This window comes from Phacochoerus africanus, chromosome 1, assembly GCF_016906955.1.
Source record: "Phacochoerus africanus isolate WHEZ1 chromosome 1, ROS_Pafr_v1, whole genome shotgun sequence".
NCBI lineage: Eukaryota > Metazoa > Chordata > Mammalia > Artiodactyla > Suidae > Phacochoerus > Phacochoerus africanus.
This window is the reverse complement of record NC_062544.1, coordinates 145,164,668-145,285,929: the sequence shown is the minus strand read 5'-3', so window position 1 is coordinate 145,285,929 and position 121,262 is coordinate 145,164,668. Positions and strand designations below refer to the sequence as shown.

Below are 121,262 nucleotides of genomic sequence, written 5' to 3'. Positions count from 1 at the left end.
GCTGTTTGATAACTTTTGCCTGTTTCCCCTTGCTTTGTTATCTGTTTGTATGACCTTTGCTGCAGCCAGGATGTGACTTAATTTGCTATTTCTGCCTGAGTTGGCTGTTGCTGTGTAGCCCCAGACCAAGCTGAAGTCACTCGAGGGTAGAGAGCAGAAGGGCAGGGCAGCCCTAACCTCCAAATTGGCCACCAGACACTATGGCTCTGATCCTGGTTCAGTAGAAGAGCACCAAACTCAAGTGGCTGTCTCTTTCTTTATTGCCCTGCCAAAGGACAACCTCAGCCCTGTTTTCTACCAGGCACTGACAGACACTGGGCCTCTGCCAGGAGGCCAGGAGCATGCTGGGCTTAGTTAGGGTTTCCTAGAGACCTGGCATCTCTGCCCTGAGACTAGGGGATGGGAGGAGAGGGAGGCTGCCAGCAGAGGAAGGTGAGAGAATCCATGTGCAAATCAAGTAGTTTTGATTGATGAGGATGCCCAAGACCCAAGGCAATGGTGGTGGTTATAAGCACATGTGGGTGTGCTCCCACACAGATGTGTAAATAAGTGTGCATGGTGCGTGTGATGTGCATGCATGTATTTTTGTGTGTATGAGCATGTGCATATGTGTATTATGTGTGTATGCATATGTGTATGTGTGTATTATGTGTGTATGCATATGTGTATGTGTGTGCATGGTGTGGATGTGTGCATGGTGTGTGTTTGCCAGGTGTAGAGGAGGATCCTTGCTTAGAAGGCAGGAGGGACTTCCTCCCCTACCTGGGTTTCCTCTCTCCAGGTCCCCGTCATTCTCTATAGCACCCAACAACCTGGCCTTCAACACCTGTCAGCTTATTGTATTGAGGCCAACTTCAATTTCTAGTTCATGTGCAGCCCTTGATTGGGAGAGTGATGAGAGAACTGTTTTTTCAGTCAGGACTGTGGAGTTATGTTTCTCAGCAGCAAAGACCCTTCTTCAGTCAGCCACTGGGCCCCAGAGCTGGAATTCCAGTCTTCTTTTGCTTTTTTTTTTTCTTACGAGTCAGGGATTGTGGAAAGAGCATATACACTCTGGTTCAAATTCTACCCCTACCCATCACCATCTGTGTGACACTGGGCGGTTCTTTTAACCTCGCTGAGCCTCAGTCTCCTCATCTCCGAGATGGGATACAGCTTGCTTGGCAGGGCGGGTTGAGGAGATATCAGGTGGGCAGAGCTCAGCGTTTGTAGTTAGGTGCTTAGTACCTGGAAAGGCTCTCTCTTCCATGAATGAAACTCCTTTAGGCGCTTATCACAGTGCCTCTCCAGGTGACGAGTGACCCAGGCCTCCTGCATCAAAATGTCCACGAGTGACCTCTATTTCACCATCTCCCCTTTTCCTCACCCTTCATCTCATCTGGCACGTGCCCAGCTTCCCTGGGTCATTTTCCTGTCGCCCTCAGGTCTGGCTAGATCCCGCTGCCCAGTGGGGCGCATGCATGTGTGCTGGTCCCAGATTGGACTTGTCTCCGCCTCAGCTGGACCACCCACCCCAGGGCTGTTGGGTTTTGCTCATGACCGTGTTATATGCGTGTAGTGTGTGTCAGTGCTGACCGCAAGGCTTGACCCAAGGGCTGGAGGAACCCACACGTTGATTTGACTCAGAGAATACCGGATTTTAATTCCAGTCTGGCCTCTACCAGCTCTGTGGTCCTGAGCAAGTCCATTCACCTCTGGGGCAGTTTCCTTTTTGTACTTGAGGGAGCTGGATTGGATCTCATTTTTCCTTTTAAGTTTTTACCTTTCTCCCTCAAATAAAATCTTCTGTGGGATCCAGATCCATAAACCTGGTTCACAGATCAAGCAGAGCTGCTGTGGTTGAGGTATGGATGGGGACCCTGAGGCGACCCCCAGCCCCATAATCTGCCCTTTCCTGACCTCCAACCTCCAGCTTTGGGAACCCAGGGAACAAGGCCAGGAAAGCCTTTCCTTAACGTTCTGGGAGTTGGGCTGCATCTCTTAACAGACCACAGGGGCCACTTCTGGGAATTCCTGTGTCTGTCTGCCTTCCTTTCCTTTCCTTTCCTTTCCTTTCCTTTCCTTTCCTTTCCTTTCCTTTCCTTTCCTTTCCTTTCCTTTCCTTTCCTTTCCTTCTTTCCTTCTTTCCTTCTTTCCTTCTTTCCTTCTTTCCTTCTTTCCTTCTTTCCTTCTTTCCTTCTTTCCTTCTTTCCTTCTTTCTTTCTTTCCTTCTTTCTTTCTTTCTCTCTCTCTCTCTCTCTCTCTCTCTCTCTCTCTCTCTCTCTCTCTCTTTTTTTCCTTTTTCTTCTTAAGAATCAAACTTTTTGACCTGTGCTTATTTTCTAATTTTGTAATCCTTGGCATCAGACAGGCATAGAAAAAAGTACCATAGAATGTTCTATCTAGCAGTACTCTAAGCAGTTGATGGTTTTCCTATACTTGGGGACAGAAGAGCCCTGTGGCATCCAGATTTGGAGTTCCCTCCCTCTAGCCTCATCCCCACGCTGTAGGAGTGGTTGCTGCTTGTCTTTATGTGGTCAGGTCTGGGGGCATTTCTTTGCCACTTCCTCATCAGCTGATGGAATTGGGATTTCTAGCTAAAAGATAGATGTGACCTGGATGTGGGAAGCTAGTCTTTTAGGCCAAAATAAGTCCCTGTCATTTTAGTGACCATTTGTTTTTGTCCCATGATTGGAAAACCAGGCAGGACTTGAAGGGGGCTGGGACACAGTGTGGGACGCCCTATAGGGCCCAGAGCCACATTGTGTGGCCTCGTGGTCACGGCCCAGAGTTTCCACCCTGGCTCACCTGCAGCTCACCCATGCTTGCCCAGAAATCTCCCTCTATAAGCTGGTAGCGCAAACCAGTAGGGTTGTGGGGGGAGACTAAATGAGTAGTGTGGGTGATGTGCCTGGCACATGAGTTCTCAGAAGATTTGAGCTGTTACTGGCGTGAAGGCATCCAGGGAAGAGCAAATGTTGGAAGAGATTGGAAGCTTAGCATTGAGGGTGGAGCAGAAGGAGAGTGCCTTAAATTGAATGTCTCACCCAAATTCACATGATGAAACTAACTCCGAATGCGATGGTATTGGGAGGTGGGGCCTTTGGGAGGTATGCATGTAGAGAGTAGAGGGTAGTGGGTTTGGTGCTTTTGTAAAAGAGACCCCAGGGAGTTCCCTTGTCACATGAGGTTATAGCCAGAAGATGCCTGTCTGTGTATAAAGAAGTAGGCCTTCCCTACACACCCATCTGCTGGTGCCTTGATCTTGAACTTGGCGTCTTTAGAACTGTGAGATATTTCTTTTGTTTCTAAGCCCCCCAGTCCATGATTTCTTGTTCTAGAAGCTCAAACAGACTTAAGAGGTTGTCTAAGCACAGAGTCTGAGGCTATGTGATACCAGGAAGTTTCTTCCAAAAGCCAGTCCAAGTATCTGGACCTGATTGCACCAATGTCACCTGGAACATTTGTCAAAAATGCAGATTCCCAGTCCCACGTCTAGATATTCGGGGTATTGGTGGCTGAGATTCTGTAGTTTAAGCCAATACCCCAGGGTGATCCTCATGCACAGTGACAAGAGGCAACTGACACTTTGAGTCGAAATACCTGGGCTTTGGAATCAGAACTTTTGAACCTGAAATTTTATTTCTCACCTTACTGTGAGCTTACCATCTCTAACTTGTTTCTTTAACAGTGAAGTGGGGAGAGTCTCTGCCCAGCCCCTTGCAGGGCTGTTTTAAGGCTCATATAAGACACTGAATGGGAAAGTCCTTTGCAAACTAAAACACCGCATACATATTTTTCTTTTTAGGAGTTGGACAGTCAGCCTCTTAAATTTCCAAGGCTTCCTGCTGCCTTTGACTCCATCCACCAGGGGGAAGCAGGTGCACACACATGAAACCTCAGGGCTGTCTGCATAAGGGAGCGCCTTTTCTGGTAAAATAAAAACCCTGTGAGGGTCTATTGTTCTCATCAGTCTTTGGGCTTATTGGGCCACCTCAGGGAAATCAGGGTGGCTCCAGAAAGTTTCTTTAGAGATGCATTTAGTATGTTTTCTATTATTTGTTGGCTCCAGTTAAAGCTGCTTTATCCTTTTGAAAAGACACCAGAGACATCAACAGTGACATTTAGGAAGCCAGGCTTGAGATGGAAGGCTGGACGGTAGGACCCTAGGTCAGTGCATTAGCTCTTAAGTTCACTTCACTCACTGACTCACTCATTTACTCACTCACTCGTTCATTCATTCAGCAGGTAGGAACTGAGCCCCTTCTCTGTGCTGGCCGCCAGCTAGCCCATGCCTTGGGAAAGCAAAGGTGAATCCAGTCCTGATCTCGCCTTGAGGACCCCTGGACTTCAAAATGATGGCGAACATTCCTGGGGTACCACCTGTGTGTTAGGTGCTGTTCTCGGCTCCTTATACACATCAGCTGATGTGAATCCTGCAAGGGAGTTATTAACAGGACCTCCACTTGGCTGAGGAGGGTCTGAGGCCCAGCAAATTTCAACCCACCTCGAGAAAGTCCACAGGCAGGGATTTGACATGGGCATTCTGGCTCCAGAGCCTATGCTCCCATCTGGTGTGGTGAGGGAGACGGGAGTGATAGTGACTTAGCAATAAGCATAAGGGGAGGCTCATGCCTTTGTCACCTGAGTTGCTGGGCCTGCTGGTTAGGCCCTGGGGCTCAGTCACTCCTGGCTCATCTTCCACTATCCTCCCACCCCCCACTGGGTGCCTGGCAATCCTTCAGTCTTTTTTTTTTTTTTTAAGCTTTTTAGGGCCGCACCCAAGTATATGGAAGTGCCCAGGCTAGGAGTCAAATTGAACCTAGAGCTGCTCAATGTCAGATCTGAGCCACATCTGCAACCTACTCCACAGCTCACTGCAATGCCAAATCCTTATCCCACTGAGCAAGGCGGGGGATTAAACCCAAATCCTCATAGATACTAGTCAGATTTGTTTCCGCTGTGCTACAACAGAAACTCCTCTCCAACACTTTATTGATTATTTAAGGTATTCCTAAATGGTACTCTGTTGGTTAGCAACTCCAGTCCCCCATTTATAGTCTTAACTCAAACTTTATTATTATTAATATTTTTATTGAAGTATAGTTGAGTAAAATGTGTTTTCTTCAGGTGTACTGCAAAGTGATTCAGTTATACACATATACATATCTCTATTCTTTTTCACGTTCTTTTCCATTATAGAGTATTACAAGATAGAGAATTTAGTTCCCTGAGTTATATAGTAGGTCTCTGTTGTTTACCTATTTTATATATAGTGATATGTATCTGCTAATCCCAGACCCCTAATTTATCTGTCCCTCTCCTCTTCTTTTCTCCTTTGGTAACCGTAGGTTTGCTTTTGAAGTCTGTGAATCTACTCCTGTTTTATAAATATTCTCATTTTATAAATATGTTCATTTGCATTATTTTTTTTAGATTCCATATATAAGTGATATCATGGTATTTGTCTTTCTCTGTCTGACTTATTTCACTTAGTGTGAAAATCTCTAGTTCCATCCATGTTGCTGAAAATGGCATTATTTTGTTCTTTTTCATGGCTGAGTAGTATTCCGTTGTGCATATGTACCACATCTTCTTAATCCATTCATCTGTCAGTGGACATTTAGGTTGCTTCCATGTCTTGGCTATTGTGAATAGTGCTGCAGTGAACATTGGGGTGCATGTATCTTTTCAAATTAGAGTTTTCGTCTTTTCCTGATAGATGCCCAGGAGTGGAACTGCTGGATCACATGGTAACTCTGCTTTTAGTTTTTTAGGGAACCTCCATGTTGTCCTCCTTAGTGACCGTACCAATTTACATTCCTATCAAAAGTGTAGGGGGGTTCCCTTTTCTCCACAAGGAGGGACTTTTTTAATCCCCATCTTATAGATGAGCAGATTGAGGTGCAGGGTTTAATTTCTTGTTCAAATCTCAGAGCAGGAAAGTTGGAGCCAGGCTTTCAGTCCTGGGTACAAATGCAGTGTGCTGGCATAGACGGAGTGCCTCTGTGAGTGTGTAAGAAGGGAAGAGCCCCCCAGACTCCAGGGATGAGTGTGCAGACCAGCTGATGTAACAACAGGCTCCCGTCCAGGGCCCACCCCAGGCTAGGTGGGCACCACAGCCTAATGGCAGCTGGGACAGCAACTGAGTAGAAGTGAGTGGTTCTTCTTGGGTAGAGGTTTGGGGCCCAGCTTTTTCTGGGTGGGTTCATTCTAGGAAACCTCTTCAGCTACACAGAAATGTCTTTATTGTGGAATAGAAGTAGGGTCCTGGCCATGGCTTCCTGTTTGTATTATTGTCCTGGACAGGGTGACACAGATCCTTCTCTGTGACCCTTCTGCCCCTCATTCCTGGGACTAGAACTCTCTAGGGATTAGACAGTGTATGATAGCTGCAGCACACACGCTCCCCATGTTCATGTGATACCTTGTAGAAGCAGCCCCGCGTTTGAAATAAATCCCAGCTGAGCCCTTCGTGGCCCTGTGACCTTGGCTCATCAATCCCAGTCTGCCCACTTGCAGGATGGGGCGTTGTTGGTACCTCTTCTTCCTAGAACTGTTGGGACCAGAAGCAGGAACTGCCTGGAAAACCCTTAGGCCAGGGCCTGGCGTGGGGCAGGCCCTCAGTGATGAGTACTGCTATCAATCCTGTGTCGGTGATGGTTATTATTACTGCTACGTCTGTCTTGGAGAATCATTGTGGATCTTAGATAAGATGATGCTTGGCACAGAGCAAGTGCTCATTAAAGGGTAGTTAATTTTTAATTTTTATTATTATTTTTCTGTTACTCTGTTTTACCAAGTTCTTTTGCCCTCATTTGGTCTCCTCTCTAGATCTGCAGGAAAGCTGGGATTCTTTTTCCCACTTGAAAAATGTTGAAACAGATGCATAGGAACCCAGAATGTCTTGTTCCAGTTTCCTAAAGAATAAGGGTCAAAGTCGGGATTGAAATTCAAAATATTCAGGCTCAAAATCCTACTTCCTTCTTAACCACTGTGCACTCCTGCTTTGGGATAAAGCATTGAAGTCTCTTTTAAGCTACCCTCCTGTTAGCTAGGAAAGGGCCTTTTAAGCCATACCAGCTACTAACAGCCTATTTGCAAAATACTTTTTCGCCACCATCTCAATCTGGTGCATCTTTTAGTTTTTGAGGCCCGTTTGTTTTAAGACCCATTTCATAGATGAGAAAACTGAGGTTTACAAGGTTGAGCCCTCTGCCTGAAGTCATGTGGCAGGTTGGACCGGAGCCAGGTCTTTTGGTTTCTAGTTATCCCGAGTGGAATTGAAGGGCACTCCTTGAAGACCAGAGGAGGCTCGGAGTATCCAAGGGGCTCCTGTCTCCATAGATGTTTCTTCCCTGCCTTTGCCTTCCTGGCAGCTCTGATTGTCTATGAGGTTCTGGTGTCTGATTCTGACTCTTGTAACTGATGACTCCTGGTGAGCTGATCATGACCTAGAGCCCAGTCCCTCCTCACTTCTCACAGCACAGACCCTTTTGGACATCCTCAGTCTCCTCTCCTGGTTTCTGACCCCACCCATCTCTGGGTCCAGCTTCTATGCCTGAGACCCAGAGCACTAGCTCGCTACCATTTGCCCACTGTGTGGCTGAGCTGGGACTCACCCATCACATCCTGATGCCTCTAGACCAAGGCAGGACACACAGGTGAAAGAGGTGCAGAGGACAGATGTTGCTGATGTCACCAACAAATAGTGATGGTGGTTTAGCAGAAAGCAAATGTACAGGGACCTGTGGGCCCTGCCACTTGGTGGGAGAATGGGAAGCCCACCTCACCTGGCAAAGCAGTTCATTGGCAAGTGGAACTGGAAAGCTCGGGGGTGTCCTGGACGGAGGCCTGAGTGTAGCTGGAAGTTCAGACAATACCACTAGCACCTGTTTCTCTCCATTTTTGTCCTGTTAGTAGCAAGCTGAACATTTTAGTTTCAGGCTTATGCTGACTTTCTCAGTAACTACTGCAGCTGAGAGCACATGGCTTTCCTAGTTGCTCCAGAAAAGTTTCTAGATCAAAGACTGGGCCGAATTGACCGGCCTAAAGCCAATGCCTGTGTCTCGGCTGATGAAATGAGCTGAATGGTGGGTGGGATTCAGAGGATGGGACCAGCCCCACGAAAACCTGGATCCAGAAATGGGAAAGGCTGGTTCCTTTGGGAAAATCTGAGTGCTGTTTCCCAGAGTGGGGAAATCTACACAGCCAAACAACTGGCAACCAGGGTAGGATTTGTGCACACCCTGAATGCAAGGCATCCCCAGCCATGCTCTCTCATCCTGAGAGAGTAAGCTTGCGCCTGTTTAGTGTCATACATGAACTTGATAGAAACTGCGTGGGGCATGTCCTCTGAGGCTGAAGAGGCTGGTTTGGAGACTCTGTCTATACTGACCTGAGTTCGCTGAGTAACAAGGAGGAAAGCCAGGCTCTCAACTCGCCTGCCTTCCTGTGGCCAACTGTGTTCACTGATGATCACCCTGCCTCCCAGGGCGGGGATTGCTTAGGAAGACAAAGGGCCAGTTGCTTCTAAGGGCATTTGTCTTCAGATGGGGCAGAAAGCAGCCCTTTCACTTAGAGAGAATGAGGACAAGCTGGGCTGCAGGGCCAGTGTGGCGTGGTCCTGGGCAACAAAGGGCAGGGTTGGGCAGGTGACTCTGGGATTTGACTATTGGTGGACGCCAGGCATTCTAGACTCTTGCAGGAGAACAGACCAGATCTCAACAGGCAGATGTAAAAATCATCCCCATTTGAAACCTCTGCTTATTTTTCTCATTCCTCCAGCTTGGCTCAGAGAGGGTTTTCTTAAAGACAGATTGCCTCAGCAGCTGCCTTGTGTGGCTGCCTAAGAGCCTCCTTAGCGTTGCCCTGAGGTGCCTTGCTGGAGATGCAGCAGATGATCCATGAAGGGACAAGATTTGTATTGACAGACATATGTTTATTCAGATAAATTAGGGAAAATTATTTTTTCTGCAGCACTCCCGAAACAAGGCTTTGTAACTAGAAATGAGTTTGAGCTGTGCAATGTGAGTGACAAAAATATGACTTGAGAAGAGAAGATGATGTGCTAGGTTGCCTCTGGGGGAGGGTGCAGTGTGGGCGGGAACACATACGTAATGACATCTCCGGCCCCAGGGCAGGATGCTTTCTAAATTGCTGTGCGGTTGTACCAATTAACATTTGCACCAATAGTGTAGGAGAGTTCCCTTTCCAATACACGCTCTCCAGCATTTGTTACTTGTTGACTTGTTAATGATGGCTGTTATGACCACTGTGAGGTGGTACCTCATAGTAGTTTTGATTTGATGAACTGGGAGTTTGGAGTTAGTAGATGTAAACTTTTTGCTTTTGAAATGGATAAGCAATGAGATCCTGCTGTGTAGCTCAGTGAACTGTATCTAGTCACTTGTGATGGAACATGATGGAAGATAATGTGGAAAAAAGAACGTGTGTGTATATGTATATGACTGGGTCACTTGACTGTACAGCGGAAAATGACAGAACAATGTAAATCAACTATAATAAAAAAATAAAAACCTAAAAAAAATTGCAGTGTGGAACAAAGGAGGGAGATGTTTTCGCTGGGCATTGAAGTGGGGAGGGAGTGCCTGGTTTTTAAAAGCTGACCACCAGGCAGAGGCAGAGGAGGAGGGAGGGAGAAGAATATAACTTTGTATTTCTACTGTTTTCTCATAGTGTTATGGGTAAACATTATGGATAAACGTGGTTTTTTAATGTTGTATATATTTTTTTAATTTTATGGCCGCACCCGTGGCATATGGAAGTTCTCAGGCCAGGGTTGACTCCAAACCACATCTGTGACCTACAACACAGCTTCAGCAATGCTGGATCCTTTAATCCACTGTGCTAGGCCAGGAATTGAACCTGCACCTTCACAGTGGCCTGAGCCACTGCAGTCAGATGCTTACCCTACTGTGCCAAGCAGGAACTCCATAAACTCTCTCTCTCTTTTTTTTTTCTTTTGGCTGTTAAGGGCTGCATCCACAGCACATGGAAATTCCCAGGGTAGGAGTTGCATTGGAGATGCAGCTGCCAACCTATACCACAGTCACAGCAATGCAGGATCCAAGCTGTGTCTGCAACCTACACCGCAAGCTTATGCCAATGCTGGATCCTTAACCCAATGATTGAGGCTAGGGATCAAAACCACATCCTGGAGTTCCCGTTGTGGCGCAGTGGTTAACGAATCCGACTAGGAACCTTGAGGTTGCAGGTTCGGTCCCTGCCCTTGCTCAGTGGGTTAACGATCCGGCGTTGCCGTGAGCTGTGGTGTAAGTTGCAGACGCGGCTCGGATCCCGCGTTGCTGTGGCTCTGGCGTAGGCCGGTGGCTACAGCTCTGATTCAACCCCTAGCCTGGGAACCTCCATATGCCGCGGGAGCGGCCCAAGAAATAGCAACAACAACAACAATAACAACAACAACAAAAGACAAAAGACAAAAAAAACCCAAAAAAAAACCCCCCAAAAAACCACATCCTTATGAATACTAGTCGGATTCATTACTACTGAGCCATGATGGGAAATCTATAAACTTTCTTAATATTATTAATTTCTTATGATAGGAGGCAATTAATTTTCTTCTTTTCCTTTTATAATTTTAATTTTTCTGTTAATATAAATATATATACATATATAGTGATATCCACATATACACATAATACAGTTCAAAATACATTGAATATATGACATATATTGAATATATTATATTGAATCTATAACATTTAGTCCAATACACATTATATGTGTGTGTCCTTTGATGCCATAATTCCACTTTTAAATTCTGAATGAAGGAAAGAATCTGAGGTAAACATGAAAATGAAAGCACAAAGTTTTCATATAATATATAACATTATATGTAGTTGTTTAAGATTCTGTCATATACTGATGCATTGCCTTGCAGAGAAGCTGTACCAGCCCCATTTCTTCTGCTGGTGACCCAGGAGAATACAAGTTTCAATGCAGCTTTGCCTGCTTGAAGTTTAGAAGGGCCTCTCTTCAGGCGCTGGCCCCACCCCCAGGTCCTAACCCTGTCCAGGTTCCACCTCCATGGGTCTGGAAGGTGAGCCCAGTGCCTGTTGTGAGCATGTGTGGTGGGAGAGAGCTGCTGCTACTTTGGTTCCAAGAGTAATGTGTATCCATTTTCTGCTTTCCAGATGTTTCTCCTCTCTGGGGCCAATTCCATGGCTCCCTGGAAAGTGATATGATGACCTTGGGCTTGAGCCCAAAGAACACAGGAGATTTTTGGCAGGTTGAGTGTAGGCCGGTGCCAATCCACTTAGAGCAAAAAACACTGTATGTTGGGCGCACGTGGAGGAAGGTGTCTGCATCTGCCTCCCATGGACTCAGAGGGCCACCCAGACGTTCCCTGGGAGGAGCAGCAGCAGGATGTGCTGGAGAAAGGATTCATGGATGGGAGTTGAGGGAGAGTAGACACCCTCTGTGTGTGGTGTCAGGACCCCTGGGCTGCAGAGACCATTGGTGCAAATGTGAGAACCAGGTGTTTAGCCTTTCTGAGTCTCAGCTTCCCCATCTGTGTGGGTTAGGGCCGGACAGATTTCTAGGGCCTTTTCCATTGAGCGCACGTGCACTCATGCATGCCTATATGCACACACACACACACATGCATGCAAAATATATATTGTATAATCTACTTGCAAGATGGCAGCTAGCTCCCAGCTCATTCATTTTTAATTTTCAACTTCCTCCTGCTGCCATGGTGCTGTAAATGCCTTAGTGCAGTGTTGGTTGCAGGTATGGAAACCCAGGGCCACCTTTCCCTTAAAGCCTTCCTCCTGTGACTGCCACCATTGCCCCATCATTTTCTGTGGTTGGATAGAATTCATTTCAATATTAACTCAAAAGATATGATTAAGAAAGTTGACTTACAGAGCTCGTGCTTGCACTTACCCAGTGTTGGTGCACATACACCCCCTCACTTTCCCCTCCAAGTGCAGGCAGCTAGGAGTTGCTGGATGTGACCATCTTACAGATGTGGAAACTGAGGCTGAGAGAGGGGACACATCTAGCCCAAGAAGCCCCACCCAGTGGGAGATGCAGCCAGGACTAAAGTATAAATCTCAAGGTTCCGGGCTGATGCTTTCCTTATTTTACCTGTGGTTTTATGAAGGTTCTATGGAATCCTTCCCACTCAGAACCAGATGGAAGTGGTAGGGAGGGGGTTGTGAGTGCCTAGGAAGCTAATCCAGTAGGGACTTTTGAAGCAATTCTAGATTGGCTTAAAAACTGCAGATGTTCACCAAGCAGTGCTGCCTACCCTCCCCATTCATTCACTTATTCTCTCATTCATTTATCCATTCAAGAAACTTGTGATGGGTGCTTATTATATCAGGGCCCATGCTTAGCTTAAGTGAGCTACCTTGTGTTCTTCCAGTACTTTCCCTGCCCTTGCATTTTTCCTTTCTTAAATTACCCAGAATCCTTTGTATCCTCTCTATCAAGGAGCCCTGGTAAGTAAGATAAGCTCATTACCATCTACTGGTGAAGCCACTCAGGATTTCAGGCAGGGGAGTCTCTGGGGCAGATTTAAGCATTATATAGGTCAAGCTGGTGGCCAAACAATGGATGGTTTGGTCCCCGTGGGGGATGCAGTGGGGGAGACAGGAGGCAGGAAATTTGGGTGGTATTGACCACTGGGAAAGAAATGCTAAAGACCTAACCTAAGGCAGGAAAGCATGGTCTCTGACAACAGACCTGGGTTCAAATCCTGACTCCACCCTCAGTTGGTGTGTAAGTGTGGGCAAGTCACTTAGCCTTTCCGAGTCTGTTTCTTTATCTGTAAGGTAGGCTGGATATGATGTTCCCAGTTGTAGAGTGTCAGGAGGAGTCACTGAGATAAATGCCTGCTTCTTAGGAAGTGTTCAGTAGATGCTCTTATCCATTGATGACGGTGATGCAGATGATAGTGAAGATGATGATGGCGATAACAGGCATGGGGATGATAAGGGGGTTCTGAAGGAAAAGTCAGGAATGACTCCCGGCGTTCTAGACCGGGTGACTGAAGGAAAAAACAAAACAAAACAAAACAGAATATATTGAGATGATTTTTTTTGGCCGCGTTTGCGGCATGCAGAAGTTCCCAGGCCGGGGACTGAACCTGAGCCACAGCAGTGACAGCACTGAATCCTTAACCACTAGGCCACTAGGGAACTCCTGTTTAGGTGGTTTTATGCTTTTGTAGAATTTGGAAAGTTGGCTAGGGGACGTCTTAGCCTGAGTCAGCTGAGATGGCCCTCCCTGTCTCTGTAATGTCCGCACACTATCCCTTGTGCTGGGTGGTGCTGCAGCAGCTGCTGTGTGGCCTGTGTAAACTTCTTTAGCTCCATGTGAAATCTGTTTCTTCACACTTCGCAGAACACCTGAATTATATTTACTTAACGTTTCTTTATGTTGTCTTAGGGTTGTACACAGGAAGCTAGCCTCATTTCCATACACAGAAAGTGGCTGCAGAATTAAACATGATGAAAATCAGTGTTCAGTCTTAGCTAGATTTTGTTGCCTGCAAGGACCTCAAAGCTGAGGTTTGTTCTCTCGCTTGTTAAAACGGAGTATTAGCTATTGTTAGTAAGGTGTTAAAGACCTACTGGCAGAAAAGTGAGATTTTCTCCTTGCTGTAATCTCCAAATATCCAGCTTGATTTGGAAAGGATTGATGATGTGACACTGTGTGAGCAGGTGTGGTTTCATGCTGGGTGTGTGAACCACCAGGAGCCAATCCTGAACTGCCAGTGGAACTCACCCTACACCCAGGACAGTCCTGTCCCCAAGTCAGGCTGTCCTGGTGCTGCACCACGTGGCTGCATTATTCAAGACTCATGTAAATTGACATTGACAGGTGGCCACAGGTAAAAATTAGCTCAGGGTTAATCAACGTGGCCTGTCAGCCTGGCTTCCTCACACAGGCAGAAGGGAGGCATCATCATACAAGCCTTCTATTTAGAGAAGGCATCTGAGCAACTGGGTTTGGATTGGCCAGGCTCTCTGGAGTGGTTGCTGGCATCTGCAAAGCAGACTCACTGGTGACATCACTGGAACCAAAGCAAAATGGCCCAGCCCAGAGACCACCATGAAGCAATTAAAGGGACCAGAACCCCCTACATCTTGTGGGAGCTTCTTCAAAGATACTCCCTTCCCATGAAAGAGGCTGAAACCAGCTCAGTGGTCTCCAGTAAAAGGGAAGTGAGGATGAACAACTCTTTGGCCATGTCTTTAATGAGTGTACATTTCTTAATTCCTGCCCTGCTCAGTAGCAGTTTGCACACATGCCTTCCAGAAAGACTAATAAACACTAACATAATCATGGACACCAACATTGACCCTTGCAGAATATTTGCATCCTTGACAAATTCTCTTTCTGGGCTGTAACATTAGCAATGATGCTCAAAATATTGGCAACATCTCCTTTTTAAATCTTTAATGAGAGAAAATTTCAAACAACATATACAAGGGTACAGAGGATGGTAAGTATAATGAACCAGCCCCTGGTCTCAGCAGTTGCTAACTCAGAACCAGTCTCATTTCATTTCCCACCTCCTCCCCCACTTTTATTAATCCCACTAGGTTACTTGGAAAGAAATCCTAAAGTTGTGTTAACTTCAGTCACACATAGTCTCTGAATGTTTTAGATAGAACCCTATGCAGTTGCTGCTGGACAAACCTATTTCTGTAAAGTTGGTTTGCTTGAGTGAGGATGCGAACGTGGCCCACCCATCTTCATGGTGCTGCTGCTTCCCTCCACCTTCACCTGTTTCCATCCTTCTTCTCATGTCCCCTAGGTTGATCATCGTCCCATGACAGGAATTTGGGAAGGAGGTAAATTTGTCTTTGGAACCCCAGGCTCTTCTGGGGGTTGTTTGCTTTAAGGGGTTCAAACCCACCTCCTTCAGGCTCTCAGAAATTGTACCTTTTTACCTATCTAGGAATTTTGATTTCCACCTAATTCTGATTGCCTGAAAAGAGAGGACTTGGAGATGAGAGAGCCAGTGGACTGGATGGTAGAAGGGCCTCCTTAATGCTTCTGGGCTAGTGGGGCTAACATTTCTGTGTAAGAGTTGACGGAGGATTCTCTACTGCTCTGTGACCCTGGCCCAATTCTATAACCCCTCTGGACTCTAGTTTCCTCAAATGCGGTAAGACAGAATATTTTTTCCCGTTAGTCTTTTCCTTTCCCCACTATTAGAATTGAGTCACTATTGTAGAACGCCTGGCACATACTGCATGCTCGCTCATTCGCTTGGGCAAGCAGATCAGAGGCCCAGGGCTCACCAGCTCTGCCCACCCCAGAATGTCTCTCTTTTCACTCCTAGTTGGGGGATATGTCTCACCCCTGACTTGGCTTGGCTGATGAAGGAGAAAGCAACTGCAGCCAATATTAGGGGCAGGGACATTGGAGGCCACTTCCCCAGTGTCCTTGACTGCACGTCCCCTTCCTGGGTGGCAGCCTGCATCCCAGGGCTCAGCTCTATTTTGGTCACTGTTTGGCATGTGTCACCTTATAGAGGCCTGGGCCCTCAGGGACAAAATGCCAAAATCTGCTGCAAGAATGGTAATTTGAGGAGCCATGGGCCCGGCCACTGGGCTTCAGTGTTCTTGGGACAAGCTGAGTGATGACATCATGGGCTCAATTACTTTCTGGACTGTGTAGGGCCCTTGTCTCTGTGCTCCAGCCGGTGAGAGGCCCCAGGGAGCCTAATTTAGGAAAAGGAATCAGTGGGATGGCAGCTGTTGAAAGTGCTTGGCTCCTGCCTTTAGCCAGAGAATTTAAGGAAAAGGTCCCTGGAGGCACCCAGCTCCAGAGATAGGTCTTCCCTCCTGAGGTCTCCCAGGAAACGCTCAACTTGGAGATGAAAAGACCCACAGAGGTCATCTTGGCTGGCCAGTACCCTTCCTGACACCCCTAAGAGATGGTCACTATGCCAGTACTTGATTACTTCCCATGATGGGTAGCTCATTGCCTCTGGAGACAATGTTAACTGCTAGAAGATACCAACCTGGCTTCTGTACCGTCCAGTCTTGATGCCACTTCTATTGCCCTCATTTCACCCTGTGAAGCCACACAGAACCCACTAAAATCCCTCTTCTTTGTGACAACCATTCAAATATTGGAAAGCTGCTCTCATGTCCCCCTAAGCAGCTTCTCCAAGCTAGACATAGTTCTTTCAGCTGTTGCTCATATGGCATGGCTTCTGTCCGCCCCACTGTCCCCTCATTTTGCCCTGAATGGATACCAGTTCTTCACTGTCCTTCTGAAGAGAAGGCAGGGGAAGCACTGATCTGAGCAGAGAGGGGCCTGCAGTCCCTTTATTCCGACCCTCACAACTACTGTCACAGCCCTGCTTGGCAGACACCCCTACTCTGGACACATAACACATCCCCTGTGTCTTTCTCACATGTGCTGCTGTCAAGCCATGCCACCCCATGGGGATTTGCGCAGCTGCATTCCGGGGGCCCAAGTACAGGGCTCCCAACCAACTGTCTCATTAAACTTGCCCCTTGTTGGGTTCATGCTATTGCTCCAGGCTGTCTGGATGCCTTGGATCCTAAATCTCTCATTTGACATTGGCAGCTCCCTATCAGTTCTGTGCTCACCGCGTCACTGAGAAACCTGACTAGTGGGACTGGGCATGGGTGTCACTTTCTGTACCGCTGAAGCCATCATTCAGTGTTGTAGTGTTAAAGCAGTGAGAGGGGCAGTGGTATCCTGTGCATGGTTACCCAAGCTGCTCCTGCAGATCCATGGCACCTGTTTGGAGGACCAGGTCTCCAGGTGCCTTGAGGGAGGTGAGGCCCAGTCAGCATCTGTCTGCGTGGGGCCTGGGGGTTGATCAGCAGGAGCTGAAGGCTCTGGTTCCTGGCTGAGGTCACCAGGAAGGGCTGAGTCTGGGGTGACAGACACAGTGAGAGGGATGCTCCTACCTACCTTTTCCAGGGGTTGGACTCAGTGGTTTTATAACTAGAGAGAATTTAGGTCTCAGTTTTTATGGTTTATTTTTCTTCTTCCTTCCCTCCTTTTCTACTTTCCCTGACTTCCTTTCCTTTTCCTCTTTTCCTTCATTCCCCACCACCCCCACCTCCACTAGTACAGTCTGTGCCTGTATTCACCATGGCCCCCATGCCTCTGGCCTCTAGATTGCAGGCCATTGGGTGAGACGCATGTCAGTCACCAGCATCCACACATGGTGAGAGGCAGGCCCAAAGTGCACACAGGATGCTATGGGAACATGGGGTTTCTGGGTAATCCCAATGCTCAAGGTTCTGCCTCATGGTCTTTGTAAACTATTGAACTCTCCCTGGAATGATCACACTTTGGTGTCTAAATGACACCTTTCCAGATTAACTTCCACACCCAAAGAAGAGTAAAATTCATCTGTTAGACTCTGGGTTGGTTTTTTGCATTGGAAAATATGTCCCTGTAATAAGTGACCTTAAAGTCAGCCCAGGTCATTTTGAGATTCATGATGCTGTCAGGGAACAGAGCCTGATAAGCCACACAGGTTAGTGTGAAAAACTAGAAACAGGACCCTCCGTGGGCTGGGAGCCTGGGAGAGCCAGGAGTTCTTAGAACCTTCTGGAAAGAGTATAGATTCTCACAACAGTCTTGGTTTTGTATGGTGGCTCTTCCTCTCACTGTCTGTGTGCCCTTGAGCCTCTTAACTTCTCTGAGACTCATTTTTCCACATCTGTAAAATGGGGGGAGTACTTTGCAGTGTTAATTGTGAGGATTGATTGAGTTAGCACAGTACCTGGTATATATCAAATGCATTTATAACCTCATTGTTATGCCTATGATAGCACCATGAGCTCTTCTGAAAAATCTATGACTCCTTTAAAAAGGAAAAAAAAATGTTGGAGAACGTGAATGATACAGATTCCATAGGGTGCTTGAATTACCATTTCAAAATGATTTCTGATTTGTGTTTCTCATGCAGGTAGCTCTCTGTAAACTGGCCTTTTGTTGCTGTTAGGTTTTGTTAGAAAGCCTTTGCAAGGCTTCTTTGGGAAAGCTGGCCCCCACAAAGCAGGGGTTGATGATGATAATGGTGATGACAGGTGGGCTGGGGCCTGCCCTGACCTGTGCTGTGAACGTGGGGTGAAATCAGAGTGCCCTGGGGGTGCTTGGCTGGAAGGGCTTTTGCACGGTGGGGACAGGGGGACAGAGAGTGCCACATAGGTGAGACTCGAGGCTTTGCCACTGACTTGCCCTGGGCTCTAGGCTAGAGTTTGGGGTGAAAAGGATTGAAATGGGAAAGATTCTTCCTGTTCCTCTGACCTTCACCTCCCCTCCCCTATTTTAAAGGCCAATATCTAAGTTCCATGTTCTCCATCCTGGCCACTGTCCCCACTTGCCTCCTCCCAGAACTCAGCCTGGCCTGGCTGCCAGCTCACTGCAGGTCAAGCAGACCCTTATCTGAGGGTCATTTCTCTTCTAGATTCATCTCCCTCCTTCCCTTTCCCTGGGGTCCCTGCCATGTGCCATTTCATTTGCCTTTCCCAACCCAAATTCCATGACTGGGTCAGCCATCCCATTCCACACCAGGTCAAGTCAGCAGATTTCTTCCTATTTATAGGATGAGAAGGCAGTTCAGACCTGGCGCCTGGGCCGCTGGCCTGGCAGCCACAATAAACTTTGTTTTCCTTTCTCTTGTTTCTCTAAATTTTTTTTGTCTTTTTCCCTAAAGTTTTAAAGGTAATTTTTCTCATAAGTAATATGTAAATATATTCTCACCAGAAAATATTTTAAAAATAGGGAAATATATAGAGAAAACATAGAATGAAGTATTTACCTTACACTTCATTCTGTTCTGACTGTTGGCAGTTTGATTATAGTTCTTTCTTGTCTTTCCTGTATGCATTTATATCCATTTCTATATAAGAACAAGTGCAAATATATGTGTGTGCATGTAGTGAAGAGTTTTTGTTTATCCCCAAAGGAGGTCTGGTCTTTGCCCTGGGCTCCTGGGAGTCATCTCTGTTTACCTGGAGGCCTGGGTCAGCCAGATAGTCACTGTGTGATTTAGGGTGGGGATTGTCATGCCAGGAAGACCAACAAGGTGATTTAGGGTTAGGACTTTGTGTCACACAGTACCAGTTGATCTGAAGATTAGACCAGTCATGGGGCAATCAATCAATTGTGCCAGTGTAATGGCATCGCAATGAACATTCTGAACTCTGAGGCTTGGGTGCACTTTAGGGTGATGCTTTGTCATATATAAGTGTCAGGAGAATAATGTGTCCATGACCCCATGGGAAGAGGGCAGTGGAAGCTCCACGTTTGGCACTTCTGAACTATGCCCCGTGAACGTCTTCTCTTGGCTCATTTTATTGTATATCTTTTCCCAGTAATAAACCATAACTGTGAGTCTAAGAGCTTTCATGAGTTCTGTGGGTTCTTCTAGCAAAATTATTGAACCTGGAGGGTTTCAGGAACCCCCCTGAATTTGCAGTTGGTGTCAGAAGTGAAGATGGTCTTGGAACAGTGCCCTCTAACTTTGTAGTTAGTTTCAAGTCATTATAGCCTGTAAAGTTACATGGATGTATGCATATTTAAAATTACATAAATGGGGAGGTCCTGCTGTGCCTCAGCAGGTTAAGAACACAATGAGTATCCATGAGTATGCAGGTTCAATCCCTGGCCTTGCTCACTGGGTTAAAGGATCTGGCATTGCAAGCTGAGGCATAGGTCACAGATGTGGCTCAGATCTGGCATTGCTGTGGCTGTGGTGTAGGCCTGTGCCTACAGCTCCATTTCAACCCCTAGCCTGGTAACCTCCATATGCCTTGGGTGTGGCCCTAAAAAGACAGTAAATAAATAAATACATACATAAATAAAAATAAAATAAAATTATGTAATTGGGAATTTATTCATGGTTCTGGGGCTTGAATTATTTCATCTTTCATATGCTTGGAGACCTTCTTTAAGACTTCTGGGCCTTTCTTTCTTCACAGGTAAAATGGGGTTAATGGTGGCACCTGAAACCAGAGGGTTACTTTGAGGAGTAAATAAATGAGTATCTGTGAAGCTCTTAGGAGGTGCCTACCACGGAGTTACAGCTCCATAAGTGATGGCGATGATTTCCATATCACATCAGTGAAATCTAGCCCACTGCTTTTAACAGGGTGAGGAAAGGATATCACTTCGGTTATTTACTTCTGGGCTTCCCACAAAGAGAGAGTAGGGTGAGGGCTGGGGTGCAATTTGGGTAAGGATTCTTGGTGCATGACAAGGTCAGGTGGATTAGCAAGCTGGTCTAGGACAAGTGTTGATTGAGCACTATTTATCTATTGAGCAAACTTGCCCCACACTGAGTGCAGACAATCCTGATGACTATGAGGTTATATGAACAAGTGTATGGGGAAAAGAAAAAGAGGAGAATGAACATCCATGGGAATGTCTACTAAGTGTCAGACACTTAATCTGTGATTTCATTTTATTCTCCTATCACCCCAGGAGGAAAACATGATGATCCCCATATCCAGCAGAGAGTCTTAGATTAAGAAATATGCCCATGGTGACATAACCAGCATATGGCAGGGGTAGAAATAAAGCCCAGGTAGGTTTCATTTCAAAGCCTGTTCATTTTGAGCTGCATCTCACTGCTGGACAAGTCATGGACTTGGTCCAAAGAGCTCATCCTTTCTTTGGAGGAGGGGTGGGGAAACAGACAGTTAGAAGCTGTCAAAACTTGGAGAGGCATGTCTACATTTATAAAGTTGCTTTGTCACTCATCATGTCATTGGACTTTTTAGAACAACTCTGACATAGGCAAGCATTATTATTCCCATTTAGAGATAAGGCTGAGGCCCCAAGGGCCACGCATCTTATAGCTCAGACATATAATGTGGGTCTGAACTTGCAGTGGAGTCTGTGCATTGTGATGCATGGGTAGAATAATACTGTGAGTGATGGTCTCTGTGACTGGGGGAGTGATGCTTCTGTGGGCAGGGGCTCTCGTTGGGCCCCAGGACCCCTCTACCCATCCCTGGCAGGCAGTCTGCATCTTATTTGACTCCCAGCTCCTATCTCTTCCAGTCTAGCTACTCAAGTCCTCAGGACATCGAAAGCAGATTCCTTTGGGCTGTGGGTGATGGAGCATTTCAAATTGAACCTAAATTAAAAATAAAAGGCTTAATTACTTTTTTTTTGCAGCTTTATCTGCAAACAATATATGGCTGCCTCTGGAGGCTTTCTTTTGTTTCTCCAGGCATGACTCATTGTCAGATATATGCATCTTCCAAGATACAGTAGAAAACTAGTCAGAATTTCTCTCTGTTGAGCAGAGTAGGAAAAAGCCAAATTGAATGCATGGATGGCCACAGGGCAGCCCATGAGGAACTTTGAATGCTTTTTTATATGACCTGATTGTGGACTTCAAAAGGGTGGCTAAGCTCTAAATTGCAAAAAGAGGGTCATGAACAAAATTAGTATTTCTTTTTTTTTAATTCAAGTATAGTTGATTTACAGTGTTGTGTCAATTTCTGCTGAACAGCATAGTGACCCAGTCATACATATAATATACATTCTTTTTCTCATATTATCTTTCATCATGTTCTATCCCAAAGATTGATATAGTTTCCTGTGTAATATAGCAGGACCTCCTTGCTTATCCATTCTAAATGTAATACTTTGCATCTACCAACCCCAAACTCCTAATCCATCCCACCCCCTCCCCCTCCTGCTTGGCAACCACAAGTCTGCTCTCCATGTCTGTGAGTCTGCTTCTGTTTTGTAGATAGGATCATTTACGCCATATTTTAGATTCCACGTATAAGTGATATTATATGGTATTTGTCTTTCTCTTTCTGACTTACTTCATTTAGTATGAGAATCTCTAGTTGCATCCATGCTGCTGAAAATGGCATTATTTCATTCTTTTTTATGGCCGAGCAGTATTCCATTGTGTATATGTCACATATTCTTTGTAAACTTCAGTTTATGAGGCACCCCATGGGCTCCACCCTCCCCATGGAAAAGACCTTATGGGTAGGCGGGAGACAGGCACCATGGCTTTTGCAAAGATACCAACCTTCCCTCCACTGGCACAGCTGCTGTCGGCATATAGATGATAAATATGTCCCACTTACCCCTGATCTCAAGATCTGTTTTCCCTCTTTGGAATCACACATACACCTTGCTCATCCTTGCAAGCTCTTGTTTTGAGGCCCAAAGGATTGCTGAGATTTGGGGAATTATTCAGTAGACTTCCACTCTGAGCAAAACAAATAATTTGCTCATCCATCCATCATCTTTAAATTGGGTACCTACTGTGTAACATCCATAGGGTTAGGAACTAGGGGCACAACCAGGAGCAGAGCAGATGTGCTTTCCCTGCAGGATCCTTGAATGCTCTTTCCTGGTGATGAAGTGTCTCATGGCCACCATCTCAGCTGGTATCCATGACGCATGTGTGGCGGGGCCAGGGATCTTCCAGATGAGGGAAACAGAGCCTGGGGAAGGCAGAGTGACAATCACAAACTTCTGTGGGAACCAGATCTTCAGAGTGTCAGCTTTTCCTTTTTTCTTTCCTTTTCTTTTTTTTTTTTGGTCTTTTTAGGGCCACACCTGGGGCATATGGAAGTTCCCAGGCTAGTGGTCAAATCCGAGCTGTAGCTGCCAGCCTATGGCACAGCCACAGCCACAGCAACGTGGGATCCGAGCCATGACTGAGACCTTTACCATACCTCATGGCAATGCTGGATCCCTAACCCACTGAGCAAGGCCATGGATCGAACCTGTGTCCTCATGGATACTGCTGAGCCACAATGGGAACTCCCTCAAGGGAGTTCTTTTCTTTTTCTAAACCCTGAACTTCTAAACCAATAAACTGTGCATTTGGGGGAAGTTAATGTTTCGTAACGTCAATTTCCCCTCCCATAAGGTAAGGATGAGAGAATATATTCTGCAGAGATGAGTGAGATAATGTAGATGAATATTAATAGACATATGTCTATCTGTAGATATAAAATAGATAATAATATGCTTAAAGCCCCTGACATATGGATGAGAACACAAGAATAACCACCTTTACAATAATAATACTAGCTAATGTTTATTGAGTGTTTACTATGTTCCAGACAAGTTCCATTATTATCTCCATTTTATAGTTGAGAAAACTGAAGTGCAAGGAAGTGAGGTAACTTGCCTAGAGTTATGCAGTTTATAAGGTCATAAAGCAAGTATCTCAGATTTATAATACAAGCATATATGTATATGATGATATATATATATATATATATATATATATATATATATATATATATATATATATTATCTCCATCCCCTCTTATTTTACCAGTGGAAAGAAAAGGCAGTTATTTTGGAACCACCAGATAAAAGGATAAACATTTTCCCCAGATAATTTACAATTTACAATATTCATAGACTTTCCAGGGCTATGTGTAGATTCCTAAGGGAATTCCTATAGAGTTCCTAAAGGCCTCAGGTTCCTCATTTGTTCACTGGGGATTGTTAGTTATCTCAAGTTTGTTTTAAATATTAAGAGAAAAGAGTCTGAAATGCCTTGCGTCTACCACACAGATCATCTGTCTTCATAGATTAAACTCAAAAGACCACGACATTTTGTGTTCTAAGTGGGTAACAATGCCATTTGACACATGGAGAAGTCATTCTTCTGAGTCTCCAGTCCCAAAGGTGGTATCTTACTGGGGCGAAAGGACACCCAGCTGACCCCCTGGGAAAGTTCAAGTAAACTATTTGAATTAAATGCCTGGGTTATTGATGACCCGCTGTTCAAACAGAAGACCTGACTTTTCATTTTTAGAGGACTTATTCAGAAACTATTTTCTCTTTCCCATTTTGCCTTTAATAACCTGTCTCCTGTCTTAAAATAATGGGTTTGTGTCACTGTATTGAGTTACATAATTCCAAGGGAAAAATAATAGAAAATTAAAATTTCTCCTCAGGAAACAAACAAAAATAGAAATACCCTCTACTACTACTACATCAATATTCAGATATGAAAGAGAAGGAACTTCAGGTGATAATTTCTTCTTATAGATTTTTTAAAAAATAGAAGTATTCTTTTTTATTGTGGTACAAAATATGTACAACAAAATTTACTATTTTAACAGTTTTTAAGTGTACAGCTCACTGACATTAAGTACTTCCACAGTGTTGTACACATGTTATAACTATCCATTTCCAGAAATTTGTCATCATCCCAAACAAAACCATTCCATACTAATTCCCCATTGCACCTCTCCCCTGGCCCCTGTTAACCTCTGTTCTACTTTCTTTTTCTATGAAGTTGATGATTTGTGATACCTCATGTGAAGGACCCCACACAATATTTGTCCTTTTGTGTCTGGCTTGTTTACTTAAAAATGTTTTCAAGATTCATCCATGTTGTTGTATGCTAGGCTAGAGATGAATTTTATGTCCTTCCTCCCAAACTGCTAAAATTTCACATGCTGAAGTCTTAACCTTCAGTACCTCAGAACATAGCCATATTAGGAGAGTGGGTCTTTATAGGGGGTAATTCAGTTGAAATGAGGTCATATGCTTGGGCACTAATCCAGTATGACTGGTGTCCTTATCAGAAGAGGAAATTTGGTCCCAGATGTGTACAGAGAGAAGACCATGGAAAGACAGGAGAAGATGACCAGCCTCGCAGCCCTCAGAAGAAAACCAACCCTACTGACACCTTAATCTTGGACTTTTGCCTCCAGAACTGAGGAAAATAAATTTCTGATGTTGAAGCCATCCAGTCTGTGGTACTCTTTTAGGACAGCTCAAGCAAACAGCATGTACCAGAAATTCCTTCCTTTTTATGGCTGAAAAAATATTCCATTGTGTATTGACCACATTTTGTTTAGCCTTCTCTCTCTTGATGGACACTGTTATTTCTGTCTATTGGCTGTTGTGAATAATGCTGCTTTGAATATTGGTGCACAAGTATTTCCTTGGGTTTCTGCTTTTGATTCTCTTGGGTATATGCCCAGAATTGCTGGATCCGTATGGTAATTTTATGCTTAACTTTTGGAGGAACTGCCAAACTTTTCTGTAGTGGCTGTACCATTTTACATTCCTACCAGCAAAGTGCAAGTGTTCCAATTTCTCTACATCCTTGCCAACACATGTTATTTTCATTCTTTTTTTTTTTTTTTTTATTAGGATGGTGCTTTAAAAATTTTTTTTTAATCCCATCAGAGGTGTTAAATCAATGAGGATTTTGACTTCTGGGGTGACAGAGTAGGCTTTTAGTAGTCTGATTCCCCTTCAGAGAACAATTGTAAACCTTGGATAAAATACCAAACCAGGACCTGAAGGCTCTGGAAAGTACACAAGTGAGCAGATTTTGGAGAGGGTCAAAACTTGCAAAAAAGGACTCAACACTGAGTAATATGGCTTTAGCTTGAAGGCAATGTGCAGACATGGTGAAATGAGCAGTAGCTAAACTCCAATAGACATCCTACCATATCTTTGGTGGGAACCAGAGTTTGGTTCTGTGAGGCTACTGTGGCCACTGGCGAGTGACAGGGGAGTCTTAGGCAGTAGAAAGCTGGAGGAGTGAAGTCCCAAATTCTCCATATTCTCCAAAACGTCTCTGGTTGAAGAGTGAAAATGCACATGAGATATAAGCAGCTAAGGCTAAACAAAATCAATTGTATTTTAATATATTGGCAGCAAACAATTAGAAAATAAAATTTTTAGAAATTACAATGTAACCAACAATTCAGGAATAAATTTAACCAAACACATCCAAGACTTTTACATTGGAAGACATCTGCAATAACAGAATGAAAGAAGACCTCAATATGAGTGGTATACCATATTCATGGATTATGATACCCAATGTTGTTGAGATGACAATTTTTCCAAATTGATCAACTTGGTCCCAATCAAAATCTCATCAGGCATTTTTGTAGGAATTGATGAGCTGATGCTAAAGTTTATGTGGAAATGCAAATGAAAGGGAATCAAAACAATTTTGGAAAAGAACAAAGTTGAGAGACTTACTCTACCTGTTCTCAAGACTTATATGGGTAAACATATAGATCAGTGGAAGAGAGGAGAGCCCAAAATAGACACACACACAACTGATTTGCAACAAATGTGCCCAAGCATTTGGACCGAAAAAGAGTGTCCTTTGCATTCCACTGGCCAAAGCAGAATGAAGTCTAGAGGCCCCGAGGCAGTCCAGACTCAGGGAATAGGGAAATGAGCTCTATCCCTTGGGGGGAGGGCAGCAAAGTTGCATTACAAGGAGCATGGAGACAGGAAGATGTGAAGGACTGGAATCCTTCATGATGAAGGATGGATGAAGATCTATATTTAAGATTCTTTGGGTTAAGGATTTGGCGTTGGTGTGAGCTGTGGTGTAGGTCGCAGACATGGCTCAGATCTGTCACTCTGGTGTAGGCCGGCAGCTACAGCTCTGATTAGATCCCTAGCCTGGGAGCCTCCATATGCTGTGGGAAGCTGCCCTAGAAAAGGCAAAAAGACAAAATAAAAAAAAAGATTCTTTGGGATAACTCATTAGATAACTCTGTCCAAGATTCAGCTCAAAGACCACCTCCTCTGAGAAGCCTTCCCAGGTGGCTCCATGTCAAGGTACCCCACAGTCAGCATTTATCACACTGCCTCATTCAACTCTTTCATAGCTCATCTACAATCTTTTTCATTTGTTTCTCTTGTTCATTGTCTAGTCTTCCTCACTAGGATGTGATTATAGTTTAACCTGGCTTGAAGAAAATAAAAAGAATTGAGGCTGGAAAGGTACCTAGAGTCTGGACCATGGAGAGTTGCAATGCCCCAGTAAGAAATTTAGACATGAATTTGTAGAGAAACAATTAGAAGTTTAGAGCAAGGGTGTGACCTGATAAAGTTGATATTTTTGAGAAGATTCTTGTGACAAAGACACTGGCGTAAAATTTCTTGCAAGGTGTCTGAAGGGAGAGTTGGAGGGGGTGAAAACAAGGGCATCTGAGGCTGTGACAATGTGAGTGAGAGTGGACAGCCTGGACAAAGGGTCAGTAGGAAGGCAGATCTCTGAACTCTGATAAGGCCAGACCTTCTGATTGGTCAACAGAATGTGGGTGTTTAGGCGTTCTCTGTGGAATCACAATTTTTCATTGTTGGCAACTAATAAAAATGCTTAAACTATGTTGGGAGGGTGGGGGTGGGCTGTGGCCTTAGTCCCACTGGACAGCCTCTCTGCCAAGCATAATATAGTCATGATTTCACAGGCATAATTGCAGCTTAACTTGAATGCCTGGAATCCAGGTTATTGCTCTGAGTGGCTTGTGTGTGCAGCCAGAGATACATCACCCAGGAGACAAGGTCAGGAGGTGGGAGGGCAAGGGAGGGAGAAGGCCTGTGGGTTTCAAGGGGGCTGGGGGGCCCAGCTCTTGGGACTGACTTACGGGAACCTTGGATTCTAACAGGCGATAAATGGTTGAGGTCCAGCTCTGACACTTCTTGTTTTAGTTTCTTCCTCTGCAAAATGGGGATAATAAGCCCTCTGTCTCAGAGCTGGTTGGTGGAGAAAACAAGGCCACGTGATTATATATATGGTGATAACCTTGTGCCATGTCAGGGAATGTCTTGCCTATGTTCTCTTCTAGGAGTTTTACGATGTCTTGTTTTATGTTTAAGTCTTTAAGCCATTTTGAGTTTATTTTTTGTGTGATGTAAGGGTGTGTTCTGATTTCATCATGTTGCCTTTTTTTTTTTTTTTGTCTTTGTGCCTTTTCTAGGGCCGCTCCTGCAGCATATGGAGGTTCCCAGGCTAGGGGTTTAATTGGAGCTGTAGCCGCCGGCCTATGCCAGAGCCACAGCAAGGCAGGATCCGAGCCGCGTCTGCAATCTACACCACAGCTCACGGCAACACCGGATCTTTAACCCACTTAACAAGGCCAAGGACTGAACCTGAAACTTCATGGTTCCTAGTCGGATTCATTAACCACTGCGCTACGACGGGAACTCCCATGTTTGCTTTTAAACTGAGAGCAGAGGACCAAATTGCACTGCATGCAGAGTCTATGGGAAGAACTTCAACAAAATAAGAAAAATTAGTATTTGTTCAGGATCAATCTCTCCTTTGCTTAAACCTCAATCAAATTCTCTGACCTTTAGGGAGTTCCAATTGTGGCCCAGTGGGTTACGAACCTGACTTGTATCCATGAGGATGCGGGTTTGATTCCTGACCTCACTCAGTGGGTTGAGGATCCAGCATTGGTGTGGCTGTGGTGTAGACCAGCAGCTGCAGCTCCTATTCAGCCACTAGCCCGGGAACTTTCATATGAGGCAGGTATAGCCCTAAAAAAAAAATTCTGAACTTTAGTCAAAAAATGAAAAGAAAAACAACAAAAATTGTGACCAAAACATCCTTAATAATCACTACTTGCCTTACAGGTTATTAGCACTGCTTTTACAGAGGAGTTAGACGACCTTAGGACCAGGAACCAGGAAAGGTGTCCAGTCCCAGTCCTGCTACATCCTAGTTGTGTCGTCCTGAGTAATTCACAGTTCTCCTGGGGCCTCTGTTTCCTCTTGTATAAAATCCCTACCACACACGTGATCATCAGTCTTGGTTTGTTGATTTCTTGCCAAGTGGACCTTGGCCTTGTCCATGTACTCTTTCTGAGCCAGAGTTTCATCGTTTGCCAAAAAGGAGATGAGTAACACCTACTGCAGTGTAGACAGAACCCAAGTCCCCCCCTTGTTAGGGTCCTGGACATGTTGTTTCTAGGCTGTATTATAACACAGCAATGTCTGCTTACCTAAACTGCCCTGACATTTCCCCCAGGATAATCTTCCCTGGCTCCATGCTGGAAAAGCTGGCAGTCGTCATTGACACAGTCAAGGAAGTAAACACAGTTGTTTTGAGCTTATTTTTCCAAGAGCCACAGGGTTTGTCAGTTTGCCATGAGCTGGTCTTCACCAGTTAAATGAGGCCAGGATCTATGACCCTGTTTTTAATCTTTTTAAAATTTATTTTTATTTTTATTTTTTTTAGGGCCACATGTATGGCATATGGAAGTTCCCAGGCTAGGGGTCGAATTGGAGCTGCAGCTACCACAGCCACAGCAATGCCAGATCCGAGTTGTATGTGTAACTACACCGTAGCTCATGGCAAGCGCCAGATCCCTAGCCCACTGAGCAAAGCCAGGGATCATACCTACATTCTCATGGATGCTATTTGGGTTTGTTACCACTGAGCCACAACAACTCCTATGGTCATATTTTTAGGATTTGTCTCCCGATTGAGGCCAAAGTCAGAGTAGCTCCAGGTCCTTTTCAAGGCTGACCTCCCTTCCTAATGTCAGCATCTTGGTTGGGAAGGTGCATCTTCTACCTCTGAGACCTTTAAACTGGCCTGGTGACCAGGGGCTCCAGGACCAAAACTCTGCTCCATTGGCCCTGGTTAAGAAAAATGAATGTGTGGAAATTTCCCTTAATTTCCCTCCCACCCATCACCACGTGGGTGGTTTGAGCAGAGTTTGGATGGTAATTTCTACTTGCAGGGTGTGATGAAAGGCTGTGTGTGATAGGACTTGAAGGGAAATCTTGAAATGGGAACTTTTACAATCTGGGCCCATACTTCCAGCCTCAACTCAGGCTCTTGTACGTTTTGGTGACCCCTCAGCTGATGACACACCTTACCTGTCCTCTGATTTGAACCACAAGGTCCAATAAATGGTCTGTTTAGCCTTTTCTTCCCTCCCGACATCCTTCCTTAAGAAACTTCCAGAAGGACAGGGGTCTGGCTTCTGCTCCTGCCTCTCAAGAACAAGCCTTGGGTACCATCTGGTCTAGAGCCTCTCCTCTGGTTCTGCGAGCCTGGGGTCTGTGCAGAGGCCTCAGCTGTTGCCGCCAGTCTGAGGCATAAGTGGATGGGATGGGTCACTAGCTGACTTCCTCCTGCTAATTCTTACAGCACTGCTTCCGTTTGTTTCATGAATGTGGAAGCTGTATAAGATTCCATTGACATGAACCATTTGAAAAATGCTTGCCTGTGCCTGAGTAGGCTCATAAGGTGCTGCTAAAAGAATGTTCATCTCAAATCGGATTAGGAGAAAGCCAGTATTTCTTCTGAGAATAACAGATAGGCAGACTGTGCATGAATAGGGCTCTTCATGGTTTACACAAATCTTTCCTTTCCACTCTGGGCTTTGGTCCTCAGCAGTGCTGAGAGCTGGGCAGGATGGATGCTCTCCAGGTGATACTGAGGTGGAGGGAATTCTCCTGACTTTCCCAGGAGCAGCAAAGTCCAGGTCTGGGCTCAGGCTTCCTGCTTTACGGGCCAGTGCCTCTGTTGTCCCCTCTCTAGAAACTCCAAGAAGAACTGGGGAGCCCTGGTGCCTGAAAGAGGACCATGGCTATGGAAAATTCTAGATGAGTGGTGCGAGTGGTAATACAACACCCCCAAATGAGTTGAAAGCCAGCAGATGTGGGAAAAGTGTATAAATGGGGCACAGAAGGAAATTCACAAAGGAAATTTCTCTTCATCAAGAGAGCTCCCTGTCTTGTAATTGGAAGAAGATTCACTAACTCTTATTACTGGAGAAATCTTGGACTTAAACCTGCCTCACAAACTCTCCTAAACCACCCTAGTTAGCTGTCCTTTTCCCACTTACCTTCCTGTAACTTGCCTGCCCCTCTCAGGAGCTCAACTATCTTTTCCTTTGTTTAGCCTAAGATGGTCAATAAGCCTCATTTATTTGGCTGCCTCCTGGAGGCACAGTTTTCTTTTTGAACTCCTGTGCATAGGCGTACAATTAGATTTCTTCCTCTTGCTAATCTTTCCCTCATCAGTTTGGTTGGTTGGCCCAAGCCAATGAACCTAAAATAGGTAGAGGGGGAAAGGATGCTTTCCTCCCCTGCACTGGTCTCCCAGCAGGGCCCAGGTTCCAGGGCAGCAGAGAGATAAGGGCTGTGAGCAGGGCCTGAGAGAGCTGTCCTAGTCATCAGGAACCTCAGAAATTTCCTCTCTCTAGCACCCAGGATTGACTCCTCCGATGGGTAGTTTGGTGCTGGGGTGTGCTGTGAGCTGTGCTTCCCCTGCTTAAACCTTTTCCCCACACTGCAGCTAGAGTGTTCGAGAAAGGGGAGAAAAACCAGGTGTCTGGACTCAAGTTACCTGGTGGGGCCATGACAAGCCCTCTTCGTCCAGTAGGAAGCCTAGTGCTGCATGTGTGTCTAATGTAGTCGGTAGAATATCATTCAGCCACTGCCTGGGTGCCCTCAGGTGACTTAGCCTTTTGAAAAAAAAACCATTTAATCCTAAAGAAATATAGCTCTCATTCTGCATTTTAAGTGGAATATAGAAGGTTCACATCAGCTCTGCTTCTTGGAAGGTTTCCTGGCTTGGAGAATGCCATGTGGCATCATACAGCCTTTGTCTGGAACTGGGCCTGCCTTTGGGAGAGAGGAACTTTGTCTAGAATGAATAGTGCTCTGACCCCAGTGTGAAACTGGTCCCTGAGTTGCTCTCTGTAGGGAAGCTGATGGCCAGTTTCTAGGGCCTGTGTGCATCCTCACCATGATTCTCTGGCCGGACCATAGCAGGCAGTCACTACGGGGGCAAAAGCTGAGAGATCTCAGCCTAACGGGCTCATGGACATCCTAACAACAGTGGAACCGAGACAGGTCCACGGACCCATCAGAGGGCACTTGGACTGTGAACATGGCAGAAGAAATGAGTCAGAAGAAAAGCCCATGCTTCCCCTTCCTAAACCTTTTCCTGACTTCACAAGAGTTCAGAGAACGAGTCTCTGGAGCAGCGAAAACTCTGGTCCTATCCTTCCAAATGAGGTCTTTTCCCATGGGTCGTATATGGTAGGTGGGGCTGGGGAGATATGTAAGTTCTGAGAGGAAACTGACAATTCTCGTCCCTGGGTCCAAACGAATTCCATCCGATTTCCAAAGCAAGCCATGCGATTTCTCCTGGATGGTAAGCACTGGTTGCCCTGAACTCCAGCTTCTCACAGCCCATTGCACCATCACAGGAGCCAGAGAACATCGTGTCTTAGACCAGCACCCTAGGAGGGGGATTTCTTTTTCTTTTTCTTTCTTTCTCTCTCTTTTTGCTTTTTAGGGACTCACCCACGGCACCTGGAAGTTCCCAGGCTAGGGCTGGAATTGGAGCTGTAGCTGCTGGTTTGTACCATAGCTCACAGCAATGCCAGATCCTTAACCCGCTGAGTGAGACCAGGGATCGAACTTGCATCCTCATGGATACTAGTCAGGCTTGTTTTTGCTGAGCCAAAGTGGGAACTCCTAAAGGATTTCTCTACCAGAATTGTTTCCAGTTGATCTGAAGTCATCTCATGCATGGATTTTAAGTCACTGCTCATGCCACCCACTCAAGGGACAGCTTTGTAGGGGGCTGGAGGTCGAAACTTCTACCCCAGTAAACATGCCTTGTCATTCTGAGATGACTTTAGGAATGTAATGTTTTCATTCAATGTGTACTTTGGAACTGAGGAAACGAGATCATTAACCTCCATCCTCCATCTCCAGACTCACCAAGGATAGCACTTTGCAGACTAGGAAAGATGTGTGCTGCATTTTTAAAACCCTGCTTTAGAAGTGACAGTTGGTATAAATAGATCCTGTCCCCCTGTCTTAACAGCTAAGGCAGGGGTTATGAACCCTGGCTCACTGGCCACATTGGACCCACCTCCCGTCATCTTATTGGCACCGGTATGCTCATTTGTTCACGTGTCGTCTGTTGCTCACCCACCCTCCCTCCACAGCAGACTTGAGAAGTTGCAACAGATGCCATTGCGGCCTGCAAAGCCTGAGACCTCTACTGTCTGGCCCTTTATAGGAAAGTTCCCTGACTCCTGGTCTTAGGTTAAGGGGGATGCAAACTGACTGTTCACACAACCGTCATAGCTACAGGTAGGTTTTATTTTATTTTATTTTATTTTATTTTATTTTATTTTATTTTATTTTATTTTAATTTTATTTTTTGCTTTTTAGGGCCACAACCATGGCATATGGAGGTTCCCAGGCTAGGGGTTGAATTGGAGCTGTAGCTGCCAGCCTATACCACAGCCACAGCAATGCAGGATCTGAGCCAAGTCTGTGACCTACACCTGCAGTTCACAGCAACATCACATCCTTAAACTTCTGAGTGAGGACAGGGATTGAACCCACAACCTCATGGTTTCTAGTCGGATGGTTTCTGTTTGCACCAAGATGGGAACTCCTACAGGTAGGTTTTAAAAGCAAAAAGGCAGTCATACAAGTAGCTTGGCCTCAGCTCTTGACTCCTGACTTCAGCGTGTACCTCATTGCCTGGTCCTTCTGGGCATTGGAATCCCATGCCTGGTAGCAGATCCAGGAATGCTGTGGGCATGGAAGTTGGGATAACGGATCTTGACTCTACCTTGAGCTTGCTATATGACCCTGGTAAAGCTCCTTTACTCTCTGGCCTCATTTTCCCCCACTTCTCAGGTCAGGGATTGGGTTACCTGGCCTCTGCTCAGCCTTTTCAATGCTAACAGTGCTCTAGCCTGGTGACCTCAAGGGTGGTCCTCAGCCTAGCAGCATTTCCCTCAGGACTTGTTAGAAACGCAGAGTCTCAGGGTGCAGCCCAGACCTACTGAACCAGAACCCCAGGTCCTTCTTAAACACTATGTTCGAGAAGCTCTTAGTGAGAAGCCCTTATTTAGAAAGGCACCTTCCTGGTGTGATGACAGCTGTGAATGCTGGGCTCCACTTTCTAAATTTGAGGCCTTTGGAGATTTTTTGTTTGTTTATTTACGTATAGTTTATTTATAATGTGTTCATTTCTGCTGTACTGCATAGAGATTCAGTTATATGTATATATAAACTTTAAAAAAATATTCTTTTCCATTTTGGTTTATCTTAGGACACTGAATATAGTTCTCTGTGCTGTACAGTAAGACCTTGTTGATTCCCTCTGTGTGTAATAGCTTACCTGTGCTAACCCCAACCTCCTACCCCATTCCTTCCCCAACCCCCTCCCACTTGGCAACTATGAGTCTGTTCTCTGTCTGTTTCTCTTTTGTAGATAGGTTCATTTGTGTCAGATTTTAGATTACACATATAACTGATAACATGTAGTTTTTGTCTTGCCCTTTCTGACTTAACTTCACTTAGTATGATAATCTCTAGGTCCATTCATGTTGCTGAAATGGCATTACTTTGTTCTTTTTTATGGCTGATTAGTATTTCATTGTGTATATGTACCATATCTTCTTTATCCATTCATCTGTCAATGAGCATTTAAGTTGTTTCCATGCCTTGGCTACTATGAATTGTGCTGAGATGAATGTAGGCATGCATGTATCTTTTCGAATTATAGTTTTACCTGGATGTATGCCCAGGAGTGTGGTTGCTACATTATATGGGAACACTATCCTTAATTTTCCGAGGAACCTCCTTTTTTTTTTTTTTTTTTTTTTTTTTTTTGCTGTGCTTGTGGCTTTTGGAAGTTTCTGGGCCAGGGATCAAATCCATGCCATAGCAGTGACCCAAGATGCTGCAGTGACAAGGCCAGATCCTTAAGCTACTGTGCCACAAGGGAACTCCCATGCTGTTTTCCATTGTGGTCATACCAACTTACATTCCCACCAATGGCGTATGAGGGTTTGTTTCCTTTTCTCCACACTCTCTCCAGCATTTATTATTTGTAGACTTATTAGTGATGGTCATTCTGATAAAAGTGCAGTGATATGGTACCTCATTGTAGTTTTGATTTGCATTTCTCTAATAATTAGTGATGTTGAGCATTTTTTCATGTGCCTGTTAGCCATCCATATGTCTTCTTTGGCAAGATGTCTATTTAGGTCTTCAGCCCATTTTTTGATTAGATTGGTTTTTGTTGTTGTTGAGTTGTATGAGCTGTTTGTATATTTTGGAAATTAAGGCCTTATTGGTTCATCATTGGCAAATATTTTCTCCCATTCTGTTCAATTTCTGAGTTTTTTCACTGCTAGGTGGAGTTAAGTGAGACATAAAGTGGTTGTATCAGAAAAATGTTTTCCCTGTCTTCCCCAGGTATTGTCTTTAACACTTTAGGGGACCCATCATGAGCCTGAGGGTCAACAGAGCCACTTGCCATTCATGCACGACACAAATACAGGATAGGCAACACCTGGCTTTGGGATGGCAGGTACACTTTACCAGCAAAGAAAGAGTACCTACATTCACAACTTGTGTGTGTGTTTGTGTGTGAGTGTGTGTGTAGCATGGTGCTGGAATGTCTCTCTCATTGGGGAGGTTGATCACATTTGGGTATTTTCCAGAAAGTCACACAGATTAGAAAGAAGAAAAGAACATTTACTTATGGACTTAAAAAACCCCACAAAATTAAACAAACTAAAAAATAAAAACCACTGACTCTTTCCACAGTAGAACAGATTGCACTTAAGCCATCTTCTTCTAGGGTCTATTGTTGGGTAATTCAAGCAACAATGATGATGAAAACTGTTACTTATTGAGCACTTACTATGTGCCAGAGCTATTCTAGATCTTTAAAAACACACATACACTCATTTAATCCTCAGAACAACCCTATTAGGGAAATTATTTACCATCCCTATTTTATAGTAGATAAACTTGGGAGCAAAGTGAAATGACATCTATGTGACACAATGGAGCTGGGTTTAGAACCGGGGCATCTAGCCCCAAAGCCCATGCTGTTGATGGCTGTATGTAATGCTGCCAGACTTGTTGATCTATTTAGTGAGTGAGTGAGAAAGACCAGGCCTCCTAGTGGCCTATTTGTGAGGAGGCTGGGAATGTCTTGGGAAGGAACTCAAGCTTGGATTCTGCTGGGATGCAGGCATGTCTGAGTAGATAGTTGTCTGTTCTTTGTTGCTCTCCTCTGATAGACCCTGACTCCATTAGTGCAGGAATCACATCTCTTTTGTCCACTGTTGTATTTCCAAGGCCTAGCACAGTGCTTGGGTCATGGTAGGTGCCAGCTGAATGCTTGGTAAATGAATGAATCAGAGAGCAAACTAAGGGGTGAGGGAGTTGCCTATTGTCCAGAAGATCATCCTCAGAGTCTGACATTAGTATGCTCTGGTCAAGGGTCATATAAGTCACACAGCTGGTTGAGACTCTGAACATCTGGAGAAATCAGCAAGGGCTTCCTGGAGGAGGGAACATTCCTGCTGAGCCTTGAAGCAGAGATGGCAGAAGAGTGGCTTTTGGGGTGGGAACAAGTGCTGAAAGCTCAGTGTCTGCAAGCTCTGGCCCAAGATGTCAGAGACACCTCCCTTGCAGAGGGGACCACACAGGCTATCAACTGAACAGACACCTTTCTCCTTGGCTTTGGACTTTGTCTGGAGCACGTTCTTCTGTCCATCTTTGGCACCAGACCATCCCCTTGCGCTGGCCAAGATGCCCGTCTGGCTCCTGCTCACTCTCCCCTTATCAGCTGAAGATGAACCCCACAGAGTGCTCCTGTCAACTGAAGCACAAACCATTCCCTTGTACGGCAAAGGCTTGCAATGCTTTGCAATAATATTTCATAATTTATATATTTGATTAAAAACTGGAACCAGTGCCAACAGCCTGCATAATCTAGCATATTGGGATCATTAGCTGCTTGTGTCACTCTTCTATTTTAAAATCTTCCATATTTGAACTCATGGAAGTACATCCTTCACATTTATTAAACTTTTCCCATAAAAACAGCTTAGTAAGTCTCAATCATCTTTCATAGCCTCAAAAAAAGAAAAAAAAAAAAAAGGCCCCAATAAAACCCCTCAGACATTTCCTTTGGGGAATACCATTTTATTTAGACCTTTAAAAACATTGGTCTTTTCTTGCCAGTCATTAAAAAATATCAAGACAAATGAGAGTTTTAGTAGCATGGTAATTACTTCAAGATGAGCTTTGTGACTTGGCTTCTAGCCTTGCTCTTTGCTTCCCCACCCCGCCACCCCGGACCTGGAGCCTGCATTCTCCAGTCCTGGAATGGTCTTGTCCTTAGATTCCTTGGTTTGGTCCTCCTCCAGCTTCTCAGTTTACTCCTTCCTCTGCGCTTTGCTCCTGTCGTTTTATCCATTTTCCCCTTCTTTGCCCAGGAGGCTTTCCTTTGCCACCTCCATTTCTAACATGACCTCTTTTTTTTTTTTTTATATAGGGGCTTATTTCAAGTGATTTGGTTGTGGCTGTCTTTTCAAATCCCCTCCCTTCCCCTCACCAGTTGGCTGGTTGTTACATCAAGGTACTGTCAATCAGGGTACCCTGGCTGTCTGGGAAGAGTCACTGGTAGAGGTATAGGCACATGACCCATGCTGGGCCAATTGAAGTCATTGCAGAAAGAGACACTCCCTTTTCATTTGGTTCACTGGCTCCATGGGGGAAAATGACCACAGGTGCTTCTGGAGACCACTGGGTGAGCCAGCCTGAGGATGAGGCCAACATGGAGGAAAACAGAGGTGAGAGATGGAGAAAGAAAATAGATTCTTAGTGGCATACTTTGAACTGCTGGATCCAGTTGTTCCTAAAGCTGGCCCTTCTCCTGAACTTTCTGACTAGAAAGTAGACTGTTGAATGTAGAATCCCTCCCATTTTTTTTTGTTTAAACTGGATAATATTTCTTTTGCCCATAAGTCTAAAACCTTTCTGTTGTTTAAGAACCAGCACTGGGAGTTCCCATTGTGGCTCAGCAGTAATGAACCTGACAAGCATTCATGAGGATGCGGTTTCAATCCCTGGCCTCTCTCAGTGGTTTAAGGATCCAGCATTGCCGTGAGCTGTGGTGTATGTCATAGATGTGGCTCAGATCCCATGTTGATGTGGCTGTGGTGTAGGCTGGCAGCTGCAGCTCCCATTTGACCCCTATCTTAGGAACTTCCTTATGCCGTGGGTGTGGCCCTAAAGAGACAAAAACAAAAACAAACAAACAATAAAACCCCAAAACCAATACTGTCGCAAGGTCAGACCAAAGAAGCACTATATGCTGATGCCTGCAGATTCTACTGAAGAACCAGGGGAAACAGATCATTTTGCTTCAAACTAATAGAATCTGACTGCACACAAATAGTGGTTGAGAAAAAGGAGCAAACACACTACTTCCTTCAATAGCATCATCTCTAGCCTCAGCTTGTCAAAGGCAGGGTTGTGGGAATGGTTGACTCAGCTTCCAAGGAACTTTCTCACATTTGAAGCCAAAACTTTGGAGCCAAATTCTGATAAGCCAGTGGGTCAAGCACACACATCACTATCGCTTCTGTCCCCTTGGACAGACTTGATTAAATACCCAAATGAACCAGGGAGTGTAACGGCTTCAGAAATGTATGATCTACCCAAGCTAAAATGTGGAACATCTTGAGTATTAGTCACATTGTTACTGGCTGCAGTTAACAAGCCCTCTCTAATGAGAAACTATATGGTGAGAAAATGTATGGCGCAACCAGGAAATGCACAAAGAAGAAGGAAATTGTCTTATGTAACAAGAAGCCCAGAGTTAAGTTCACTGGCTTGATGATGTAACCAAGGGCCTAGGCTCTGTTTAGGTCTCAGGCTATGATGCTCAGGCTATTGGCTTGGTTCACTTGTTTCCTCATGGTTCTAAGATGGTGCCAGGAGTTCCAACCTGACAGCACCAGCCCTTAAGAGGGCAGGACTCCTTGAGAAATGGCTGAATCCAAAACTAGGGCAGGAAAAGTGTAAGATGAGCTGAGAGCTCTGTATGTTACCAGGATATAAAATTATATTCAAAGAATGATGGGGACCTGTCCAAGGGCAGCTTGAAAAAGCTTTCACTGGCCCACTTTGGGACAGTTTGTGCATCAAAATAAATAATGACAATAATAGATTATCAACAATTTAATAAAATAGAAATCTAAATCCAAGACTCCATACTGATATAAAAAATGACCAAGGTGTTCCTGCTGTGGCTCAGCAGGTTAAGAACCCTGCTAGTATACAGGAAAATGCAAATTTGATCCCTGACCTCACTCTGGGTTAAGGATCTCATGTTGCTGGGAGCTGTGGTGTAAGCTGGCAGCTGTAGCTCCCCCTAGCCTGGGAACTTCCATATGCCACAGGTATGGCCCTAAAAAGAAAAAAAATATAGTAAATACCTAAATAGGGAGGAAATAGAATTTCTCCTTATAGTAGAATGCTAACTAATAAACATTGAAGGAATGATTAAATTAGAAAAATCAACATTTGGCAACTGTCACAGTAATGATTTCATTCGAGGGACCTCAATGGATAATGACAACCAGTGGGTGGAATTTTGCTGAAAAACAGGATATTAACATAGTCTTAAGGCACCTTCCCACAATATACTCATGAAATACAAAGGCACAGGAGTAGCTTTATAATGGAAAAAAGTCTAGCATAATCAAGTGTTTAAAATTAATATAAACACTAATGGGACAAATAAAAAAATTTTATATTATCTGACGATGCAATGAAAACAGCATCACTTCCTTCGCCTTCCTACCCAAAAAACATAACCTGAATCTGAATGTGAGAGGATTTCAAACCCTGATTGATAGACATTCTACTCTAAAGTGGCCTTTAGGAGTTCCTATTGTGGCTCAGCAGGTTAAGAACCAGACTAGTATCCATGAGGATGCAGGTTTGATCCTTGACCTCACTCAGTGGGTTAAGGATCCAGCACTGCTGTGGCTGAATTCGACCCCTAGCCTGGGAACTTCCATGTGCTGCAGGTGCGGCCCTCAAAAGAAAAAAAGTGGCTTTTAATCTTTTTTTAAAAATGAGTAGCCTTTAATCTTTTAAAATATTTTTTAATGTTTTAACCATGATAACTTATTATTTTTATTTTTTTAAGTGCTGTGTAAATATTTTTTATTACTCAAATGAATTTATCACATCTGTAGTTGTATAATGATCATAACAATCCAATTTCACAGGATTTCCATCCCATAACCCAAGCGCATCCCCCCACCCCCCAAACTGTCTCCTCCAGAGACCATTAAGTTTTTCAACGTCTGTGAGTCAGCATCTGTTCTGCAAAGAAGTTCAGTCTGTCCTTTTTTCAAATTCCACATGTCAGTGAAAGCATTTGATGTTGGTGTCTCATTGTATGGCTGACTTCACTTAGTATGATAATTTCTATGTCCATCTGTGTTGCTAAAAATGCTGGTATTTCATTCCTTTTAACATCTGAGTAATATTCCATTGTGTATATGTACCACATCTTCTTTATCCACTCCTCTGTCGATGGACATTTAGGTTGTTTCCATGTCTTGGCTATTGCAAAGTGTGCTGCAGTGAACATCGGAGTACATGTGTCTTTGCGAGTCGTGGTTTTCTCTGGATAGATGCCCAGGAGTGGGATTTCTGGATCAAATGGTAGTTCTATGTTTAGTTTTCTGAGGAATCTCCATACTGTTTTCAGATTCCTCAGAAAACTAATCTTTTAAAATATCGACATCATAAATATCAAGGAAAGAACTAGGAATGCTTCCAAATTGAAGGAAACTAGCAGCAAATATAAATCATAATCCCACACTGGACCTTTTTGTCATAAAAGACAATATTGGGATGATTGCTGAGAAGTGGGTGGATCTGAGCATGAGATGGTAGGATGTTCAGCCCTAATTTTGATGGTTGTTTCACAGGTAGGAGAATGTGCTTGTTTGTAGGAATTACACACTAAAATGTTCAGGAGTGATGGTGCTCTGTGTCAGCAACATCCTCAAATGGTTCAAGGAAACATGCTTTTTGTTCTTTTCATGTAACTTTCCCCCCAGGTTTGAAATGATAGCAAAAGAGAAAGAAGGTAGGGCTACTTCCTGCAGAGCAGCTCTTTTCATGGAGGAAGAAAACATTTCTAAGGCACTCCCCAGTGGTGAAGCCCTGTTGGCCAGGCTTGAGTCACATGCCCTTCCTCTAGCTGCAGAAGTGAGTTCGTGTTATGGCAGGTGGGTTCTCCCCATGAAGAAGGGGGTGGAACGGAGAACAGTGACAAAGTCTGCCTCAGTCTGAAGTTTTCCTATTTGTCAGGCTCTTTTAGAACCCAGTGCCATAAGCCACAGTGAATCATCCAAGGGCCCTGGGCTGTTTGTTCTTTGATTTAGTTGCTAGGTGGTGTTCTGAGGATAATGAGACTGTTCTCTCAAGAAGTGCTAAAGGGAGGCTTCCTTGAGCTGCTATTTATAGCACAATAGAATGAGTGCAATGGTCACTGTAAGCCTGGGGTATTTTGAGAGCACAGATGAAGGGCAAGGGCACCTATGACACCATCGTAGGGAGGGTGAGGCTGGAGGAATCTTCCAGAAAATGGGAGTGATGAGGATGCAGCTGTGCTTCCTGCTGACATGGGGGATAAAGCATACACCATTAACGCTGTGACATTTTAGAGCATCTGTCCTTCCAATTCTGGTACAGAATTCTGGTCAGCTATGGCAGCCCATGGAAGAGGCACTAATAGAGAACAATGTGGGGAACTCTAGGCAAAGGGATGGCCAGAGCAGTGGGAAGAGGTGAGGGAAGACTGGGGGACTTACATGGTGTGCACTGGCTTCTGGAAGGGGAGCAGTAAGCAAGGTGGGTTGGGACTGGGGGAATTGAGAAACTTGCTTGCAAAGTTAAAAAGCTTCAACTTCCTCCTGGGTATGAACAGGGATCCCCTTGAGTGTTTGGAAGAGGAAAGTTCATGGTGAGGCTGTGTTTCTGAGGAGTCCATCTGAGCAGTGTGTGGGGAGGGTGAATTTATGGCAGGGAGGCTTACTAGGAGACCCTTGTTTGTCTGGGCAGAAGATGGTCAAGTGAAATAGAATCTTAGGAATGGATGGAAGACTTGATGGGAGAGAAGGGACTGCACTGAGTGACCATCAGATGGGAAGGGGGGTGTCACAGAGGATTCGAGTGTCCAAGTACAAAGTAGACACCGGGAAGGCAGGAAAACACTCTAGGTGGCATCTAGTAGGGTCCTTTGTGGGACATTACTCCTGTCCACAATGATGTACACAAAGACACTAGGACAAAATCAGTCAGGCATCATGCTTGGATTTCAAGAGAAGGAGAATCATGCATCCAATAATCTCTCTGACTTGCCACCACCAACCCCTGCTTTAAAGCCTCTGAAGGCTCCCCATTGCTCTTTGGAGAGAAACTTGTCTTTTCTGTTGCCTACAAAGCTAGCGATCCTCTGTGCCTCAGCATCCATCTTCCCTCTCTGGCCCTGTCATACTTGTCTTCTTTCATTCCCACTCATGGGCCATGGTCTTCACTGTATCTCCAATAGCAGTAAGTAGGTATTGAATAAACTGATGTTGGTTCAGCCACCAGGCCTTTGCACATGCCATCCATGCACCCATCTTTAACCATCTTCCTTTCCCTCATTATCTACCACCCTTAAGATCTCAATTCAAATGTCTCTTTCCCAGGAACACCTTTCCTGATATCCTTGGCAAAGTCCACACTCTTCCATTTGCTTTATGGAGACACGTTTTCCCACCCCCAACTTTTTCAGAATCAACAATACATTAATTTTACATCCACTTGTGGGAATATTTGCCTGAGGCCCATCTTCTGTGCAGAGAAGTCTGGAGGTGTTCTTTCTTTGAGCACTGTAGCCCCTGTACTCAGGGACTGGAATTCTAGTGGTCAGCGAATATTTGTGGAATGAGTGAATGAAGAGGAGGGAATGAATGAGTGACTATTCCATTGCTGCTTCCAGCAGGGACTGAGAATCAGGTTATGTTTGAGAAGCACCTTCTAGGATAGATTGGATTTCAGTAGAAGGAGTTGGTCTTCAGGTAACCAGCTCAGAACAGAGGAGGAAGGGGAGTGGTCTTGATCAAAAGGAGATTCTGAATATTTAAGAGAAAAAGGGAAATAGAAATCTAGAGAAATATAGGGTTTTAAGACCAGAAAGACAGTTAAGCCAAGTGTTGGGAGGATTCACATTTCAGGGTGAGGACTTGGTGCTGAACTTGAGAGGCAGCAGGGAGCCAGGAATTATAGGTCCTAAAGCCTCTCTTTGAGAAGGAGGACATGGCAGAGAAAGGGGGTGGCTGGAGAGAGGAGCTGGAAGCAGAAAACTAACTGGGAAGGACATTGCAATTGCTTTCATCAAGTGTGCAAAGTACCTGAATGGATGTGTCATAGATGAGAGGATGCGACTGAAATTTGGATGGTGGAATGAAAGAAACTGGTCAGTGGATGGGAAGTTTAAGAGAGAGGGGCCATGGGCCACTGGATTGGGATGCACTTATATCCTAAGTAGAAAAAAAGAATGTATTTTCTCAAATTGTGGGGAGGAAAAAAATTTGGGGGCTGGACCATGCTCAAAGATGCCATGAAAAGGGAGACAGTTTCCCCCAAAGAGCTAATCTTTTCAACTTGTTCAGTGTTCATCTGGCAACATTTCAAAAATAGAGAGCTTTCTCATGAAGTCCATATTCCTTTGGGTCGGCCTGCACTCGTCACCATGTCCATGTGGCACCTGTTGGCTGAGGTAGGTGGCCCTGCTTGGTGGCTCCGAACACACTATCTGGTCTTACGCCCACAGGGGCTCACTCACCACCTGCCTGGGCTCTGAGAGCAGCTGTGTTCAGGTGTCCCGTGGACCATGACATTCATGTTTCCATTGGTGTTTTGGGGGGACCCAGAACTGGGGGCTGGGGGTTCTTCCCCAAGGCCCTACATTCCCAAAAGGGGTCTGATATATATATTCCCGGAATTTCCAGTGCCTTCTGCAGCATTCCCATGAGCAGTCAGCATCTTGGGGCAGAATAGATGCTGTGAAATCACCACCAGGTATAAATAAGGAGATTAGGGCCTATGGGAACTTTATAAAACTTTTATTGATATGTTTATCATGCCAAGTTTTTTAAATTTCAAATTCAAACTCCATTTGAAAAAGAGGCAACAAAGGACTCTTGGGATCCCAGGCTGCTCCTGGAGGAGCCCCGGTGATCTCGAGAAAGCATGCCCATTCTACAGCTACATGGTTGGATCACTCAGAGTTGCATTCTGGGAGACTCCTCCAAAAAACCCTGGGCAAGATATCAGCTGTGTATTTCGTTGACCACTGGAAAACAACAACAACAACAACAAAAACAAAAGAACTTCATCCTAAGACTTCTCAGAACATTTCTGTCTTTGAAACTATTGGCGCTCAGGTTCCGCCACCACCCAACCTACAATATATGAGTATATATATTCCCTCGGAAAAAAGATGACTCTTTTTGTTGCTTGCTGGCTGTCTCGCCAAACCCTCAGGATGGCCTTAGCACACTTGGCTCTCCTTCTTGGTGGGATCCTGTGGATGCTGGCTTGGGCAGACGGCCCTTCAGGTGCGTTTGGACTTGCTGCACGTCGGGCACAGAAGCTGACCCTTGGTGATGATGTATGCCCGGCCGCCCAGCTGCTGCTCGCAGCCCTCGCAGACAAAGTGCTTTCGGTGCCAGGCCAGGTCCTCCACTCGCTGGTAGTCCTCTGAGAATATTATCTGGAGAGGGGAAGTGGAAGAAACATACAATCAGGTTCCGTTCATGGTAGACGGTGCAATGGTGGACAAACTCTCAGTGGTGCCCCCCCCACCCCCATTCTTGTTTCAACCTTTAAATGCCTCAGTGGAGAAATCTGACATAAGTCTCAGGCAGTCAGTGCAATAATTGGAAAAGGTCATGGTTGCATCTTTGCTTCTTGGGTGGAAAACAACCCCTCTGCAATTGGCAGGTTTTATGTATCTGGCATCTGTGATAATCTTTGGGCCAAACCCAAAGCCCCATTGAGCTCTGAGGTGGGATTCCATACTCCAGTGAAGACAGCCTAATCACAGCTAAGTGGCCAGTGGTCAGTCTTCAAGACCAAGAACACCCAGAGCCACTTGGGCTTGGAATAAAGCATTGCTTTGGAATATCTCTCGCATCCGGGAGGAACCAAAGGGGTGAACAGCACACTGGTTAAATGTGCCTTCTGATTCTGGAACTAGATATGAGTCTTCACTTAAAGACTTAGCACATATTTGGCAAGTTACTTAGCTGCCTTCTGCCTCAGTTTCCACATCTGCAGAATGGGGATATAATGCCACCCGTCCCATAGGGGTTTATGAGAGCTGCAAGTGGGGCTACAGATGGCGTCCTCAAAGCCGATCCTGTGTGACCATCACCGACCTCTCTGAGCTGCACTTTTCTCAAACATAAAATGGGGGATAATGCTTCTCTGTCCCTAAAGGGCTATTGTGGGATGGAGATGGCACTTCACGTACAAAGTCTATAGCATGTTAGCATGAGGTGTTGCTACTGAGAGCGTACAGTTGTCTTCACAAAAATGAGGTGGTGGTCCAGGCCTGCTGGCAGCCCTTTGCCTTCTTAATGTTCTTGAGGTAGGAGGATTACAGGCCATAACCACACTCAGAGACAATGTGGGGGAGGTGGAGGGACAGACACTGGCTCCAAGTGAAGAAGACATTTCTCACCCTCGCGCGTGCTAAAGATGAAGGTAGTGAGCTTCCTGTCACCAAAGGCATGCAGACCATAGTTGTTATTATCATAACTATTATGGTCACTGTTAATACACCTTAGTGTTCCTTTAGTTCAAGCCCATTTTGGAGAGCTGAGCCCCTTTCATAGCTTCTCTATTAGATTGTGTTACATGAATGCTGGATTATCATGTCATCTTGTATTACATCATCCTAAAACTCACAGCAGCACCCATTTCTTAGTTACTTGGTCAGGCCCTGGGCCAAGCATTTTCTTGCATGATCTTGCTTGTCCTCACAGCAACTCCACAGGGTGGGCACTGTTACTCTCCCATTTTATAAGTGATAAGACTGAGACACAGGAATTAGGGACCCACACAACTCACTGAGGCAGAGCCAGGTTTGAGCATGGGCCATCTGCCTCCTGTTGCATACCCCAAATGTTCTTCTGAGCACTTTGTACCAGGGATGAGACCCGACAGGCACTCTGTGTCTGGCCCATCCCAACAGGCCCCAGGGTGGGAGCTAACTTCTGCCCCATTTTGCAGATGGGAAAACAGAGGCTAAGAGCATGAAGGGAGATCTGAGCCTCAGCTTTCCTATCTGGATGCCATCATTGGTGAAGCCGCACTTCCCCAGGCCCTCTGGGTCCTGCCGATCCACCCCACCCAACTGGCCCTCACCTCGTCACAGCCGGAGCACCGGGGCCGCAGGCTCTCGCAGTAGTGACGGCCACACCAGGGTGCCCCATCCTTCCAGAAGTAGATGAGGTCCACCAGTGGCTCGGAGCACTTGGCGCACACGAAGCATGCAGGATGCCACTGCTTGCTGTAACCTGCTCTGTCCGAGTAGACCACGGGGCTGTCGGCGGGGGCCACCCCCTTGCAGAGCTCACAGACCTGGAAGGGTCAGGAAGGACCCCAAGACACAGGGTAGTCAGGAGAGTGTCGTGACACAGGTTTGAGTTTTGGCTCCAGTCTCTTTACTTTCTGGGTGACTTTGAGCAAGTGACTATACCTCTCTCTTCCTCAGTTTTCTCATCTGCAAAGTGGAATAAGAATCCTGCCTACCTAGCAGGGGTTCATGAGGACTGAATAAAGGACTTCTTGAGCACAGAGATTCCCAACCTCTTTGTTCTCAGGCCCCTTTAGACTCTCAAAAATTACTGAGAACCCCAAAGAGGTTTTGTTCACATGGGTAATAGCTATTGATATTTACCATAAGAGAAATTAAAACAGAAAAAATTACAAAAGTATTAACTCATTAAAATAGTAAGTCAACAACATATGATCATAAGTATTTCTAATTAAAAATCACTATATTTTCCAAAATAGAAAAATTTAACAGAGAGTGGCATGTTTACATTTTTGCAAATCTCTAATGACTGGCTCGATGGAGAATTTCTGGATTCTTAGAACTGCTTAGAACCTTTTCACCTTTTGCATTATGTTGTTTTCTTTGAATGTCATGAAGAAAATCTGACCTTGCACTGACATGACGTTAGAAAAGGAAGGGAGGGGTTTTTAAATAGCCTTCTCAGGTAACTGTGGAATAGCCTTCTTTGCTAGTACATCAAAATTCAATGAGATCCTGCTGTGTAGCACTGGAAACTATGTCTAGTCACTTATGATGGAGCATGATAAGGTGAAAAAAAGAATGTATACATGTATGTGTAACTGGTCACCATGCTGTACAGTAGGAAAAAAATATGTATTGGGGAAATAAATAAATAAAAAAGAAGAGGATGAAGGGCAAAAAAATAAAATAAAATTCAACAAGTGGTAGTGTCTCAAAAGTTAGTTTATGTGGAATCTTAAACCATATTGACCAACCTTTTTTCCTTACATGAAAACCCACTGGTCCACCTGGCACTTTGAATGGTACTTTTACCTATGTAGGATTAATTTTTAATAAACTTAAAAATTTAGAACAGTTTTAGATTTACCAAACATGTATGCAGATAGTACAGAGAATTCTCATATCCCCACACCCACTTTGCTTTGTTCTTAGCATCTTACATTAATATGGTGTATTTGTCATGATCCACTAACCAATATTGATAGTTATTATTAACTGAAGTCCAAACTCTACCCAGATGTTCTGAGACTTCACCTATCGTCCTTCTTCTGGTCCAGGATCCCATCTAGGATCCCACATTACCTTTAGCATTAGCTGACTAATACAACTTGTATTATAAAAACCTGTCTTAAGTACACTGTTCTATTTTGACTTTCACAAAAATTGTGGACATTTATTTTTTTCTCTTGTTATATAAAGTACCCATGTGATATCACTGATTTTGGCTCTTGGCTCATAGCACCTGAGATATGGATAACCTGGTCCTCTACAGAAAATGTTTGCTAACTTCTGGTTTGAGATGAATACTCTGTCTTACTAAGGACCAATTATATGTCAGCCCCAATAGAGATATTTGTTTGGCTATTTAAAGATGGGTGGGCATCTATCCAGAGCTGCTTAGACACTTAGAATTCTATATATACTTTAATTGCATACTTACTATGCTCTTATATATGAAGAGGAAATAAAAATTAAAGTGGCGAAATTGGGGAAAGAAAATCAAATGGCCAAAAATGTCCATATTCTGACAGTGGTCCCTTAGCATATTGGGGGTTGAGCACCATGTCCAGATGAGGGATGTGTTTATGGTTAATTGCTCCTGGCTGCCTGTCCATGTTCCTTAGATCTGCTGGATGTGCTGATCTGTGCTGGATGTGTGGCTTCAGTGCTGCTCACAAGAGTGAAGGGCATAAGTCTGTTCCCAAAGTGAAACCCTGTCCCTCTCCATGTGAGTGAATGAGCCCCAGCTCACCTGGAACACATGGGGTGGGAGGGTCTGAACATAAAATAGGGATCAGTCTGCATTCACTGATTGTCACAGCTTTTCCTTCCTTTTCTTTCTTTCTTTCTCTTTCTTTCTTTCTTTCCTTCTTTCCTTCTCTCTCCTTCCTTCCTTCCTTCCTTCTCTCTCTTTCTCCTTTCTCCTCCCTCCTTCCTTCTTTCCCTCCCTCCCTTCCTTTCTCTCCACACCTGTGGCCTATGGAAGTTCCCAGGCTAGGGGTTGAATCAGAGCTGTAGCCACTGGCCTATGCCACATCAACACTGGATTTGACCCCCGTCTGCAACCACAGCTGTGACCCACAGCTCACAGCAACGCCGGATCCTTAACGCACCGAGCAAGGATGGTTGCTCATGGATACTGGTCAGTTTTGTTATAGCTAAGTCACAATGGGAACTTAACTCTTAAGAGTAGCTGGGAAGTGTTAATAGTCTGGCTAGAGCTGTTTGAAGAGTGAGCATTCTGTCTTTCCACAATTTGCAGAATGAAATTTCCAGTGCCCTTCCTCCCACACAGAAGGGGCTTCCTGTTCATCCATCATACCTGGTTGGGTATCACCAGGATATGTCAGTGCGGCCAAATTTCCAGATGTTGCTTAACAGAGTAGTGGGGGATGGGAGAGGTGTAAATGCAGTTGGGTGTGCCTGTGGGGGTACCTGCAGGTGCCCCCAATCCACAGAAGGAAATGGAAGGAAGTGAGTCAGAGAGGCAGTCTGGGGATGATCACAGTTGGTTCTGAACTGTGGGTTGGACTTGACTCTGGAGGTAATGGGGAGCCTGACTGGTTCTGGTCTGTATGTGAGGAGATCATTTTGGAAGCGCTGTCTGGAAGGGCTTTGGCAGGAGCCTTGCTACAGAGTCTCTTCTGTCACTGTCCCCAGCTCTGTACCCCATTTCTACCAGCAGTCAGCCCTTTTTCAAGCAAACATTGTCACTGCCATTTTATGAAAACATAATGTCTGGGTAATGAGCCCTGTCAACATGTGTCAGGAACCAACTTCTTCTTGCTGCTGAACTGTTTTCCATGCCCCCTCCCTGTGGGCTCAAAGGATGAAACATCTGACAGTGTCTTGGCTCTCTCAGCCTGGTGGCCCCTTGGCCACCAAGGGCAGCCTGGCAACCAAGAGTCAAAACACCCAGCCTGCTTGCATCCCGTGATCCTGCACAAACTTACTCTTTTACAATCCTTGGAACTCAGGTTTAAGTTTCTAAATTGCAGGGGATGGTTGAGGGGAGGTTAGCTGTGTGACATTAGGCAAGTTGCCCAATCTCTCTATATTTTAGCTTTTTCACCCTTCAAATGGGAAAACTACTGCTAATACTCATAACTTCACAGGTCTGTTGCATGGATTAAATGAGATAATAGAATTAATGAAGTTTATAAGGGTTCAATAATGATTAAGTAAAATGTTCTATTACTCAACTCAGCCCTCCTTCCAGAAAGTTGAGGCTCAGGGGAGCTAAATAAGTTTCCTAAGATGACAAAGATAGGTTGAAGGCAGGATCTGCTTCTGGTTTGGAGCCCCGTGTTCCTTCCCACAAGCATGTAGACCAGCAGGTCGTTCCTTCCACCACGAGCTTCCTATTTTTCTGTCTCTGTTCTCTCCATCTGTACAAGCCCAGCAAATCAGTTGTATGAATTTCAGCCTCTGTCACTACCCCAGACTTGGCTGCAATGCATGTTCTTAGCCTCGAGTTTGCCCAGCATCCCTAGTGGGTTGTTCAAACAGATTGCTGCACCTACCCCACCCGGAGTGTCTCATTCGTAGGTCTGGGAGGGGCCTGAGGAATTTTCAGACTCCTTTGGGATGCTGGTGAAGTCAGGGGACACTTGGAGAACCATGATCACACGGTGTTTAGAAATGGCCTTATATATAAATTCAGCAAAAATGACATTACCAATTAGGTTCGGTTTACAGCAAAAGCCAATTTTAATTCCTGGGATGGTTAAACTTTAGACTGTTTTGAAGAAAGCCCAATGTGGTCATTTGCAGGCGACTTCCAGTGTGGAGGAGGTCATGTGATGGAGTAGAAGTCCTCTGAGACTCAGTTAAAAGACACAGAGAGGAACACAGATCATTAGCACCACAGCGGGTTCTCATTCATGCTTCCCACTATCTGAAATCAGAGGCCCCTCATGGGAAGCTCCCCAGCCTTCACCACATAGCCTACTTTTCAGATTGTTATCCTCTGGTGGAGGGAAACCACAACACACACCTCTCACAGGTAGAACACACGTGACGTTTTCCCCAGGGCCACTGACATTTTGTCCTGCCCTGTTTAAGTGGTAAGAGATTCTTAATCACAAGGGTTTAAATGAAAGACTTTGTATATTTTGTCCTTTGGGTCTGTGCTTTGAGAAAGCCAGGGAGCATTCAAGCTTTGGCTGCCTCAAGAGCTCAGAGCTTGCAGGGCTGGGGTTCCCCCCATAGTGGTGTGAAAAAGTGATGCTGGAACTTCTTGGACTTGTCTCCAACCAATGGGGTGTCTCTTCCCTTCCTTTCATTACAGTCCTGCCTTAGTGACTCACTTCTGTAGGATAGAATGTGATAGAAAGGATGCTATAGGTTCCTGAGGTAAGTCATAAAAGTCAACACAACTTCAGCTGGCTCTTTCTTGGGAGTTCTTGGGGAGGGGCAGAAAAAAGCCCAGAGGCCTCCTTCTTAGGGTACCACTTGGAGAAAACACACAGAGGTAGAGGGTGAAGCCAGAGCCCCTGCTGGTCAAGACCCAGCCCTTTCTGTCATCCCAGCATCGGGGCCAGACTTGCCAGTGAATGAGCCTCAGAAGATCGGTTTCAGATCAACTTAAACAGAGGCAGCTTCAATTTCTGCAGACTCAAAGAACTCAATAGCTACCACCTTGAAAACTACAGCAAAACTGTCAACGACTCCTGTTTCCTCAGTCTCAAAGAATGCAGCAGCTGCCACCTTGAAACCTAGAGCAGCATCTAAAATGACACCAGAGGTCTCAACAAACATGACTTTCACAACCTTGAGGTCTACACCCAAGTAACAAGTATTTCACAGAACACATCCCAGAGGTCAACATCCATAATGACCAAAACTTACAATAGTTTGGTGAATATCCGTTTCTTCATCAGTAACAATCACAGCAACTATTAAGTCTAAGGAAAATAAAGGATCACAATTTGATAGCGGCAGCTTTGTTGGTGGTATTGTCTTAACACGGGAGCTGCTCCAAGTGATGCTGCTTGGATAGAGAACCCCCCACTGAGCCCTGCCCAGTCCTCTGATTGGTGAGCAAAGTTGATGCCTCATTTTAGGTCACTGCATCTAAGGTGTGCAGCCCTCAGTAACAGGAGTGACACATGTAGAGTCGATGAGCTGTTAGGGCTTCTGCAATGGAAGTAACCAGTACACAAAGTGTTGTGGGTGCCAGCAGTTGAGGGACAGCGGCCCAGGCTCACACAGCTGAAGACTGTCTCTCAGGATGAGCTGTGCTGGCCTTGGAGGCGGAGTCACAGATACTGAGTACCCTCTAAACCAGCCATAATCTCTCTGTTGGGGCTGCCAGCAGTTCTGTCCCAATCACGCTGTTCGCTTCTGGAAGGCTCTTATCCATAGGCCTCCCCAGTCTAAACCCCAGATTGCCTTGTGAAAATCTCACCATTGCAATGTAGTAAATATTAACACAAGGGCCTTGAATTCAGGCGCTGGTTTCTTTCCAACACAAATATTCAACAATTTATTTATAAACAGCATCTCCCCATCTCCTCTTATGGTGATTATTTACCATCTGAGCTCTGCAGCTTCATGTATCTCAAGTGTAGTGGTGGCTTTTTTTTTTTTTTCTTTTTTATTCTTTTCTAGCCCAGTATCACTGCTGGCATTTTCAGACTTCTGCGTTCTGTTACCCCACACGGTCATCCTCCCGATGTTCCTTATGATCCAGATTGGGGGGTGGGGTGTGTGTGTGCAGGTGGTTGGGATCTGGGGCTGTGGCATGAGGCTCCACTGTGGCTTCATTCTGGGGGGCTCTTGGGGCAGTCAGCCACCTCTCTGGGCCTCACTTCCCTTGTCTGTGACACCAGGCAGGGCCTGGCTTGTGGGAAATGCTATGCATATGTGGTCACTGTTGGTGGAGAACCCAGGCTTTGCTTCCTGCTTCTTCTGGGGGCGGGTCCTTGAGGAGGGTGTGCTCCTCCCAGTGACATAGAATATCAGGCATTTTGAACCAAACCTTCCTCACTGGTTGTTCAATGAAGGGGGAAGATGCGGCCTAGGAGGCTTCCTAAATGCCACACTTGGGAGACGATGTCAGCCTGGGGTGTTTTTGAGTCCAGCTTTGACAAGCACAGGGACACTGCAGAATAGGGACAAGCCTTACTTATGGTCATCTCTGCTGCAATGGCCTCACACAGTGCCTGGGCCGCATGGGGGCTCTGGGACTGTCTGTTACTCAGTGGTGTCTGTGAAGGGTCTGGGGTGGGAAGGCAGGCCTGAGTTCCAATTCTGGCTCCCCACTCACCAGCTATATGACAAGCGCGGGGGTAATTCTTGGGGTGCAATAAAACAACCATGTGAAGCCTCTAGCCACGTGCCTGGCACAACCAGTCAGTGGATGGCAGGTGACACCACTACCACCATCATCATCATCACCTATTAGCCTCCAAAAGCCAAATAAAACTGGATAAAGCCCAAGTAACTCATAAAAAGCCAAAACAATTTTTCATAGTTCTTCTAGTTTTGGGGTCAGCAAGTGACATCTGTGAGGCCAAATCCAGCTCATGGCCTGTTTCATAAAGTTTTATTGGGACACCATTCTGGTCATCTCTTTAGATATTGCTTGTCTTTGACTGTGGCAGTGCAAAAGGCTAAAATATTGATGCTCTAACTTCTGCAGAAAAAATTTGCCAATCCCTGTTTTAGTCAGTGGAATATTACACAGCCCACTTCAGGGAAAAAAAGAAAAGGTAAATTGTGAAAACTTATGTGGCAACATGGAAAAGTATTTATAGTATTAAAAAATGGGATTAAGAGAATTTTCTGTGGAAAAGAAAATCTCCTTTAATATCATTCCAATATCTTTACTGGCCTATATTGAGAAGCCTGGTAACCATGGCAATTTGGGGGGCTGCTTCATGGGCCTTTGACCCTCTGTCCTCTAGCCAAGATGCGGCTCTCAGGCATGGGGGCAGGTCAGTGGTTTCAAATTCCCAGAGAGACGCTGGCAGGGAAGTCAGCCTACCAGCCCACAAGCCAAACATCTGCTCGGATGAAGCTTTGGAAGTCCCTCGCCCACAAATATGTCCCTTGTTGGGGCTCAAGTAGGGCTGAGCCGCCAGCTGCTGTAAGTTTCCATCTGAGAGGGAGGAGACCCAGAACTCTGGTCCCTGCTCTGTGCATTCTTCTGGGGAAAGGGGCCGGTGGGGGGGGGCATGCTATAATTTGGGACCAAATCAACATATCTTTATATGACTTCAAGGAATATCTTCACAGTTTTCAATCTGTGCTGCTTTTAGTCGCTTTCTTTGGTGTCGTGGCTTGGCCTGTAGGCAGGAGCTGGGGGGCTCCCAGCAGGAATGAAAAATACCCAAGGGTGGAGTTTACATTAAAGGCTAGGTTCTGGCTTTCTTTCCCCTTTCTTCAGTTACAAGTTTGGGGTGTAGGGAAAGGCGGAAATTCCTGGGCAAGATGACCATGCCCAAGAAATCTGTATATTTAATTTCGGAGAAGATATCCTGTCAGCTCTGTAAACGCAGGAAAACAGTCTGGTGGAGCTGTTCAGAGTCAGAGCATTGAGGTCAGGAGTCTGTAGGATTTATCCTTGTGGGAGAGGTCAGAAGTGGGGCCTGGGAGGTGGATGCAAGGCTTTGCCATGCTGCTGTGGAATGGTCCAGGTTGCTGGGGTGGGCAGCACCCTGGCCATGGAACACTTCAAAGCTCCCAAGACCCCAAACTGGGTGGGATTGGGGTGGGGTAGGCAAGTCCTTCCCTTATTCCTGGCTTACAAACAGGAGGCCCCCAAATTCTTCATGGGGCCGGACTGTGAATGACTCCAAACACTGCCTCTCACCCCAGCCAACGTAAATGCATGTGCACTTGCTTTGTCGCCACCCTGCCTGGACCCCACGCCTGTACAGGCTTAGAACCCCCAGGGCTGATGATGCAGAAGGACCTGGAATGGAATCTCACTAGCAAATCAGTTAACCTTCCTGTGCCTCAGGCTCCACATCTGTGAAATGGGTATGCCAACCTGTTACTGTCTGGGGTTTTCTGCTATGGCTTTTCCTCATGAAAGGGCTGACTCTCCTGGCATTTCCCGTGGTGTTGCCACCTCTCCTAACCTCAGTGTAAGGATGGCATGTTCAGGGGCCGGCCCTGAGGTGGGCATGGGCAGCTGCAGCTCTTGAGTTCATTGCCCAGATGCGCCCTGGCTGATTTTAGGTCACCCATCCTGTCACAGCACCTGTGTGAAGGCCTAGGGTCTGGGGGCTGGCCAAGGGGTGCAGATATGACAGCTGGGCTCAGGCCTGAGGAACTGAATAGACCCGGCACTGAGCCACCACATCAGTCTAGACAATGCCTGTGTTCAAAGCTCTCAGACCCTCACCGTTTGTTGGATCGGTGATATCATTTTGGCTGAGTTTAAATGTAAGGTGATTTTTAAGGCTCATTAGCAGTGGTTCTCAAAGTGTGGGCCCCTGACCATCACTGGCATCAACCTGGAGACTCATTAGAAATGCAGATTCTCAGGCCCTACCTGCACCAACTAGTCTATTGTGGGACGCAGGCTTCCAGGCAATTTTAGTTTGAGAACCACTTCCATAGCCTCTGCAAGGCTCTGAGAAATCCAGCCATAAGGAAACCCATTTAGTTTTGTTTTTACTCTGATGTTCCCCTTACATGGTGCCATGGCCCTTTCATAGCCTCATATCCATGACCTTTCCAAGGAATAAGCTTTGGGAAATATGAAAGATGGGCTTGGCAGCTAACAGAGGTTGGTTCAAATCCCATAGCCTCACTTCTCATCCTTGGGTGGTTTGGAGCTTTAAATCAGATGCTCTCCTGCCTGCTGCTGTCCTTGGTCCAGAGCAAGCCTGCTGAATGGTAGCCCCACTAACAATAATGACGCTTATCATTAGGATGCTAAACTGCCATGTGTTAACAACACAGTTCCAGTAGAATACCTTTCACATGTCCTTCCTTTTGCCTACTTTCTTCCCATAAATTGCTAATTTGATTGTCAGTCTGAGGTCTATGCTTCCTCCCTGAAGCTGGGCTCTCAAGTTAAAGGCCCTGACTGCTTCTAGCAAAGTTCACTGCCCTCCTCAGAGGAATAAAAGTCAGGCCTGCTGCTTGACTAAGGTACCTGTCCTACCTGCCCTTTGATGAGAACAAGAGGAGCCCAGCACACAGGACGGCCAGCACCGGTGTCCACATAACAGGCTGAGCACTGCCCATAGCCTAACGGCGGGGTTGCTGGGAACACACAGTCCATGGCCTGGCAGGCTACTTGGCTACCTTTATAGGATTTGCTCCAGCTTCAAGGAGATAAACAGGGAGTTAAATGCAGATAACAGCAAGGGTTTTAGAACTCAGCCTCTTGTAGTAGAAAGAGTATCAGGTCCAACTTCTGTCCCTTAGAGACAATAAGGCCTCGGACAAGCTCCCTGTCTTCACTGAATCTCTGACTCCTCACCTGTAAAATGGGCTTGGTGAAATCCACCCATCAAGTAACTGTGCGAATTGAACCAAGACCTGGAAGTAGGGAGTGTGGCATTTGGCACAGAGCAGGTGCTTCCTGCCTGCGAATTTGACGTCTCACTGTTCTCCCCAGTAAGATGGCCATTTAAGTGGTCCTCATCTTTTGAGGAGCAATTAAGTTTGAATATTTATTAATTCACTCATTTGTTCCATCATTTATGGATGACATATTTATGAAGCAGCTGCTCTCAATATTATATTGAGGGCACCTGCTGCAGGTACAGAGATGGACAAGGCAGGGCCTCAAGGGAGTGATGGATGTGAATCTACTAAAGACAGTAATTAATAATCTAATTAAGATTGGGGTTAGTGTGAGGAAGGAAAAGTCTGTTTTCCCTGGCCAGCTCAGCCCACCAATCTTGGCTTCCTCCAGATTCCCTATTTACCGCTTGGTCTCAGTGTTTCAATGCTTCTGAAGTGTCAGAGCTGTTTCCTACAGTCACTGTTGGCAAGGACCTGGGGTCTCAGGCCACCTCTGCCCCACTTCCAAGCTGTCCAAATATGTGGGCTGAATCCAGGGTAAAATACGTTCTCACATCAGCATTTCCCTCTTGGGAATGGCAACTGGGAAAGGTCACAGATTTCAAGAAGTCACTTTCCAACTTGGAATTCATATTTATGTGTTAAAGATAGATGGCTACTAGAGCTGGGATGGAGGGTAGGGCTGGGGAGAGGGCTAGTTTATGAGACATGGAAACTGGATCTAATTTTTTTTAAAGTCCCTGGGATGTGAATTCTTCCTAAGAAATGGGTCTTTTCAGCACTGTTACCAAATCTGTGGTAGGGAAGATATGTTTTGTTTTCTCTTAGAGTTCATTGGTTGGCAATCCCAAATGCACATGCCCATGGGGCAGGGGCTGGAGAGGCGGGATACAGATTTTGTTTTTTTCTTTCTTTTTAGGGCTGTACCTGCAGCATATGGGATTTTGTGGGCTAGGGGTGGAATCAGAGCTGTAGCTGCTGGCCTCAGCAATGCTGGGTCTCAGTGGCATCTGTGACCTACTCTGCAGCCTGTGCCAATGCTGGATCCTTAACCCACTGAGTGAGGTGGGGATCAAACCCACATCTTTGCAGAGAGTACATTGAGTCCTTAACCTGCTGAGCTACAACAGGAACTCCTGGGATATAGATTTTGGATGACAAGGGTGAGTCACTATAGAGAAGGAAGGTCCAGCTCTTCTGGATGTGGTGACAGCAGTGTTTGGGCTGGCATTTCACAGGGGGAGCTGCTAGCCTGTTCCCAGGAAGGCAGGTGATTTGCTTGAGGACCTTCTGTATTGGGACTTTTAGCTCCAAATGTCACACAGAGGCCTGAGACCCACTTGGCTGATGGGGGCTGGTGCTGGGGGCTATAAAATGGCCCAGGTCTCAAGCCTGCCACCACTCCCATCAGAGTCCAGTCCTCAGTCCATGGAGTCCCAATACAGGGACAGTGTCTTGGGCTTGTTTGATTTCCTGGGACTTGGCAGACAGTCCAGACTAATCAATGCTTGAGTGATGAATGGATAGAGGGCATGGCTGTTCAGGAAATGTGGCCTCTGCTGATCTCGCCAGCCTTGGGTCCTGCCCCTGACACTCCATGACTTCAGTCACACGGTGATGTGCTCACTGGAATGTCCCTCCCCCTCCACTTTTTTTACATGCATGCTTATCTCTTTAAGACCACACAGGTCTTCCTGGCAGAGCCTAAAGGCCTGGGTGATTCCTCGTTAATCTTCCAAGGCCAGCTTGGGCCTCAGCTCCTCCTCCAAGCCTACCCTTACCCCGAAGCATGGTAAGATGCCCTTTTTCTGAGCTGCCACAGTTTGGTTGTCTGTGACCTCCACTGGACCATGACCATGAACCAATACATGGATGAGGGAACAAAGCCTGCAGCTGGGGCCCTGACCCTGCAACTCCAGCCCAGGCAGCTTCAGCCAGACCTGAGGCACTGGCAGATGGCTGGGGGAGACTTACGTATTCCTTCGACGGGTCCCCAAGGCTGCCATTGGCGGTTGGGGCAGCGGTCTCGGCGCCCTCGGGCTTCTCCTGCTGCTTCCCTTCCTCCTTGGGCAAGCCGCCCTGCCCGGGGAGGGCCACTTCGCCCACGCCCAGGGCCTCGCTCTTATACTGCTTCACGAACTCTTCCATCACCTTCAGCTCACTCTCCAAAAGTCCGCGGCAGCGAGAGGGGTCCTGGTCATAGATGGGGAGCTGGTGCATGAGCTGGCGCCGGCGGTAGTAGGCGCCCTCGGTGCCTGTCACGGGCTGCTTCTCCTTGGGAATGAGCTCCATGTACTGCAGGCCCTGGGGAGGAGGAGACACAGCACTGTGATACCCAGGCTGCATTTGGTGAGCAGCCTGCAGCTGCTTTAGATTTTTGCAGAACTCAAGGGATTCTCAAGGAAGAAATGGGTGAATTTGGGCCACACCCAAGAGAAGCCTAAGGCAGCTTCCATGCTCTCCTATGGGCTCAGTTACATATGCAGATTTCTGATAAGAATGGGGAAATTTTAGTCAATGTTCATTTTAGATTGGCTGGCTTTGCAGCATGGATTTTGTTTCCTTCAAAACTGAACATTTTTACTTCATTTACCTCATGGCAATCCTTCTGATTAAAAAAAAAATTGTCCATCTAATTTAAAATTGCTTTTCTTAGCCAAGTATAATTAAATCATTAAATCAGAAGGTTTTTCATGGTTTATTAATTTAAAAATATTCAAAGGCATCTTCAAATAGTTGAAGGTCTTAGGTCAATCCCATTTCTACACCGACAGGGTTGGAATAGCCCATCAGAATATTAATATGCCCATGGATAAATGTCCAATTGGCCTTTTGCTGGTTTGCTTGCTTGCTTTTTTTTTTAAAGTGTAAAAGCAGAAATCTTACACTTGGGTCCCACGCACGGGGAGCTTAGTGGGAGATAAAGGTCAAACCCATATAGCACGAGAAACTGTGAAAGGCAAATTTATCCTTGACTACATCTGTGATGACCTCTGCATTCAAGCCTACTCAGCCTGGGTCCACAGCCCAGGGGAGGGGCCAAAGAAGCCCAAGCCCTTCACCCACCACCATCCTCCAGGGAGTCCCCTGGCTGATGACACATCTGGCAGAGGCTGATTCCTGACTCTGTCTTGGGAAGACCAGGGTGACTATGGTTTTTCTCTTGACCAGTAGGAATGTGCAGGTGGCTTCCTGTGTGAACAGGCTGGGTGGGTAGATTTGAAGAAACTTGTTTCAGGCTTTGGGTGCATGGGAATCACGTGGTGACCTTGTGCTTCCTGGGCCTGCTCTGATTTAGGGGACTGGAAGCGAGTGCTTGTACAGGTCCTCCCAGGAGAGTCTGAAGCAGGACATCCCAGGCTATGAGGTGGGGGAAGGGATGGGATGACACAGGACTAGAATGCAGCAGCCCAACAGCCATCAGGCTGGGGCAGGCACAGGGCCTAGGGGTTTGGGGAGTGGAAGAGGGGCAGCAGGGGCAGGGAAAGGGATGTCCTCCCACCAGCCCTCCCTGTTTCTTGCCTGGGGGCCTGCCTGCTCCTAGGATATCTGGAAGAAACTTGGAGAAGTAGAAATAAGGGCCTTGGTCCCACTGCCAGAATGGGCATCCAGACCTGGCCAAAGTTTAACTCGCTCCAAGTGCTGAAGCAGTCCCAGCTGCACAGCCGATCAGCTTGGGGGAGAGCACCCTCATCTCCAAGGGTGGCCTTCTCCCCACTTCTCCCTGGGTGGAGTAGTTTGATGAAAGGCAGGAACAGCCAACACCTGTGTGCTGCTTCTGTGTGTGTTCCGAGCCCTCTTTTAAGTGCCTGACCTGTGTTAACCCAGTTAATCCTTACAACACCCCTAGGAGGAAGGTACTAATATTATCCCTTGGGAAACAGGCACAGAAAAGTCACCTCTGGAAGGTCACACAGCTGGTCTGTGGCAGACACAGCTTTGAACCCAGCAGTTTGTGTTTCCGCCCCTTCTCTACTGCCTCTCTATAAGTTGGATGGTTTGCAAAGAGGAAAAAAAAAAAAAAGTCCCTCAATCTCTGGGCAAGTTTCCCTTTGTCCTCATTTCTGTGGAAGTGTTGCCTGGTGCCAGCATGTCCCAGTCCTGGGATCTGTGTGTGGCTCTGGCCTCCTCAGCCCCACACTCCTTCCTGTTCAGCTTTACAAAGCAGCCCTGTGGTAGAGCTCCTGCACGGTGGCCTGGCCAGCAGCCTCTTGCTGAGCCTACAAGCATGGTGTCCTTTCATGGCTCTGTCCTGGCTCTAGGTGTCTGTGGCCTGCAGAGCTAGTGGGGTCCTGAGTGGGACCCTGGAGACAGGGATTTCACAGTTCCTGTCACAGCTCAGAGCCCCAGGTAGGTACCAGGCTCTCTGCCTTGACATCGGCAAGGTCCTAGCAGCCCGCTACCAAGGGCAGGTGTTTTGTGATGGCTGGCCAGAGACTCCTGCTACCACTCCCTAGTCACTCACCAGTGGCAGACATTACTAATCAACCCTGATGAGGGCCTCAGAACCCTCATCATAGCCCTCAGACAATCACTATCCACTGGCATGGACCTGGGAAGGGGAGGGTGGGGAGAAAGGGTGTCACAATCAGCTGCCTGTGCTGCTCAGAACCCTGGGTGTCTCTCCAGAGCTGACCTAGGTCATGTTCCCAAATCTTTAGCAAGAGGCCTTTTCTTGGGTCAGTTGGAAAAATTGGTTTAGGTGTTAAGTTTTTTGGCGAGGACTTTTCTGAACCATTTGGTGCTTTGCTGTGTGGCAGAGATCTTGGGTGAAGAGGTTTCTGGAACCAGGCTTTTGTGGCAGAGAAATCAAAAGAGCAGGAAGAGGAGGAGAAAGGTGTCTTTTTCCCAGGGTTGGGTGGTAGGACACACGCAGACTCTGCCATCAGAAAACCCGATCCTGGAGTTCCCTTTGTGGCTAGTGGTTAATGAACCCGACTAGGAACCATGAGGATGAAGGTTCGATCCCTGGCCTCGTTCAGTGGGTTAAGGATCAGGCATTGCTGTGGCTGTGGTGTAGGCTGGCAACTGTAGCTCTGATTTGGCCCCTAGCCTTGGAACTTCCACATACTGCGAGTGCGGCCCTTAAAAAAAAAACAAAAAACCCCCACCCAATCCTGGTTCTGCTCTGATTCTTCTCCAGCTGTCAGGCAAGAGCAGTAAATGGGCTTCATGTTACATGCTGATCCTGGTCAATAACAGCAACCTGGAGTGCTGTGTCAAGAAGGATTCTGAGGCCCAGTGAGGGTTCAGTGGAAGACAGTGCTCTAACTAATCAGCAATATCTGCCATGGGGGTGGAAGAGAGGGTGAGTGAGTGCCACCCCCTGCCATGGGCTCCTCACAAGCCTCTGTCTGCTCCCCTGTAAAGTAATGGGGGTGGTCGTGCACGGCACAGAGGAAGTGGTGGGGTGTTGATAAGACACGGGATACAAAGGCTCTGTGGATGCTGGTTCCCTTCCTCTCCTCTATCTTGACTCCCCCACAAATCCCGCCTAGCTTTCAAACACCCATTTACCCCTCTGAGCCTCCGTTTCTCCTTCTGTAGATGAGGGCCATACCGGTCCAGTCCTAAAGGTGTTGGGAAATCATGTGAGCATGTGCATGTATAGCTCCCAGCATGGAGCCTGGCTCAGAATAAGTCCTTGATAAGTACTAGGCAACTAGGTTTATTGGAGGCAGTCTTTAAAGGCTCCAGCATTACTCTGGTTTTCATTCTGATGGGGAAGGATGACAGGGAGCAAGATTCAGTCCTATTTCTAAAGGATAATCAGTCCCAATCACTGGGTAATGACAAAAAACAGCCAGAAGGGTGAGTGGGAGGGAATCATCCACTCTCAGAAAGGCGACTTGCTCCGGCAGGCAGGACATGCAGCAGACAGAGGCGCCTTTATCCTGTGTGGCTTTACGAGCCGGCATTAATCATGCCTGATGATGCTTTTCTCTGATTAGTCTGGGGCCAAAGCGGTTGGGGTTTTCACCGGCCAATTCCTGACGCCCACAGCCGGCTCTTTTATGAGCTGCTTGCTTTAGTTTCCACTGACATCTTGGAGACACTGATGGCTTACCCAGGCCTGGGTACAGGAGGCAGACCTGCATCCAGAACTACCCAGCACTGCTTCTGTTCAACGTCACCCTCAGTGGCCCCAGACCAGCCCCTGCCTACCCCCTGGAGCTGATGAAGGCTAGTTGCATGTAAAATAACCCCTACCTCAAAGGGTGGCTGAGCTCAGGAATTGCCAAAAGGTTCTTTTAAAACATGAGTCTCAAAAAGCAAAGCTTTAAAGAAGACAATTTTGCCTCTCTTCACTTTATCTAATAGGGATCTCTACCCTAACTTAAGCTCCAGCTTACCACTACATTGCTTCAGCCTTCTATGGCGAAGAAGGAAGGTTTGTATGGTGCTTTTTCCATCAGTTGCAGGATGATTTGTGGGCTCGCTGCATGTGACAAGAATGTAGCCCAGGCCACACGAGCTTACCACGTGAGGCTGACCACATAGGAATGCTATTCAGCGATCCCCCACTTGGATGTCAACTGCCACAAAAGTTCCCCAATATTTATTCTCAATTCCTATGCATCTGGTTGTGGACCAGTCACCCAGTCAAGGATTTTATGGAGCAGTGCCAGTCCGCAGACCACACGTGGAGTGTCATTGGCCAGGAGGTGGCCTGGCATAAATACCCATCAAGCTTACTGCACTCCCTACAGGACCTCAGGGGCTGGATGAGCCCGTGCCCAGGACAGGCGTGTTGTGTGCTTTTGTGGGCCTCGCTCCACTCCCATGTAGGAGAGAGAGGGTGGTGAAGCAGAGACACGCATGAGGCCATGACAGCTTGAAATCCAAGCTTCTAAAGAAACCATGGAGAAGTGGAAGAGATAAAAACTGTTGTACGGGGCTGAGTGACATCTACCACAGACTGGGTAGTTAAGGAAGGCCTGTCAGAGACCTGACTGACAGAAGGACCCAGCCATGCAAAGAGCTGGGAAAGGATAGTTCAAAGAGAGGGAACAGCATATGCAAGAGCCTAGAGTGGTCCAGGCAGGAATGAGGAAGGGCAATGTGCTGCAGGGTACTGAGTGAGGGGGCATGGCAGGAGCTGTGGGAGGAGCCTGCAGGGATGGGGCCCACATAAGACTCAAAAGCTCTCCTTTTCTCCCAGGTGAGATTGACATCATTGCCAGGCCAGTGTCTCTGACCTTTTTCTCTCACTGACCAGTAGACATCATCGAGGCCCTCGCTGCTCCAGGTGTGGTCTGGGAGTGGCAGCATTTGTATCACCTGGGAGTTTGGCAGGTGTGCAGAATTGCAGGACAGCCCTAAGCCTATGGGAAGTGTACATCTGCCAGCTCTTCAGATTGTTTTGTGTGGAAATTGGAGGGGCACCGGTCTTGAACGCTAGGTCTTGAGGTGGATGCGGGTGGTATTTACCTGGGGCTGCATTTAAATACTCCTGTCTGATCATTCAGATCCTGCCATCTGGAACTTCTGATTTAATGATCTGGTGTGATGCCTGTACCTGTGGGGCTTTTCATTTGTCCTTTTAGTGGGCAGCCAAGGGGTGACTTTGTGGAAGCCACTTGCTCTCTGTGGGCCTTGTCCTTCTCTTGGTGCCTCTTCCCCAGAGTTGCATAAAGCCAGTTTGCTTCCTCCTTCTAAGCCCAAGTGTTAGGGTGAAGAGAGGACTATGCATAGGCCCCAGGCTTGCCCAGAGCACATCCCAGTCTACTTTTAGGGGAAATGATAGATGAAAATGAGGACTCCAGGAGTTTTGAAGGGTAAATCATTCTCTGTTTGGAAGCAAGGACCCCAAAAGGAATCAAGAACAGCCCTGTCCTAGAGCTGGAAGGGCCATTAGAATTCACAGGAACACCTCTACCCATTTCAGGGATGAGGAAAACTGAGGCCCAGGCAGTTTTCACTTCGAGATCACAGAGTAAGGCAGAAGGTTGGAAATCATACCCATTCCTACCATTTCTGCAAACTTGTCCTCTACTTACCTTGTCTTTGACATTCAGAAACTGATGGCATAGCTGCTATTTACAAGGGTAGGAAAACAAGCACTTGGTTGGAGAAAGCTCTTACCAGTTTCTGGGTGACTCCAGGGGGAGCCCACTCGTAGGTGATGGTGTCAAAGGTAGGATCTTTGCCGGTGGCGATGGGGTTGGTCATGATCATCCGGTTTCTCTTGTAAATCCGGATGCCATCCCCGCCTTTCACCCGGGCTGTGAGGGTGGAATACTTGGAGTCCATCAGCAAGCGGCCAATTTTCCGATCATCTTCCAGGTCAGAGCTCAGGAAGTGGTCCTCTTGGCTGCATTTGCAGGACTTGCATATTTTCCTAGGGTGGGGGTTGGGGACAAGTGAGATCACCCTCCAGGAAAGAGAGGAAGAATCTCCCACTGGTAGCATCTACACTTTGGAAAGCAAGCTCAAAGTTTAATGTCAGTGATTCTAAAAGGTTAGCAGCAGACAAATGGTAACATGAGACCAAAGGGCATTTGGGATCAGAAACCCAGGTTTTCTTATTGGTCTGTCTATCTGTGGGGAATGTGGGTATGACTTTTGTTGATAAAAAGAGCAGCACATTTTTGCATTTTCCTCTTGGCAGTTGTGCTGACACAGGCTGGCTCATCATCAGAGAGGTTCTCCAGAAGGGGTCTTCACAGCCTGTGGGCTCCACCCGGCCCATGACTTGTTTCTGTAAATAAAGTTTTATTGGAACACAGCCATGCCCATTCACTTAAATACTGTCTGTGGCTGGGCAGCAATGGCAGATGAGCAATGGCAACAGAGACCATGCGCCCCACAGAACCTAAAATACCTACTATCTGGCCCTTTACAAAACCCCCCAAAAACAAACAAAAAAAGAAACCAAAAGAGGTCTGCTAATCCCTGCTCTAAAGAGAGTTATTGAAATTGTCTCTCAAGATTTCATGAACCTCAGAGCTTTAGCAACTTGTAAACTCTTTAGCACTCATACTGACACTAAAATACAGCTGGAAATTTTCTTTGAAAAACTGGTGGACAGGACCTGGGGGGAAGGGAATGAGCTTAGAAAACCCCAGGGGCTGGAGAGATTGATGTCCACTGGCAAGGCTTTGTTGTGAGGCTGGGAGAAGAAAAATCATCCCGGGGCTTCTCTCTGACAATTAAGAACAAAAGCATTTGGCTGCTTTGTGTCTGGTTGTTAAGGTTTAGGGATCAAGAGAGTTCTCTGTGTGAGACGAAACCTTCTCCCCTCCCTTCCCGGCCCTGTCCCCTTGGGTATGCTCTTTCTCAGATGCTCCAACACAGATGATTTAAAGCTTGTTAGGTCAAATATCAATGTCAAGACCCACCGCGGGAATGGGACAGCCCTCAGCGGGATGGATGTCAATTGCATGAGCACTTCACAGCCAGGCCTGCCGGGAGGAACCCTCCTTTTCTAAACCCAGGAAAATGATGCATTTTATCGTTTAGCACAAATATTGATTGTGGGGCTACCGGAGGCATGCCTTGCTGGTCTACGTCAGTGGTTCCCATCCAAGGTCAGGACTGTCCCCCAGGGGGCATCTGGTAACATCTGGAGATACTTTTGATCGCCCCCATCGGGTGCTACTGGATTCCTCATGATCGATGCCAGGGATGCTGCTAAACATCCTATAATACCTGGGGCAGCTCTCTCTGCCAAAAAGAGTCATCTGGCCTGAAATGTCAATAGATGGTGCTGAGGTTGAGAAACCCTCACCTAGTATGAAGAGAAGGAGGCCCTATTTCAGCCTTCAAGAAAACTGCGGTTGGGCTGGCAGAGGGAGAGAAAATCAGGTGACACTTATGGCATATGGTAACATCAGGTTGGGCCACGGAGACTTGTGCATGCTCTGGGGTGGTTCCACAGCCTGGACCGGTTCCCCCATGAGGTCAGTATGTGGTATGTGGAGAAGGGCTCAGCGGTGACGAGTTTGGAAATAGTGGGTTACAGAAAGTTAAACACATTTTTTCAGTGCAAGGCTGCTTCTTGTTTTTAACACACTGATGTGCAGTGTGACCGTACAGGGTAGAGAAGGCAGCATTTCCAGTGTTATTTGAGGAGAAGCTTATGGTCCAAGTTCACATTCAATGGGCTGCCATTTGAAATGTTAAAATCAATGATCTCAATGATAATTCCAGAAAAGTTATCTCTAAAGATGATTATGACCCTAAAGATGGTGCAGGGCAAACGTAGGAAGGCTTTTCTTTTGGTTTTCATGAGAATAAGGTAGCTTGCTTTATGGAATTGGGGCCTTTTATTCATAACCAATAATAATTCTCTTGCTGCTCTCTTGTATGAGCCGGGCACAAGGAGACTGCTTCTTTAAGGGCACCACTGGTTTACAGGTGGGGTGGGGCAGCAGCAGAGCAGGAAGTGGAAGGGGGAAGGAAGAGGAAGTGAAGGAAAGCCCAGGGTCCTATCTGATGTCCCCATACCTTCCATACACAGAAATAGGGAAGGAAGCTGCCCTTTGCTTTTTTGGTTCCTGTAGATGCTCAGACACTATTAGAGACATTGGGGATGCAGAACACTTTGAATGGAAGATGCTGACAGATATGAGATGTTCTCTGAGATTGTGTCAATATTATTTCTCTGTTATTCATGCTCTTCCTGTTGCCATACATGTTTCTGGGACTTTAGAGACTTCCTTGGTCTCACCCCACTCTTTCCAGGCACCCAGACTGCAGAGGACGCAGACACATCTAGTGACATCCTTAAGGGTGTCACAATGGCCATTTCTGCAATCTATCATAGGCAACCTGGAAGGGTGGAAAAGACACAGCCTTGAAATCTAATCCCAGCCCAAATACTAGCCTACCATTGGCTCCCATAAAGCTTCTTTTCTGTGAAATGAGAAGGTTGGTCTATATCAGGGTTTGACAAGCTACAGCTCAGTGGCTGAATCCAGCTCATCACCTCTTTTTATATGGTCTGTGAATTAAATAGCTTTTACATTTTTATTTTTATTTATTATTATTTTTTCTTTTTTATTTATTTATTTATTTTTTTATTTTCCCACTGTACAGCAAGGGGGTCAGGTTATCCTTACATGTATACATTAAAATTACATTTTTCCCCCTATTTTTTCTTTTTATGGATGCACCTGTGGCATTTGGAAGTTCTGGGCTAGGGGTGGAATCAGAGCTACAGCTGCCAGCCTACACCACAGCCACAGCAACACTGGATCCCAGCAACATCTGCGACCTACACCACAGCTTGTGGCAATGCTGGATCACTAACCCACTGAGAGAGGCCAGAGATCAAACCTGCATCCTCACAGAAGCAATGTCAGGTTCTTAACCTACTGAGCCACAATGGGAACTCTGAATTTTTACATTTTCAGATGGTTGAAAAGAATTCAAAAGATGGTTACTATTTTTGGACATGTGAAAATCATGAGAAATCTGAGTCCCTAAATACAGAGTCACTGGCACACAATCACATTCTTTCATTTACATATTGTCTCTGGATGCCTTCATGTTACAAGAGCCAAGTTGAATAGTTGTGACAGAGGCCATATGGCTTGTGAAGCTGACAACAATGACTAGCTGGCCCTTCACAGAAAATTTATCGACCCAGTGGAGTTGGTAAGTTTTTAAGCTTTGCTGCACAGCCATGTCACCCGGAGGCTGTGTTAGCTTGGTGATGCCCCACCCAGCTGGATTCAGGGGTCTTGAGGGGGATCCGGGCATGGGCACTAGTGGTCCTGTTCCAGGGGTGAGTCTACTGCAGCCCAAAATGCGAGAGGTCTTTTCAGGAACTTCAGCAGCTCAGTTTGAAAAGCACAGGAACCCCAGCTACTCATGTTTAATAAATACCAGGAGGAATCTGTGAGATCCCTGGCCCCAGCAGAGGAGGCAGAGTGAACATCACAGATCCCAGAGCAGCTGCCGAGGCTGGCATGGAGACAGGACCTCATCAAAGGGGTGCTGCACTGAGGAGATGAGGAAAATCTATCCAGAGTGACCCCTGAAGGATGTAAGCTTTGGAATTTGCCATGCCAGTGGTCTCTCTTATAGTTTTTAAAATATGTCTCCTGCCTTCCTCAGATCAGGTTCTTCCCTCCACTCACTGAAGGTGGTGTACACTTAAAACATCCAGCTATTAGGAATTCCCTGGGGGTCTGGAGGGTTAAGGATCTGACATTATCCCTGCTGTGGCTTGGGTTTGATCCCTGGCCTAGGAACTTCTGCATGCTGTGGACAAGGCCATAAAGGAAAAAAAAAAATCTCTGCATGCAAGAGAGAGGCCTTGCTTTGTGCTCTCCTGGAAGAGCTTGGTGTTCTGGAGGCCTGTTTCCCTCTGCCCTAAATGGAAGTTCAGCGTCCTGTGAGGCTGGCCCAGGAGGACAGGGAGTCCTGTATGGCCAATTGGATGCTGGAGGCTACTGGGAGAGCCTCCCCTTACGTTTTCATGACATATTTGTTTTGAAATCCTGCCCTTGTGTTTACTCTGCCCCCATCCTCTCTAGGTAATCCTACTATTCTGTGCTAATAGGAAGACCATACTAATTCTACTAACCACAAGAATCATTAATTCAATTACAGAAAATTTGCCTGGAACTATGGAACTGTAAAGCCAAAAGCCACTGGTTCCAAGGTTTATTTATTTATTTATTTTTCCAGCTGCACCTGTGGCATATGGAAGTTCCTGGGCTAGGGGACGAATTGGAGCTATAGCTGCCAACCTACCCTACAGCCATGGCAGTCCCAGATCTGAGCCAAGTCTGTGGTCTATGCTGCAGCTTGTGGCAATGCCAGCAAGACCCTTAACCCACTGAGCAAGGCCAGGGATTGAACCCTCATCCTCATGGATACTAGTAGGGATAGTAACCTGCTGAGCCACAACCGGAACTCCTAAGGTTGCCATTTTTCAGATGGGAAATCTGAGGCTTAGAGAAGGGAAGTGTCTTATTCAAGCAGCATCAGCATGAATTCTGTCCTGTGATGATTAGTTAGGAAGCTGTCCCATGAAACCAGACTGGCTGCCATTTTGGTCCTTTAAAATATCCTTCAAACTATTGAGAGTGTGAGTGTTGGAGCAGAAAAAAAATGGTTGGACATGGTTTCCACGCTAAGGGTCTGGGACCTCACTATTCCATTATGCCTCAAATTTAGGTCCTGATGACTGTTCTCAGGGGACACTGGATAGGCAAGATCTACTAGCTGTAGTCTGTGTTTCTCCAGGACAAGTTCAGTTGAGGTTCAAAGAGTTTGTAGGATGATGGGGAAAGGTTGGGATGAAAACAATGCTGAGAGGCTTCCACTCCCATCCAGGAGGAACAGTGTCTAGAAATTCCCTCCTGCTGTAAACAACTAGGAAACCAGACAAAATAGATCAAACACCCATTTTCAGAGGCCAGACACAGGCAACACGAGATTGTGGTCCTTGAGAGAAGGGGAACATGATTGAATGGACTCAGGGTGTGCATTTAGGGACCCTCTGCCTCTACTGCGCCTTGGCCACAGGGATTCTGGACAGAGGCATCCTCTCTTGTCCTTAGAGAGCTGACGAGGCACTAGCATTGTTCTATGACACCTAGGTGGCAGATGCAGGACCAGCAGTGTGAAATGATAGGGGGCTGCCTCTTTTCAAGGCCAGAAAGAACTTAAGTGGCAAAATTAGATGTGTGGGATACTCTTTGTCCTGGGAGTGTTTTAGCTGCAGGAGGATTGGGCAGCGGACGGGAGTCAGGATTGGATGACCCTGATGGTCCCTTACATTCTGAAGATGATATGGGCTCCTTGGAGGGGGCCTTTCAGGAAAGGGAGTCAAGGAACAACCTTGCACTTGGACCCTGTACTCTGATGAATGGTTGAGAGCACGGGGAGGGCTTCACGCAGACCTGAGTTCCAATTCTGACATCTGGCAGCTGTCCCCCCATTACCCATCCTCAGTGTTCTGATCTGTAAAATGGAGAAGCTAATATCTCTTGCTAGGGTTATTTCAACCTTAAAATAGAAAAGATTAAGAGTTACTGCTGGCTCAGTGGGTTAAGAATCTGACTGTAGCAGCTCAGGTCACTGCAGAGGTATGGGTTTGATCTGCATCCCCAGTGCAGTGAGTTAAAGGATCTGGCATTGCCACAGCTGCAACCTAGGTCAAGCTGTGGCTCGGGTTCAGTCCTTGGGCCGGGAACTTCCATATCCCATGAGTATGGCCATTCAAAAAAAAAAAAAAAGAAAGAAAAAAATTAGCTTAGCTCAATAGTTTTGCCATCTTACAGTGGAAGTCAATTTCTTAAGACAAACACCTCCCCAATTTTGTTCTCCCACCAAGTGCCTAAGGCCGCCCTCTGGCAGTGGAGACAGAAGTTCCTTTTTAGCTCTTGTGCCCTACAGAGCTTAGGTTCTCTCTCCAGGGCTATAGGGATGGTCACACAGGCTGTGCCCTGCACACTTCCAGGGGGTGCCAGCTGCACAGATGCTGATGTGAATAGTGCCTAGGGGTAGTGCAGTGATGCAGCCCTAACTCTTGTTTCCAGAGTCCTCAATGAAGCAAAGAAAGAAAAGCTCTGTGAATCCAAGCCCAGCTGGATGTTACAACCCTCCCACCTGAATGTGAAAACCAGGTCCTGTTTTTTAAGTACTGTGGATGCAGTGACTTTTATTTCTGCCCCAGAGGCACTTTTAGATCAGAACCCCAGTGGGACAGTGGGGCAGCATGAGGAAATCAAATCCTAGGACAGACAGGACTACCCAGCATGGATCAGACCCCAGCTAACAGCTGTCCACCACTTCCCAGAGCCTCCTCGCCAGGCTGAGCTTGGCTGCCTCCACCTGGAAATGGTTTATGAAGCCCTGAACTCCCTCTCCATCTTGGCTCCCCCAAGGGTTTTTCTGTCATTTCTACATCAAGCCAAGCAAGAGTACATGCACTCTGGAGCCAGTCCGCCAACAATGCATGCATCCTAAGCAGTCCCTGCAGAGAATGATCAGAGTTCCCAGAAAGGACAGCCAAGAAGTGAAGGCAGGCAGAGCGTCTCCTGACAAACTCCGTTACCTCCACGAATGTGGCTCGAAGCCCGAACACGTCCCCTTGCATCTCAGACAAGGCACACCTCTTGCTGACTGCTGCTGGCCCAGGGACATCTGGAAAAGGAGACAGAAAAGAGGGTGTTTTCCTCCTGAATGTCTTGGGCTGGGGATGCTTGACCTCTGAAGGCTTGGCCTGCCAGCAAAGAAATTGTGCAGGGTTCAAAGGGCCCGAGATGAATAAGCCATCGCTTTACTGTTTACCAGGAAGAGAGGAAACCAGCTGGGAAAGTGGCCATGGGTAGGCAAGTGTGGAAGGGTGGGGCCCTTCCCAATAAAAATGCACTGGGGGCTCATCCGCTCCTGAATCCACCCCCATACCCCCGTTCTCACCCACTCCCTTGGTCCACTTGTCACTGGAATGGAATCTTCCAGCAAGCGCCTCCTCTCCCTCATTTATTTGTGATTTATTGATAGGGTGTGATTAAACCAAAGCTACAGCTACAAGCAAATGTCCAGGCTGCCAAATGTTTATAGCTCAAAGCATAACTTAAATATTTTGCTAAATCATGGAAAATCAGGGGCAGTTGAAGTCTGGTCATCCTTTGGAAAGAGAACAACACACAGGAGAGGTTTTATGGCTCATAACCAGCCAAGGCAACCCAAGTGCATTGGCTGCTGCTGGCTGATGTGTTAGGACCCAACTAGCTCTCAAATGGGGTCTTCAAACCAGCAGCATCCCCAGAAGCTTGAAGGAAAAGCAGACCCTCAGGTCCTACCTGTGAGGGTCTCAGCCCTTTAGAACGGTATCTGTACTTTAACAAAATTCCCAGGAAGTTCATATGCTATGACACTTGGAGAAGCAGTGGGTTCATTTAGGCATCTGTCAGATGAGAAATTTACCTGACTCTCTGCTAGGGGTGGGGGTGGGGTGACTTGGGATGGCTACCACATGTACTCTGACTTTATCAGAAGCCCAGCTCCATCAGCTAGTAAGATAAAGGGATAAGCTTCTCGATTAACCAACTATTGCTTAATTTAACCATTTATTTAGCATCTGCTATGTGCCAGGCACTGGGATACATCATAAAACTCATGGTATGCTAGAGGAATTGAGTCTAGGGGAAGATGGAGAAATACATCCTTGTCCCTTCTCCTGGAAGGGGCGAATATGAGGGAAGGACAGCTGCCCATGGTGTGGTAGAAAGACACAGACCCTGGAGACTGAGTGAGCTGGATTCCAAATCCAGCTTCAGGACTTAACAGTTGTGTGGCCTGGGACAAACTGAGCCTCAGTTTCCTTGCCTATCACATGGGTGCAGAGATAATGCATGTAAAGTGCCCAGCCACAGAAGGAACTGCAAACAGTAGCTGCTGTTATTCTGCACACAGATCTTAGGAGCAGAGAGGAAGATGTTAGCTCAAAGGGGAAGTCCAGGGCGGCTTCTCAGAGGAGGTGACTTGGGATTGGGGCTGTGCAAGGTGAGCAGGCAGAGAAGGAGGAGGAGGTGATTTCCAGCAGAAGGGGGAGGTATGCAAAGGCAGAGAGGCACAGAGAGGGATGGGGAGGGTGTGACCATCTGAGCATGCTCTCTGGGGCATTCCACCTCTACTCTCTCTGCTTGTGGTAGTGATGGTGGTGGTAGTGGTGGGAAGCCAAGGCATGAGGCCATCATCAGCGCTAGTGTCAGAAATCAAAGGAGAACATGGAAAGATGCAGTTATCCTTCATTACATTTCTCTTCTCCCTGCCAAGTCTTCCCGCAATAATACCCAGCTCCACATCTCCTGTTTTGTGACATGTTTGCACCGCATCCTCATACACTATGCTCTTCCACCTAAGACCCCTTTCCAGCTTTTGTAGTAAGACGCAGGTGGCACAGGCTTGGTGAGAAGCATGTTCATGTTTGTGCCTATTCCGTGCTAGACTCACCATAAAGTTGAAAACCAAGGCAATGCTCACCCCCATCTCATCTATCATCTGAGCTGGGGACCTTTCACTCGTGGGCAGAACTTTGCCCCCTAAAGCTGTGGGCATAGAAAACCTGGCCTCTTGTTCCTGACACCTTGGACACTACTAGTCAAACTGCAGTGATCTTTTCCCACTTAGTATTTAAATGCTTGAAAGTTTTGCTGGGAGGTATACGGTGTGTGAGTCAGGCTTCATTGCTGGATGGTTTTATATACAGAGGCAGCAAAGCCTGAGACAGGAGGGCTACGTGTGACCATTTCCCAAGTGGCAAAGCACTCTGCCCACTTAAGCATGGTGGTTCTTCTAAGGACTGGCTGATTTAACAGCCCCCCTATGGGGGATTAGCCCCGAGGCTTGGCTGGGAGAGCTGGACTGCTGGCTCAGGATTGGGTTTAGAAACTGTGATGTCAGGCAGCCCAGTGCAGCCCAGCTCAGGCTCCAGGGGCAGAGGCCTGGCCCTGTGGTGCCAGATCTGATATTTCTTAGTTGTGCAGCCAGAAGCCACTCATTTGCTTGCCCAGACTGAGTTAGTTCCCTGGTAAGTGAGAAAAGTGACCTGGATGGGGGGCGGGGTAGGGGTGGTGGGGGAGCCCAACTCCTGGTCCACAGAATCCTCATTCTGTGGGATGTTACAAAGTGGTGTGGGAAGGATTACATGGTCAAATCAAAATGGTGGGTGCTGAATGGGCAGAGGCTTCCAGAGCCTTAGAAGCGCTTGCCTATGACGGAGGCAGGAAGAGAAATGGGGAGAAGGCAGCTGTTTCGAGTCAGCAGGTCCAGGCTTTGGGGGTCACAGGGTCTGGGTGTTTGTCCTCATTTGGTCCCTCTCTGCTGTTGGACTTGGGAAAGTGACTGTACTGTGGAGGGTCAGCTTCTGCCTCTGTGTCGTGGGGATGGTAAGAACCACCCTGTCTCGTGGAGTCACCATGAGGGTTAAATGGGCTGCCTCATGGAAAGGGTTTAGCCTGCATTTATTATGCACTGAGTGTTGGCTATTGTCAGTACACTTTGTGTAAAACACACTCCAAATCAGATCTCAAAATTTTTTTTTTCCCCCAGTTTCAGAATTTTAAGGAAGTTCAGGGGAATGATTTTTCTAACTTCACACCCCATTTACTTTCTTACTGCCAACTTTTGTTTTCATGATTCTAAGTGTTGCCTCTGTGACTGGGTGTAGGAAACAGGTTGGTTAGTCTCCAGCCTGCGAGTGGGACTGTATCCATGGAAACAGAAGTCTGTGGGTGAGAAAAATAAATGGCCTTGGAAGGAAGAAACAGATTCGGACCATTGGACCACACTGGCCGCCAGTTTCCCGGCTGACTGTTTAACAGCATAAATAACCATGTGTCCACTGCAGTCATCCAGCCAGGAGCCAGAGAGACGCAGTGGTCCCTATCCCCAACACAGAAAATGGTGCCCCTGTTTACCGATGAGGGTAAAACATTAACCAGAATGGGTGTTTCAGATGACATATTCTGGTTCATGAGCAGTAGGCTTCTCTGATGTGGGCTCCATCTCAGAGGAAAGATGATGCTGTGGCTCACAGTAGCTGAGAAGAGAAGAGCTTACAAGGAGCCACCACTTAAAAAAAAAATGCATTCTTGGAATGCATCATCACTTCCGTCCTTTATTCCTTAGGGGAGGACAGAGTGTTTGGACAATTTTCTCTGGCTCAAGATAACAGGGTGTGGTTCAGCTGATGCTGTGGAACTGAATTGTGTCGGGATGTGAAAGGCATTAGATGAGACTGGGAGCTCCTGGCAGCTAAGGGACAGGGGCAACAGGGTCTTCTCCATCCTTAAGCCTTCACCATCAGGTGAAATCCACTGGAAGTCTTAGAGGGGAAAATGCTGCCCAGAGGAGTGTGGGGCTGAGAGGAAGAGGATAGAGGACAAGTGTGAGATGGAGTTTGGGGAAGAGCATGAGGCTCAGAACTAGAACACTGGCGTTTTCTCCCAGCCTAGCCTCTCTCCTTGGTAACTCAGATTTCCTCCTCTGAAAATGGGTTTTCCCTGTCCTTTTTGCCCCAACAGAGCTGTTGTAAGCATCATGTAAGATGAAAAGGTTATTGTTTTTTTTTTTTTTTTTTTTGTAAAGTGGAATAAGTATTTAGTGTCATTTACAAAGATCCAAGACTTGGATAGAAGGCCAGAAGGCAGGTGGAACGTCCTTTAATGTCATGTGGTGGCGACATGACAGTGCCCCACCCCGCACCCCATCCTTGCAAGGATTAGCTACAGAGATTTACTTTGTGCTATTCTTAGCCTCGGTGAAGTTACATGTTAACTTGCAGATTTTCATCCAGTAGAGATACAAATACAAGTAATTTTTGACACTTTGAAAAAGCCAACCCCCAAGGTTATGGTTTATTGTCCTGTAAAGCATTAACTAGTTATATAACGATCTATTGTCTCCTAACATTACATTACCTATAAACACTTAGCTCCCATATGCTTTTTGAACTGATCTAAATAGGTTACTGGTTCCTTTATTACATAATGAGTTGAACATCTTTTCCAATTTCATTTTTTAGTTGCACATGATCTTGCCTTTCTGCAAAGTGTATCTTAAAATTATCACATATCCTCCTGCTCTCTGGGCTGGGGTGTGCCAAAGTGACATGAAATTCTATTCCAAGCCAACTCTTCTGACTTGTCTTTTGCAGGTAAGCTCTATAAGCAGACGTGTTACATTCTAAAAGACGACTAGTTAACATGCTTTGTTTACTTAAAAACAAACCCCTCCCCCAGGGATTCTAGGAGAGAAGGTGGAGTGGGATGAAGTTATGAGAAGATTCAGAAGGGACCTGAAGTCACATACAGAAAAATTATCTGGAAATGACCCTCATACCCTCAACAACCCCAAGGTCAAAACAGCTTGACAGTCCACAAAGTGATTTTACTTACAAAAGAATTCTCTTCCTTAACGATTCTCACAAGCCTGTAAGGTGTAATCATTATTCCCAGCTAACAGGTTACATATGACCATGAGTCTGAGAGAGGAAAAGCAGCTTGCTCTTTCAGAGTGTTCTGGATTGGAGCCTCTCTGGGGAAACGAGGTCACCTTTGTGTGCCCTTCGCTGTACCATAACTTTAAGCAAAAATGTTTTATCTTTCTTTATGATTATGAGTGTAGCTGATATTTATGGAGTACACCTTTTGTGCCAGGCATATGCCAAGTATTTGCCTAGTATTTAATTTAAGCTTCTTGGAGGACCCGAGTGAGAAGCACTTTTAGTAACCTCATTTTCAGGCTCTCACCAATAAGTGGTGGAGCCAGGAAGTGAAACCAAGCTGATCTTAACTTCTTTGCTATACTCTCATGTAATTTATGATGGCACTTTCTACCATAGGCATGGCACTTTACAGTTTGCAAAGTGTATTCACAGCCCTTGTCTCACTGGGTTTTCACAACAACCCAAGGGTGTCAATATTTTTCATTTGGCTCATGAGAAAAACAAGCTCATAGAACTGATAGAATCATATGCCTCTCAGGACACAACTCACGCTCCTATCTTAGGAATCCAGATCTTGTGACTTCCTACCATACTGGGTGTCTCTAGGCCCCAGTCATCCTTGAGCCAGCTGGGTCCAAAGGGGTGGGCAGCATTTCCATAGGGGTAAGGAGGTCTTGGAAGGGTTAGAGATGGGGGCAGTAGGACATGATCATGATCACCTTGGTCCCAGGATACCAGCTAACCCTGTTCTGCTAAATAAAGTGTAGCTATTGAAGGCAATGGGCAGGCTTAAGCTGGGTAGGTGGTGGCCAGAGGACAGAGTGAATTTGAACCACAGGCAGTGCCTGAGGGAGAATAGCACCAGGTGCTGGATTCACCAAGTTTATCTGTCCTGCCCTGGAAGCCTGAAATGACTACAGGTCACGAATGCTTATCCCAGGCCAGGGAGCTGGCACTCAGCTCCGACTCAAGTTGTGGAGATTGTATGGGGACAATGTGTTGAAGAAACCCATCACTTAACAAAGATAAGAACAAAAACCATCATAACCAAGAAGCAAGTCATTTCTGGTTTATTCCCAATTCTTAATAGTCTGTTTAGCCTATGGATGCCAGCATCCATCTCATCCTGAAGCTATCCTGGATCCCTCTTACAGGGATGAATGTTGTTGGGTGTTAGATGTCTCGGGGCTCCCATGACATGGCCCACTTCACCTGCTCTAATTCATCAGTTTATCTTTCCATGTCATCTACTATCTCTACCCAGACTCTCTTTCCAATTGTCTGGACCTCTTGCAAATCTTCTCAACATATACTCAGGGTTTCTGCTTATGTTCATCTAAACCTCAGAGAACTTCAAACCTACCTGCCCCTTGGAGACTAGCTTCAGGCCATCTTTTCCCCATTAAAAGGATGAATAGCAGCTGTAACACATATCAGGCTTTGTGGTTTTCCAGTCACTGTGCTATGTCTGGGCTCTACAAATCTTAACAGCATCTCTAGGAGGTATGAATCTTGAGATGGTCCTCAAGTTGTGGTCCCCAAGCAGCACCTGGGGACTTGTTAGCATTGCACATCCTTCCTACTCACTTGGACCTAGTAAACCTGCATAGGGTTCACCCATCCCTGTTTAAGACATCCATGTAACGTCCAAGAACCACTGATCTTTGCTGGTACCCCTGGGCTGGGCTGCATATGAATCAACTGAAGGGTAACTGGTTGTCTTGGTTTGCCTTGGGACTGAGTCAGGGCCTGGATGTGACACCCTCAAGTGCCAAAACCAGGAAAGCCCTGACAAACCAGGACGAGTTGATTTTCCTGGGGAGTCAGTGCTTGAGCTTAGATTTGAATCCAGTCTTTCTGAAGCCCAAATTTACATTTTAACTTAACCGATGCACTCTAGACAATGCAAAGAAGTCTTTTCCAGATATTTGGGGGCCCTTCCACTTATTTCTGTTGTAACTCACACAAATCTAGAGTTACAAATGCAGTCAGTGCCAGGAAGGAGAAAAGGCATGTGCTTGAGATTATACTTGGGTAGGAGGATTTGGCCTTGTGTGTGTATAGCAGCTCTTCTCAAATTAACCACTCCGATGATTAGCATAAAGATCTCTGGAATGGGGCTACCATGCAAATTCTAGTTTAGCAAGTCTGGGGTGAGCCTGATAGTCCATACCTCCACCCATCTCTGGGGGAAGCCCATGCTGCTGGTTCAGGGACCCTACTTTGAGTAGCTAGGGGCTGCATGTCTGCACATCAGAATCAGCTGGGGAAATTTTCCCCATTTCCAAAGCCTAGGCTGAAGCCCAGAACAATCTAGCTGCAAAGTCTGCGGATGGGTCCCAGGCTGCAGGCATTGTGGAAGTTCCCCCAGCAGATTCTGATGTGCAGACAAGTTTGGGAAGGACTGGGCCTCACTACTGGGCCCTGGGCTGCTCCAACTTGGACTTTAAGGCTCCCAGCTCCTCAGCTTAACCTCTCGTCCTCCTGTGTTCCCCTCGAAGACCACTGTCCCCTACAAGGTGAGTTTTTACAGCCTGTCTGACTCTTGTTATTGACATTGCATTTTGGTCCCATCTGTCCTGGCACAAGCCTGCCCCACAGGCTTCTGGGCCAAATGCAGTAACTTTCTTAACAGCCACACAGGAGGGAAACCACACCCTTCCTCTTCCTTTAAATTTCACTGGCTGGCTGACGCCCCTGGGAGATCTCTCACAGATCTTGAGACCCTCTGCCAGGCCTGAGGGTCAGGGGTGGTCCTCCCCTGGCCCAGCCCAGGGCCAAAGCGGGGGACTGAGGGATCATGCCAGACGGAGGAGGAGCCCAGCCCAGCTATGGCTTCAGGTCTTGGCCAAGAGAACCCTGTTTCCCCAAATAGGAGATGCAAGAGACGGGCAGTGCAGACCCTGGAGGGTTCTTTTATTCCATCTGCTTAACAACTGGTTTAGAACAAGGTAGCGACAGACAGAGTGTTCAGAACTGAATGTTGGCAGTTTCTTCTTCACTGAATTTCCAGCCACAGAGACAACTTTGGATAAAGTGACTCCTGAACCCACAGTGAGGCCCACAGGCGGGAACAAAGTCCATGTGTGCATTAGAGGTCATATCTGGGGGTGGAAAAGCCCTTCAGGGTCTGTATGTGCTTTCGTGTGTGTGTGTGTGTGTGCGTTTTGCCCTCACGTCTGGTCCTTGGGAATTTCTATTCTGTCTGGACAAGCACAGATGTGAAGAAATCTTTTCAGTTTAGATTCTCTTTTCCTCAATTGTGTAATGAGGATAAAAATGCACAGACTAAACAAATTCAGATTAGTCCTACTGACTGAGTGCTTAGAATTCTATGCATGGAAAACTTTTTCTTTTTTCTTTCTGTTTTTAAAGCCCAGTCCTATTTAAAGTAACAGAACAGGAAAGGGGTGGGTGATGAGTTGATTGCAGAAGTGTCCGAGTCGCTAGGATTTTAGGGTAAAGAGTCAGTTATTTTTCCTATTACATGGTTTGTGTGTGCTTACATTTATCCTGAGGATTGGCTATGGTTGGGAGAGTTAGTCTGATGCATTTAGCTCAGGATGTTAGCAGTGTCTAGTGTCCCAAATAAAGGTTTTAACAAATGCCCAACAAGAGTATTTTCATTTCCTATAGGAAATGGTGTCCTACTGTCCTCTTTTTTTTTTTAAATTGACTATATTTCCCTGTGCTATACAGTAGGTCTTTGTTGGTCATTTATTTTATATATAGTAGTGTGTTCTGTTAATTCCAAACTCCTAATTAATCTCTCTCTCCTCCTTTCCCCTTTGGTAAACATTAGTTTCTTTTCTATGGGAATCTATTTCTGCTTTGTAAATAAGTTCATTTGCATCTTCTTTTTAGATTCCACATATAAGTGATATCATATGATATTTGTCTTTGACTTACTTCACTTAGTATGATAATCTCTAGGTCCGTTTGTGTTGCTGCAAGTGGCATTATTATGTTCTTTTTTATGGCTGAGTAGTATTCCATCATGTATATGTACCACATCTTTATTTATTTATCTGTCAGTGGACGTTGGTTGCTTCCATGTCTCAGCTGTTATGATCAGTGCTACAGTGAACATAGAGGCGCATGTATCTTTTCAAACTAGACTTATCTCTGGCTACATGACCAAGAACTGTCCTCTTTTTGTCAATGCATTGTGTTTAACAGGTAAAATTAGGTTAAAATCAGGGTGGCCAGGAAGGAGCATTGGATTCTCAGATGTACTAGAATGTATGAAAGGTGAGTAGGACATGTGATGGGTCCAGACCCTTTGTGGGGGGGGTGACAGGGCCCATTGCCCCTGTGTCGCCATTCCAACTGTTCCTGAAATGGTTCCTAACCATCTGTTCAGGCTACTTGATAAACATATTCCCAGGAAAGTTCTGGAAACCACCATCCAGTTCCTCCTAACACTTCCTCAGGGAGGTCCTTGATTTTCCTAGACTAGGTCCTCCCTCCCTTCCCTCCTTAATTTCCTAACCACCATGTATGACCCTTTATGGAACGTTTTTATTATTGTTACCACCTTTTTGGTTCTGTTCCCCTCTAGGGAAGGACATGATTGCAGATTCCCCAAGGTTCACATCATGTATGAACAAAAAGGGTTAATCTGGCAGGGAAAACTAAGTAGAAAAGCAAATCCATATGCAGACGGGAAATTATAGAATGAAAACCTTTTCTGTTTAAGACCCAGCTTTTTCCTCCCTCTCCCCGACCCCTCCATCCTTGTCAGACAAGCCTCACTGATCTGAGGCGGGTTCCCAAAAAGCAGGAATGCCCAGACCGCCTGCCTTTGGGGTGGCTGGTTCTAAAGTAACAGCCCACCCCCACAGCTGACCCCATCCTCAACCGACTGCATCCTGGAAACTTCCCCCTGACTGAAAATGAATGATTGCTGTCAGAGGTGCCTCTGTTATCTGGTCTGGTTGGTTGTCTATTAGTAATGTCTGTCTCACACCACACCATCAGGTGGCAAAATGGGGCAGACACAGAGTGTTCAGGCAGCCGTGATAGGGCATTATCTATCTTTTTTTCTTTTCCTTCTTTCTGTCTGCCTTTGTGATAAGTTGACTCTTGTAATTTTAGCACTTTCATAAAAAAAAAAAAAATAAGCCAGGAGGCAACAGAACACAAATCAGTACATTTTTCAAGAGTTTGCAGTTCCCTTCATGGCTTAGTGGTTAACAAACCCGACTAGCATCCATGAGGACACGGCTTTGATCCCTGACCTTGCTCAGTGGGTTAAGGATCTGGCATTGCTGTGAGCTGTGGTGTAGGTCGCAGATGTGGCTCAGATCCTGCATTGTTGTGGCTCTGGCATAGGCTGGCATTTACAGCTCCAATTAGACCCCTAGCCTGGGAACCTCCATGTGCCGTGGGTGCAGCCCTAAAAGACAAAAAGACAAATAAATAAATAAATAAATAAATAAATAAATAAATAAAAGGGTTTGCAGCCCATGGAATGGCCCGATGTGGTCACTGGGATGGAAGAGCTGTAGCAATTCTATGAACCAATTCCTGGGTCCTGGAACCTTGCCAAGCTGGTGCTACAAGAGCCCCTGCAAAGGCCTCAAAATATCTTTTACCTTTCCATGGTGATGGGGCTGGGGTCAGTTTGAACGAGTGGAGTGCTGGCATTCCTGTTGTGGTTCAGCAGGTTATGAACCCAATTAGTATCTATGAGGACGTGGGTTCAATCCCTGGTCCCGCACAGTGGGTTAAGGATCTGGCATTGCTATGAACTGTGTTGTAGGTTGCAGACATGGGGCTTGGGTCCTGTGTTGCTGTGGCTGTGACTGTGGCATAGACTAGTGGCTGCAGTTCCACTTCGACCCCTAGCCTTGGAACTTCCATATGCCAGGGTGTGCCCCCCAACCCCCCACGGAAAAAAAGAAAGGCGTGCTAAGCAAGGCAAAAAGTTCCCAATCCCAAATTGGGTGACTGGGGGCTGGGTATTTGGATCCGTGTGACCCCCATGGATAAATTGAAGTAATCAGCCCCCTCCAAGGACTCTGAATCCTGTGTTTTACAGTCTGGTTGGCAGGGTGAAAATGACCATGACCCAGGCAGAAAGCAAACCAGCCTCTCGGGCTGCAAGCCTCTAGGTGATGGCTGACATTTCCGTGTGGCTGTATCCAGAGCAGGTCCAGCAATCTTTACACAAGAGACCCTGCTGGGCCGAAGTGACAGAGTTTTAGGACTGAACTCTTACTTCCCTTTGACACGAGAGCCCTCTTTGAACTAGCAGCCGACACTGCCCACCCCATCACAAATAATGCTCCGCACAAACACAGCAGGATCCAATCAGCCAAGTGGGGAAAACCATCCTCTCCCATTTTTTGAAAACTGCCCATTTCTAGAAAAGCCTGCCCATTATCTGTGAGGCTCCTTGGCTGCTTCATTAGTCAGCATGAGGAGGGGGGTCCTTTTGGCTCCCCTCCCCACACCTCCAGACTTTTTATGGACCTTTTGAGACAAAGGGGTTTCCAGAGTGGGAACTATTTTCATTGACTGTGAAAGGGATTCCCCCAGGGCAGGAGCTGACCTGACATTTCTTTCCAAAGTAAGTGTTTCCAGAGACTCCAACACAATTCTTTCTTTTTTTCCTTTTTTTTTTTTTTTGCCATAGAGTTCTCTCTTTTCTTTCCTAGACAGGTCCTGCCACAGATTTTAGGTAAAGCCACCAGCCTCACTAGGAGCCCACATGGGAATCTTATCCAGAGGTTTACCAAGTGGCTTGGGGGAGTGGAGATAAAAGAAAATAAAGTCCTGGCAGGGAGTTCTTACCCTTCTCTGCCCCACCCCCATTTCCTAAGTGAGAACAAGCCTGGTGTCCCCAGGTTACACTTGGAAATGAAAATCTCATTGGCTGCATGGCTCTGAGGTTTTGGCCCTTAATAGACTTCTCAAGTATAAAACTGTAAGCTTGAGCAGTATTTACATATTATACTATCGCAATTTGATTAAGGCTTTCCTGATTTTAGCGGCCTGATGTCTTAAGAAAACAGCTTCCTGTAAGGATGTAATTTGGGGGTGCATGAGTGTGCACGCATGTGTGCATCTGAATTCTGAACCTGCAGCAAGCATTACTGAGCTTCGAAAGGATAACACACTTTTATTAATTTTGGAAACGGGAGTGGGACTTAACCAAACTGGAGAATTTTTACTCTTGCCTATCTGAATCTTAATATCTTAAAAGGAAATGTGCAGTAGAAACATACCATACAATACAGCTGTTCAGAATCTGAAGGTTTTGCTTATGCAAATGATTCCTGCTGGGAATCTCAGGGTTAACAAGTAGGACAATGGAAGCCTTGACACACTAGTTGCCTTCAGCCTACACTTGTGCCTTGATGGTAAAAAGCACTTGTGTTTTAAGGGGGGGTGTCTTTCACAAGACATTTTCTTGGTTCGAAACAAGTTTCCTTCTTATAAATGACTTCCCTCTTCTCTTTACGGCCATCTTATGTTTTTAAAACTAACATTAAATACACTCTCACATATTTCATCCTCTCCTTGATTTTCCCCCTATATAAAGCATGACTTGTACATACTCTTTAGAGTTGAATTCAGCTTTTAAGAAGACCTAACACAAGAAAATCACAGATTGCTAGAGAGGGATACACCTCAAAGAGCAGTCAGGCCAAGTTTTTCATTTTTATGAAACAGAAATGAGCAGATGGTCATTCACTTTGCAAGTTATTCACTTTCAAGGTCTCACATTTAAAGCTCATGAAACACAATTAAAATGTAAAATCAGAGATACAGCAGCCAAGTTCTGTTTCAGAAAATAGAGTAAATTTAGAATGACTCATTTAACCATACATCCTAGAAAAGATGCCAAATTTTTGTATATGTCTAAGCTGGCCCATGGGCCGTTTCCTCAGGTTGGACCATCTGTCTTATCATTCTCTCCCTTCACCTAACAAATTCCTACTCATCTTTCCGGGGGCCCAATCATAGGGTCTTAGAAAAGCCTGTATCTTCTTTGTGGTACCCATCATGATTGTAATTATTTAATCATGGATGTAACTCTTTAATGTCATTCTTTCTCACTAGACTGTAAGTTTTAAGGGAGCAGGGTCTCTGTGTGTCTAGTTCATTGTTCTATTACCAGTGCCTAAGGTAGTGCCTTGCACATAGTAGCTCCTCCATAAACATGGGTTTAAATAGTGTCCTTATAGCACTTTCAGTTTTGCCTTTGAGCAATGTGTCTTGGTGTATTAAAAGCTATCACATAATAGATATTTTACATTTGAGGCTGATGTCTGCAGGATGAGTTGGAAGAAGAAAGAGCCAACCTAGTTTCCTATACTTTACAAAATTCTAGCCACCCCTGGTCACTCTACCTGCCTAGGTAGCACTTCTCTGTTCCCCTCATGTGCTCCCCTCCCACTCCAAGTTTCCAACCCTGGCTGTAGTCTCCTCTTGGTTCCCAGCACAATTCTTTGTCATGCATCAATCTGCTTAAATGGCTTCAACTCTTCCCTCCAGCTCTCAGTATCATCTCCAGGAGTGTGTTCAGCTCCTGGAAGCTCTTCACAGACAGACTGATGGAGTTGCCAGTTCACCACCTTTGCCACCCAAACCCACCATCTCTCCCACATTTTTGGACTCCCCACCCATCCAGTCACCCTGGCCTATGGTCTAAATTCACAACTTCTGGAAGAAATCCTCTTCTTATTGGAAAGAAGCTGACTTTTCCTCTTGAAGAGGCCTATTTCTAGTTTGTGCCACCCTTTCTTTGTGTAACCCAGAAGATAAGAGATGGTCTCTTGATGGGATAACAAGTATCTGAACCTTCTGGAAGTGACTCACTAGAGAGAAAAAGACTTCTCAAGAGAAAATTAGAATTGAGCAATTGCAGGCTTGTCCATGAAATAGAATATATACAAACACCTGGGAAACTTTGGAAACAGGCCAGTGGTGAGAGTCATCAAGTTCTGTAGACTTTGTGTGGTATTTCTGGCCTTGGCTTGTGGCTTCAAAATATCCCTGTGTCTGCTCCTGCCCTTGAGAGGATGTGCTGGTGGGGCCCTGTGCTGGTGCTTCAGCTGAACCTGAGCCTTGGCTGCTTTTGCCACTACCTGTGTGACTGTGGTGAGCACTTTCTGCCCCCTGGCCTCTATTTTTTCATCTTTAAAATGGATCATGGAGATCATGAAGATGGCATTTCTATACTAACAACAAAATAGCAGAAAGAGAAATTAGGGAAACCATCCCATTTACCATCACATCAAAAAGAATAAAATACCTAGGAATAAACCTACTTAAAGAGACAAAAGAACTGTACTCTGAAAACTTTAAGACACTGATAAAAGAAATCAAAGATGACACAGATGGAAAGATATAACATGCTCTTAGATTGGACAATCAATATTGTCAAAATGACTAAACTACACAAGGCAATCTACAGATTCAATGCAAACCCTATCAAATTGCCAGTGACATTCTTCACAGAACTAGAACTAAATATTTTAAAATTTGTATGGCAATCCAAAAGACCACAAATAGCCAAAGCAATATTGAGAAAGAAAAAAGGAACTGGAGGAATCAGGCTCCCTGATCTCAGACTATACTACAAAGCTACAGTCATCAAACCAGTATGGCACTGGCACAAAAACATAAATACAGATCAATGGAACAGGATAGAAAGCCCAAAAATAAACCCAGGCACCTATGGTCAACTAATCTATGACAAAGGAGGCAAGAACATACAGTGGTGGAAAAATGGTTTCTTCAACAAGTGGTGCTGGGAAAACTGGGCAGCTATGTGTAAAAGAATGAAATTGGAACACTCTCTAATACTGTACACAAAAATGAACTCAAAATGGATTAAAGACCTAAAATGTAAGGCCAGATACTAGAGGAAACTCCTAGAGGAAAATAAAGGTAGAATGCTCTTTGACATAAATCACAACACATCTTGTTTGATCCACCTCCTAGGGTAATGACAATAAAAACAAAAATAAATCAATGGGAGCTAAGTAAACTCAAAGACTTTTGCATAGCAAAAGAAACCATTAAAAAACTGAAAAGATAACCAGTAGAATGGGAGAAAATCTTTCTGAATGATGCAACTGACAAGAGCTTCATCTCCAAAATATACAAACAACTCATACAACTCGACAGCAAAAAACAAAACCAAAAACCAAAAAATCAAACAACCCAATTGAAAAATGGGCAGGAGAATGAAATAGACATTTCTCCAAAGGAGACATATGGATGGCCAGTAGGCACATGAAAAAATGCTCAACATCCCTAATTATTAGAGAAATGAAAATCAAAACTACAGTGAGGTACCACCTTACATGGGTCAGCATGGCCATCCTTAACAAGTCTACAAATAACAAATGCTGGAGAGGGTGTGGAGGAAAGGGAACCCTCCTTTGCTCTTGGTAGGAATGCAAACTGATACAATCACTATGGAAAACAGTATGGAGGTTCCTCAGCAAACTAAATATAGAACTACTATATGATACAGCAATCCCACTCCTGGGCATATATACAGACAAAACTTACGTTCAAAGAGATACATGCACCCATATGTTCATAGCAGCACTATTCACAATAGCCAAGACATGGAAACAACCTAAATTTCCATGGACAGATGAATGGATTAAGAAGATGTGGTACATATATACAATGGAATACTACTAAGCCATAAAAAGAACAAATTAGAGTTCCCCTAATGGCGCAGTGGTTAACGAATCTGACTAGGAACCATGAGGTTTTGGGTTCAATCCCTGGCCTTGCTCAGTGGGTTAAGGATCTGGTGTTGCCGTGAGCTGTGGTATAGGTCACAGATGCGGCTTACACCTGGCATTGCTGTGGCCCTGGTGTAGGCCCGTGGCTACAGCTGTGATTAGACCCCTAGCCTGGAAATCTTCATATGCCACGAGTGCGGCCCTAGAAAAGACAAAAGACAAAAAAAAAAAAAAGAAAAAATTAATGCTATTTGCAGCAACATGGATGTAACTAGAGATTCTCATACTAAGTGAAGTAAGTCAGAAAGAGAAAGACAAATACCACACGATATCACTTATATCTGGAATCTAAAAATATGGCACAAATGATCCTGTCCACAAAACAGAAACAGACTTTCAGACACGGGAGCAGACTTGTGGTTGCCAAGGGGGAGGGGGAAAGAAATGGGATGGATGGGGAGTTTGGGGTTGGTAGATGCGAGCTATTACATTTAGAATGATAAGCAATGAGGTCTTGCTGTACAGAATAGGAAACTATATCAAGTCTCTTGGGATAGACCATAATGGAAGACAATATTAGAAAAAGAATATGTATATGTGTGTGTATATATATATGTATATGTATATATATGCATTGACTGGGTCACTATGTTTTACTGTAGAAATTGACTCAACATTGTAAATCAACTTCACCATAATAAAAATAAATTTAACTAATAAAAAGGAAAAAAAAATGGATCATAGTCCCTACTAGCTTCATGGGGTTGTTGTGAAAATCAAATATGATACTTTACATAAGATGTGCTAAAAATGATTAAATGCTGTAGAGATCAGGGATTATCAAATATTAGATATTTATGAAGCCTGTTGTTCCTCCTTCGTGAATCATATCCTCTATGTACCATCCGTGTGGTTGTTTACTTAAAAATTTTTAAAACAAATCACTTAAAAAAAGTATTTCTTTCTTTATTGTTATTATTATTTTTTTGCTTCACCCACGACATGTGGAAGTTCCTGGGCCAGGAACTGAACCCAAGCCACAGCAGTGACAACACTGGATCCTTAACCTGCTAGGACACTAGGGAACTTCAAAAATTATTTCTTAACAAAAAACCTTTATACCTAAAATGTTTAAAAAGAGAAGGTAACCCACAGACATAGAAAACAAATTTACAGTTACCAAAGGGGAAATGTGGGAAGGAGGGATAAGATAGGAGTTTGGGATTAACAGACACACATTGTTACACATAAAGCAAATAAACTGCAAGGACCTACTCTACAGCAGAGGGAACTATATTCAATACCTTGTAATAGGCTTCAATGGAAAAGATTCTGAAAAAATATATATGTATATTCCATATTCTCTCTATATATATCTCAGATTCTATATATATATAATAACTGAATCACTGTGCTGTACACTTGGGACTAACAACATTATAAATCAATTGTACCTGAATAACAAATTGTTTTGAAAAAACAGGAAATAACCATAAAACACAATAAACTTGAAACAACATTAAATTTTAGGTAATTCTCTTGCTTTTCTAAAGCTCTGAACCTGAGGACCACTCTCCATCTGTTCAAAGTGACATTGGGTAAGTATTTGAGGTGTTGCAGTCTTTTTAGCACCAAGTGGAGACTTTCTCCTGGACACAATCCAAAGGATGAAAAAACTAAATAGGGAGACACATTCTGACTAATGTGGTTCAACACTGTTAATGCATGTCTAGGTACCAACTCAATTCATCCTGTGACCAACAAGTTCATGGCCCATCCTTCTGGCATCCTGTAAACATGTTTATTATCAATGGGAAATGGTTTAGAGGAAAGAGGGGAAGCTGGGGACTGAATTGCCTGTATTTAATTCATGCTCATCACATTAACTATGTCACCATGGCAATGTACTTAATTCCTCTAAACCTTACTTATCTGTAAAATGGGATTTGTGTAAAGATTAGCAAAAACTATGTCACGCAATGCCTGGCATGTGGCCCCTGCTTGATAAAGGCATTTAATGTGCCAAATACAAGAGCAAGTACTCTATTTTAACCCCTCATAATAAGAGCAGAACTGGTTGAAGTTTCTGGTGTTTTGATTTTGGGGAGTATGGCATGACTAATAAAACTGAGGAGAAAATTTGGGGTCATTTCTCTACTAACAAAGTAAGGAGGAGAATTAAAGTGATTAACTGGACCACTCAGATTTTTAAAAGATGGGGAAAATGTCAACAACTAAAGAACTTTTATCCAGAAAGCTTTGGATAGGCTTATTCACGCTTCCAAAAAGTGGTAATGGTCAGCACAGAGTCAAAGTCTGGATAAAATTTTAACGTACTGAGAGGTGTTGATATTAAGCATTTTTTAAGAAGGGAGTGCCAACTCTGAGCCTTCAGGATAAGAAGAAATATGATGGGTCCAGGGCCTTCTTAGAATTTCTTGTACTTCAAAGAACATGAACTTGGCAATGTTTCCACCACTTTCCTGAGTTTGGTCAACGTGGCTGAGGAAAGGCAAAACTCTTAAAATCCACACAGATGGAACTTTTCCACTGGCCCTATTTTGGTATAAATATTCATCAAGGACTAGAAACTTAAAGTAGATACTGGTCTGAGCGATGAGTGGTTTGAACTAAATTTCAGCCAGTTTTCAGTCTTGTCTCTCAGGAGGGCCAACCTCCTGAGATGGGGCGGCTGTTGTTTAGAAATCCCAGCCAACTTCCTCCCCAGACCATGGAAATCACTGGAGTTTGTTCTCAAGAGACAAGGCTCAGATAAAGGTTTGAGTTAATTGTCTGAAGGAAGGAAACCAATCAAGGCCCAGCTCATCCAGCATCTTAAAGTCAAGCCTTTGTTGTTGTTGTTCACAATTTATTTTAATCAAATTGTGGTGGTTAGAAAAATTCTCAGATATAATTGTTTTACAGATAGGAACTAAATTGAGCTTTGACATGGCTAACTTAATAAATAATCCAGCCTTCATTAGTATGGTGAGTATATTTCCTTTTCTGCTTTGTTGGCTTTTGCTAGACCTATATATTTTCAAACTTTTTATTTATTTATTTATTTATTTTTTGTCTTTTTGCTATTTCTTGGGCCGCTCCCGCGGCATATGGAGGTTCCCAGGTCCCAGGCTAGGAGTCTAATCAGAGCTGCAGCCACCGGCCTATGCCAGAGCCACAGCAATGCAGGATCCAAGCCGTGTTTGCAACCTACACCACAGCTCAAGGCAATGCCGGATCGTTAACCCACTGAGCAAGGGGAGGGACCGAACCCGCAACCTCATGGTTCCTAGTCGGATTCGTTAACCACTGCGCCATCATGGGAACTCCTCAAACTTTTTAGAAAGAAGAGAGGGCTTTTTTTTTTTTTTTGATATTAAGCTCTCCTTCCTGGTTATTTATTTATTTATTTAGGTTTTTATTTTTTTATATTATAGTTGAAAAGTCAAGCCTTTTATAGGAGAATGGAGGAGGATAATTAAACTTGGGGCCAGACATCAAAAATTCAGCGTCCACTTTGGAATCAGCTTTCCCATCCTCCTCACTTTCACTTCCTCTTCATCTTATGATCCTTCTTAAATACTCCCAAGGAGTCTTCCTCCCACTCTCCTGGCCCTGTTCCCATCTCATCGCTTCTGGTCGTGGTCTGGTTTAGTTCAAGTGATGTGCATGGGGCTCTGGGAGAGTTTAATGGTCTCATTTACTCTTTTCCATGTCCGTCCTTGTCCTCCACCCTCATCCTCTCTCCTTCTCTCTCTCTGTTTCTATCCCTTCAGGATTCCTAGTCTCTATCAGGTAGGAGCACCAACTTGCACTTACTTCTTTTGATCTCTCTCCTTTTCTCTCCTGCATCCTGACTCCATCCCATTTCCTCTTCTATCCATTTATATTATGGTGGTGTTACTCTATGCAGGCTTTCCAGGGGGACACAAAAGACAGTTAAGGCATGGTCCTTCCCCCCATGGAACTTACAAATGGAGAACGTAGCACACACAGGACCTTATGGGGCAGGAGCTAAGTGGGCAGGAAAGCAACTGTACATATTCAAGGTCCATCTAAGAAACTAAAGGTCCATTCAGTAAGAGAACAAATCCATGCCAGGATTTCAGAGAAGAGAGAGCTTTGCATGGAAGGCTTCACGTAGGAGGGCACTAAGGAATGGATGGGATTCTGGCCCATGGAGAAGAAGGCCTTTTAGCATGCAAGTGAGGAAGAATAAGCATTTCTGGGGAAAAAATGATAGAGAAGTTTAGGGGAAGCAGAATGTTGTAGTGATTAAGAAGAGGCTTAACAGGACTCCAGCACATAGAAACTTTAATGCCAGACTAAATTCAATGGAAGGATTCTAATGTGTCCTAGGGACAGCTCCCTGGGACAAAGCTGTCCCTCAAAGTGACATCTCCATGGAGCTGCAGCAGGAACTCAGCGCTCAGCCTCTTGGTACCCATATCCTTATGCTTGACTGTGGAACATTTTACAATTATTTATCAAATGTAGTCTTATTTTCTAACAACACTTCAGGATAAAATTTACGTGCAGTAAAAATCCACAAATCTCAAGTATTCACTTGATCACTTTATATGTATCCCCTGTGAGTACCATCCAGATAAAGATATAGAATACTTCCTGTTCTCCAGAAAGTTCCCTCATGCCCTTTCTAGCCAATAACTTCTTTTTATGAAGGTAGCTGTTATTCTGACTTCCATCACTACAGATGGATTTTGCCTATTTTTGAAAATCACGTAAATGGCATTATATAGTCTGTCATCTTTTCTGTGTGACTTCTGTCCAACATATTTAAGATTACCCATGTTGTTGCATGTATTAGTAGATGTTTCTAAAAATATGAAGTAGGAGTTCCCATCATGGTGCAGCAGAAACGAATCGAACTAGGAACCATGAGGCTATGGGTTCCATCCCTGGCCTTGCTCAGTGGGTTAAGGATCCAGCATTGCTGTCAGCTGTGGTGTAGGTTGCAGACGCGGCTTGCATCTGGCATTGCTCTGGCTCTGGTGTAGGCCAGCAGCAACAGCTCTGATTAGACCCCTAGCCTAGGAACCTCCATATGCCACGGGTGAGGCCCTAAAAAGACAGAAAAGATAAAAATTTAAAAATGAAGTAATTTTCTATTGTATAAATATAAAAAATAATTTGTTTATTCTCTCATTGATGAAGATTTGAATTATTTCCAGTGTTTGAGCATTTAGATTAAAACTTCTCCAGCTATTCTTGTCCAGGTTTTTGGGGTAGGCCTCATGGATATGGACCTAGAAGTGAACCTGATGGATCCCAGGGTAAGTATACATTCAACTTAATTGGAAGCTACTAAGGAGTTTTCCAGTGTGGTTGTATCATTTTATATCCTCCCTGGCAATGAATGTGAGTTCCAGTTGCTCCACATCCTTGTCAGTATTTTCTATTGTCAGTATTTAATTTTTATCATTCTGCAGAATATACAATACTGTCTCATGCTTTAAATTTTTATGTCTCTGATGAGTAATGAGGTTTAGCACCTTTTCCTTTACTTATCAGCCTTTTAAACATCTTTTGCAAAATGACTACTCAAGACTTCACCTATTTAGAAGAACTGGATTGCTTTTTAAAGTTTACTTATTTATAGAGGTTATTTATATATTTTGGATTACAACCCTTTGTCAGATATATGTACCATCATATTTTCTCCCTGTGGGTTGTCTTTCGCTTTCCTAGTGGTAACTTTTAATGAAATGTGTTAATTTGGATGACCAGATTTCATACATATTTATTGAGTATTCTCTCCAGATGAAAGTCATAAGGATTTAAAACTTAGATAATTTTCTTATGGTTTTAATATTCCATATAATAAATAATAAGCTATGACAACTTCACAAATTATTTTTAAAAGCATTTCAAAAAGATAGTGCCCTATTTACCAAGGTTTTCTTGTTTTCCTCCATAGCTACCTTTGGTTTCCTTTTACCTCTCACCAGTCCTTTTTATTAATCAGGTACTTTGCATGTGGAATATTGGTAATTTTTTTTTTCTTTCTTTCTTTCTTTCTTTTTTTTTTTTTTTTTTATCTTTTAAGGTCTGCACCCACAGCATATGGAAGTTTCCAGGCTAGGGGTCGAATCAGAGCTGTAGCTCCTGACCTATGCCACAGCCACAGCAACACCAGATCCATGCCATGTCTGTGGCCTAAACCACTGCTGATGGCAACACTGGATCCTTAGCCCACTGAGTGACGCCAGGGATTGAACCTGCATCCTCATAGATCCTAGTTGGGTTCGTTACCACTGAGCCACAATGGGAACTCCCCATTCCACCTCTTAAAAATCAGTTCTAATTGCTGCAGTCTACAGTATAGTCATTATTCAAATGTCTATGATGACTTCCCTTGGGATGGCCTCAGCTCTCGGCTGGCTCCAAGGACAGGTACAGCGCAGGTGGCAAGAGCTGTTCTCATTAGTGTGAATCTACATATTGGGTGAGCTCTCTGCACAGCCATTTGGGCCCGTTGGCCTTTTAGAAGGACAGACTTGAGGAAACACAGCTTTTACATCGAAGCTCACCTCTTTGTCAGATCCTTGCAAACACAGGGCTGATCCCCAGAGTTTCATTTTCCAGATAACTGGGAGGGAATCATCTTGGAATTCCACCCATCTCTGTTTTAAAGTATCATATGCAAATCACCTGACCACAGATATCCCAGAGGTATTTCCATATCCAAACATGTGTTTTTCATTGTGATGCATCACCTGCTCTAAAACATGGTAAGAAGGATCCCACAGTTTCAGACCAAGTCAGAAATCTGAAGGAAGAACTGTGCCAAAGGAATGGTTTAGATGCAAGATTCTGAATCTTGTTACTCCAGTTTCCGTATTGCAGAAGGCTGATTACCCTCTTCCCAGTTCATCAAGGAATCCTCTGTGGGATTTCTTTCCCTCTAATTACCATGGAAAGGGCTTCAGAATTTGAAGATGAATAAAACTTAGGATGCACACACCATCCTATGTTCCTCATAATTGCATTTTCACATTCCTTTCATAGGCACCCATACAGAATTTCACAGAGGCTGTGTATGTGTATGTGCGTGTGTGTGTGTGTGTCTTTTCATATATGTTGCGTATCCTCAGTTAACTTTTTACCCTTCTGTCACAACACAAATCTACATCTTCCTGCAAAAATTCAAACTCAGTGGAGGTGAGCTTGCTGGAACTCCAGTGCTAAGCTTGGGAATCTCAGATCTGCCAGCTTGGCAAGCCCTGATTTCTTATCACCCCAAAGGGTTTGGGTTGAGAGAGGCCAGAGGAACAAGTTCTCAGAAGAGAAACTACAAGATGTGAGTGATGGACAGATGGATACATAAGAATGCATTTCTCCGGAGTTCAAAGACGGATGATATCCCCTGAGTGAGAAGCCAAATCAGAGGGAGAATATGTGTGTCAGACTTGGAACACACAAAACTGGCCTGTGACCCAATCCTAAAAACTCATTCATCCCTTTCTTTCAACACTCAGCCCAGAGTGGCCTCCCAGGTAAGCTTTCTCTGACTTCCCCCAGTGAGGGTAAGTGTTTCCCCCTCTGCTCTCCCTCACTTCCATGTTCGTACCTCTGATAGAGGCCTTTGGCTCTGCTGTGATCCTGTGATGGCCAGATCGGCTGTTCCATCCCTCAAACTTAGCCTCTGGGATTCTTTTCCTCGCACTTTTCCGCTTCCCAGCTCAGTCCCTGGCTTATCATAATTACATGTGATATGTGTTTTCACAGAATCAATTCTTAAAGTTGACCACATCAGAGGTGGGTAATTAGTTTCATCAAAGTTATGTTTTCAGGAGTTCCTGCTGTGGCACAGTGGGTTACGAACCTGGATACAGTGGCTCAAGTTGCTGCAGAGGCACAGGTTCAATCCCTAGTCCTGAGCAGTAAGTTAAAGGATCCAGCATTGCTGCAGTAGTGGCTGCACCTCTGATTCAATCCTGGCCTGGGAACTTTTATATGCCATGCGTGTGGCCATAAAAAAACTATATATATATATATTTATTTATTCATTCTCTTTACCATTTTTATTCTCTTTTTTATTGTCTTTATAAGTTTTTAATTCTCTTTACCATTTTACTTTCATTAGCTCTTTTGATAGTGATGATAACTCATGTTTAACACACATTCATTAGGTGTTAAATACTGTGTTAAGAACTTAATAAATGTTGTGGTAGGGACAACTTTTAGGCCCATTTTATTGATGAATAAACTAAAGCTCAGAAGTAATGCCATTTGTCCAGGGTAGTAGGAAACATGTGGCAAAGCTGGGATATGAACTCAGTTTGTCTACTCCAAGAACCTCAGACCTCAATCCACTATGGTTGTGCATGTGCATGTGTATTTATATATATGTACACGTGTATATTTGTGTGGGAGTGTGCACGTGTGTGTGTCAAATACTATTCGAGCTTTATTTTGACAGAGGTCTTAATATATTTGAGCCCTTTTGGATGTCTGACTTGAAAAGTGCCCCTTCTCAGAACCATGCTTTAAATGCACAAATTAAAATACATAGGGCAGTTCCCATTATGGCTCAGTGGCTAACGAACCTGACTTGCATACATGAGGATGCAGGTTCAATCCCTTGACTCGCTCAGTGGGTTAAGGAACCGATGTTGCCATGAGCTGTGGTATAGGTCGCAGATGCAGTTCAGATCCCGCATTGCTGTGGCTGTGGCATAGGCCAGTGGCTAAAGCTCCAATTGGACCCCTAGCCTGGGAACCTCCATATGCCACAAGTGCAGCCCTAAAAAGACAAAAATAAAAAATAAAAAATAAAAAATAAATAAAAATACATAGGATTACAAAGGAAATGAATATTACTGAAATGGTATCAATATATATACAACAAATCTGTAATTTAGTAACATACATGCCTGTGTTAAATTAATTAACAAGATCCAGCCATGGGTTTAATCACTTATTTCAGAATAGAAATGAATATGAGTGGTATGCCTGGCATCTTATGACTATAACAGGGCATGAAAATATCAGATTTCCATCAGTATGAAGGGTGTGGGGCCTATATAGAGTTATTTATTTCTAACTTAAATATCATGAAAAACAGTTTTATTTGATTTAAAAAAAAAAAAAGGCACAAGGACTGCTAACCTGTCAGTGCTTTTGCCTTCATTTATAATGGAAGGAAATGTTAGAAGTTAGAGTTTTGGTATGTAAGGATGCAATAGTTTTCCTCACTTATGTTCCTTGATACCCTCAATTCTATCTGCAGGTCCCTGGTTAAAAACATCTCCTCTAGCTACGGACAATATAAAAAAAAAAAAAATTCCCTCCCAGACTTCCTCTAAAATAAGAATCCCTGAATACTCACCCCCCATTAGAGTCAGATTCCTTCATAAGGACACTGGTGGTCACAGGACTAAAGCTGAGGTGGGGGAGCACAGGTGCACCTCAGCAGGTGGGTGGCTCTTCTCCAGGATGAGGGCTGGGCTAGGCTTCACTTTCCCTCTACCTCTTCCAGCCAGAGGATTAGCTGGGTCAGTCACCTTGGTGGCCAGCCTTGTAAATCAGTATGTGGAAATGACTCTTAGTCATACGGCCCAAATAGAGAGTATCTTCTTATGGCAGGTTCCTTATGGGGGCATTAGTCATCCAAGAGGTCTTATCCCCTTCTTCTGCCCTTTGATGCCCCTGACACCAACACCACAAAGAACAGGGCCTGGGTGTTGAGATGACTCTGAGGACATGGACTGAGCTCTACCACCACTTGTCTGTGATGAAGCTGAAGGGTCCATTGCTTACTGGTGGTACCTGAGAGCTGCCAGTGGCCCCCTTACCTTAGATTTTTCTTCACTCTATGCCCTGTTTAAAATGCAATAGCTGGGAGCAGAATTGCCATACTCATTCCAATATTACACTGTGGAGATGAGTGGGATTGGGAGTGAGTCAGATGGGTGCAGTGCTGAGAAATCTGAGGGCAGAGAGCAAAAGAGGAGGAAGTGTGTGTGTTGGGGGGGAATGGGGAAGGTCAAGGAACACGCAGAATGATGGAACATTGACATTATTTGGTTCTCCTACATTTGTTTACAAAACACTCTGCTGGACTCAAGTTTATGTGGCAGGGCCCCAAACTTTCTTATTCATTGTCTTGTACTGAGCACTCAGCACAGTGCCTGGCACATACTAGATGCTAAATAAATATTTGCTAAATGAAGAAGTGCGTGACAATTACCCTGTCTTAAAAGCAAGATATCCGAGGCTTGGCGAGAGTTAAGTTCCTGGGTAAGATCACACAGCTAGGGCCAATGAATGGTCTCAACAAAGGGGAGGGCTGCTTTTTTAGATGTGTGGCAATCAGACACCCAAGGCAGACTGTTGCCATTGTCATGATTTGCAGATGATGTGACCTGAGTCTGTTTATGGCCCAGATCTAAGTTTAGCTACAAAGAGAAGGTCCTTCAATCTGATATCTTAGAAGCCTCATGTGACGTCAGTAAGCTGAATTTGGTCTTCCACGTTCTAGCACTTAACTACTTGTGGGATTTCTGTGCTATGTTGATGAGAGGGGATACCAAGAACAGCAGGAGGAAGTATTATTTTGAGCACTTACTATGCATCCAGGCACTTAACTAGTTTTCTTTCTCTCATTAAACTATTGGTTAAATATAGAACTGTTATTAACTACCTTTCTCAAATGAGGAACTAGAGGTCCAGAGAGGGTAAGCGATTTGGCAAAGGTTAAAGACCAAGAAAATGGGAGAATTACAACTCACATCTAGATCTCCATGCTTGCAAAGGCTGTGTGCTTAACTGCTTCTCAAAATGACCTCTAGACCATGTGCCCAAAGCTGAGTTCATAGTCAAAATGTTCACCTGACCTTTGGAACCTTGAAGGTATGGGGGGGGTGATGTGACATCAGGGTACCCTGGGCATATAAGTGACAGAATAGAAAAGATAACACTTTCCCCTTCATTCTTTTTCTATTTGTCTTTTTACAGTCATACCTGTGGCATATGGAGGTTCCTAGGCTAGGAGTTGAATCAGAGCTGGAGCTGCTGGCCTATGCCATAGCCACAGCAATGCCTGATCCACGCTGCATCTGTGACCTATGTCACAGCTCTCAGCAACACTGGATCTTTAACCCACTGAGTGAGGCCAAGGATCAAACGCACATCCTCGTGGACCCTATGTTGGGTTCTTAACCTGCTGAGCCACTATGGGAACTCCTCTCCTTTCTTAAATGATGCTGTGAGTCAGTGCATCTCTGTTATGTCACATGTAAATTTTGGATGTGACATGTTCCCCCCATGTCCCATCTGTAATATTCTGAAGGGACTGACCAAGCAGATCATGAGATTCTTCTCAGCTCTTTTATATAATGATTCCTTTACATTTTTCTCCAAAGATTAATTTTACAAAGGACCCAATGTTTTAAAACAGAAGGAGGGAAAATAAATCAATCTATAGACATATCATGTTGGATTTAAAACCACTGCCACGGGCTGGATTGTGGTGCTGACTTTGTCCTTTAAAAGAGTGACTTGCCAAACAGAGCCTTTGGTTTCTTCTCCCTTAGCAATCTTATTTCCTTTTAAAGCATGTCCTGGTGGGGGCTCAGGCTGTGTTTTGCTTGGTCCTGATTCATGTGTTATTGGGTAGACTGTGAGTCAGGCTAACCAGGCATGTAGAGATACACATTCCAGAGGCCACACTTATCCCCAGGCTAGAATTTCCTGGAAGCTCTGGAACCTGGATCTCTAGGATTTTTTTTTTTTGGGGGGGGTGTCAAGTGTCATTGCTTCTTCAGTAATTTCTGGATAATACTGTATGATTTCTTAGATTGTATTTCTACTAGCCTCCTGTCTGGATAGTTCTACCAGTGTTCTAGAAAACCATGAAGGGAGAAATCTAGAATGTCCTTTTTTCATACCTGGGAAATGACTTCCACTTAGTGTGCATGACAGTATACACCTGGTAGTGGCCAAGAAATATTTAAGAAGTACAGATGCCTGGTAACATTTGGCAAATGCTGGGCTGTTCCTGATTCATACTATCAAAGTGGAGGAACACCTTGATCTCTGGGTGAAATTTACAGTAATAATCCTGGTCTCTCTCTGTATCCTAATAATCCTAGTCCTTCTCCATCAAAAGACCTCTGCTTTTGATGAAAGCCTTCTGGTTTCTTCCTAAAAGGGAAAGAGCTTTCGAATCAGAGAGCTTTAAGATGAGCTTTAGCTTTTTGGAATCAAAGACTGGATTTGAGTTCTTAATCTTTCATCATGGGATCTAAGGCAAGTCATTTCAACTCTTAGTCTTAATGTACTCATGTGTGAAAAGGACATTCATATTTTTTCACAGTCATCCTGAAGTCTAAATGAGATAAGATGTGAGAAAACATCATGCACACCTCTGTGTGTACCCCAGATAGGTCTTTCCTTCCTTTCTTTTGCCTTTCCCCAAAGTTTTCTGTCCTAACAGTGAAGAAATGAATCTTCCTGCAGAGTCCTTAGGGGAAAAGAGTCCAAGAAAAGTAAGGCCAACACAGCCTTTCTGAGAAAACATGTAAAAATGTTTGCTTCTCATATAAATAACAAACAGTGAGCTAAGGGTTGATTTGGGAGTTCTCTCAAGCTTTGTAGTTGTACTATTGTTTCTGCCTTTGTAAAAACACAACTGAATTTCCACATCAAACATTTAGGCTTAGATACCAAGTAAAAGTTGCAGCCACTAAAAGAGTCTTGGTCCACATAGGAGACCCAACTTCATCTCTTCTTTCACTCTTTCTAGAAAAGCTTTACAGATAGCATTTCTGGAGCTTCTGCAGACCCAGGCCATTGATACATGCTAAGCTCAGAGAATGGAGTTCAGGACACCCTGAATGTGCCATGTGAAATTAAGGAAATTGTACAGTCTTGAGGGACTCCTGTAGAAGTGGCTGGTGTTCCTGCACCTGGTGAGGTCCTGGCAGCTGCCAGTCAAATACCCTTCCTGTTAGCAAATGAAAGGGAAGAGGGGGAGATTTCTAAAGAAAGGCATTTAAAGAGCAGCAGCTGTCACTTCCTTCTGGAGGTCCTGAAAAGCTGTTCCCCAATTCTCCTCTCAGTGGAACAGAGTTTAGGCCTGTTTTCAATAATCCTTGGTCATTTGGGAGGCAGCATAGTGCCCAGGAAAAGTCAGTGGACTGCAGGAAGCCCAGTTTTCATTCAAGGTTGGCAACTTCCTAGGAACAGTGACCTATCCAAGTCACCTATAAGTGTTTGTGGTTACTTTAATGACTCAACCACCACCTCACCCCACCCCTACACACTGCCAGAAACCTTTTCTTATGGTTTGTATTTCAGTGGCATTGGATGAACACTGGGGAGATAAGAACTCCCAAGGTCTGAGCTTATCGTGACAGATTTTCACTTTATTATACACTCACACTGTTTTGAATGTGCAAGTTGGAAAGAAAGATTCTCCTGCCCAAAGTCAAGTCTAATACCTCTTGCGGAGCCCAGTGGGCCCTGGTGGGTGGGTTACAGGAGGAACTGTTCCCTGACTTCTCTGCTCCTTATCTTATCCTCACTGGAAGTGGCTGAAGTGGGGGTGAGAAAGGAAGAGGAAGATGCATGCGTGCGCCTGGGCATCCAGCCCTCCCTCCTGGTCTCGAGCCTTCACTGAATTCAGCCCATTCTTTTTCTCCCTTGTCACCTTTGGTCAGTGACCATGGAGAGAATGTCAAACTAGAGGATCTTCAGAGAGGAATACCAAAGTCATTTCTGAACTCTCCTGTTTCTTGAACTTTTGGTGAGCCCTGGGCCAGGAGAAGGTCTTGGGGCTTTGATGGCTTAGAATAAAGCCTAGAGCTGATCTGTGAGGTGGCCCTTCCCTGCCTCCCACCACTGCAGAGGAGGATGCCCTGGTGAAAGCTGATCATCAACCCCAATCCCACACATTCAGATGCCTCTGCACAAGAGGACAAGCATCTGCAATTTACAAGTCATGACTGCAGCATCTGTTTTTAGAGCTCTTTAAGAAGGACTTGGATAATTTCTTTCTTTCTTTCTTTCTTTTTAAAAAATATGGCTCTCCTGTGGCCCAAGTTGCTTATACACCTATGGGCATGCTGCCAATGGCTTGGCTATTAAGGTCTTTAAGTGACAGCTTAATATATTTCTAAGATGGAGGGAGCCAAGGACAATTCTCGAGGAGCCGTGTTGATGTTGGACTGGCTCGCCCAGGCAGCATGCCAGCAGTTTTGGACACGGCAGGAACTGGAGGTGAAAGAAGGAAGGGCTGAGTACAGGGAGGGGTCAGGGGGCGGGGGCGCAAAGCTGGAGGACAGGAAAGCCAAGAAGGATGTGAAGTGGAGAAGGACTGGAGAGACCTGCCTGGTGGAACCTGCAATGCACTTGGAGAAAGCATCATTTCATGCTCTTCCGACATTATGCAGAGGGGTGAGAAATAGAACCCCCTGGAGTGGGTCCATTGGCAGACGCACAGTCAACAGTGAACATGCTCTCAGATCTCTTTGTTTTCATCCTTTCTAAATTCCTTCAAATGGCTCTTTGACAGCCAAGGGGCCTGTATCATTGCAGAGCCTGGTGGCCTGTGGCTCACACCTTCTCCGCAGTCTCAGAGAAGGACCCTGACTCCTCTGGGTCTCATTTGCCTTATTGATAAAGTTAAAAGAGCTCCATGTCCCTTTCTAGGGCTACCATTCCAAGAGTCCAGAGTGAAATGCTCAGTGAGTGTTGATCATTGTTGTGTGAGCAGATTTTGTATCTGTTGGGCTAGAATGAAGACAGGGCCATTGGTCATTGTTCTTGGTTATCATGGTCGAGTGACTGGCATTCATTCAGCTGAATGAACATTAGTTGCTCTTCAGATGGGACAGTCATCAGAAGAAAAAGACTCCTTTTGGCATTCACCAAAAGACTCTTTTCAGCATTCATACACCCATTGAAATAGACAACCGCCACTGACAATAACAGTGGCTAAGTCTGTCTGAGCTCACATGCTGGGCCCTTTGCAAGCATCATTCCAAGTACTGATCACATATCCCTTGGGAGGGAGATGGAGATGCTTTCACTGTCACTCTAATTTTCAGACGAGCACGCAGACTCAGAAGTTAATCAGCTTGCCCCAGAGCACAAGGCTAGTAAGGGGTGGAGCTGGGCTGTGAACCCAGATCTGGTTACAGCAATACTAGTAACTTAATAAACAGGAGAAGAAGACATCACAGCAGTGGTTGATCACACCAAGAGAAGTGGCCATTGGCCTTCCAGGCTTTTTGTTACCAAGGGATGTTGGCTAGTTTGTGATTCTCGGAGAACTCTCCATGCTAAGAAACCTTCTCTTTCCTGGACAAAAAGCAAATGATGGCTCCAGAGGAGCCAGTGGGGGCATTCGGCTTAACCCAGATGAGAGGAGGAAGGGAACTGTTGCTAGGCTCTGCCACTAACTATTGGATGTGACCCATGGCCAGTTCCCTTGTCTGCCGGGAGTTGGATAGATGAGCTCAATGGCTACTCCAGCTTGGGGATTTTGTGTTCTCTCTCTCTCTCCCTCTCTCTCTAAGACCTTTTTTTGACTTTCCAGCTGCTAGGGATTCCCCGCAGCCCCCCTCCCCTTGAGGGCAGGGCATCGGAGACAGCTTGGAGGCCATTTAAAACCATTTCTCATTTTGCAAATAGGTCTCTTTGCAGCTCTAAGAGTCTATGAAATTGTTTCAAAATGCCTAAGTGTGATTACACATCCTGAAGCCAAATGTTCAAAAACCCCCCACTGTGGCAGATTTCAAAAGTAAATGTGCAATAAAAGCTTTTCAGCATGCTGTTGATATGACACAGTGCTTAATCACAGCTGGACCGCTCAGCGTTTCCCCCCACCTCCTTCCCCTCCCTCAGCTTCTTGAGTTAAAGACATTGTTGAATGGACAAAGTGGGGATCTTCCTTCTGATTGTCACCATCCCCAAAGGGTGAAAAATCTCCACCCTTTCATCTCTACCCACCACATTCTTTTGCTAAGCCTGAAATTGGATCTAAATGGAAAATAAACACTTTGCAGGCCAAGGAAGTTGGCATGAGAGGGTAATAAGAAGGAGACCATGTTCCACCTCTAATCCAGATAATCACTCTCCCCCATGCAAAGGAAAATAAAAATAAGGTCTCTCCAAGTGGTGGCCTAGGCTTGTGTGAAGGGGGGTGTGAAGTTTTCTGTGAGTGCTGACTCCCCTCATACATGAACTGTCAGCCAGCTTCTAGTAAAACCACCCTGAGTCATCCGACTTTCCAGTGGTCACTGAAACTCTGCCCCTTTCGCTCTGAATTCTTCTGCCTCTGCTGAATTTGGGGAGGCAGTTCAGACACACAAATAATCCTGGTGCTACCGCAAGTTAGAAAACAGAAATGCACAAATTGTACTGTCTGTGAACGCTGCGATCTTAGCTGGCTTCCTTGTGGTTGATTGAGTCCTGCTGTGTTCGCATGCTGTGCAGGAACAGAGATGAGCAAGAAAGGTTTGTTCTCAAAGAGTTTAGAAAGATGAGGAGACAAGTAAGAGCAGTGCATGCCTGACTCACTACTGGGTAGAAATTAACAGGTATTGTATCAAGGTCGAACGTGTTGAGAATTCCAAAGAAGGAGAGATGACCTGACTCCGCAAATAGTCTGGCAAATGCAAGGGGGCAGGTACATTCCAGAGAGATGCTCTGATGAAATCTGCCCTAGTTTTCTCATTCAGAAGGGTCTGATGGACTCTGTGTGGGAGACTGGGGCAGGTCAGCTGTGCAGTAGTGCAGCTGTAAATCATGCGTCATGCGTCATGAATATTGCACCTCAAAGTGGTTCTTTTCATTTTGATTCTGACATAGTTTTTTGGTTTTTGTTCTGCCTCTCAATCTACCCCTGGTAATGTCTGAGCAGGACTTTGCCCAGCATGACCAAGTTCCCTGAAATCAGAGAAATCAGAGTTTAAAAATGACTGCTTTGGGAGATGACCCCAAAGGGTACCATTGCTCTTACTGCTGCTGTGAGGGAGGTGACACCTACCATCCCTTCATGGGAGACAAGGAAAGAGAGACTCAGAAAAGTGACTTGGTCATTGTGGTGCAGCTAAAAAGGGGCAGGGTTGGGATTTCACTGCCTAAGTATTTGCTAGGCACTGTTGCCTGCTGCAACCAGCTCTCTGTTGACCTTGGGCCTCGGTTTCTCCACTGGTCTAGGCTGTCTCTCGGCTTCATTCCAGCTCACAGGTCCTCTGAACCTCTGGCCTGTGCCCTCTCCCAATTGCATGCAGGTAAGTAACCAGTGGGGGTTGGAGCTCAGGGCACAGCTGCTCACCCCTCCTGCAGCAATTCACCCATGACCTTCTGGGCTCCTGGCCAGCCCTCCTTGAAAGGGAAACGGGCAGACCCTGGGGACAGAAATTAGTTCCCGTGCCAACATCACTAACTAAAGAAACAGGTTACTTACTGTGTGTGTGTGTGTGTGAAAACCGCAAAATACTAGCATGATAACAAAAGGGGAGATTCCTTGTGAGTCAATGTTACTCCCTTCCCACCTTCAATCAATCAAAGGAGGGGTGTGGTAGCTTTCCCCCCCTATAAATCAGAGAGTTACCATTTAAGAAAAATTTTTTTACCTTAAATTTTAATTAGCATTACCAAAGAACTAAGATTTGTTGCAAATACTTTACATGAAGGCTTTTAAGAGTAAAATTTGCAGTGTTGGCCTGTTAACTCAAAAATGTATTGCCAGCGATTCTACTTTCTGTAAAGTCTTGGAATTTCATGAATTTCCGTCTCCTTAATTCTAGGTAAGTCTCAAACACATGGGAGAGGGGAGCAAGGGAAAAGAAAGAATCTGGGTAAATGCAGATAGGTCTCCGCTCACCTTCTGAACTCCTGGGTTGAGGTCCTTGGCCACCTTTGCCATCCTGTTCTGGGCTGGAGAAACAGAGCTTTGCTTCTTAGGCAGAGGCTCGAGGGCGCGCAGCGGGGGCAGCGGTGGCTGAATGGCCAGGATCGCGGGCCCAGCGGGAGCTCTGCGAGCAGTCCGGCGTGGCGGGGCCCTTTAATTGGAGAGCGGGACTCCCTCTAAAACTTCGCCAGCCAATCCGCGCGGGCGCTCGCTCTTGGTCAGCCAATCCCAGCGCGCGGCTCCCCCCTCCCTTCGGGTGGCCTGGGCCCAGCCGGGAGACTACTGCCGAGTGTGCGCTTCCCTGACGTCAGTGCGGCCGCGGCCCCAGCCTGCCCGGGCGGTGCACATCTGTCCCAGAGCGGCAGGAATCCGTCCCCACGCCCTTCTCCTTTAAAGGACAACGGGCAGAGGGTGGGGCGGGCCTCGGGGCCGCGATCCATTCAGGTCAAAAGGGAGAGTGATCAAACAGGGAGTCTAGGGTATTTTTAGTGAGCTGGGTCCAAAAATAAATGCTGAGCTGTGTTCCCCTGCCCATCTTTTCTTCTGCCTTGTCGTAGGCGGGGCGCGAGGGGAGTCGGGCAGGTGTTGCTCCACAACGCGAGCGGCTTTGCTCAATCGGGCTGGCTTTTCCCAAACTGGGGCAAGTTTTCCAGTCACCAGAGAGGAGGTGAGGTTCTGGTGGGTTATGATTTTTTTTTCAGACTTCTTTTGTAAAGTATGAATCTGCCTTTCACAACTTTCTATCCTGTAAATCCTCCCCCATCTGTGAGGATGAGAATCCGAATTTTATAAATTTATCCTGATTTTATAAACACCATCATGTACATCCTTACTCCTGTAGTCTTATTTTCTCATTGTATTCCCACAGCTATCTCAGGTATTGTTGTTATTACCATGATAATGATGGTGATTATCACTCCCATTTAATAGAGAGGAAATCGGATCAAGAGGGTACTGGTCCAAAGCTGAACTCTTCTGAAACGCGTTGACCTGAGAGACTGAGCGTCAGAACCCACCTGGGGCAAAGGGACACGGGGATGACAAGCCATAAATGGGGAACTTCGTAGTTTTTAGATAAGTTGGGTCATGTGGGGCTAGACAAGCAAGATTCCATCTGTGGATTTCCCATATCCTTAGGATGAAGTCTTATGCTACATCTAACACTACAAGTCCTACAAGGCAAAATCAGCTGGATCTTCCCTCACTGTGCCATGCTGTATGCCATAAACCTATACTTCTCTATTAGGCCACATTTGCAGACCTGGCCTCCAGAATCATTTCCCCAGTCTGGACAGAGGAATAAGCACAGCCTTTTTCACAGACAAGGGGCTCTTCTGTCTTCTCATGAGGCTCTCATCCTGTAACCCACATTGGCAGTGCCCTCTGCCAGAGATAAGGCCTCAAGTCGGCTGAAATAAAACTGGTTTTCAGGGAGACGGAAGGGTGGTCTCAAAGTACATCACATGAATGGATTTGGGTGGGGGAAGCTACAGGTCACACTCAAGGATTTTTTTTTGTCTTATTGGTGATGCTTTCCTTCTCAAGGCCTTCTCTAATTTGGTTCTTTTTAAAATTTATTAAAAAAAATTTTTTTTTTACACTTGTAGCATATGGGAGTTCCTGGGCTAGGGGGTCAATTTTTTTTTCTTTTCTTTTTTTTTTGTTTTTTTGCCTTTTCTTGATCCGCTCCTGTGGCATATGGAGGTTCCCAGGCTAGGGGTTGAATCTGAGCTGTAGCCACCAGCCTATGCCAGAGCCACAGCAACGCAGGATCCGAGCCAAGTCTGCGACCTACACCACAGCTCACGGCAACGCTGGATCCTTAACCCACTGAGCAAGGCCAGGGACCGAACCCGCAACCTCTTGGTTCCTAGTCGGATTCGTTAACTGCACCACGAAGGGAATTCCAATTATTTTTTTCTTTATAGGGCCGCACCTGTAGCATATTGGAGTTCCTGGGCTGGGGGTCAAATGGGAGCTGCAGCACGGGACAGCTCACAGCAACACGGAATCCTTAACCCACTAAGCGAGGCCAGGGATCAAACCCACATCCTCATGGATACTAGTCTGGTTCTTAACCTACTGAACCACAATGGAAACTCCTCCAATTTGGCTCTTAACACATTGTTTCTAGTGATCCTGAATCTTGACCAAAGAACCCAAATCTTGATTCCTTTTTCACTTTCCTGGAAAGGGCTTTCTGTTTGTGACTCCCCTCTTCCGAGATGAGGGATGGTCTTCTTCTTTCATGGATTTCTGCTATAATGGATGTTTGTCTTACTTGCCCCCGGCTATGGCCCCAACACCTAGCCTGGCATAGATGCTCAAAACACATTTGAGGCATGAATGGAGATGGGGATCTGGCTTTATTTTTATTTATTTATTTATTTTTTGTCTTTTTAGGGTCACACCTGCGGCATATGGAAATTCCTAGGCTAGGGGTTGAATCTGAGCTGCAGCTGCCAGCCTACACCACAGCCACAGCAGCGCTGGATCTGAGTCATTTCTGCAACCTACACCACAGCTCATGGCAACGCTGGACCCTTAACCCACTGAGCGATGCCAGGGGTCCAACCCACTCCTAATGGATACTAGTTGGATTTGTTTCTGCTGCGCCACAGCAGGAACTCCTGGGTGTTCTGGCTCTTAATCAGCAGTGAGCAACTCACTAGTTGGACAAGGAGAGATGGCTGAGTGCCGCACCTGGTCTGGTTTGTCCAAACTTCCTAGGTAGGCTGCATGTTACACTCCTGGGTAAATAAATTGTAGCCAACGGAAGCCTGGCTTGGGAGAGGTTTCCACATGAATAGCCCTTTCAGTAGCAAATCCTGGGAACAATAGCACTGTACTAGGATGGCCTGCCAAAAGTCTTAATACTTCAGAGCTATGGGAACTGAATCCAGGAGAGAATAACAAAGGCAAGCTTTATCCCTTGCACACTAGGGCCTTTCCAGTGAAGTCATTTCTCTGTCTCTTCCCAGCCACCCTCCTTGCCCCACCTTGAGAGTTCATTGTTCCATAGAATAATTCTAATTTCACTAACTTTAATGTTGTCGAATTCCAAACAGACCCTCTTCCCCTCTATTTCTTTTTATCCCTGGCGGCAGATATTGTGGCCATTGCTCAGACTGTGAGAATCAGGAGCTACTGTTTGGATGGCCTCATCTCTCCTCAGCTCTCATTTCTGGAACAGAACCTGCCATGGACAGAAAGCTGCTCCCTGCTCCAAGGACAGCTTGCTCTTTGCTCGGCTCAGGATGCTAAGTCTGACTCTTTAAACCCTCCTCTCAAGCCAGATGTTCAAGGGGGCCTGTACTAAGAGCTTTGTTTGGATACCTGGACAGACTCTTATAATTGTGACTGTTCTGGAAAATGGAGGCAATAGGATCCATCACACCTCAGTCTCATTCCACCTCTGGGGTCTTTTTGCTTTTCTTTGGAAGAAATGGGGTATGTTTTCCTGCTTGGAACATTAGAGAGAAGAGTTTTGAGGTACTTAGTTAGGCTGAGCCCTCTGCTAGGTGCTGGAGACACCTGGGTAAATGAAAAATTCCCCTTCAAGGATGTCTTGGTCTTATAAGTATCACGGGTGCTTTTTGATGGACAAAGCTCTTATCTTACTTCAACTTCAAGAGATTTCTAATTTTTTTTTTGTCTTTTTGCCTTTTCTAGGGCCGCTCCCACGGCATATGGAGGTTCCCAGGCTAGAGGTCTAATCGGAGCTGTAGCCACCAGCCTACGCCACAGCCACAGCAATGTGGGATCCGAGCGTCTGTGACCTACACCACAGTTCATGGCAACGCCAGATCCTTAACCCACTGAGCAAGGCCAGGGATTGAACCTGCAACCTCATGGTTCCTAGTCGGATTCATTAGCCACTGAGCCACAATGGGAACTCCAAAAATTTAATTCTAAATATTCCATAATAATTCTAGTTATTTCTCTGGGAGAAAATGGAGATTTGGGACAGTCAACAGCTCCATCTGAGGTCACACTCTGGCAAGTGATAGAGCTGAAATTCAAACTGAGGACTTCTAACCATAGACCGTGTCCTTTCAGTTATTGCACAGTCTCCCATCATTACCATGGTGGATTGACTCCAGGACAAGAGTAAGCAGTCAGAGCAAGATGGCAATGTTGTCATGATGTCACTGAGTTTGACCCAAATGGGACTTCCGAATCTGAGTTTCGTGTTCTTTTCACTGCTCATTCATGCTGTCAACAAATCCTGAGCTGAGAACTCTAATGCATGAGGCCCTGAGCTGAAGATAGGACAAAGCCTAAAACCAGAGAGGCTCCTGTCCTCACACAGCTTCTATTCCAGTGGGGGGGACAGCATTGAACAGGGGACAGATCACTAGATGAAGTAACTGGGGGTGGCAGTGAGTGCCTCGGAGGAAATAAATGGAGGAGAATGTCACTGCATGTGTGGTCTCTTGAGATCGGGTGGTCCAGGAAGGCCTGACCGATGTATGAGCTGAAACCTTTAAAGGGAGAATGAGTCAGCCAAGAGTATGAGTAGAGTTTCCATGGAAAGCACATCCCAGAATGATGGAGTCATGTGTGCAATGACCTTAAGGTGGACATGGGCTTGCTGCATCTCAGGGATCATAGGGTTATTGCAGGTGGAGGGTAATGAGGAATGGGGAGAATTTATGAGGAGACCTGACCAGGACTGGATCGATCACCTTTGATGCTGACAAGGAGTTTAAATTTGTTTTCTGAGGACAATGGGAAGCTTTTCCACTGAGATATAATGTGAGCCAAATGTATTATTAACAAATTTCTAATAGCCATATTAAAAAAAGTAAAAACAAAACAAAACAGGTAAACTGTATTTTATTTAACCCCATATATCTGGGGAGTTCCCTGGTGGTTAAGGATCAGGTGTGATCACTGCTGTGGCACAGGTTCAATCTCTGCCCAGGGAACATCTGCATGCCATGGGTATGGGTGAAAAATAAATAAATAACCCAGTATATCCAATATGGTGTCATATCCACCTGTTATTTGATATAAAACATTATTGAGGAGTTTCCATTTGGCTCAGTGTGTTAAGAACCTGACATAATTTCCGTGAGGAAGTGAATTCGATCTCTGGCCTAACTCAGTGGGTTAAGGATCTGGCATTGCCACAAGCTGTGGTGTAGTTCACAGAAGTGGCTTGGATCCAGCATTGCCATGGCTGTGGTGTAGGCTGGCACCTGCAGTTCTGATTCAACCCCTAGCCTGGGAACTTCCAAATGCTGCAGGTGGGGGTGTAAAAAGAAAAGAATATTATTTAGGGATTTTACAGTCTTGCTTTCATGCTCCATCTTTGAAAGCTGCTGTGTGTTTTATACTTAAAGGACAGTTCCAGTGAGGTCAGTCATGTTGCAAATACTCAAAAGCCAAGTGTGACCAGTGGCTACCATACCGGACAGGGCGTTACAGAGAGCTTTAAGCAGGGGGGTGACAATATTTGATTTATTACTTAATTCACAGCAAGGATACCCAAGAGGTTTTAACAGAAACCCAGTTGGTAGCTAATAAAGCTTCATTATCAGAGGGTGAGCCCAGGGGACTGGGAACCCATAGTTGTCTTGTCTAATACGAGTTTTAAACACCATGCTGGGAAGGAAAAGTGATTGGCTCAAACTCACGGAGCTAGAAAGAGGCCAAGCAAAACTGGAACCCAGATCTTTTAGCTTCATGCCAGACGCTTTAGAAAATCCCCAATAATCATGGTTTACAAAGGTGATGTTTTTACTGTTACCATGTAGCAGGCCTGGCTTGCTTGTTTTAATATGCAGACAGGAGTGATGCCTTCTATTTGGTTATGGTTTTTCTTAACATACTGAGTTCATTAAAAACACCCAACTGTTAAAAGTAGGTAGCTATAAATAATCCCTAAAACACATAGTATATTTAATGTGTATTAATTGATAAAAATACACTGTGAACCACATAATATATTTTAATTTCTGTCAGCTTGGACCATCATTTGTACCACATATATAGGAATTGTCCACAACTTGAATTTTGGGGTTTCTTTCTTGCCATTCTTACAGTAACTTTAATTTTAGAATAACTATCTAATTTTCTCCAGATTTTTGGATGGCCTCCTAGATCAAAAAATGCTTTGCTGGTAAGGCCAAAGCATCTGAATGAAAGCAAACCATGATTCTTGGACCCAACTCTTCTCCTGCCTTATAGCCTTTGACAGGGACAGCGAAAGACTCAAGACGATTTGCCCACTGTGAAGGAGCACTGCATCAGGGGTCAAGATCCCGGTATTTAAGTCGAGCTCTGCAGAAAATGGTGTGACTGACCATCATCCCCAAGGCCACTTGCAGCTCAAAGTTATCAGTATTTACTGGGAGCAAGTGATCTGTTTGCTCTGCATCAGCATCAGCTCCATGTCTCACCTGATGGCATAAGGGAGCCATTCCCTTCTTTACCAGGGTGACAAGGGAGGGGAAAGAGCACAAGATTTAGACCCAGAAAATCTTGGTGTTTCTGCTTTATCATGGTGGGGGAGAGGGCAAGCTCAGTGGTTTGGGCAATGTATTTCAGAGTCTCTGAGTTCCTGAAAAATGAGGATAACCATTTTTATCCCTCTCATCTTCCAAGGCATATCCATGTGCTCATCTATATCTGTAGTGGGCACAATTCTAAGATGCCACCCCATGACCCAGGCCATTGTATAATCTCCTCCCCATGAGTGTGGGTGGTACTTGTAACTTGCTTCCAACCAACAGAATGTGGCAGAGGTGGTGGGGTTCCACTCCCATGATTATATTGAGTCTTAAGACCAAAGAGAAGGGGTTGTGCAGGGGTAATTAAAGTCCCTAATAGGGAGAGTATCCTGAGTGGGCCTGCCCCATTCAGGTGAGGCCTTCACGGCAGGAGCCAGAGGAAATCTCTTCTTCTGTCCCACTGGTCTTAAAGAAGGGGGTTCCACATCTGTAAGGAAGTGAGTTCTGCCAACAACCAGGCAGCAGAATGATAAATGAATCTCAGTTGCTAAGTTCGTGGTGATCTATCACACAGTGCATTGAAAACCAGTGTACCATTCTCAGCATTCTTGGATCTATTTAATATCTTGTTTTTTTTTTGGGGGGGGGGTGGGGTGGGGGGGTTATGGCCTTGTTTCAGCATGTGGGAACTCCTGGACCAGGAACTGAATCTGAGCCACAGCTGTGATCTTTGCCTCAGCTGTAACAATGTCGGATCATAACCCACTGTGCAGGGTTGGCAATCAAACCTGCTGCAGAGACAATGCAGATCCTCAACCTGCTGTGCCACAGCAGGAACTTCTCTTCTACTTCTTGGTGCAAAGATGTTTGGTGCCTCTTTTTTAAAAAAATCTATCTGCTCCCCTCATTTCCTAAAGCTTCCTGGGACAACAAGTTATTTGAGTTGAGTGTGTCCTTTTTAAAGCAGCATTTCTCTGATCAAGGGGAATGTTCTAGTTATGGTCCCAGAGAATGGAACCATCTCCACATTTAATTTCCATAGATGTACTAGTGACTGCTACCTTCAGCCTATTCACCATGTGTGTGTTTGTGGGTGTGTGTTATGTGCATGCGTGTGCACATTCATGCACGTGTCTTGGTAGCAGGAAGGGAGTGAACATATTCCCCGGTATTTTCTCTGTTCTCATCAGTATTTTATGTTGTTAAGTCTTGAAACCACCCCAGGTGGCAGGTGGTGTTAATCCTCGTTACAGCTGAGAAAATGAAGCTCTGCTGTGTCATGTGAGCTGCTCAAGCCTCATAGCTAGATGGTGTCCAAACCCACCTGAGATCACTCAGGAGCTGTCTGGCTTCAGAACGAAGGCAGTGTGGACCGAAGCAGCCAGACAGGACTCTCAGACATCGGGGACGGTTTGGGATGTCCCTTGCGTCCTCTCTTCTGGCCACCTCCTGCTCTGCCTGAGGGGCTGACCTATGTTCTCCACACGTGGGCTCCTTTGCTGTCTTCCCATGAAGTTCTGCCAGTGGGAGGCTCCGGTGGGATATCAGAGGTGGGTGTCTTTAATCTCCCTACTTCCTGTTGGCTCTGTTTTGGAGGTGGTTCTGTTCCTCCAACTGTGGCCACTGCTCCCTCCCTTGGTCCCTTGGGATGGGCGGTAGTCCCTGCTTTCCGCAGTCCCTGGCCTGGGGTGCTGCCTCCCAAGTGGGTTCCTGGAACCCTGTTTTCTCTTTCGTTGGCAGCCCCTTCATTGGTAACTCCATTCAGTGACCCCTTCGAGTGTTTCCAGCCAGGACCTTGACCCATCTAGGGGCAAAAGTGGGCTTCCCTGGTTGTTGAGATATGGACTGCCCTGTGGTTTCTCACAGTCTTTTTGGCTTTTGTTGTGTGAGTTCGTTAAAAAAGATGTGGGACTTCACAATTAATTAAAATAGGGAAACCAGAGAGAGAGGTGCTGGGCAAAGCAAGATGGGAGCTTGAGGGCTCCACCTGGGCAGGTCTGCCGCTTGCCCTTGCGTCTTAAGGAGACTGACCACGGTCCTCTTTGGCCAGTGATAGTGACTTGGGCTGTCTCCCTCCCTAGTGCCTCGGTCCCCTCACCTGTGAGGAGAGAAAGTGGGACTGTGTGTGGCAGTGGGTCTGGGCCCTGGTGGACCTTCCAGACACGAAGTGTTCCCACGCCAGGCCCCAGCTAACATGACTCTAGTCTTGGATCTCTGGGGATGAGGCTTGTGTGTGAGGCACTGGGGAACCTGGAGCAATTGGCTGAGCTGGGCCCTCTTTCTAAGCTGGAATTTCTCTAATTTGCTGACCTGCGTGGAGTTTGCAACCCAGAGATAGCAATGTACTTGCTGTGTGCCTGGAGGCCTGTTGGGTGTGAGGTGTTGCTATGACTGGCCAAGGAGAAAGGCTATTGAATGGACAAACCTGAAGCTCTGAGTTTCTAGCCTAAGAATGATTTTGACCTTTGGGGGAGGTGGCTGTGGGGGGGTGGGCTAGCTTGGAGGAGACTGGGTGGAGGGTTTACAGTGGCCTCTCCAGCAGGGAATTGCCCAGCTTCAAGGGACATGCTCTGGATAATTGGGCCCAAGTGCCTTTTCTGAGCTCCCACCAACAAGACTGTCAGACTCTATCCCCAAGCAATTTCACTGCACACTTTCTAGTGGTTATAGTTTTAGTGCCATTTCACAGAAAAGCAAGCTGAGCCCTGGGAAGCTTATGTAATTTCCCCACAATATACAGCTGGTTGCAGAGCCTGAATTTGGACCCATATGTCCAACTCCAAAGGCAGTACTAAGAAAAACTACAAAACACACCTAAAAGCACCAGCAACCATTTTTTTGTTGTTGTTTTGCTATATGTCAAACTAAGTCCATCACATTTAATTCCTACAGCGTAGGGTCTGGATCCCTAGCATAGACATAAAAATCATTTCAGCCACCTCCCTCCCTCAATACACACTTAACACCTGTGGTCTAGTTGTAGGTAACCCTCAAACGCTCAACAGCCCAATTATAGCAAATATTTAGATAAAGTATATTTTAGAATAAGGAAATAATGATGTTTCAACCCATCAGGAAATCTCTAATTAGTGAGAGGTTGGGGAGAAGCCTTGTAGCACCCTTTAGTGCCAGGAGAACTTAAGGAACAGAGAAGACATAAAAATCAGTATAGTTAAAGCTGTCATTAACATCCCTTCTCATTACCATGTTTTTCATTCTCTTTGCCATGTTGGCATTTTAATTTTCCAAAGCCTCATGAACCTGTGTTACCTGGTAACATCTCCACATGGGATACTGAAATCATTCTGTACTCTGGAAAAAACTGGTAACAGTGCTTCTGAAATTTACTCTTGGGGAAAAGTTGACATATGTATGTTTTGTTCAAATTGAAATGTCTTAAGTCCCATCTGTGAACCTACATTATTTGCAGTCAATTTGGAACTTGTTCTGTAGCTTGGGTTCAAGGCTAAAATTAGAATGAATTGTGAAGGAGGTGATGTCCAGTTTGATCCATTTCCTTTTTCTTGCCTTTCCTTAGTGATTAAATTGACCTGTTTGAGCTGCTCATTTGGATGTATTTCCTGTGTCTTACTCCATGCTGTGGCCTTATTATTGCTTTTCTGCCCATTTATACCTACCTGTCTTAAGTTCCATCTCTCAGGGCCCTGCCCAGTCTCCTTCTCACTGGGTTTGGCAAATCCGAATTTGAATCCTGGTTCTACCCATTATTAGCTATGTGATTCTGAGCAAATTAACTCTCTTTTAGATTGTTCTACCTGTAAGATGAAAATGATGAGCAGTACTTCAAGAACATGGTGCCCAGCTTGAGTCAAGGAAGTGCCTAAGGCATTTCCTGGCACACAGTAACACCCATAGTTTCCTTCCTTTCCCAAGATGGCCTCTCTTCCAATATCCACCCAGTTCTTCCTTGTTTATTACAGATAGTTTCAGAATAACATGATTGTTTTCTCTATCCTGAGGGAGATGAAACTGTCTCCATGGACCACTTCCACAAATGTTCTTTTACTCGCATGCCTGTGGGAGGTGGGGGTTGGGTGCAGGCAAGGCTGACTTTGTCAGATGGTTGGTGAATGTGTCCCCAAAGCCAACAGAGGGACTGGGAGTTGTAAAGGACCTCTGAGCCATCCCATTCCACACTCTGGTGCCCAGTAAGATGTTTCCTACCATCTGCTTGGATGGTCTTCGTGTCAAAGAGCTCTTTCCCTGACCAGTGAGTTGCAGCGATTTGGGGCAGCACTCACTGATACAAGGCGTCTCGTTTTCTTGGGCTGAAATCTGCCTTTGGGTCTGTCATGGATCTATTTTTTCTAGCCTTTGGGATCTATTTTGAGGGCTCTCCCTTTCTCACACAATGACAATTGATCTATTAGAAAACTATGTTCATGTGTCCATGAGGTCTTTTCCCCTTTCCCTGTCCAGATTTTTGGGACCCCTTTATGCCACTTAAGTTACATTCCACCCTTGTGTTCCACTTCGTTGGCCCTCACCCTTCCCTCCTATCTTGGTGGGCCATGGTGCAGCCTGTAGAGGAGCATGAGCATTGGCTTTGAGAATAGGCAAATTTGGTTCACATCCCGTCTTAAGAACTTGCAGGAAGCCTCAGTTTACCTATCTGTAAAATGGAGGCAGTGATACCAATCTCATGGTGTTGCCATACAGAGTATATGGACTGATGTACAGAAAGCATGTAATCTAATGCCTCACATGGAGAAGGTGTTTAATACCTCATGGCTGTGTAATTGTGATTTAATTATGCAGTTATTTATTGTTTGCTCCTTCATTTTCAGGTAGGCAGTCATCATGCTTGGATTTCTTAGAAAATCTTCCCAGGGACCCTGAAGGTTTTTCTCAGTTTGGATTTGGGAGACTTTTCCTCCCTCACAATGGGAAATTGCATTAATTGACTCAGTTATTTCATTAAAATCACAGAGATGAGCATAGTCAAAATATCATCTAATGGTCATTTCAAGTACATTAGTTTGAGGCAGGTTATAATTTAAAAACAATTTGCTTCTTCTCTGGCTAAGTGTGCACATCCTAAGAGGTCCTCTGAGAATGCAACGCCATGTCCAGACATCTGTGGGCAGAAATCCAGAGCTTCTGAAAGATGAGTGTGTCCTATGGCTGATGAACAAAGTATGAAGACACCAAATCCCCCTGATGGAGTCCAGCAATACTTTGCCACTGACTGCCTTTCTGGAAAGACTGGATGAGCTCACTCAGAAGAGAGGGGTGGGCGATTTTAGGGAAGATTCTTCTTTTTCAGAAATTAGGCAGAGAAGGATATGGGGCTTCCTGTTGATATTCCCATTTGTTCTCACAGCCCAAGACACATGGTTTGGCCATGATGTCATCTGACATTCTGAGGCCAGAAGCTGTCAAGCAGATCTTGGGTTATGATGGAGGATGGGAGGGATGTACCATTCGAGGGCTATGTGAGTGTGAAGTGAGTAATGCTTTCCAGTAGGGTATAATCACCATCCCATCACTGATGTAAGGGAAATGGGAAGAATTGAACTCTTTAAAACACTCAAAACCAGTTCTTCCGTATTCCCCCAAAGACCCTACATTTCCTGCACTTAGTAGTCTCATCTTTTGTCATATAGGAAGTATTTTCATACCTTCCAGTAGAATGTAGATGACCAGTCTCTGTCATTCATCTATTAGTTCATTCATTCATTCAGTCACTCAATGGATCATTCAGTCATTTGGCCTGTGGTTCACTTGGTCATTAAGTCTGTCTCTCATTCCACTGTTCTCTTGGTTGTTCCATCTTTCAGTCATTTAACAAAAAACAATTGCACAGCTCTTTCTATACCAAAAGCTCTGTTGGGTGTGGGGCATGCAGCAGTAATGAAAGATTCACAAGATCTACTCTTCCCAGGAAAGACAGATGTTAAACAAGCAGTTACAGCAAAAGATGATGAATGGGGTGTTTTATGATAGGAAAAATATGGGCCCTGAGGTGAAAGAAGATCAGTTTGGCTGGATATTACTGTTCTCTGTTATTTAAAACCTCAGACTCCAGTGGCTTAACTTCCAAAGTGTCTAAATAAATAAGTCCAGACAGCCCTCCAATAGAAAGAATAGAGGAAACATTTGTGAAGTTCTTGGCTGTGTGGCCAGGCATTGAGCCAAGTACTTGACCAAGATGGTCACACTTAATCCTCTCAGTAATCCTGAGCCAGGGACTCAAAGTCTACCCACTTCACAGATAAGAACACTGAGGCTCTAAGAGGATAATCAACTTGTCTGTATTTGCAGAGTGAAGTGACAGAGCCAGGAGTGAAACCCTGGTCTGTTTACTTCTAGAGATCAAAGCGATAACCATGAATGCTTATTCCTCCTTGTGGCCAGGTATTGGAAAACCTGTAACAAATGCACTGAGAACAATGAGGCAAAGAGAGCCTCTGGACCTTCCTAGCTTACTCCCAAAAAGCCAAGGGCTCTGCAGTGCAGCTTGCAGCACTTGGGAACAAGAGCAGGAACTTGGAGTGACTGAGTCAGAGAGCATCTTTGGGTGAGCTATGTTCCTGCATCTCAGAAAGCATGAGAAGGATTTGTGCAAAGTTTATTTGTGATGGTAGGAAGACCTTAGGCAATCCAGCCCAAAAATAAACCAATCTTGCACTTGTATGTGTGTTTTAAACATAGCTAGAGTAATGCAAACTGAATTAAAAGGCTACTGCCTGCATAACATCTTTATTTGGTTGTAAAGCACTCCATTACACACACATGCTTTCCTTTTAGATGATCAGAAAAATAAAGTGAGTCATTCATTTTTGTAAAAATAGTTCCTATATTTCAAAAGAAAAATAGTTTTCTTAGAGAACACAGTCTTCTTTCTATTTTTTCTCTCTCCTTATGTCCCCTCCTCCAATTCAGTAATATATATTTCCTGTCCAGATATTAGATCACTTGGAGCTAATTTGGAAAACTTCATGCCTAATTTAGAAATGATTCATCTACAAATTGAGTAGTACCTAAGTTTGGCCAAGGATGGGGATACTTGCTAGTGATGTGGTGATTCAGGCTTGCCAGTGAGCGGTCAGCCTTCCATCACTTGAGATGTGACTGAATTGTTACGATGACTCAGCTTGGGTCTGTAAAACTGTGAGTGCAGCGGTGAGTGTGCTCAGCACTTTGTCTTGGTGTCCCCCACGTGGTTTGAGATGATTCTGTGCTCACGGGCACATATTCTCAATGGAAGAGAGTCATGTTTCCTTGTGTCTCCCTATCCATTTGGTTTGGTATCTGCTGTTACTACAGGCTTAGTTCATACATCGTCTCCTTCCCCAAAGAGATTCTTTTACCTGATGTCTTATTACAATTAAAGTCAGCTCCATAATTAAGGAAAGATAAATTAGAAGTTTACGATGAGCAGATACATACTACTATATATAAAAGAGATAAACAACAAGGACCTACTGTGTAACATAGGGAACAAAAGTCAATGTCTTGTTATAACATATAATGGAAAAGAATCTGGAAAAGAATTTATGCATATTAACTGAATCACTGCTGTATACCTGAAACTAATACAACACTGTTAATCAACTGTTCTTCAATAAAAAAAAAAGGCAGTTTCTTCCTTTCCAGACTCCCAAACAGTGAGCCTCAGAATATAAGAAGTCTACCTAAACCTCTCATAACTTCTTTTTCCCCCCTTTTTCTATGGCCACACCCGTGGCATATAGAAGTTCCTGGGCCAGGGAATGAATCTGAGCTGCAACCTACACTGCAGCTATGGCCACACCAGATCCTTTATCCCCCATGCCAGGCTGGGGATTGAACCCACACCTCCGCAACTACCTGAGTTGCTGTAGTTGGATTCTTAACTCCCTGTGCCACGGCTGCCCAGAATTCCAGTACTTATTTTTCTTGACAACTAGTACTTTTCTGCTAGTGCAATATTATCACCATCAGCACTTCACTTAGACCTAGTAGGTGGTATTTTGTATCACTTGCCTTGTTTCAAATGCTGTTTGAGTTCTTTATAAATCATGTCTCAATTCATCCTTGTACCAATCATATATGATAGGTGCTATTTGGTTAGCAAAACCAAGGCTCAAATAACCAAACTAATTCACCTAAGGTCTCTCTCTCACATAGTGAACAACAGAGGCACTATTTACACCCCACTTACTTGACACTGTGCTTTAACCACCACATCAATTACCTTCACAGTTGTTTTCACCACTTCATATCAAATCACCTCTCTGCTGTTGTTTATGTCATAACTGGCAGCCTGGCTCTTACTGTACTCATGGCAACAAGTCATTTCCAGAGTGTAAGGCTTTTAATCTCCTGATACTTCGATTACAATCTGTATCATCCATCAAAGTAGATCCCATGAAGGAAAACAGAAACCTGGATTAGCATTGACTGGGGGAGGATGAGCTTATTAAATTCCTGGTCTCCTCTCTGTGACTTATTCTTCATATCAATCTCCAGGCATAGAGCCATTCTCTAAGTACTTCTTTTTTGCATCATGACTTTTTTCCCCCTTTCACACTATAATTTTGTTTCCTCTAGTGAGGACCTTAGTTTGTTTCTTTCTAGGAATAGTCTGAGGGCATCTGAAAGGTTTTGTACAACCTTTATTTGTCTGGGTTGGTCAGCTCTGACCTTTTTCCAGGAGGACCTGATGGTGTGTTAGGACCTTGGTAACTATCCCATGGTTTCTAATTTCAAGGAGCCTTCGGGAAGAGGTGATTCCCACAGGCAAGAGTGGCTTCTGTCCTGAGGGCCTCGCTCTGGCCCACTGGTCATCTACCCCTTCCAGGCCAGGCACAGGTTCCGCAAACCCTTCCCTGCTTAAAGGGCTCTAATACCACTTCCAAAGCAGAGTGGCCTCTTGTCTGGAGCCATCCTCCTCTAAGGATGGACCTTGGTACAGTTTACCTACCCATAGGACTGAGGGGGAACCAAGAGGTTGCAGTTTATTGGATGTGGACAGAGTTTGAGGAAACGCATATGTGTGAGCAAGACCCCTTGAAGTGTGGGACGGAGCTCGGAGTGGGAAAAGAAGGTGGAAACAGACCAGAAGCCAGAGTGGAGTCCAATAACTTGGAATTAAAACCTGGCTTTCCAGGTAGCTTTGAAGATCTTCATGATAGTAGGAAGATGGACCATATCATTTTTATTGAGCAGTGTGTTAGCATGATTTATAACTTCTTTATATTTAGACACATGCCTGTGCTTGTAACCTTTCTCCCTGGGGTCCTTCAGGTATTAGGGATAGGCCTTGAACTACCACTAGGATGACCCACTGTCCTGGTTTATCTGGGACTCAGGGGTTTCCCAGGATGCAAGATTGAAACTGCTAATGCGAAAGACCCAGGCAAATTAAAACAAGGTGGGTTGATTGCTTGAGCCCACCCACCAGTCATAATGTACTGATTGCTATGGATGTGTCTAATGATATGAAATTCAGGCTCCTTCTTTTTGGAGCAAGAAAGAACTTCTATTTACATTTTCATCATAACAGCACACTAGAAATTCCATTTAATGATAGACTTGTTTCCAGAGTCAGGAGAAAATTAGAGGTCATTTAACCACAGGCAGGCCTCCTGTCTCTGGGGCAGGATGCTGCCATCAGCAGTGGCCTTTGTACAATTGCCACCAAAATCAGCAGTGAGTATTCAATGACTACTAAAAGAATAAACATCATTAAAAGGAAGTCAAAATAGATTTCTATCTCTTGGACTGTCCTGTTTTGTCTAAGAACAAAGAGACTGGAGCTAGTTCCATTGGCATTTTCCCTACTGCAGTTCTGACTTTGCTGGCTAAAGTGACTCCATTCCAGAGAGAACTTACAGGTAACTAAGTGCTATGGATAGTTTTGGATATCTATCACCTTAAGGAAGAGTAGTTGGGGGCATCATTAACCAGACAACTCTCTAGGCAATATTCAGATGTAGGCAAAGTTAATGTCTACTCATGTTGCTGCTGCTTTTTTCCTGAATTCTTGGGAATAAGACATTAGTTCATTCATTCATTTGTTCATCAAATGAGGCCAAGAGAAATAGCTTTCTAAGCAAAAGAAACTCTAAGAGCCAAGGCCTTTTGGTGAGAACATACTTGAAAATTGAAAAGCAGATGCAAGGGGTTGGCTGAAAGAAGAGGAATGTGGATCAACATGGGGCTGAGAAGTGAGAAAGGGCCAGATCACATGGGGCCTCAGAGCCACAGTAAAGATTTTTAATTTTAAGAAGGCAATGGAATGATAGTGTGGGAAACTGAATAATATTCCTAAAGATATCCACATTTTAGTCCCTAGAGTCTATGAGTATCATCCAATGGGACA

The 121,262-nt window shown here is 45.2% G+C and overlaps 1 protein-coding gene across 1 annotated transcript; it reads right to left on the bottom strand.

Annotated features, from left to right (window-relative positions):
* Positions 1-43,743: 43,743 nt before the first annotated feature.
* On the bottom strand, positions 43,744-104,620 carry LMCD1 (LIM and cysteine rich domains 1). The gene is made up of 6 exons (XM_047779672.1): positions 104,448-104,620; positions 70,971-71,059; positions 64,040-64,295; positions 57,929-58,258; positions 46,069-46,284; positions 43,744-44,410 (listed from the first exon to the last, which is right to left on the bottom strand). Exons 1-6 carry the CDS (start codon positions 104,487-104,489, stop codon positions 44,252-44,254), a joined length of 1,092 nt encoding a protein of 363 aa, XP_047635628.1. The 5' UTR covers positions 104,490-104,620; the 3' UTR covers positions 43,744-44,251.
* Between the last annotated feature and the right edge of the window lie 16,642 nt (positions 104,621-121,262).

What these genes read in the sequence shown, in the direction of transcription:
- LMCD1 (XM_047779672.1), bottom strand. Translation starts at nt 104,489, where the DNA reads ATGGCAAAGGTGGCCAAGGACCTCAACCCAGGAGTTCAGAAG. An exon ending in CTGGAGTCACCCAGAAACTG is followed by an intron (nt 58,259 to 64,039) that starts GTAAGAGCTTTC and finishes CCTCCTCCCCAG; the next exon opens with GGCCTGCAGTACATGGAGCT. An exon ending in GGGACCCGTCGAAGGAATAC is followed by an intron (nt 46,285 to 57,928) that starts GTAAGTCTCCCC and finishes TGACCCTTCCAG; the next exon opens with GTCTGTGAGCTCTGCAAGGG.